This window comes from Alexandromys fortis, unplaced genomic scaffold (assembly GCF_014885135.2).
Source record: "Alexandromys fortis isolate MF-2015 unplaced genomic scaffold, M_Fortis_MF-2015_v1.1 scaffold_26, whole genome shotgun sequence".
Lineage (NCBI taxonomy): Eukaryota > Metazoa > Chordata > Mammalia > Rodentia > Cricetidae > Alexandromys > Alexandromys fortis.
The window spans coordinates 8,667,095-8,773,747 of record NW_026067894.1 but is presented as its reverse complement, the minus strand read 5'-3'; the positions used below and the strand labels follow the sequence as shown (position 1 = coordinate 8,773,747).

The following is a 106,653-nucleotide window of genomic DNA, read 5'->3' as shown; positions in this document are numbered from 1 at the left end:
TTTTTTTTTTTTTTTTTTTTTTTTTTGCTTGTTGGCTTTTGGTTTTTGGACAGGGTTTCCTAGTAGCTGTGAAGCCAGTTCCATAGACCAAGCTGGCCTCGAACTCACAGAAATCAGTCTGCCTCTGCCTCCTGGGTGCTGGGATTAAAGGTGTGCCCCACTATCGTCCAGCCAGAGGTTCTGTCTTAGACACTAGACACACACACACACACTTCTGTCTTCATAAGTATCACTGTAGAAAGTGAGATGTCCTCTTGGGGAAGAGGAAGAAGGAGCAATTTATGAACTGCAGGGTGAGAAGGACAAGAGATTATTTGTTCTGAACCCAGGGGGCAAGCTGTGAAACCCAAATCAGAAATCGCAGCGGTCCCTGAACTCTTTTGGGAACCTAGACATTGTAATGGTGGGGCGGGCAGGGTCTGGCTGGGGAACTAGATGCCACAGACGAAACCTCCTTCGTTCCCTATTCTACTCTCTTCTGAGCGCCTCTGATCCTGCAGGGACGGGAGTGACCATGTTCGTTGCCCTGTATGACTATGAGTCCAGGACAAGGGATGACCTTACCTTCACCAAAGGCGAGAAGTTCCACATCCTGAACAACACGTAAGTGAGTGGGCTCCCAGAGGGAGGGCGTGGCCTGGGCTGTAAGTGACTGGGCTGCCTAGCTGAGGGCGTGGCCTGGGCTGGGAGCAAGTCCCTGGCGAGGAGTAAACTCTGATCCTTGTCTAGAAAGTTCCAGCTTGCAGGGCGTGGGGAGGCGGGGCACACAAATAAAGTCCTGGACGAGGACTGGGATTCTAGCTCACGCTAGAGGACTTGCCTCGCACGTGGGTCTTGGGTTCCATCTAAAGCCCCGCAAACAAGGGACAATAACAAGAAAACACTAAGTGATTGCTCCCTACCGCGCAGGTGAAGGGCTTGTGATACAAGCAGAATACTAAACTTGGTCCCCAGGGTAGTGGTGATTGAGGCAGGCTTCCTAGAGATGTTTTTTTTTTTGTTTTTTTTTGTTTTTTTTTTTTTTTTTTTAAAACGGAGACTAGAAAAATAAGTAGACAAGGAAGGAAGAGGTGAGAAAAGAGGGAATAAGACTAAACAATTATTTCTAGAAAGCACCAAATGGTTGCACGTGGGTAAATCCTAATGAATGAGGGCTGGGAGGACAACTCAACTGGTAAGGGGTGCCTGCCACTAAACCTGACCACGTGAGTTTTGACCCCTAAACCCCCACATGGTAGAAGGAGAAGATTGGGTCTACACACACACACACACACACACACACACAATACAGATAAAATCTAAAAACTTAAAAAAAAAAAAAAAGACGCTGGGCAGTGGTGACATATCCTTTAATCTCAGCACTAGGGAGGCAGAAGCAGATGAATCCCTGAGTTCGAGGCCAGGCTGGGCTACAGAAAAAGTTCCAGAATAGTAAGAAAGAAAGAAAGAAAGAAAGAAAGAAAGAAAGAAAGAAAGGGAGGAAGGAAGGGAGGAAGGAAGGGAGGAAGAAACAAAGAAAGGAAAAGGGGAGGGAGGGAAGGAGAGCGAGCAGCAGGGAGGGGCTCTGGCTCCGTGGTAGAGTGTCGGAACAAGTAAATGTTTGTCAAAGGAGGCACAAAATTATGTTCAAGAACAATCCAGGGAACAAAAGGCACTTGAGGCAAAAGGCCCTCTGCCTTTCTTCCTGGAGCCTTTCTCACGGTTCCCCAAGGCACTGATCAGCGCGTCATCCGGTTGACCCTGTTCCCGGCTATAGAGCAAGACTTTGGGTTTGATTCCCAGAGAAGGAGAGGAGGAGGGGGAGGAGGAAGAATAAAATTTAGACTAGAAAGCAGAAGTTGAAGACTAGGCAGTCAGAAGCCATAGGCCATCAAGGCTCTGTTGTAAAACCTGAATTTTATCGGGAAGGAGATCTGTAACCGTGGGGTGTTCCCAGTGGGGAGGGAACCCTGTCAGCATCCGCTCAGTGGAAGAACGAGAGGGAGAAGCCAAGGACCCCTCAAAAAGCCCTTTTCCAGGTGAGAGCAGCCGGGGCAGCTGCAGTGGGTGGGAGAGAAGCAAAGCTCTCTGAGTGGGGAGGGGGTCAAAGGTGAGGATCAGCAGGGCCCCTGATTGGACCCCCAAGTGCTGCTAACTACCTGCCTTCTTCTGTGCCCACAGTGAAAGTGACTGGTGGGAGGCTCGGTCCCTGAGTTCTGGACGCACTGGCTACATCCCCAGCAACTACGTGGCTCCTGTGGATTCCATCCAGGCTGAAGAGTGAGTGGAACTGAGGCCAGGCCTTGGAAGAAAACCCTAGTGTCTAGCTTCCAAGCAGCCCCCCCCCCTTGGTTTTTTGAGATAGGGCTTCTCTGTGTATCAGTCCTGGCTGTCCTGGAACTCACTAACATCCACCGGCCAAGACTATCCCTTAGGAGATGACCGCCTCACTCTGATCCTGCCTCCTCATCTGCAATGTTATATATAAAGTTACTGGTGGCGTACGCCTTTATTCCCAGCGCTTGGGAGACAGAAGCAGGCGAATCTCTGAGTCTGAAACCAGTCTGGTCTACTGAGTGAGTTTCAGGACCAGGGCAGCCAGGGCTACATAGAGATACCCTGTCTTGGGGGAAAAAAAAAAAGATGGCAATGATGAGGGCAATCATAGATAATGCCGTACGGTAACTGAGGAGTTTCTGGGTGGTCAAGTTAGAAACTCTATTCTACAAATGAGGAAGCTGGCCAGGTGTGGAGGCCCACATCTTTAATCCTAGCATGTGGGAGGGAAAAGCAGGTGGATCTCCCTGAGTTTGAGGTTAGCCTAGTCTACACAGTGAGTTCCATGCCAGTTACATAGTGAGACTTTGTTTCAATTTTTTAAAAAAATGAGGAAGCAGAGGTGCAGAGAAAATGAATATCCTGCCCAAGTTTTACTCGATGTGCCAGCTGTAACAGTAACATTATGTCAAAATCTATCATCTATCTACCTACCTACCTACCTACCTACCTACCTGCCTGCCTTCCTGCCTATCTGCCTATCTTTCTTTTTTTTATCTATCTATCTATCTATCTATCTATCTATCTATCTATCTATCTTAGCATCAAGAATGTAGATGTAAAGGAAAAGTGTAAAAGAACTTCTAAGAGTAGGAGGGATGCCCAGGGATGCCTGCATGTGAGTTTTCAAACCCATAAGTGGTGGGAACTAGAGAGATGGACCAGTGGTCAACAGTGCTTGCCATCTTCCCAGGGTCTGGAGTTTGGTTCTCAGCACCCAAGACAAGCAACTTACAGCCATGGATAACTCCCCAGCTCTAGGGGATCTGATGCCCTCTTCTGGCTTCTGCACACACACACACACACACACACACACACACATACACACACACACATGCACAGTAAACTCTCACACAGACACATAAATAATAATAATGATAATAAATCTTTTAAAACCTAAAAAGTGGACCTGGGTCACTGGAGATGTACCTCACTTGGTAGAGTGTTTGTCTAGTAGGCATGAGGCCTCGAACCTGATTTCCCAGCACCATACAAAAACAACCATGATGGCACTTGTTATAATCCCAAGCTTTGAGAAGTAAAGGCAGGAGAACCAGAAATTCAAGATCATTCTTGATGTAGTAAGTTTGAGGCCAGCCTGTAAGAAATGAGATCCTGTCTCAAGCAAAACAAATAGCCCACAAAAACAAAACAGGATCTGGAGAGGTGGTGGCTCAGCAGTTAAGAGCACTGGACCCAGATTCAATTTCTAGCATCTGAATGGTGTTTTACAACTACAGCTCCAGTCCCAGGGGATTGGACACCCTCTTCTGGCCTCTGCAGGCACCAGGTATACGTGTGGTGCATGGATGGACATACATTCAGGCACAACACTCACAAACATAAAATTAAATTAAGTCTAAAAAAAATTGGCTAGTAGAACTGGGGGACTCTGTTCTGTGGCAGATTGTATATTAAGTAGAGAACGGCTTGCAAGGGACCAATATTTAAAGTTAATTTTATTAAGTAGACAGAAAGGGGCTGGAGTGTAGCTTAACATGTGCCAGGCCCTAGATTCCTTCCGTCTTCAGTACTCCCCCCCCCCAATAAAAAGAGAAAGCTATCCTCATGATGTTAAACAAACAAACAAACAAATGACGGAAGAGACTTTGAAGAACTGGGCTGGGCATGATAGCGCACTCCTGTAACCCCAAGTGTTTGTAGTGAATTAGCTGATAGCCTGGGCTACTTGAAACTCTTATCTCCAAAATACCCAACCCAAAAGCAGAATGGGAGTCCTCAGGACTTGGCGACTGGTTTGTGATTGAACTGTGGGGAGTGAGAGGAATTGGGGATGATCCAGTAGCTTCTGAAGATGCAAGTTAAGTGTGGTGCCAGTTGCTAAAAGGGAGGACAGAGGAGCAGGTGGAGGTACAGGTGGCTTCCACAGGGGAGTGTTGCTTTGAGGTTTGTAGAGAGGAACACCCAGGCGAAGGAAGCTGCCAGAAGCGAGACTGGGCTGGGCTATGCATGAGATGCATGCGCCTGGCCATGCACAGGGAGTTGGGGGTACTTTATCCCCGAGGGAGGGGCACCTGTTCCTCATTGTCATCGAGACTCTGTCCTTTGTTCTCCATAACGCTGGCAGATGGCACACCTGTGCTGGTGGGAACTGGGGCTCACCTGAATAGAGATTACGGTTAAGGCTGGTCAGTAGGATGAAGAGGGAAGGAGAGACAGACAGACAGACAGACAGACAGACAGACAGACAGACAGAGGTCCTAGGACCTGAGGACCCGGCTCTGGAGGTGACACCTTGGAGAAGAAAGAGCCCCTGGAGAAGTGAGGAAAGCAGGCCAGGCCGCTGCAGAACATCCAGGCCTAGAGGAAACATTCCTGAAAATAGCAGAGGGTCTAAGGCTGCCCTTGTCCTTGACCTTCACAAGGGTCAATGGGGTGATCTTCACAAGGAATCTTGTCTCATGGGAGTAAAAACAGAGCCTGCTGCAGAGTCCAGGAAGGAGGGAGGGGCAGAAAGGGGATGAAATGTGGATCTCAGGGAAGGCAAGATGAGAAGCCAGGACCAAACGTGCAGAAGATGGCTTAGCAGGTAAAGGCCCTTGCTGTCAAGCCTGACAATCTGAGTTTGATCTCCAGAACCCGCATGGAGAATGGAGAAAGCTAACATGCACGGATTTTTCTCTGACCTTCACTCCTCTGTTATAGCATGCACGCATGCATACATGTGCACATGCGTGTGCACACACAAAATAAATACACAAAATGTAATACATTCATTGTTAAGAAGAGTAGCGGGTGGGGGGTGGTGGCACACTCCTTTAATCCCTGCACTTGGGAGGCAGAGACAGACGGATCTCTGTGCGTTCAAAGCCAGCCTGGTCTACAGAGCGAGTTCCAGTACAGCCAGAGCAGTTACACAGAGAAACCCTGTCCCAAAAAAACAAAGAAGCAAACAAAAGTAGAGGGCTGTAGAGATGGCTCAGCTGTTAAGAGCACCAGCTACTCTTCCAGAGGACCAGGGTTCCATTTCTAGCACACACATGCTGACTCACAACCCTCATTAACTCCAGTTTAGGGATTCTGATGCCCCCTTCTGGCCTCCGTCGACACTGGCACTCACATGCAGGTGCACATGAAGTAATTAAAAATAAATACATCTTTAAAACACAGCAATAATGTAGGGTCAGAACTTTCCTCTAGGAAGGAGGAAGGTATGTGTGTTTAGAAGTTGATGGAGGACAGTTTTGGGGGGGTTGTTCATGGGGTAGGTGTGGTTTCTTGAGCAAGGGGGGTCACGGGCAAGTCCATAGCATGAGTGGGATGAGGCTGTATTGTGGAGAGAGTGGCAGGAAGCATGAAGAAAGGAGATGCCAAGGACCAGGGGGTTGGAGTGTATGCTGTGCCCATGGGTTGGGCAGCATGCTGGTGTCTAAAGTGCTCAATGTCCTGTCTTGATTGAGAACACAGGCCTGAGAGTAGGCCACTTGGGTTCCTGTTTTGGAGTCACAGCATGGCCTCAGGCAAGTTGCTCAACCACTAAGTAGTCAGTTCAATTTCCTTGTCTGTCTTATGAGTTTAAACATGGCGCCTCCCGCCGACATTATTAGCAGTACGTTTATGGACAAGATCTGTGTCTACCAAGAAAAGAATGCCCAGCCTATTAAGGTTTGGTTTTTATTTTAAAAGTCTTGCTTTGAAGCTCAGGGTGCCTCACCCTCAGGAGGTCATCCTCCTCCGAGCTGACTTTGTTGACCCTTAAGGAAGTTACCAACTTCATGACTGTGGGTGGAAGGGGCTTTGGAAAACCCCAGCAATGAGTCTGCTGCAGGGTCCTTCAGTCATTTCTTGTTGTCTGCCCTCCTAGGCACACCATTTGCCAAGGGCTCTTCCTGTCTCCCAGATTTGCCTAGTACCCAGGTACAGGTCGACCACGCCTAGTACCCGGGTACAGGTTGACCACGCCGGAGTTCCTAGATGTTCCCGTCTCCCTTGATTTGAAAACTCTGTACCTTTCTATTGAACCCACGTGGTACAGTCGCTTTAGGGATCAGATGAGATCTTCTAAATGACAGTTTTCTAGAGCCTGTGTGTGGTCTCCTCAGTTCCCACCCGCCCCGCCCCCATGGTTGGGTTGGGGCTGCAGTTCAGTCACCAAAAGCATCAGTGGGGGGGAAGCATTTGGGGCTAGGGTGGAGGAGGGGTCTGAATGGTCCCCTGGAGTGGTGGGAAAGAGCTAGTGTGCCTGAGGACTTTAGGCAAAACCACACCAGCTAGCCTGGTGAGCAAGTCAGTTCTCTTCTGAGCCTTGAGTTCCTCCTCTGTAGAATGGGTTGGGGAGAGTTCTAGCGAGATGAGTTAAGGGCCCTGTGACAATGGCCATAGGTCATTGGTGACCAGCTTCTGCCAATTTGGTTGTTTGTTTGAGACAGGGTCTCACTCTGTAGCCTTGCCTTGGCTGGTTTAGAACATCTGCCTGCCTGTGCCTCCTGAGTCCTGGGATTATACACTTTTTCTTAAAGATAAGGTCTCACTGTGGAGGCCCTGGTTGGCCTAGAACTTGCTGTGCAGACCAGGGTGATTTCAAAGCAAGAGAGGTGCCTGCCTCTATGTCTTGGTTGCCAGGATTATACCACCGCATCAGACATATTCTAATGATTTTAACTAGAGACACCCGTGGGTAGAAAGAATAATTCTGGTCATTTTAGGCATCTGCTACATGTGCCAAGCACTTTTACATTTCCCTTTTCTGTGATTCTTATACCACAATGCAGATTCGAACAGCCCATTTCTCAGGTGAGGAAACTGAGGCTTGCTAGGTGACATCCCAGGAAGATGAACTGGGGTTCAGAGAGAATGCGCCTGATTCTGTCTGCCTCTCCTCACAGGTGGTACTTTGGAAAGATCAGTAGAAAGGATGCAGAGAGGCAGCTTCTCTCACCTGGCAACCCCCAGGGGGCCTTTCTCATCCGGGAAAGTGAAACCACCAAAGGTGCGTTGGGACTCTGTGCCCTCAGCCATTAAGGTCAGAGGGACAGCGCTTGGGGCAGGGCTAGGGGGCAGAGGTAAAGGGGGCTCTGGGAATTGCCTTTGGGGCCTCTTCCTGCTCTTAGTCTGAGGGACCGAAGGACTAAGTGACCCTTCCCACACAGGTGCCTTCTCCCTGTCCATCCGTGATTGGGACCAGAAGAGAGAGGATCACGTGAAGCATTATAAGATCCGGAAGCTGGACATGGGTGGTTACTACATCACCACGCGGGCCCAGTTCGAAACCGTGCAGGACCTGGTGCGGCACTACATGGGTGAGCTGCTCACCGCGGCCCTGCGCTGCCGCAACGATGGAGAAACAGATGCCTAGAGAAGGAGATGCTCTCCCAGAGCACTGGTTGGGCCAAGTGCGCATGTCTCCAGACTGGGATCCTGCTTTGTGTGGATTCCAAGGAAACTAAGGCCCCAGGTGGTGGAGACAAAGCGTGCCTCCCAACGTTTTAGTAGTTAATTGGCTAGTTCCTAGCATCCAGGCCTAAACCAGTGGGAACCTTTTTTATTTTTATTTATTTGTTTTTGGTTTTTTGAGACAGGGTTTCTCTGTGAACTAGTCCTGGCTGTCCTGGATCTCACTCTGTAGACTAGGCTAGCCTTGAACTCACAGAGATCCACTTGCCTCTGACTCCCGAGTGCTGGAATTAAAGGTGTGTGCCACCATCACCTGGCACTGGGGGAGAACTTTGAAAAAGCTTACATTTTATTTATTTGGGGGGAAGGCTCATGACTGGGTGCATGCCAGAGCATGGGTGTGAAGGTCAGAGGACAACTTGTGGAACATGGTTCTCTCCTTCAACCAAGCGGGTCCTGGGGATGGAACTCAGGTCGTCAAGTTTGACAGCAGACACTGGCCTGCTGAGCCATCTTGCTGGCTCCAGTCTATGGGAAATTTGTGGGGCCTTTGTTGTTCTGTGTGTGTGTGTGTGTGTGTGTGTGTGTGTGTACACCCTTTGTGGAAAGCAGAGGACAACTTGCAGAAGTCAGCCCTTTCCTTCCACCGTATGGGTCTCAGAGATCAAATGTGGACGGGTGGTTTGCTGGCAGATATCTTTACCTGCTCACTTACCTTGCTGGCCCTGTCGTATTTCCTAGGCAGAGTCACCATCATAGGCTCTAAGCCAATGGTTCTCAACCCTCCTAAGGCTGAGACCCTTTAATACAGTTCCTCGTGTATGATGACCCCAACCATAAAATTATTCCCGTTGCTACTTCATAACTGTAAGCTTGCTATTGTTATGAATCATTATGTAGATATCTGATATGCAGGATGTCTGATAGGCAACCCCTGTGAAAGGGTCATTTGTGTGCTCTGCTGTGCCCCCCCCCACTGAAGGGGGTGTGACCCACAGGTTGAGAATTACCGCATTTAGCACTGGGTTGCAGAAGCTGCTCTGGTTGTTGTATGTTACTTGGATGCCAGAAACAAGGCAGAAGGAGAGGTCCTCTGAACTGCTGTCATTGCCCAGATGAAGTCAATGACAGCACAGACAAGCAGAAGCTAATGGTTCTGAACAGGAGACAGGCACCATGGACCTGACCGGATGGAGGCTGGGCTGTGGGATTAAGCGATGGTCCTCCGCTCAGGACTAAAACCCAAGTATAGAGCCCAGGCAACATCGCTACCCGTGTTTCCATCTCGACTGGTTAGTCCCAGTATGAGTGCCCTGGCAGGAACATTTGCCTCAGAACCTACCTTCCTCCATTTCCACCTGTCCCAACTAGTCCTAGTCCTTAAAGACCTTGCTGGAGGCCAACTACTTTTGTTTCTTTGGGGTTTTGTTTTTGTTTTTAAACACTGTAGCTAGGCTGACACCAAACCGATTACAATCCTCCTTGCTCCAGCTACAGAGTTCTAGAACTACAGGCATGACCCACCATGCTCCACTAGGCCCTGGTTATTTGTTTGTTTGTTTGGTTTTGGTTTTGTTAGTTTTCGAGACAGAGTTTATCTGTAGCTTTGGAGTCTGTCCTGGACCATGCTCTGTATCCCGGGCTGGTCAAACTTCCAGAGATCCGCCTGCCTCTGCCTCCCGAGTGCTGGGACTAAAAGCGTGGGCCACCACCGCGGGCCTGGTTATTTATATGTTTGAGGTTTGATGCTGGGTTGTGTTAGGATTTCAGGGAGAGTATCATAGCCTCCGTCTGTGACCCCTCCCATCTGCCCTTCCTCCAGAATTCAATGATGGTCTTTGCTACTTGCTCACGGCACCCTGTACCACCATGAAGCCGCAGACGCTGGGCCTGGCCAAGGATGCCTGGGAGATCAACCGTAGCTCCATAACGCTGGAGCGCAGGCTGGGCACCGGCTGCTTTGGAGATGTGTGGCTGGGTAGGAAAGGCTCAGGAGTCAGGGGCTGGGGGCTGGGACAAGGGGTAAGGCTGCCACAGAACCAGTCTTGACGAAATGCCGCCGCCGAGCAGGCACGTGGAACTGCAGCACAAAGGTGGCGGTGAAGACCCTGAAGCCCGGCACCATGTCCCCGAAGGCCTTCCTGGAGGAGGCGCAGATCATGAAGTTGCTGAGGCATGACAAGCTGGTGCAGCTGTACGCGGTGGTGTCGGAGGAGCCCATTTATATTGTGACAGAGTATATGTGCCACGGTGAGTGGCAGAGTAGGAGGCGGGGCGTGGGTGGGTGGGGGTGGGTGGGGGTGGGTGGGGCCCGGAAAGTACTGGAAACAGTAGGTATACTTCCAGCTAGAGACTGAGGTGCACAAATCCTCCAGAGTGCAAGCATGGGGGCAGGGCCAGGAGGTGGTTAGCCAACCAGTGGAATCATTGAGCAAAGCAGAACAGGACCTGGGATGAGGGAGGACCTGGGGAGGAGTCTAAGTGGGGGCGTGGCCGGTGGGTTCGGAGGTGGAGACAGAACGGGGGGGGGGGCGATCTAGGTGAGAAAACAGGAAAGGGAGGCAGGTGAGGCCAGATTGTCAGGATGGGGGTAGAACCATTGTAGAGAAGGCATGTTGGGAGCAGGGGCCTGCTGCTGATTTCTGGCTGCTTCTCCCTAGGTAGCTTGCTGGATTTCCTAAAAGATCGAGGAGGCCAGAACTTGAGGCTGCCCCATCTAGTGGACATGGCCGCCCAGGTAAACTGGGCCAGCAGGCTTCCTCTCCCCGACCTCTATCCTATTATCCTCCATAAACCCCATGAGTCTTCCTTCATACGCGAAAAACTACTGCCTAGCCCACTTGTGAGCTCTGAGACCTGAGGCGGGAAGACGCGCTTGAGTCTCGAGTCTCCTCAAGCGTGCTGGGCTGTGTGGGATGGGGGAGGGGTCGCATCAGGAGTGTGCCTTTTTCAGGCCACTCCCTCACACCCCTCAGGTCCAGTTATGGTGTGAGTGTGTGTTAGCGCCTGCCTCTCACCCACTTCCTTTCCTCCTTCCTCGTAGGTAGCCAGTGGCATGGCCTACATGGAGCGGATGAACTACCTCCACAGAGACCTGAGAGCAGCCAACATCCTGGTGGGGGAGCAGCTGGTGTGCAAGATCGCCGACTTCGGGCTGGCGCGCCTCATAGAGGATAATGAATACAATTCCCGCCAAGGTGACCAGCCTCCCTCCCCCCACCTCCCTAGAGATCCAAAGTACCCCGCGTAGTCAGAAACCCTCCCCCTTCCCTGACAATCGGGGACACCCCCATCCTGGCGGAAAGCAAATGTCATCTGAGTTCAAGTCTTGGTTCAAGCATTTGCTACCACGCGGCTTGAGTTACCTAACTTCTGTGGTTTGCCATTTCTGATCAAATGAAAATCCTTAGACAGCAATAAGTCAGTAAGTGTGTACCAGCTACTGAGTAGGCACCAGGCGCTGCTGGAAATCCTCAACAGAAGACGATAGAGTGTAACAGTGCCAGGTCTATAGCCACAGCGCCTGTGTGACTCCCAGCCACTTGTTGGTTGTGTGAGCTGGGCATCTTCTTTTCCTCGCTGGTGAGACAAGGTCAATGATGGTGAGGGCTCAGTGTGTTAACTATGCAGGTATATTGCCTAAAACAGTACCTGTGCCTGGGGCAGGAGGGGACAGGGGGGCAGGAGGTGGGGTGTAACTCAGTAGGAGAATGATTGCTTAGCGGTAGTGAGGCTGAATTTACTTCCAGCCCCATAAAACCCAAAGAAAGACAAATGAAACTGTGCTCAGAACTCAGGAAAGGTTAGAGACATTCTAACGTCTTGTTGTGAGAAGCAGAACTGTGTGTGGCAATGCCCAGCTCCGTACTAGACACACAGTAGGTGCTGACTACATAGGTAGCAGGTCTTTTCTGCTGTACACAGACTTCTATGCCCGGGTCCCCAAAATGCCTAATCCTAAAGTCCTCATTCTCTTTAATCTAGCGATTTCCATCCCCCCTCCCCCGCCCCGCTAACCTTGCCTCCTTCCCCAATCTCTCCAGGGACCAAGTTCCCCATCAAGTGGACCGCGCCAGAGGCTGCCCTCTATGGCAGATTCTCTGTCAAGTCAGATGTGTGGTCCTTCGGGATCCTGCTCACTGAACTGATCACCAAGGGCCGAGTTCCTTACCCAGGTGATCAGGGGCTGGGGGTACGGTCACGCGGAAGAGCCTCCTCCACCCCTGTTCCTTGCCCTGGCTAACAGAGCTCCACCCCTCAGGCATGAACAACCGGGAAGTGTTGGAACAGGTAGAACATGGCTATCACATGCCATGCCCTCCAGGCTGCCCAGCATCCCTGTATGACATCATGGAGCAGACCTGGCGCCTGGATCCGGAGGAGAGACCCACTTTTGAGTACCTGCAGTCCTTCCTGGAAGACTATTTTACCTCCACAGAACCACAGTACCAGCCTGGAGACCAGACATAGCCTGGCTGGGTGTCAGTGACCCTCTGGGAATGGCTACTTACCCTTGCCAATCCCCAGGGCTCTCTGGCCCCAGGGCTCCCAGTCTTGAGCCCTGTAGAGTCTAAGAAGGTCAGAAGCTGTGAAGCCATTTTATAGATGGGGCAAATGGAGGCTGGGGCTCATCTTGTACCTTCTCTGGCCCCAAGCACTCTCTCTTCCCTTCCTACCTATGCCCCACGCAAAAATCTAGGGCGCCCCACTCATTCTGCGCATGAAGCAAATGGATGCTCTTATGTACTCCGACCCCAGGCACCATTTTTCCTGCCCCATTAGGCTCCTACATGCTGTTAGCCTCTTTCTTCCATCTCCTAAAAATACCCACTTTGTCTAGTTATTTATAAAATTGTGTTTCCCTTCCTTCACTTATCTCTTACTCCTGCTTTCTACCTCCTGTCAGCCTGCTCCAGTGCAGGCCCTAAGAATTTAATTACTGCTCTTGGTTCTCTTGGATTTCTCCAAGTTACAAGGGCAGGGAACATCTTTGTTTGATTCGCTTCCTGCAGACCGGATGCTTTGGTCCAGGCCCGGGTCTGAGTGAGAGAGCTGGGGAAGGCGCCCGCCTCTCTGCATAATGTGCATGTGTTTATTCTCTGTGTAAACAATAATGATGCGAACACTGAGCCGTGAAACTTCCCTGAACCATCTTTGGGGAGGGGTGGTAGTCCACAGGAGGTGAACTGGCTATTGGGGAGCAGGTGGTGAGGAGTTCCCTCTTGTCTACTAAGTTCAAGGCACCCAGTGCATGAAGCTTCAGAACACCGCACAGCCCCACTGCTCATCCACATGTTGGTTTACCATGGGTTGAGAAACACAGAAATCAGGCAGTTCCTCACCTGATGTCGGTCAGTTCCTCACCCATTGGGACGGTGTCTGACTCGGGTTTTTATTGTTGTGAAGAGACACCATGACTACAGCAACTCTCATAGATGAAAACATTTGGTTGGAGTGGCTCGCTTACACCTCCAGAGGTTCAGTCCATTATCATCATGGCAGGGAGCATGGCAGCATGCAGGCAGTTGGGCTGGAGTAGTTTAGCTGAGAGCCTATAGCTTGCAGGCAAAACAGGAAGTGGACTGAGACACTGGGTGGTATCCTGAGCATAGGAAACCTCAAAGCCTGCCCCCACAGTGACACACTTCCTCCAGCAAGGCCATACCCACTCCAACAAAGCCACACCTCCTAATCGTGCCATTCCCATAAGATTATGGGAGCCAATTACATTCAAACCACCACAGACAGCCTCAGGCTTCCCACAGCAGAGGCAAGGAGAAGAATAAACAGACCCTCTGTAGCTATCCAAATCAGGGCATAGGAGGACCTCATGGAGGTGTTCTTCCCCTCCCCAGGGAACTTTTGGAAACCGTTGGAAGTCTCTTTGTTTATTATAGTTACTAGGAGGACCTTTTAGCTGGATCAGGAGTTGTGGACAATTTTTTTTTTTTTTTTTTTTTGGTTTTTGGAGACATTGTTTCAGATGGATAAATGGCTTCACATGGAATTAAAAACAGGCTTCACTGTGTAGCCTTGGCTGTTTTGGAGCTCTGTAGACCAGGCTGGCCTCAAACTTAAGAGATCTGCCTGCCTCTGCCTCCCAAGTGCTGGGATTAAAGACGTGCCACCATGGTCCGGCTCCAGCTACAATCTTTAATATACTTATTCAATAGCAAAGAATGGTCCCACCTCTTTAGTCCTCCTTGGAGAACCTGGCAGCTGACATGTCTCTATCGGGAAACCACGAGAGCAGGAAGTATGGATTCTCACCTCTCCGGCAATGTTTATTGGCCCTCTGACTTATTTATGGGGTAGAGGAAGAAAGAGTCCAGGAGCTGGGAGCCACTGATGCACTAGACAGTTACTAAGAGTCGACTCTGGCCAGGCGGTGGTGGTGCACGCCTTTAATCCCAGCACTCGGGAGGCAGAGGCAAGTGGATCTCTGAGTTCGAGGCCAGCCTGGTCTACAAGAGCTAGTTCCAGGACAGGCTACAAAACAACACAGAGAAACTTTGTCCCAAAAGAACAAAAAAGAAAAGAAAACCAGGGGTTGCATGATGTCTGGATCACATGGATGCTTGTGACAGAGCTGACTGATGCTTGTGAAAGAACTGACTTTACACAAAGCTGATGGTCTCTTCACCACACAATGTTACCACTGGGCTTTCAAAAGGGTGTGTATCAGTGTGTGTGTGTGTGTGTGTGTGTGCATGCATGCATGTGCATGTATGTGTGTGTTCTCTAGTTACTGACAGAAAGTTTCCCTAGAAACCCCTGCCATACTGAGGGATCTAAAGGCAAGCGGGCAAGGTGGCATCTGCTGAGCGTTCCCTGTGACCGAGTCTGTACCAGGGGTTGTTGGATAGGATCAAAAAATGGAGAAAATCCAGGTGGCTGCTCAGAGACATTGTCACAAGATGGTAGCTTTAGCTCTGCAGACAAACTCTCAGGTAGCAAGGCTTCTCAAGGCCACAGTCTCCTAACCAACCGAATTCCCAGGAGCCTGATGTGCAAGCCAGAAGGTAGCATTTCTTTCTTCCCACTGTGCAGTGAACATGTAAGGGCACAGCTCCAGAGCTGTAGGTCCTGCTCTGGCTTCTGCCTCCACCGCTAGCTGGCTAGGGGGTTCTAGGCACGCTTTTAATTTTGTTAAGCTGTAGAATGTTCAATCCACATCAGGTGCTGGTCACTGTCATTTTTGTAGAATATTGACTCCATGCCCAGGTGTCCTGCTAAGGGCATGCTGCCATCCTGACCTCACATAACCTAGGGACTCGGAAGCTGTTCTGATAAACTGAGGCACTGTAAGGGAAATCGTGCCCCCCACCCACTTTTTTGTTTTCTTTGGTTTTGGTTTTTCGAGACAGGGTTTCTCTGTGTAACAATACTACCTGTTCTAGAATTAGCTCTTGTAGACCAGGCTGGCCTCGAACTCACAGAGATCCACCTGCCTCTGTCTCCGGAGTGCTGGGATTAAAGGCATGCGCCACCCCCCCCCTCACGTGCTTTTGAGATAGGCTTTCTCTATGTTACCCAGGTTTCCCACTGCTAGGACTATAGGCATATGCCATCAAGCCCTGCCTAAGTGAAAATTTTGAAGGTGTCCAGCACCTAAGCTGTAGATCAGGGGCTGGGACCAAGTCTCTGGCTCCCAATTTAGTGCTCGGGGCCCCCAAGCCCTTTCCTGGAACCAGGATATTCCTGTCTGCCCCCTGGGGCTCTGCCTGCTGTCTGTGGCCCATGGGGTCTCAGTAAAGGCCCAGCAGGAACCATCTGGAGTTCTCCAGGCCCCTCGCCGCTCTTCAGCAGACCAGAGCTTCCCTGTGGCTACAGGTTTCCCAGCACTCCCTCCAGAGCAGCTGGATGAACCTCCTTGGCACCCCCACTTTAGTACCGCCTCCTGTTCCCTCCAGATAGAGCACAATGCAATTGATTAGGCCGCTGCTCTCTCCGTTTCAATCACATCCTCTCTCTCCCTGCCTCCCCGAGATTACAGGGGGGTCACCTTGATTGCAGCGTGCACCGTTCACAAAACTCTTCAGTCATTTACAAAAACCGTCTCTCGCCTCATTCACTCCCCCACCTGGCTCTTCTCCGCCGCGATGTGTAGGTTTTACTGGCTTAGGACTTGGAGGGCAATTTTATTTCCAAGTTCGTGCTGGGGGAGGGCACCTAATTGACTGAGGCAGGGTGTTTCACTTGCATGGTCTAATTTGATCCCCGCCACGAGGCTCTGCAGCAATGTGAGGTTATAACCAGTTACAAAAATAAGGGAAACGAAGGCTCTGACCCTCACCCAAGGTCAAACAGTGAGACGGGCTGGGTCTGAACTCTTAAGACTCCTGCATCCCATTGTCTCGTCCATTTGATAGAGTTGCATGGCAAAACCTAATAGTGATCCAGGGAGGCCGTGGGTATAGATATGGACCCGAGTGTCTCTATGCACACTGCCGATTGCACTCAATTGGAACTAGAGAGATGGCTCAGTGGTTAAGAGTGCTTGCTGCTCTTGTAGAGGGTCTGAGTTTGATTCCCAGCATCCATATCTAGAGGCTCACAACTCCCTGGAGGCCCTCTGGCACCTGTACTCACATGTACACATTAACTCATGCAGGTATACACACACACACACACACATGCGTAAGTAAATAATTTACATATACACATAAGTAAACAAATAAAAGCCCCAACCTAGTCATTTGTTAATTTCATATCCGCCTGTTTTTTGTGTTATTTTGTTTGTAGCTTTTGATGGGTTTAGTTCTCTTTGGTGTTGCTGTTTTTGAGATACACATGGTCTGTGTAGTCCAGGCTGGCCTTGAACTCAAACATCCTCCCGTTGCTGATTCTCAAATGCTGGAATTACAGGCAGCTGCCACCCTGTTTGGCCAATTTGCATTCATCTGGTGTTTTCTCCATTAGGCTGGTCTTATCCAGGAGGCATGACAGTAAACAATTTCAACACACGGCAGCAAGGCCAGTGTCGATGCCCTGGGAGATTTCTTGGAACATGCGAAATAAATTGGCCTGATGGAGTAACAGGAGAGTAAGGTAATCCTAGTCGAAAGAATTAACATGTGCAAAGGCCCAGAGGTGTGGCAGAGGGAGGCTCAGTCTGACAAACGCAAATCACTACAGATGGGAAGGCTGAGGGTGTAGATGCACCCGGCAGAAGGATGGCAGATCAGAAGACCTGAAGGAAATCACCTGGGAGGTCGGGACACATTAGAGGAGCCCTTCCTGAGACCCACTGCCCCAGACTGGGCTGGAGGACCCCTCTGCCCACTCCTGTAGGTGCTTCCCTGGTACAGCTGGGAAACCTCCCTCTCTCTATCCCACCCACCCCACGCACATGGCCAGGATGGCCCTGCATGTAATGCTTGCCCCCACCTAGTGGAAACTCTGAGAACTACATCGAAAAACGAATTTTTTTTTTGCGAGGTGGGATGGTGGGGTGCCAGGTCCCAGTTTCCATTCTCAAGGTACACAAAGTTTAGCGGTAACAGGGTTCAGAGGACAGATAGAAAAAATGACATCTAGGCTGTGTTGGCAAACAGGGGAAGATCCACACTCAGCTGGGCAGGAATTTTTCTTTTCCTTTTTCCCAAGACAGGCTTTCACTATGCAGGCCTGTCCCAGAACTCACTATGTAGACCAGGATGGCCTCGAACCCACGGACATCCACCATCCTCTGACTCACGAATGCTGGGATTAAAGGTGTGTGTCACTATGCTAGGCTTGGGTAGGACATTTTTCAGTGGAGAGAAGTAAGCAAAATCAGCCAGGTGGGGTGCTTTATGTCCAGCACTCCGAGACAGAGGCAAGCCGCTCTCTGTGAGTTCGAGGCCAATCTGGAACTACAAAAGCTACATAGTGAGACCATGTAAAAACACCCAAACAAATAAAAACCAAAGTCAAAGAACTGGGGCTGGAGATATGGCTCTGCAGTTCAGAGCACTGGCTGCTCTTCCGGAGGCCCACGGTTCAATTCCCGGCATCCACACGGTGACTCACAAGCATGTGTTAGTCCAGATCTGGAGCTCTCCTCTGACTTCCAGGTCACTAGGCATGCACACGGTACACACATAGACAGGCGACTCGTACACACTAAATTTTTTGAAACACAGGTGAACACTGGAGGGCTGACTAGGAATGGCGATGCAGCCTGGCACTTGAGGACTGTGAATTTGAGGTGAACATGAGCGACATATGGAGAGACCTTGTTTCACATACGAAGAGATTAGAGAAGAAAGGGAGTGGGGAGGGGTAGTCTGCTGCAGCAAGCCTGCGATGTCAGCCCTTGGGAGGCGGAGGCAGGAGAATTGAGAATTCAAGATCCTCCACAGCTACACCGTGAGTTAGTTTCAGGTCTGTCTGGGCTATTTGAAGCCCTGTATCAAAGTACCCCACTCAAAAAAATTTCTTATTCTATTCTATTTTATTTTATTTTACTTTATTTTTTTGGTTTTTCGAGACAGGGTTTCTCTGTAGCTTTGGTGCCTGTCCTGGAACTAGCTCTTGTAGACCAGGCTGGTCTCGAACTCCCAGAGATCCGCCTGCCTCTGCCTCCCGAGTGCTGGGATTAAAGGCGTGCGCCACCACTGCCCTGCTCTTATTCTTTTTTTAAAGAAGCAAGAGACAGAATTAAGTGAACCCAGAGGCAGGATATCAAAACTGCTGGGAAGAATATTGCCTACATTAGGCAGGGTTGACTGGAGGGGAGCTCTACTCTCCAGGGTTAGCTGCTAGAAAGGAAGATGGTGAGTTAGCTAGGTTCTGGTAAACCTTATACTTGGCTGGGATTCTAACCCTTGGGTGACAGGAAGCCAAAGAAGAGTTTTGTTGCTTTTTATTTTATGTGTGTATATGTGTGTATTTGAATGTGTACACATACATGCAGTGTCAGTGTCTGTGAATGCCAAAGGTGTGCCACCCCCTGGAGCTGAAGTCACAGATGGTGGTGGACTGCCAAAGGTGGGCGGGTGCTAGGAATCGAACTCTGGTCCTCAGAAGAACAACTGTAAATCCAGAAGGCATTCCCCTAACCCCCTGTTTTGTTTTGTTTTTGAAACAGGGTCTCATACTACAGGTCAGGTTAGCTTGGAACTATGTAGTCCAGGTTAACCTTAGATTTACCTCCAACCTCCTGAGTGCCAGGGTACAGGCATAAACCACTGTGTTGAAGCCCGGCGGTGGTGGCGCACACCTTTAATCCCAGCACTCAGGAGGCAGAGGCAGGCGGATCTCTGTGAGTTCGAGGCCAGATTGGTCTACAAGAGCTAGTTCCGGGATGGGCACCAAAGCTACAGAGAAATCCTGTCTTGAAAAACCAAAACCAAACCAAACCAAACCAAAACAAAACAAAACAAAAAACACTACTATGTTGAGCCCCTGGAGGGTTTTGAGTGTGGGAGTAAACAAGGCCAAATCCACTTTTCAGAAGAAAACCCCTGGTGACCTGTGTGGGGTTGATAGGAGACGAGGCAAGAGGATACCCATTGTGAACATACAACACCACACCAGGTCACGCTCATAGGACACACAGCTCTGACCAGGCCTGTGAACCCAGCATATGATAAACTAGATAATACCTGCAGACTTATCAGTGCTGTCCCAGGCTAAGCACTCACAGACAACAACGTGCTGACCGCTGACCTACAGTCAGAGAGATAACTGAAAGCAAACCAAGGACAGACATTTACCCCTAGACATGGAGAGAGCCAGGACCTTGCACACCCTGATGGGCACAGGAATTTACACACATGCGGTGTAGCTGTCAAGGGCCCTACCCTGCCCCCCTCTGTCTTCTCCAGGTCCCTCACCACCTCTGGCAGGAACAAAGCTGACCTTTGCCCTGTGGCCTCTGGCCTCTCCTCCCACACCCCCTGCCCCAGAGGGAGGAGCTGTTTGAAGTCTGGGCTGCAGCTGGGGTTTCCTGTTGCCTGGAGGAATGTGGGAGGACTTACACAGGGGAGGGGAGAGGGCTGGGCTCAGAAGGAGGGCTAATGGGGGGCCTGGGGGCCTGAGTCTCCACTTTGAGGGTAGCTTCCTGCTCCCCTGATCTCCTGGGCCCCATCCAAAGGAGGAGGAAAGTGGGGACCTAACGGCTCCAGTCCAATGGGCCTCTTGTTCTTGGATCTGCAGCTCAGTGGCTCAGGAAAGTTCAGGAGAGCTTGTTAGGTTTCAGTTTCTTCTTGTATGGACTAGGCTGAATTACTCTCTTGCAATCCAGATCTCCACTGGAGAAACCCAAGAACCTCTGTACTCAGAGAGAGGGCACCCACCCCTTCTTCCCTTTCCATAAATCCCAGGGACTTGACAATCATTGCCATTATTTTATGACTCAATAGTCTCTCCTGTACCTTGACAGTTTTCAAATCATTTTTTTTTTAAAACAGAGAGTCTCCTGTAGTCCAGGTCAGCCTTGTCTATCTATATCTGTTTAGCTGAGGATGACCTTGAACTTCTGATCTTCCGGCTCCCACCTCCCCTGTGCTGGGATTATAGGCATATTCCACTATTCCCAGTGTAGTTTGCAAGCCACTTTGACTTCTAGATGTTAGGTTACTCTCAACCTATTTTACTCATGGAGAACCTGAGCCTCCGACAAGAGCACATAACAAATAACAGCAAGATCAGGTGTGCCTGGGTCCCAGTTTACGGAGCCTCTACAACCTCAGATCCCCACAGCTTTATCTGGACTTTCAGCAATATTTCCTGGGGATCGAATATACCGGGTTTTTATCTGTTGAAACAAACGTGGTTGGAGGAAGCTGAGCCCAGAAAGAGATGAAGACTCTTGGAGACCGCTCTTTTCAGCTTGACGCAGTTTACTGACGCAGATATGTAGATTGGACACTAGGTGGCAGCAGCATCCCACAGAATATTTCATGTGTGGCGTTTGGGGAACCCCCAACATACTTTGGAGAGGCTTCATAAAAAAAAAAAAGAAGAAGAAGAAGAAGAAAAAGAAGGAGAGAGAGAGAGAGGGAGAGAGAGAGAGAGAGAGAGAGAGAGAGAGAGAGAGAGAGAGAGAGGGAGGGAGGGAGGGAGGGAGGGAGGGAGAGAGAGAGAGAGAGAGAGAGAGAGAGAGAGAGAGAGAGAAATGTCCCCAAATTTCAGGAAGACTGCCTTGCTAGTTATCTGCAACACTTTGGGGTCACCACTACGCCCCCACAGGCAGCCCCTGAAGCAGCTGGCAGTGCAAGGGGCATACTTGGAAAATTCTGCCTAGCTTCTGTTTCCTTTTCACTACCCAACTAGCATTCTTTCTCCTTCCTTCCATGCTTTTCCCGAACTCCGAACTCCAATTAGTCCCCTCTTTGCCGGGGCTGTCTGCCTCCTGTGTTACTCCACCCCATCCTCTCTCTAAACTCAACTCCAACAGTATGGAGCCTCAGGGTGGTAAGGGTGCAGGAGGAATTAAAGATTGGGGGACCCGGACTTCTCCCACTCTCTTCCGTGTTAAAGTCTACGCTGGGTGGAGGGAGACAACTACGGCAAGACCCCCAAAATGTCATAATCGATTCCCAGGGTTACTCTGTAAGAGAAACTGCCCCTAGACAGAGGCCTCGCCGGCAGGTCGCAGGACACCACATCAGTAGGCATTCTCTTTGGGAACCTTTCAACTCTCCTATTGTCTTCTGGAAAACTTCCAGTTGTTCCGTGGGAGGGGTTGGGGGGGAGTGGAGGTATGGGGAAGGTGGTGGGAATGGGCTGTGGTTAGTTTAGCATAACGGCACCATCTACTTTGGATACATGTTGATTAGCTATTACCCTGAAAGACCGAAGAAGGCATCAGAAACAGGTGGACCAAGGAGTAAGGCATTGCCAGAGAAGCTTTGGACATGAGGCAAGATGGACTAAGCCAGCAGCTACTGGGGAAAGGAGTGTCGGACACAGCCATGAAGTCGAGATCAGCTCTGGACCAGTCAGTAGACACGTAGCAGAGCAGTGATCATGCATTCATTATTCATCTACTTCTCCTGCAAACCTCAGCTAACACTTGGCTACCCAAGTGCCAAGGGAGGACACACAGACACGTGGGAAAGGTCAGCCTCAAAGGGGGATATATAGGGAATCACTACTCTCCGTCGCTGCCCAAAGGTTAAGTATGTGAGCTTTGGAATTAGGCAGACCCTGGACCCACCACTTTCTAATCGAGACACCTGGGCTTCAGAACTCCTGTAGCTACCATTGAAATAAGGGCTCCTAGGGTTGTTGCGAGGCTCAACGGCTCCGTGGTGCCCGGGTGCTCAGGAAATGGCAGCCGCAGCCATTCTCCTTTCAGGGCTGTCCAGCCACCTCCCTGGGGTAACAAAGCCTTTCTCAGCGGCGCACATTCCCATCTGTGGGGTAGACAAGGCAGGGGGCCTGAGCCAGGGGCTGGAGAACAGATGTGACCTGAAGAGGAGGTAGGTGAAAGTGCTGAGCCCAACCCCCACGCCGCAGCAGGAGCTAGAGAACTGTTGAATTCCGCGTACAAACACTTGCTCAAATTCGGGAGGGGGCATGGTATCTAAGAGTTGTCCAGGATTTTTGCGTCCTTGCCGCCCTTGGACGACAACAAAATGTAGGACCTGGAGGAATTAAATCCAGGGCTGAGTTTGAAGGGAAGGGCCACTAAGCGCGGAGGAGGTTTGGCGTTTCTAGAACGGCTTTCTCGCCAGAAGCCTCTATTGATAGGAAAAACGTTCCCAAATTGAGAGTGTCGGTCCTCTCTTTTCTTCACGGCCCCTCTCAACGTGTTTGGGACACCCCAGAAAGTCGCAGCCCTCTTGGCTCATCCTCTGAAGCCCTATTCCACTCATTCCATTCTCAGACCCCGCCCCTGCGCTACCACCCGCAACCTCGGCGCAGCCAGAGCCCGGGGTAGGGGCCTCGGAACGCCGGGAATGTTCCTAACCCTTAAGGAGGATCTACAGTCCTAGATAAACCGGGACCCGTTCAGGCAAGGAAGACTCAGGCACAAGGTCCGCTTCGGGCCGCGCCGTCGGAGCAGCGGGAGCGGCCCCGCCCGCCCAGCGCGCGGAGCGGCCGAGCGGGGACTACAAGTCCCGGCGTGCCCTGCGCGCGCTCCCCCCTGGGGTTCCGGATGGTGAGCAGCGAAGGTAAGGCGAGCTCGCAGAGGCAGCGGCGGCGGCGGTGGAGACGGAGAGAAGCAGGCAGGCAGGCAGGCAGGCAGGCAGGCAGGCAGGGCGAGGGCGAGAGACGGAGGGAGGGAGCGAGCGAGGCAGACCAGACAGACAGACAGGCGGGCGGGCGGGCAGAGCGAGCCACCCGCCAGGCTGCGCTCAGCCCCGCTCGCAGCGGAGAGAGCAGAAGGCAGGAGGAGGGAGGGGAGGAGGGAGGAGGGAGGGAGAGAGGGAATCCAGCTACCACCACCCAAAGCCAGCGTCTGCTTTCTGTCCTCATTTCCTTTTCCCACCCAGCTCGGAGAGCAGAGAAAGGCAGAGAGAGCGAGAAATAGAGACAGGCAGACAAACAGACAGACAGACAGAGCGGGAGGGAGGAGGGCGGCGGAGGAGGAGCAGGAGGACTACGCGGGGCGCCTTCCCTCCCAGGTTTGCAATTGGGGGGGTTGGGGGCGGGGGTGTCCAGGGCTGTGAGAGTGTGTGCGCGGCTGGGGGAGCGAGTGGGGCGCAGATAGCGAAGGAGTGATCGTGGTGGGGGGGCGCCGCGGGAGCGGGGGGCCGTGTCCAGCAGAGTTAGCGGCGGAGAATGTGAGCCGAGGCGCGAGCCATGCTGTCAGCGACGGCAGGCGGCTCAGGGCTCCTCTACGACTCCTCTTCCCAGCAGCCGGGCGCCCGCGTCGCTGCCGCTGGCGGAAGATAGACGCCCCCCGAAACCCCTCGCCTGGCTCGGACCCACGGAGCCGGCAGCCCAGCACTCCGGTAAGTAGCGCCTCCTGCCCAGCTCTAGACGCCGCTGGGGACCGGCCGGCCAGGCTCTTTTGTGCAGCTCACTGAGGGGGGGCCCAGCGCCCCCAGTCCGGTCCGCCGGACCCCGTGTCTGCGGTGCCCGCGGTGCGATCGGTCTTTGTTTCCACCGGGGCCCGCGGCTCGGCTGGGCTCGGCTCGAAGCCTGGCAGGCAGCGCCGGGAAGGGGGAGGGGGAGGTGGACGGGGAGGGGGGGGCGGGGAGGGGGGGTTCTCGGGTTTCCTGGCCGCCCCGCGGCTCCCCCGGCTCGGGGGCGAGGTGCGCGCCCAGCGCTGCCGCGCACCCCCTCCTCCTTCCCCCTCCCTCCGCCTTTGGATTTAAAACTGCAATTTGCTCTCCAGCTTGCTGAGAATGTGGGGGGGTGGGATGTAGGGGGACCGTGGGAGCGGAGAACAAGGCTGGATTTTAGGATAGACGCTGGGAAAAGGGGAGACTGCGGAGGGAGGCGCCCCTCCCCTCCAGCCCCCAAATCCCAAGGTTCCGCTGGCGCTCTGGGAGTTGAGGGGCGGGGACCTAATGACCCAGAGGGGGTGTGGGGCGGAGGAGGGATTTGGGGGCGGCCTGGCCAGAGGGGTTGGGCCGCGTGCCCGGTTACCTGGCGAACAAAGTCGGCTCACTTTTGCATAAATAAATAAATAATAGCCTATCAATACGTTTCCTCTAGGGCTCTGATTGAATCGGCCCCCTCTTCCCCAGGGGGTGGGGTGCTGAGTGACAGCTGTCAGCCCCCTAGGTCGGGAGCTGGTGTGAGCTGCTGAATCTCTGCTTTCTGGCTGAGGGCGCCTTCCCCGGTTGGGTCTGGGTCCCCGGGCAGAGCCAGAGGGGCAGGGGGCTGGCTCTGAGTCTAGGAAATAACCTTGTTTCCTGTTCTACAGGAAAAGGGACAGCAACCCAGAGTTTGGGGGCTGGGGATGAGAACTGATGGGAGCTGGGGGGAGGGTTCCCCAGCAGCCTGACCCCCCAGCCTCCTGCCAGGCAAAGGGGCCAGCTGAGGGAGGAAGGATGTGGGCCTTGCTGGCCGGAGGCGGGAGCTGGGGCTGTCCCTGAGGCGGGCAGCGGGCACAGATCGCACAGAGCAGGAGGAGGGAGAGAAGCGGGGGCGGGAATTCTCTACCGCAGACCCTAGGGGCCAGGGCCAGATGTGGAGGGGTGGGGAGTCTCCCCTCCCTCCCAGCTTGGGGGCCCTGGGGCTGGGCTGGGAGGGGCTGAGCCTGGTGCCCTCGGTTCTGCACCAGTGCCTGACTGGCAGGGCCAGCTGAATTTGGGCCCAGGCGTCACCCTGGGAGGCAGGGCTGGGCTGCACCAGCCTGGTCCCTGAGCACAAGGAGGGACCCTTGGGGGGCCTGTGCCTGTCTGGCTGGGCAGGCGTTTCCCGCTGGACCAGTTGGTGTCAGGCGGGACTTGGCCCCAGCTCCCTGGGCTGAGCTCAGGGTGTGAGGACAAGCTTTGCCTCCGGGTCAGGGTGGCCACATTCTGTCCGCTCTTGCTGTTGCCGCTGGCAGGGAAGGGGCATGAGCCCAGGCCTGGGCAGAGTCCTGCCAGGGGCATTTGGGGTGTTTCTATTGTTGACTTGTTCCTGTTCAGCGTGGCCCGGTGTGTATGGCTGTGTGAGCCAGGGCTGTAAGTGAAAGATTACCAGTCTGTCCACCCGCCTCCCAGCATGGGAGGAGCAGGCAGGCTTGGCTGTGGTGGTCAGCTCTGGAGGGACCCTCAAGGTAGCGCATGCAGGCCACTTGTTATCTCCTTCCTTTGAGGAGACGTATGTTTATTTTTATAGTAATGGAAAATCAAACTGGATAGTAAGTTGAATTCATCCCCCCCCCCCCCCCCCGTGTCAATAGTTGGAGCAACCCCCAGAGACTGATGAACTTCTGGCCCCAGAGCTGCCACCCTTCAGAGGTGGCAATGACTAGTGAGGGTATGAGCTTTGGGAGTCTGTGGGCATCAACCCAAACCAGTGACTCATCTCCCACTTGGTCTGGCATTGGAGCAGGTGCCCAGGTAAGGCAGACATTACCCCCTCCCCAGGCATCCCCAGGGTGCAGTTTGACCATTCAGTCACCTCCCTGGCCAGTGCCTAAGTTGTGCCTAAGCCCTCAGGGGACATTCCCCTGGTGGGCTTTCTTCCCCGCCTGGGCTCCAGGCCCACGTGCTGATATTTATTTTCTGTACTAAAATCCATTTTTAATGCCGTTACTTTTGAAATAATATAGAGAGAAACAAATGTGATGTGTTTAAGTTGCCCTCTGTGAGTTTTTAATGTGATCTATGGCTGAGGTACTGATGGAAAGAGCGGCTGGGCTTGGAGAAGTCTGTTGTCAGAGGGAAAGAGAGTTTGCTGTTATTATGGTTGTTGGGTTGGGGGGGGTCTGGAACAAGGTTGTTGGGTCAGGGAGCCCCCGACACCCCCAGGTAATGTGGGTGAGCAGTTTAGTTTCTCGGTTTTAATGTGTGAGGCTTCCAGGATTATATCATATTGTTCCCCAGCCCAACTGATGGGGCCTTTGGTGATGGGGGGGCAACACCCCGCCCCCCCATGTGCATAGAGATTGGCAGGAAGAAGACTCTTGCTTGCTGATTTAAATAGAGGGATACAGTAGGGAGGTTACGGTTGGATTCTGGAAGATGTTAAGGGGTGGGGGCTCCACCTGATTGTGACTTGGGGGCAGACTCTGGCGGAAGACAGTTGGGGTGGGTGCCCTGGTAGACCCCCAGAGGAGCATCAGTCTGAAGCATGCCTCTGTTCCCCATTGGACAGGGCTTTCCTTCTAGCAAACCTTGATTTTGGTTATTTCCTCTCCTTGCTCGGTACCACCCCCAGGTCTACTTGTGTGCTTTTGCTTGTGTGCAAGTGTGCTTGTGTGTGTGTGTGCAAGTGTGCTTGTGTGTGTGTGTGCAAGTGTGCTTGTGTGTGTGTGTGCATGCGTGCATGTGTGTGTATGAGAGGGGTGTCGGGGGAGTTTGAGCAAGCTCCATGTCTTCTGCCAGACTCCCAAGACCAGGGGGTGCCATGCCTGTGTACCAGATGCCCTGGCCCTTCTGGTCTGGCTGGGTGAGGTCAAGCAGATGCACTATTATGGGATGGAGCCAAGCTCTGTCTCTGGCGGCTGGGATCTCTTGGGACACAGAGAAGGGGCAAAGCCTAGGTTTGGTGGAGCTGGGGACTGCTGGTTAAAGCAAGGGTGATATGGTTGCTAATGCCAGCAGATGGGCCCCCCAGGGAGACAGAGTGGGGTGGGGGAGGAGACCCAGACAACCACATGCTGCTGGAGAGGGAAAGATAGAGGCCATAGCCAATGAAGAGAGTGAGAGAGAAAATCGGCAAGGAATGCCGGGATCTGGCGGCTTTGTGGTGGGCCCCAGGAACCTCAGAGGGCCTAGGCATGTCCCATTCACTGTCTAGATGGAGTCAGACTCAGGCACTGAGGGCTTCGGGCCATGATTGAGTGCCAGGGTTGTTTTTTGGTGGAAAGATAAGCACAAATGTCTCTGGGAAGTGGGGGGGACAGGTGGGGTGAAGAAAAGGGAAGAATCCCACAGGATGGGGGGGTGGTTCCCAGGGGTCTGGACTTTGCTTCCAGTCAGGGCAGCTTTTCCTCGCTGTCCTTCTCAGTTGTCTGGGAATCAAGCTAAGTTCTTGGGACCTGTGGGCGGGGCCTGCGCTCAGTGGAACACTCCACAGGTTGGCAGGTACCCTGTGATAGGAGACACCCATGTTATAAAAGTGGGGGACATTAGCACCCCACAAGCGTGTGTCATCATCCATTGGCATCCCCTCCTTTCCCACTTGACAGAAGGAACCCAAATCTAGAGGGGAGCCACTTGCCCAGAGTCATGGATAACTGTGGCAACCCAGCCACTGTAGCTGAAGTAGATCAGCAGCAGGGGGCCTCGTCGGCACAGAGGGGGGCTGGAGCCTGGGGAGAACAGCAAGCAGGCACCCTTGTGGCCAGAGCCCCCTCAGGGGAGGGGGAGGCACTGCTGCCAGGAGAGTGAGGGAGGGAGGGGAAACAGTGAGTCAGGCTTCCAAGAGCTGAGGATGTGAGAGCCAGAGCTTGGAGCTAGAGGGCAGGGAGGGCTGCTCTGAAGGGGGAGAGGGAGAGAGCCCAGCCAGGGGCAAGGAGAGCTGTGGAGGGAGGCAGCCAGCCCCTGGCCCCAGCCCAGTGGCACTGCAGGGTGCAGCCAGTATGGACTTTGCCTGAGGTGGGTCAGGAAGGAGCCACACATCTCTTTCTCTGATCAGTCTCATTGGCTCTGACCCCAGGGTCCCAAGAGGATGATAGTGTCTTCCCATCCCTTCCTCTTGCTCCTTGTTTTCTCTGTCAATTGTGGGACTTGAACTCTGAGCTATTGGAGGAGGGAGGGAGCGCAGCAGGCTGGAAGAATGTTGGGAGGTGCGGTCTGCAGATGATGTCTGGGTGCTGGGGCACTGCTGGAGCCTGCTGGGAATGCAAGGTAGGCAGCAGATCTCTGGGTGTGTGCCACTGCAGTAAGGTCTAGCATGTGGGCAGTGTCACTGAGATCCTGTGTCTGGATGTACATATGTTGTGGTCGCTTCCGGTTTGTCAGTGGTGAGCGGTGGATAAGTGGTTTTGTGTCTCTCAGGATGGTCAGTGCCTAGGCTGCCCCAGGGTTCACACATGACCCCAACTACCCTCTGCTTGTTTCTGGGGAGATACTGGTGTGACTCCCCCTCACCCCATATCCCTGTGGGTAGACAGGAGGTAGAAATGGCCTCATGGAGCTGACAGGAACTGCCAGTATAGCCCCTAGTGCCTGGAGTTGGGAGGGGTCCCCAGAGACTGCCTGGGAAGGAGGAGGGAAAGAACCCCTCCTGCCCAGCTGACAGGAAGCCCTGGCTCTCAGCCCCTCCTTCCCTTCAGACCTAGCCTTCCCCTCTCCCAGGATCCCTGTGTCTCTCCCATTGGCTATGGCATAAGGAAGGTGGGCACTCAGGAGCCCTCCCCTACAGGGCCTGACTTTGGGGAGAATAGTGAAGTTGGGGTAAAGGAAGATCCCTGCTAAGCCATGTATGAACTCAGCTGCAGATCAAGCCCTGCTCTGGGGTCCTTGGCCTGGAAGCCTAGGGGAGGGGCCGCTTGCTTCTGCAGCTGCCTGGCCCAGATGCAACTGAAGCCAGAAGCTGCAGGTCTCAACCCCCCTCCCATCCTGAGCTAGGAGAGGCCTTTGCTGACCTAGAGGAGGTTGAGAGAGAGAGAGAGAGAGAGAGAGAGAGAGAGAGAGAGAGAGAGAGAGAGGGAGAGTGGGTCCCGGGGGAAGGAACCCCCCTCCCAGATGGGTGGTAGAACAGATGGACAGGGACACCCACGCACAGACAGAGAGAGAGAGAGAGAGAGAGAGAGAGAGAGAGAGAGAGAGAGAGAGGGAGAGTGGGTCCCTTTAGAAGGACTAGCACAGACAGATGGGTGGTAGAACAGATGGACAGGGACACCCACGCACAGACAGACCGAGAGAGACGGACAGATGGACTGGGACAGGGAGAGATGGACAGACAGAGGTGCTGACAGAGAGAGGAGTCAGAAAGATGGAAAGACTGAAGAGACACAGGGTAAGCGAAAAGATGGGGAGAGACTGAGAAACAGGAAGAGATAAAGCAAGGGGGAAACCCGGGAGGTGGGGGGAGAGGAGAGACACACACACTGAGAGACTGACTGACTGACTGGAGGCTACAAACCACAAACAGGAATTTGATGAGAATCTGGAAGGTGTTTTCTGCCTCCTCCCTCCCCAAACCCCCAGGCCAGCCAGCCAAGTCCATTCCTTCCACCCCCGGCTCAGTTTCCAGCTGCTAAAAGAGGTCAGAGAGAGAGAGAGAGAGAGAGAGAGAGAGAGAGAGAGAGAGAGAGAGCCAAGCCTTGTAGAGCCCCTTCTTTTCTGCTCTTCTGTTGGGAGGGGGGTTGCTGAGAAGGCTGCCTGGCCCCTACTCCAGCATAGAAATGTGTGGCTTTCTTATCTCTCAGAAAAGGTTCCTTCGCGCTCGCCACTCACTGGAGGGCTTCTCCTTTGTGTGAATGTACCCCGTGACTCCCACCTGTACACATTTTGTGACTTGGTACTTTACCCTTCTTTCCATTCTGTCTCTTACCATGGAACAGATAACAGCCTGTGCCTCCTGAGCTAGCCAGGTGGTGACACACAGGCCTATTGTGAGGTCTCAGATGTGTTATCACAGACTCAAAGCTCTGACACATACAGTGCGAGTCATACCTGAGCAGAGAAGACCCCCAACTCTGACCCTGCTGGTGGAAGGTCTACGCAAGGGGTAGAAGCTCTCAGGGAAGACAAGGCAATGGTCTGGGCCCAGAGGTGCTACGGAGGCTTGGATAGTAGGAAAAAAGGTGTGTGTGTGTATACAAACATGAACACGTATGAGTCTGTCATGGAGTATGTGAGAAAGACTGAGCACCTGTGACATGGGGTATGGGTGTGACAGTGTGTGTGTGTGTGTGTGTGTGTGTGTGTGTGTGTGTCTGTCTGTCAAAGAAGAGAGAGAGAGAACTGTTTGGCAGGCATCAATGTGGATGCATGTTTTTGAGATTAGTGTGCGGAAAGAAAAACTGGGGCTATAGCTCAGTGATCGAGCATTTTCCAAACATACACAAGACCTCAGGGTTCAGTCTCTGGTATTACCAGAAGAAGGAAAAAGAAAGAAACCTTGACTTTAGGTTGCCTTGACAAGATGACGCGTGGCTATGCTGGGTTTTACAGAGATGAGTAGCTAGATACAGTGTGTGTGTGTGTGTGTGTGTGTGTGTGTGTGTATATGTATATATATATGTATATATATGTGTTATGTGTGTGTGTGTGTGTGTATGTATGTATAAAGGTTCAGGGGCCTGAGGATGAGCCACATGTATAAGGGTGCAGTGGTGCACCTTGTACGTGGAAGTGTGTGGGTGTTTGTCTGAACTAGGGGCTGTGCATAGGTGCGTGCAGCTGCAGGTACCAGGCTGTGCCTGTTGTCCTGGTTTGGGTGGGTGTTTTTCAAGACCTCGGTGCTACCAGAATAGGAACTATCAGCCTAAAACCATGACAAGGGCTACCAGGGGGCTTGCAGCTGGGGACTGACCCACACAGACAGCCCAAGGACAGACATGCCTGCCCCTGTCCTTCTGCTTCTTGCCTGGCGGCAGTGGTTTTCAAAGGAACCTCCATGAGGCCAGTTTCTGTCTCCCCACCCCCAGCCAGTGCCTCTTCAAACATAGTGACACCCTTCAGGCAGCTCTCTAGAAGCTTCTGCTTGGACCATCTGAAGGCAGGTGGGTGGGTGGGCTGAGTTCATTGTGCCCCCCAGGGACAGAGGAGGTCGCTCTCCTCTTGGGCCTAGGCACGAGTGGAGACAGATGGACCTGCCTATCTCAACAATGCGGTCCTATAGAGGTACCCCACAGCAGAAAGTTTCGGGGGGGGGCAGTCCCCAGGTGGACCCGTGAGCAAAGGCTAGGACTCTGCCTTTCATCCTCCTAGAGCTCTATCCCCTTCCCCTCACCACACAGCCCCCCAACAGCTCTCCAAGCCCCCGACTCCTCCGGCACCTCGAAAATATACAAGTGTCCCGCATATATGCTTACTGCTTCAACAGCTGCAGATAACTGCTAAACATACCTAAAAACACACAGCCCCAACACTTCTACACACAACCACCCAACACCAACACCTCCTTGACATCCAACTGTCTCACAAGCGCACAGCCAATACACCCCCAAATACAAACACCATGCAGCTAGCCGTGTAAGCTGCAACACCTCCCCAAACACTGGGAGCCTAGTTATAATCCTGATACCCTCCTACACATGTGCTTTATAAGCCCGGCATCTCTGATATCAAGGACCCATCCTTGCCCTCCCAGTGTGTGATGTAGCTCTCAGGCCTCTGGCACCTCCCCAGATAGAACCGCCATATCCTAATACGGTAGCTCCTGCCACACTCTCAGACCCACGGCCCCTCTCTAGTCCCGGCACCTCCACATCCAGTCCCGGTTAAAATCACTGTAACCTGTCCAGAAACATCGCTTCCTCTTTTTTCCAAATGCAGTGCAGTCCCAGCACTTAACCGAACCCCAATTTTTATGACTCCCAGACACCCCAACACACATAGTGTCTACCGCATTCCCGAGTGCTTCAGAGCCTTCTCCAACCCCAACACTTCACCAGGTACACCCCAGAACTGCTTACAGTCCTCACACCTTCCCACATGCATAGACTCCACACCCAGCATTTCCCCTCACGCAAGCCTGGCAGCCCTGCACCCCCACCTTTTCAAATAAGTCCCCTCCAACACATACATGCACGCTGCACACACCCGGCCAAGGCTCCTTATTTCCACCTTTAGCCCAAACTCACAGACATACCTCCAAAGGCCCTCATAGCTTCTAATCCCTTCCCCAGCATGCGTGTGCATGTGTTCACACATGTGTGTGCATTCACACTCCCCGTGGGTTCCCACATTTCCATAGGCAACCCTGCCTGAGCCCCAGCACCTCCCTAGACTTAGCCTCACTCCGAGTCTAGGCTCAACCCTGGAAAGGCACAAGGACACTCCTACACCTTTCTTCAAACACACTCAGCTTGTCTGTGACATGCACAGCCTTGCCTAGTCACCGCCCTGACCCATTCGCCCCTTTGAGCTCACATGTAGCTTTTCAGCTTCCCCGGCACCCCATGACACCCTGTCACACACCCCGCCTCAGCCTCACGTCTTCTGCAGCCCTCACTCCCACCAGCCACACATTCCAGCACACCCTCCCCCACTCAGCTCCTAACCCCCAGACAGCCTCGCCTTTTCACACGCAGAGCGCTCTGTCTACTGCCCGAGCCTCCTCCACTTCCCGAGCCTTCTCTGCCTGGGGAGCCATCTCCACCCCTCGCTGCCCCAGGCCTTTCATTCCTGGACAGTGAGGCTGGACATCTGGTTCAAAGCTGCCCCCCAGATCCTGCGCTGTGAACACTCTGGCCTAAACTTGGTGGGGGGTGGGGGGGTTGAGCCCCTTTTGGGAATAGGCAGAGCCACTTGGCACCTGGTCACCCTGGACTCTCAGCCAAGAACTCTTTGAGTACCTAGCCTTGCCTGGGCTCTGGCATGCATGTTGGGGGGGTAGGGGAAATTACTTCCATATCTCAACCATGCCAGCCCCCCCCATACCTGAGAGGGACAGGGCTTTGGGGGAGAGTGCTGGCTTGATGGGCCCCCACAGATCCAGGCTGTGGGGCTTGGCCTCCCTGGGAGTCAGTTCCTTTACTAGATGCATGATTTTAAACGGAATCTCCACCATCTGTTCCACCCCTAATTACAGATGCACAGAATCTGCCTCAGAGGGCAGCATGAGGGGAGTGATTTAGAGCCCGAGCTGCCACTGCCTGCTTTAGGGATGGAGAAACTGAGGGGGGGGTGTTGTTGGGTATTACAGCACCCCCAACTCACTTCTTTGCTGAGGGTCCCTGGTATCTCTTGCTGAGAGAAGGCTCATAGGCGGCTTCCCTGACCTGCCTCCAAGACCTAAAAGAGGAAGCAGTTATATTGCTGTGGGAGGGGTCCCCAAAACATTGCCTAGGTCCCAGTTTAGCAAGACCTAGGTTGTAGACGACGTTAGGCCCTTAAAAAAAATTCAGAGGATACTGTCTCCTGCCTTTGTGCCCTAGGGAGCCACAAGCACTGGCTTGGCCAAGCTGTCTGCCCACCCTGGGGGTAGCATGGATTAGTGAAATAGGGAAGGGAGTGAGAGCTGAGTTGGAGCAGCTAAGTTCTGGCACACCAGACACGGGCAGGCAGGCACTCCCTAGTGCTACCAGGTGTGTTTGTACATAGTGCCATCCGCCTTGGGACTGCTGGGTATGCCTGACCCTAGCTGGACCTGGGGTCTGTGGGCTTGGGTCAGCACCAAGCGGAGAGGGTCCGCGGGATGTAGGACTTGCACCATGAGGATGGGCCCATCTTTGTCCTTGGGCACAAGGGACCTGGGCCCCGCTTGCTTGGTCGTGGTGCTGCTGGTGGCAGTAGCGCAGCGGCAGTAGGTACACTGCGGTAGACTCCAGAGCATTCCCCGCAGGGAGGAAGGGAGAGAGGTCAGGCTGGGGAATTTTAAAGACCGCTGCAGGCAGGAGGGTCTCAGAACCTTGTGGGGCGTGCAGTCATGCAGAAGTAATCCTATCGCTGCCTGCCTGGAGGAGTGGAGAGGAATGGGGGGGGGGCGGCATGAGGTTGGGAGGGAGGACAGGCTTTTGCCCCTCTGAACCTGCCCCAGCCAGCCCTGAAGGGAATCGGGGTCTCCAAATCCTTTCCTGAGGAAACACCTTGTCTTCATTCTCCCACCATGGCAGGAGCCCCCAGAGGGCCAGTGTCACAGCCGCTGCTCCTCTCTCACCTCAGAGTTTCATAAATAATGCAGCTCAGTGGTGGGAGCCAAACCTGCCCCTAGTCACCTTTTTCACACAGCGTGGCACCTCTAGCTAGCAGTCCTGGAGCTGGGCTCCTCTCCCTTCCGGCCTGCTTCTTTCCTTCTGTGTGAGCCAGAGTCAGAGGCCTAGCCACTCTGGGCTGGGACCTTGGCAGAGGAGTATGGAAGAGCCCAGAAACCCCCATCCTTTTGTCCCACCTCTTCGCTTTCACAGGCTAACTGGCAGCCAGCTCAGCCAATCCAGACTGGAGAAGGATGGCCTGCTCGCCAAAGGCCTCACCTTCTGGCCCCTCCATTTTGCAGATGGAGTAACCGAGTCCAAGGGCGGAAAGGGTGGTCAAGGCCAGCCAGCAGATGAACCCCCTCCTTCCTGCCCCATTCTGCTGCCACTCGGGCTCTTCCCAGCCTCAGCTGAGCTGAGAGCAGGGCCTGGGGGGGGGGGCAGACGGGGGATGTTTGGGAAAGTGGTTGCGGCTGAGAGGTTGCCATGGCGATACTGCAGGATGCCGAACAGAAGTGGGGGTCCCACAGGGTCTCTGGGGCCCCCAGCTCTACACCTCTGTGGGCTTCTCTTCCCATCTCCTGTCCCCCACCCAGATGCCTGTCAGGCGGCTTCAGTGACAGGCTGGGTGGGTGACAGGTGGTGCAGGTGACGGGCTGGGTGGGTGACAAGCCTGGGTGGGTGACAGGTGGTGCGGGTGTGAGGCAGGCAGGTGACAAGCTGGGTGGTGACGGGGCTCTGCGGATGACAGGCAGGGGGTGTGGTTGGTGAGGGTGCTGTCTTCCTGGCTGGTGGCCTGTTGCAGCCCCCCCCCTACCCTCATGCGTGTGCACACACATCGACACTGGGCTCAGAGCTTGGGGCTAAGATACTAATGAGGCTTATTACGCATGGAGGGGCAGGTGCCCGGGCTCACTAATGAGAGGCCTTTAACGAATAGGGGAGACAGCTGGGGGGCTTCCAGGAAATTTGGTTGGCCCTCCCTGTCTGAGGTTCTGGGGGTCCCAACCTGTCTCAAGGAGGTTGGTTTCATCCTCGAGCCACATCTGGATCCCTCCTTCCTTCACCTCTGGCCACCTGGATTTATGTGACTATAGTATTAAGCAGTTGGGAGAGCAGTCACTGTGGGTCAGGCTCCGTGCCAAGCCAATTGCCTGCATGAACTCTGCCGGACTCCACAATCCCATGAGGGCTACAACCCCATTTTACAGATGCAAAGTCCGAGACGGAGAGAAGGTATGGAAGTTCACACAGCCAGTTAGTGGTATAGCCTGGACTTTAATTCAGATCGCTGTAGCTTGTCCTGGCTGACTCTCTCCCGGAGTCTTAGTTTCATTGATCCACAAAATGGATATAGGAAGGAGAATAATCCTAGGTTTTTAGCAATGACTTGGGTAACTTCAGTCTCTTTCAGTTAGTTGCCTGGGCCACCTCACCCTTTGTGGCCCAGTTTCTGTTGACTCCCTTGCACTGGAGAGAGGGCAGGGTTTGGTGTTGAAGGGGCTGAGCTGAATGGAGAATACCTGGTCTATCAGAGCCACTTCCTGTAGTGTGTGGTGGGGCCCAGAGAAGAGTGGAAGCCACCCAAGGTCACACGCCCTGATGAGCTGTAGGGCCTCTCTGGATCCCAGGTCTTTGGGTCTGTTGAAAGGGTGGGGCTTGGAGTGGTGAAGGGGCTGGGAGGCATCTCCTCTTGGGCCCCACCCTACAGCCTAGTTTCCTCCCTGGAAGTTTTGAGCCCCCCAGCTCTTAGGAGGGTGCAGGGTTGTTGGCTGACTCTTTAGGGCCATGCCCCCTCCCATCCATCTGAGTCCCTAGTGTCGGTTAAGCCCCTCCCTTTGGTACCCGTTGGGGCGGAAACTCCCTGGCAACAGCTGATGGATGGGTTAGGGCCTTGACATTGGCCTGGGGCCACAGCACAACCCTGGAGTGACCAGGCTGGGACTGGGGGACTTGGAGGGGAATTTGAGGGAGAAGAATGAGGCTCATAAATCTGGGAGTCTCTGGTTCCTCTTCCACCTTAATCTCTTACCGAACCAGCTTTTCTGCTGCTCATCCCATGAAGCTGGGGTTGAGAGACCCCACCTGCCCACTGATGGAGGCTCACTGCTCTGACTTTGCACTCATGGGAAAGAGAGAGGCACAGCAGCCTTGGTGGGCAAAATGAAGAGGCCTCTGGACGGGTGAGAGGGCCTGTGATGGGTAGAGTAGAGGGCTTCATTCCCTCAGTTTCCCCAGCTGGTGCTGCTCAAGTCAGTCCAGGAGAGCTGAGACCAAGAGGATTTCCCAGAGGCAAGTCTTGGCCTGAGAATCCCCCCAGGTCTTGAGAAGAGAAACACTCCTGCAAGCCCCAAGACCTGGAGGTGAGCCTTAGAGCCCAAAGCAGGGTGTGTGCTGAGGTCAGGCTAGGGCGGTGCTTGGTAACTGGCCTGGGAAAGCAGGCTTCAAGGAGGCCAGAGGAAGGGTGGTGGTTTGCCTGGGGGGTGGGAGCTGGGGAGCCATCTTTGGTTGGAAGGCAGGGGGTCTGGCTTTCCCACAGGCCCAGGCAACTGTAGACTGGAGTTCTGGGGCCCTCCCAACTCCCCAGGGAACCCGTTGCTGCTGGGCCTTGGGGACTCAGGCGTCCTGGCGGGTGAGGGCGGGTCTCCAGCAGGCGCCCTGCCAAACCCTGCAGCCTGCTCACCAGGAATCTTGTTGCTGAGAGATGGAAAATCCCGGCTGGGCCTGCAGCTCATCCCTCCCCTCCGGGAGGAGGAGGGGCTCAAAGATTCCTTCCTGCACCCCCCCCCATCTGGGGCAGAGCCCTCCTTGGCAGTGGGTGGGGCTGGGGGGCCCAGGACAGGCCTCTAAGGCCCAGTCACATGTCCTGGAGCCCTGCCCAGTCCACAGTGGGCACCAGGGCACTTTGGAGGCCTAATGAGCCTGTTGCAGCAGAGGAGGGATAGAGGTGCCAAGGGCCAGAAGGGGCCTGAGTGGGGGCTGGAGTCTGGCCTTGGCCCCACTGGCTCCCCCAGGGTGGAGGGTGAAGAGCTGGTTCTCTCCTTGGACAGGAAGACGAATGATCCTATTATGGGAGGGTGATTTTATTCCACGTGTCACAGAGTCTGAGATTAACTTGCTCACCAGTCTGTGACAAACCCCTCACACCCAACACACACACAGACACACACGTGCAGAGGTAGAGAGACACACACACCCACAGTGTCACAAACACAGATAACCATTGCTGTGCTACAATACATAGCAGGGCTCACACAGAGACAGGCTCACAGCGCACACTCAGGTACACCAAAGCTTTGGGCCCAGCAGCTTCAAAATAGCGTGTCCTCCAGAGTAAGGCCACCCGGATCTGCGGATGCAAACAAGCAGTCCGAGAGGTCTCTTGCTTCCACGCCTTAAACATGCAGAGCCAAGGACACATGGTACCCCATAGACACAGATAAACTTAGACACACAAAACCAGACACTGCCACCCAGACAGGCAGAGACCAACAGCCACACTCTCAGACAAAGGCCCTAGCTACATACAGACAAAGACAAGTGCAGACACACAGCTGGCAGGGCTTACACAAGCACAGGCGTGCACACCCGGACATAGACAAAGACAAATAAATGCCCAGAGGTTTTGCTGTGGACAGATGTGGAGGCACATGCACATCTGGGCCTCCTTCTCAGTCTCCCTGCTTGGGAACATAGTAATCTGGCACCTGAGAGGCCCTGAGGAATCTTCTGCTCCATGAGCCCCAGCCCTTGGCCCCCACCTCTGGCACTAGGCCTGTAGCAAAGGCCACCCCAGCCACACCCTCAGCAGAGCCCTGACATCTCTTAACTTTTATACGGGTCTTGCTCACAGGATACCATCTTCCCCTGTGAGTCTTATAACAACCCCCCTCCAGTCTCGCCCCCAGTCATGTGGCCCCTGCCTTTGTCTTTCTCGGTCATTCCTCCTTCCAGCAGACATGTACAGCTTCAGTCAGGTACATACAGCATCCCGTGTGTGTGCGCGTGCACACAGTTTTCCTCACTCAGACACCTATACTGACCCACAGCCTTCATGGCTTTCTTGCACAGAGTCACGCCCTCCCCCCCGTTTCCTTGCATTTTCACACACAGGTTAATTCACAAATGCAACACACATGCATCCTCACCTCTCACACAGGCATGCATGCGCACACACTTCCTGAGCCTCCCTTCTCTTTCCTTCCTCTGCCTCTCTCAAACACGCCCTCTGCCTGGAGAGGAGCTGTGCTGCAGATCTGGCTCTAGTGATGCCTGTCCTTGGCCTTCCTAGTCCTCAGTCTCTCCTCCACCTCCGGCCCTGCGTACTGTGGCCTTGAATTCTTTTGTCTTCTTTTTCTGTCTAGTCAACAAGTGTGTAAGGAGCACTCATTCCCTTAACGCATATTGCTCAGTATTGCTGGAGCGGTTGTTTAGGGGTGAAGCCCCAGGGAGACTGATAACAAAGACAAGCATAGGTTCTTTTCTCAGTCCCAAATTTTGTGATCGACCTTGGCTGTTGCTTCTCTCTTTCTATGAGATTGGAAGGTAAGCCTTGATCTTGGCTATCAGGGGGCATGTATGACGTCATAACAGGAACACTGTGGGAAGGAGGTTCTAGCCAGAGGGGAGAGCATGTACAAAGCCTTAAGGGAATCAAACTTTGATGGGCCGAGAGAAGGTGGTACAGTTCAAAGAACAGAGGGGGAGCTTCAAGGAGGGAGAAGCCAGGCGGTCGAGAATGGTTGCCCTGCTCAGGGAGGTGAGTTTTGTCCAGTGAGCCCCAGGAGGACACAGGAAGTCTTTTTTCTTGATATAATTTTTATTTAACTTTTATTTTTTATGTGCACTGGTGTAAAGGTATCAGAGCCCCTGGACTGGAGTTACAGACAATTGTGAGCTGCCATATGGGTGCTGGGAATTAAACCCGGTTCCTTTGGAAAAGCAGCTCTGCAGAGCTGAGCTATCTCTCCAGCCCTAACACAGCAAGTCTTTAGCATCAGAATCTGGATTAGATCAGATCATTAGGATGGAAACAAGTAGTTGGAAAAGTTTGGATTGGTTGTTTTGTTTTTGAGATAGGGTCTTACTGCCTGGAACTCACTAGGTAGACCAGGCTAGCCTGGAACTCACAGAGCTCCTCCTGCCTCTATGTGAGGTACCACACTTGGCCTTGTTTTGAGACAAGGTCTCATCATGCAATTCAGGCTAGCCCCAGAATTCATTGTGTAGCCCAGGAACTTGCTGTTCATCCTGCTTCAGCCTTCTGGGATCATAGGTGACTTACCTGGGAGGTCTGAGTACTAAAGGCTCATGGTCTCACCTAGGGCAGGTGGTGCTGGGCTTGTAGCTAGCCAGTTAATAGCCACTACAGTCAGATATCCGTTGGACATGTGGAGGGTATCAGTCAGTTGAGATCCACTCAGCACCTACTGAGTGTTGGATACCTTGCCGGGTACTGGGGCAGGCAGTACCATCGGATGACTTTATCAGGCAGACCGTGGAAAGTGCTCCGGCAGGGATAGAAGTCGAGCATCCCGACTGCTTACAGGAGGCAAGTGTCAGGACCCTGACTGGCCTGTGGAGCTAGGGGTAAACTGGTAGAATCTGGGCAGGCTGAGGTTGGGGGAGGGGCTGCAGGTAGACCCATTCATTATCCACCATTAGCAGCCAGAGGGCAGGAACTGAGAGGCTGGTGTCCTTCACCACGAGGTGATGGAGCTGTAGTGTGGGGTTATGGGAGAGAAGGGTCATGTAGAGCTGGGTTTCACTCAGACTCTATCAGTGTTTGATGATAACATGAAATGTGGCCATTGAGATTCAGCTTCAGGCCCCACCACAGGCTTGCCCTGGCCTCAGTTTCCTCATTTGTGAAATAAGCTGTTATCTTGTGTGGGAGGAAACTGGCATCGTGTGAGGGCTGAGCGAGCCACCTGGAGTGAACATCTTTGGCTTGGGTTCTGGGTCTCGGTTCGGTGGTGCTTTCTTCCTGAGTGTACTGAGAAAATAGAATGAGGGGTCTCCAGAGAGGAACTTTAGGCACCCCGAAGAGAGGCCAGAGCCCCGTATAGAAGACAAAGGTCTTTCTAAAATCTGAATCCGAGCCCTACAAGGGACCCAAAAGAGAGGGCCTCTGTCCCTCTCCCGTCCTGCCCTAACTTGGATGGCAGTGGAAATGGGCCACGTGCCCAAGAGGACACAGTCTAATGTCTGACCTGGGTGGTGTCAGGGCCCTTCCTCCATTGACAGAGGAACAAGGTTCAGGATACAGTTCATGGAGTTCTCTGGGGGAGCCAGGTGCCGATTGGGGTATCAGAGCCAGGTGAATGCCTTTGGGCAGGTATGTTCTGTCATGATCTTTAGGATTGCCAGGGGTTGTAGTGTGAGGCAAGTGGTCTGCCACACAGCCCCTCTCAGCTGCCTTGGATTGGGCTGTGAGGGACCTCTTTAAGGAGCTCACCTGTGAGGTGGGGCTGGTAGAGAATTAATTTCCTGTGCTATTTTAATTTTGCTGTATTTAATTTGCTGTTTATTTTAATTAATTAACAGCGTTAATCTCTTATTCTAACTTGCTGCCACTAGCCCCACTGCTAGTGGGTAGAAGGCCTTGCCAGGTGATGCTCGGTTACTGTGGTAGAAAAGGAACGCTCCGGGGAGTAGGTCCCTCCCTTAACCTCTCACATCACAGGGTTTCCTCACAGCCCCTGCTGCTTCTCCAAGGGATGCTTGCTCCTTTTCTCTCCAAGATTGGCTTCAGGCCTTTAGCTATGGTGGTTGTGACCTTGAGAAGCCTGACTTGAACCCTTGCCTGTTGCAGCGTTATCGGGTAATGAGGGGGAACTTGCGTCGGGTGGTATTTCAAGGCTGTTGGAGAACTTTTGAGGCAGGAGGATGTCAGTTTTTGCTGACAGCTCTCCGTCCTACTCGGTGCTCGGATGACACGCTCGTTGTGTGGTCAGGCTTCCAAGTTACCAGCATAACAGAACACCTGTGACACATGCGTGGATATGACCTCAGTTATCACTGGTAGGGGACAGGCTTACTCCCGGTCAGTATGAAGAAGACGAGGCCTCTGAGGGGCTTGCCTGAGGTCACACAGCAATTCCGGGAAGCAAGGCCTGGACAGGCAGCCACCCGTCCTGGTGGAAAGGGCTAACAGTTGGAGAACTCGCAGAGATTAGAGTGGGAGGATGAGGCCGGGAAATGGGGTCCACTGGCTTGGGAGGATGTGGGGTTGGGGAGTAGGTCCCTGTCACAGAGCTCCCCCAAGGGTGAGGTTTCTGCCACCGCTCACGTTCCCTGAGCTCTTCTCTTGCCTGTTTGGATCTGAGGTGCTCTGTGGCCGGCCACAGGAGGCCTTCCTTCCGGGCAGGGTGGCCCTAAGTACTTTCCTTTCCTTAAGTACTTTTTTTCCTGGTGCTGAGAATTGAACCTAGAGCCTCAACGCACACTGAGCACATGCTGTTCCACTGAGCTGCTCCCACACCTGCAACTTAGCAAACACTGAGAATTTTACAAGTAATCGCCATCGCCTCTGTTGTCCTTGTTTTACACACCGCCACCCATGGCCTCTGCTTTACTTCTCTTCCTTTGCTTTTCCAAGATAGGGCGTCTCCATCTGTAGCCCTGGCTGTCCTGGAACTCAGTCTGTAGACGTGGCTGGCCTTGAACTCCCAGAGATCCGCCAGAGTCTAACCTCCCAAGTGCTGGGATAAGAGAGGTACGTGCCACCACCACCTAGCTTTTCCTCTTCTTTTCTACTTTTATGTGCATTGGTATTTTGCCTGCATGTATGTCTGTGTAAGGCTGTTGGATCCCCTGGAATTGGAGTTACAGTTGTGAGCTGCCATGTGGTTGCTGGGAATTGAACCCAGGTGCTCTTAACCATAACCACTAAGCCATCTCCAGCCTGGTTTTTACTTCTTTTAGTTAACTGTGATCACTTGGAGTCCAAAACTATTAACTGGAAGGTTCCAGAAGTAAACAACTAATAAGTTTTAAGTACTTTTGTTACAGTTAGTATATATTGTAAGTATTCAACTATATTGTTGCTAATCTCTTAGGGTGAGTGATTAATAAACTTAACTTGAAAACATAGTATCCATTGGGGTTGCTATTTGACCATCTCAGGCATTCACCTGGGCAGGTCTCGGTAACTTACCTCCCAGATGAGGGGGAGCTCCTCCTATATCAACAGAAGCAGGGCGTAGAGAGCTATAGGACTTGCCCAAGGTCCTACAAGCCAGTACTTTTGAACTTTTGGGATTAGTTCTCATTTTGAACCACCATATTGTCTCCTCCATCCCCTCCCCTCCGTGGTGCTTTAAGTCAGGGAATGAGACAAGGTGTCTTTGGGAAGCCTGATTAGGTTAAAAGGCAGACTCTTCACCAACTCAAATATCTGAAAGGGCGAGAGAGCCTACAAATCAAGGTGGGGCGGGGATGGGGGACCCGTCACAGGTATAGATAGCAGCAGGTGTCCCGGCTAGGGATCCTTTGTGGACATGGCCCCACTGCTACAGTGGTGACTTACTGGAAGGGGGCATGGGAGAACTGGCTGGCCTCGGACAGCTTGGTCACCCAGTAAGAGGGAAAAAAAAAATCTCAACTGGGCAGTGGTGGTGCACGCCTTTGGGAGTCAGAGGCAGGTGGATCTCCGCGTTTGGGGTCAGCCTGGTCTATAGAGCTAGTTCCAGGACAGCCAGGGCTATAACACAGAGAAACCCTGTCTCGAAAAACAAAGCAAAAATCTCAAATACCAACAAGTGTGTAGTTGAGAGTTTAGATCTGGATCCTGTATCTTTAGTTCCTTGACTTCTGTTTGAGCCTCTGTTTCCTCCTTTGTCAAGAGGAAGTGAACAGGGCTGATGTTTTAGGATTTATTGGGGTCAGTGATGTCAAATACAAAGGGTTGGGCTCCAAAGCAGAGGTCAGTGAGTGTCTGACATTCAGATCCAGTTCCGGGAGTCCTACCCCAGAGCACAGTAGGTGGGAATAGCAGGGGGTGGGCGGGTTGTGGCAGACCCAATACTGGAGTCAGACAGCCTGGTTTTAAATCACATTCATGTGGTTAGAGAGATGGCTCAGAGACTGAGTCTTCAAGAGCGCTTGTTCCTCTTCCAGAGGACCCAAGTTCAATTCACAGTCCCCATGTTGGGCAGCTCACAGTCACCTGCAACACCAGATCCAGGGGATGCAACACCACCTTCTGGCCTCTGAAGGCATCCACATGTATGGCATCCACACACACAACACACACATACACAGAAATAAAAACAGAAATTAAATCCTACTCATGGTACATGCATGGCCTTGACTATCAGTACAAAGGATGTTAATGGTAGCTCTCCCCACCTTATAGGGCATGGTGAGGGTTTGGTTAGTTAATTAAGCAAGTAATACAAAGAGTCGGCTGGGTACAAGTTTCCAACCACTACAGATAGTAAGGGACTGCACATTTCAGCTGTCTTCTTTCCATCATAATCTGGAAAGAAGCGTGTGTAGGGGGCTGTTCAGAAAGGAAGAACCGAGCTGGCTGAGGCTCTCCGGATGGAGCCTAGCAGCACTATGAAATGTCAGCATGTGGGCTGGTGTTCACGGAGCGCTGAGTGTCAGGCACGCGCTCAGAAGGCAGAGCATGTATTATCCTTATTCTGCAGGTAGGAAATGGGTTCCGAGAGGTACAGTGACATCCCCCAAGAAACACAGCCAATCAGAAAATCACACACGCACATGCACACATATAAGAAAGAAAAAAAAGAAAGCTAGCTAGTAAGGGTAGGGCTGCCTGCCCGCCTTCCTTCCTTCCTTCCTTCCTTCCTTCCTTCCTTCCTTCCTTCCTTCCTTCCTTCCTTCCCTTTCTTTTTTTGAGACAAGTCTCTCTACATAGCCTTGGCTGTCCTGTAATTCACTATGTAGACCAGGCTGTCCCTGAACTCACAGAAATCTGCTTGCCTCTGCCTCCTAAGTGCTGGAATTAAAGGTGTGCACCACCATATTGGACTTGGGACTACATTTCTTTTTTTTCTTTTTCTTTTTTTTTTTTTTCGAGACAGGGTTTCTCGGTGGTTTTGGAGCCTGTCCTGGAACTAGCTCTTGTAGACCAGGCTGGTCTCGAACTCACAGAGATCTGCCTGCCTCTGCCTCCTGGGTGCTGGGATTAAAGGCATGCACCACCACCGCCCGGCTTGGGGCTACATTTCTTAATCAAAAATATTCAAACTAGTTGGGGGCTGGGGTGGAGGGGTTGATCCAGCAGATGAAGGAGGAAGCCCTGGTCAGGAGAGGGACAGGGATAACAGGGAAGGGATGGAAGAGGGCAAGGTCTGTGCATGTGCGTGTGCACGCATGAGAGCACAGGCATGCTCTTGCTCAAACACGTAAGAGAAAAGGGGAGTATGGGAAGAGACAGAGTGACTTGTGTAGTCCAGGTTGGCCTCAAATTTGAACATGCTGCAGATAAAAGAAAGTGGAATCTGGCAGGAATGCCCCTACAACACGTGGGTTTTGAGAGACAGATGAGCTGGAAGAGATGGGGGCCCAGAACATTCTAGGCAGGGCCCAAGCACTGACCCTAAGGGGGGAATGAGTAGTGTAGCTTACTTAGAGCTGAGAAGTGGGAGGAAGTGACCCAGTGAAGAAGGGTTGGGAGGCTGGTGGCCTTAGGGGCATGTGACGGGTGACAGTAAGAGGCTTAGCTAATCACAGGAAAGGAAGTCCAGCACAGTCATTAACAGGGTAGACACCGGAGTCACAGCCTAACCAGGCTGCTTCCTTCCCAGTGTTTTTAAGCACCTGACCCTAGGATGAGATGATCTGCAGCCGTACAGTGCCTGGAACATGGTCCAGACGTGACTTGCTCATTCATTCCTCAACTAGTCTCATTCCTCAACTAGCCGTGCGGGTTTGGTGCTAGGCTGTTCTAGGACACAAAGCAGTAAACAGAGTTGAAGTATTAAAAAAAAAAATACCCTCACGAGAATTTACCCAACGTAAAATAATTCACACAAAGGCAGGTTGAATGCATGGTTTATTAGCTGACTAGGCATGGCGGTATATGTCTGTAATCCTAGGAAGGCAGGAGAGTCATGAGTTCAAGGACAATTTGAGCTACGTAGTAAGACCCCGTCTCCAAAATAAATGAGAATATGTGTGGTGTGGGTGTGTGTGGTTTGTTAGGTGGTTATCAGAAGTACCAAGTAAGAAATGAAGCAAGGTGGGGCTCAGAGAGTATAAGATTGCAAGGGTGCCTTGGACATAGGTTGTTTTTTTGAAACAAGGGTCTCACTGTGTTGGCCAGGCGGCTGTGGAACTCCTGGCCACCCTCCTGCCTCAGCCTCCTGAGTATCGGGAAGTCTAGGTGCACAGCACTACTCCTAGCACGGATGAAAGATGGAAACAAACAGTTAGAGGCTGTGATGACTGTTTGGAATTTTTGCAGATTTTAGTAGAACACATCTACACATACAGAGACACAGTTTACAAACAATTTAGCCTTTATAAAGATGGTGTGAGATGCAGATATTGCCGTCCCTTCTGCAGATGGGGACACTGACACTCACAGGGAAAAGACAAACGTACAGAAACTAGTCCTGACTTTGAGGGTAGTGCTATGCCCTTGACTCTGAGTCCCTGTGGCAAGGGGACAGAATGGGAGGGGAGAGGACTAGTGAAATCTAAGGTGAGCCAGTATGCCGACGTGGAGCCAAGCTGTATAGTTAGGGCAGTGGCCTACTTCCTGGAGCCAGCAGTGTGGTCAGTATGCCTCAGCCTGGTCTGCTCAGGGTGAGCTGAGAGTGGCTGGACCTAGGAATAACCCGAAGGGCAGAGCAGGGGCAACCAGCTAGGCCTGAGGCACTGGGTGACAGGCCAGCAGGGCAGGATCCGTCCCGAGCTGAGTGAGCCTGTGGGTGTAGGTGGTAGTCAGACAGAAGAAATCAGCCCACTGACCAGATGAGAGGGAAGGGGGAGGTGACCAGCGGGGCCCAGCTGGCAGTGAAGGCCACAGAAGGTCAACCTGGAGACCTTGACCTTGATGATGCCATCAGCAGCAAGGCTAAGATACTGTGTTGTGAGATTGGGATCTGAGTAAGAGCTGGCGCAAGGTAGAGAAGGTTCCTTGAAGGCCATGGGGTGGGAAGCCCACTGAGGAACCTCTACCGCTGATCATGTGAGGAGTGGGGAGGGCAGGCCAGGCAGACAGATAGGTGGAAGGAATGAGACCCGAGATTTGATAATCTTGGACACTGGCTTTGTGTCCTTCCTGGTGCTGGCTACTTTCTTTCTTCCTCTGTACCTCTGTTTTCTTATTTAGACTTTTAACTTTTGGGGCTAAGAATCCATTCTTAGAAGGTGACAGAGCTAGGGCCTTCTCTCCAGATAAATATAAGAATGATTTGGGCAGCAGTTTGTGAGGCTACAAACCTGACAGAGTTCATTCATGAGTTAAGCTGGAGGGTCAGCATAAGTGCCGACAGCACCTAGCGCCAAGTACTCACTCTGGACCAGGTGCTGCGTGAGGGCTTCTGTCTCACAGGCCTGTTAAAGCCGCGCAACAACCCTAAGAAACGGATACCCTTGTATTTGAGCTGTTTTGTAGGTGAGGAAACTGAGGAGGCCTAGAGAGGCTGAGTGACTGCTTCAGTCACAGCTGGAGAGGCTGAGTTTGTCTCTGCTAATCGGACATTAAGGTTAGCCTGACAGGAATGGCAGGGACAGGCCTGGGAGGGTTTTTAAAGAAAGCCATGAAGAAGTCAGAGCTGAAGGTAGGGAAAAGGGCCTGCTTAGCCCTGAGGTGAGAGGCATCAGGTGATCCAAGGTGAGGGCGGAGAATGAGGATTTCATCTAGAGCTCCCTGACCTGGCTTCCAGAATCTGCCTTATAGGATTCTGCTGCTGCTGGGCCTGGAGTCTGCCAGGAAAGGGTGGCGTTTAGGCTACTCTAACTTCATGACCTGATTATGTTCAGCGCCTGGCAGAGAAGGGCTTATCCCTGACCATTTGACTCAGCCTCCAGTGCTGTCTCTGGAATCTACCCTCCCTCCCTGTACCAAGGCCACCTAGAAGGGCCAATGGGCCTTGAACTCTCCAGGGAAATGCCAAAATGGAGAGTCTTTCCATTCCAGAGAAGACCCTGGGGTCTGACTGATGAGATTACAGTAGAATCTGGAACCCAAGCCGCGTGGGACCTATGTTAGGTTCTCCTCGGGCTCCATCTAGAAGTAGCAGAGATTAGGTGAGGCCCCTGGCTCAAGCCGAAGTCTAGATTTATGAGGAATTGAACTTGCTGTCTAGAATAGGTCTTTTTGTAAAGAGCCAGCTAGTAAAAATTTTAAGGCTTTGTAGACCATTCATTTTCTGTTGTGATACCTTGAAAGTAGTCTTAGATAATACATAAACAGACGGCCTGGCCATGTTCCAGTCAAACTTCAATTATGAAATAGACAACAGGCTGGATTTGGCCCATGGGCTGAAATTTGCGGACTCCTGGTGAACAGCCTTATTCTTCCTGAAGGGTGTGCAGATTTTAAACTAATATTAGTGATCTCTAAGCAAGTAAGTTTGGTGTATCAGGCAGGTTGACTTAGAATGTGATCTAACCGTTTGGAGTTGGTGAGTACAAACTGGACTGGAGCCAAGTGTGAGCACATCCCAGCGCCAGGGAAGTCAAAGCAGGAGGATGCTGAGTTTGAGGCCAGCCTGGGCTATAGAATACAGTCATGTCTCAAAAAGAAGCAACGGTGACAACTAGCTAGTGGCTGAAAACAATTAAAAAAAACCTCTGGTTTTGCCGGGCGATGGTGGTGCACACTTTTAATCCTAGCACTTGGGAAGCAGAAGCAAGTGGATCTCTGTGAGTTCGAGGCCAGCGTGGTCTACAGAGAGTTCCAGTACAGTCAAGGACAGACAGCTAAGGCTACACAGAGACCCTGTCTTGAAAACCAAAAACCACCACCAACAAAAATCTCTGGCTTTGCCTAAATCACAGAAAGCTGGGGTCAGGGAGTATGGGGCATTGAGATTTAGACCATGTGTAAGGCTGTGGTCTGGATGTGGGGAAGTGGGTGAGCGACAGCCACAGATATTGATCTGGAGTTGGCAGAATTTTGGTTGTAAGCCAGAGTGCCATCTGATCTAGTGTGGTGCAATAAAGCACAATGGAAGTAATATATGTAATTAAAAGTTTGCTGATACATTTTATATACATATATATATGTAATCCCCTGAGGCTGGGATTAAAGGCATGTGCTACTATGCCTAGCCTAGTACCCCCTTTTTTTTTTTAAAAACAAGGTGTCTCTGTGGCAAAGGAAGCTTGGAACTCACTATGTAGCCCAAGTTTACCTCATCTCATACTCAAGACCCTATATTAGACTCCCACATGCTGGAATTACAGGCATGTGCCCCACCAGGCTGGGACTTCTAATGCATTCAACAAAGAAAAAAAGAAGCAAAATCCATTTAATAACGTATCTTATCTAACTCAGCATATCAAAGATAGGATTGTCTCAGTATATAATCATTATAAAACTACTGAGATATTTTCCGTTTCTTATAGTAAGACTTAAGTATCTGCTGTGTATTTTACACCTAACAACATTTCCCACTTTGGGCTAACAGTGTTCTCAGTGCCCAGGAGCCGCATGTGGCAACTGGCTAAGTGGGCAGCATGGATTTAGAAGCAGCCTTTTCTCTGGGACTAGGGTCCAGGAGTCATGAGCCAGAATAATCTGGAATAAATAGGGTTGAAGCGCTAGGTTACACCTTTAACTAACTTGAACTGGTGCAGACTGGCCCAGTCTACAGGAGACAGCACCTGGGCTGTGTGTGGGTTGAGGAGAAAGGGTTCCCTCCCTCAGAATTCTGACCAGCTGGCCCCAGGTGGAACCTCTGTTGTGGCTCCGGGCCTCTCAGGACATTTGGCGTCACCTCTCTGAGCACCAGTTTTTAGCTCATCCCAATGTCACCTCTGACTCTGGAGTCCAGTCTGGCCTGGCAGGTGGGGGAGGGCGGGTGGCAGCTGGACCCTTCCTTGGAGCAGAAGCTCTGCCCCTCTAAGCCAGCTGCTGCCAGCCTTCCTGGACGGACTCTGTGGAAACAGGGGACCCAGAGACAGAAATAAACTGCCAGGTTTCCGGGGCGGAGGGGGGGTTATGTGACTCCAACCTTTGTGTTCCCTTGCTGGGGGGTGTGGAGGGAGCAGGAAGCAGCTCTAGACTCTCACAGGATGCCCCCCCTCCCCATGTGCCATCTCCTTTCCCATCTCCATACCCCTTACCTCTGAGGCTGGGGTGAACCTAGAATCTGATAAATTAGTGAATTACGAGATGAGCGGTGGAGGGCAGACTGAGGCCTTTGGGCTGTTGAGCAGTTTGGTACCCATTTTTAGACACTGTCTCGGGGACCCCCTAGCTGTCCCATAGCAGGTGTTGCATAGACTCAGAGGGCTGCATCAGGGTGCTAAAAAGCTAGAAGACTGTATTGGGTACCTACTCCGCCACTGGTCAAAGGCAACTTGGAGCGACACATTGGGTCTTCGTTTCCACCTCTGTTTTAGAGTTTGTCTTGTGTCAGTAATTACCTCATACTCTGAAGCCACTTTGTCTGACTTCCGGCTGTGCCACTGTCTAACCTTCGGCAGGTCACTTAACTCTACCGAGCCTCAGTTTCCTCCGGAGCAAAAACACTGTATCTTTATTGCGACCTTAATGGTGTTAGTTCATTCTGACAATGCAAAGCCAGCGTGCATGCCGTTGGCCACTAACACTGAGTAGGCGCTAGATGCAAATGTATTATTGTTTGAAAATACGTTGTTTTGGTTTCCCCTGAAAAGAGGGCTTTGCAATCCCTCTCACTTTATAAATGTTAAAACCAAGACCCCCTCCCCAAGAAAAGTGAGTGTTTTGCCCAGGGAAAGGCGCACAGCAAAGTGAATATGGTACCCTTCAAATAAAGCCAGGTAGCTCATCCCAACTTACAGGTAAGGAAATCGAGGCCGGTGATTGGCCACTGGTGCTCGGTGGCGCTATCCAGTGAGGCCCGAGTCCGCCGCTGGGGAGGGAGTGCCCGGGCCGCCGGCGCTCACCGGAGGAGGGGCGTGCAGGTAGCGGGCGCCCTGGAGCCACCGCCCGTGCGAGGAGCTATTAGTAATCCCGTCGCTCGGCGGGCCGAGCGAGCAAGTCGGGCCGGGTGTCTCCCGGGCCCTCCCCAGCCCGGAGCCGGATCGAGGCTGCCCTCCCCTCCCCTTCCACGTGTCCCTCCTCCGCGGGCAGCCGAGGGCCTGGGCTAACGGGCCGGGGGCCAGGAAAAAGCCGAAAACACCGCGGCTGGGCCGCTCCCCTCCCGCTCAAAATAGCCCCCGACCGGGGCTGCCACGCATTCCGTCGGCCCCCGGGGTGCGGGAAGGGGCGGCGGATCGGGCTACGTGGCCGCCCGGCCGAGTGGGACAGGGTGGGGGCGAGGGCGGGCCGCGCGGTCGGCCGGCCGGCATGTGGCTCTCCTTCGGGGAGCCTTGGCAGCCTGGGCTGCGCGCTGCGCGGGGATGATGGAGAGCTTCTGGAATTTCCTGCAGCTGGAGAGCGCGGCCGGCCGGGGGAGCCGGCCCAGCGCTGCTCGGGAAGGGGCGCCGAGCCGCTCGACCCCCGGACGCGTCTCCGCCGCTCCGGTGGGGTGGGAGATTTCCCCGCCCGGTCCCGGACCTCCCCCGGGCGAGGCAGGAGGCTCCCCTCCCCCGCCGCTCCTTCGGGGCTGGCGGGGGTCCAGGCCCGCCCTCCTCGGCCTGGGCGGCGGACAGGGGCCAGGTGCAGGCGACGCCCCTCCCCCAGCCGCCTGGTTTCCCTCTCGGCCCGTCACCTCCGCAAAGAGTCAGAAGCCCTGCGGCCTCCTGGGGAGGGGGCGGGGGCGCAGGCGCAGGCACCGGGGCGGCCAGGTAGCTCGAGGGGCGGCGGCGGGAAAACTCGGGAGCGGATTCCTTCGGCCGGCAGACCCGCGCTTCCTGCTCGAGCTGAGGCGTCGAAGGGCTTCTCTGGAGGAGGGAAGCGAGGCAGCCCTCTCCCAGGTCTCCCTCCTCTCGCAACTGCCGAGCCAGTGGGCGACGGACCGCTGGGAAAATCCTGGATCCATTCCCCAACTCCCGCAGCAGCTTGCTTTGGGGGGCGATTCTGCACCTTGCTGGTCAGAGTCCGGAAAAGACACCCGGGAGGGAGGGCCTCCCATTTCCCGGAGCCCTGAAATCCAGGGGAGTTGGTAAGTGACTCTCGGGCTCACTCTTGGCACTGTTGGGTGGGGGATGGGGGCGTGAAGAGATCGTTTTCCCACAGCTTTGCCTAATTCCAGCACCGTTTGGTTGAGCTCTGCAGATGGAGACGGATGGACCGTTTGGCCACTCCCAGCCAAAGGCCCCCAGTTCGGTTACAATTCCCGCCCCTACCGAGCTCACCTCGTTAAACTAAAGCAGTGATGGGAGGCTTGGGCTTGGTTGGGTCCCTCTGTCGTGCACTGTGCAGTGACCTTGGGCAAGTCCCTTCACTCCTGAGTTCTCCTTTCCCCTTCCTCTCTGAGAAACTAGATGCTGGTAGGCAGGCCTGGGCCTTGTGGAGCTTGAAGTCGCACTTGTAAAGCAGTTAGTGCGATGCCTCCCCATAGTGAGGACACCTGAGTAACAAGGAGTCCTGCTCAGCAGAGTAGATAATCCCATCTACCTTCCACCGGGCCTGTGAAATGTGCCTTCCCAGGGTAGGCAGGGAAGGATGGAAAGGGAAAGCCATTGGCTTTATTGAGTCTTCATTTACTCCTTAAACTCATGCTTGCTGTTAGTAGGCTCAGCTCGCTCTACTCTGGGACAAGAGACCTTTAAATTGCTGGGAGCTGAGAACCAATCCTGGTCACAATGCATTAAATTAAAGCCCTTCCGCCCGGGCCTGCTCTAAGTATGGTCTGGAAACTGATGCCCAAGGAGGGGGCTGGTCTCCTCCGGATGCTCCCACTGTTCCGCTGGGGGGTGGGGCTGGCAGAGCACAAAGCTTGGCTTCTTCAGGTGTACGGCCCAGGCAGGCTTAAGGTCAGTAGGATTCTTCCTTTGGGGCTCCTTGCTCACTTTCCACCCCGCCACTGCCAGATGCGCAGATTCAAATTCAAATTCCCCTAGGCTCCACTTCAGCCCAGGAAGTACACCTGGGCCCTCTCCCCTCCCCCACCTTCCCCCGTTTTGTTTGCTGTTTGATTGGCCTTCCTTGTCCTCTGGGGAAAAACTAGTATACTGGAAGGAGCCCGAGATTCATCTCACTAGGCCCTGATGTTGCATGACTTTAATCCTAGCACTTGGGACGCAGAGGCGGGTGGATCTCTGAGTTTGAAGCCAGTCAGGGCTACACAGTGAGACCTCGTCTCAAAACAACAGCAAAAAAAAAAAAAAAAAGTTTCATTTGACTGTAAACTCGAGGCCTGCCTCTGTGAACCCCAGTTTGCCTTTCTGCAGAAACCACTTAGGAAGGGCTAGAGATGGAGTAGGTCCGTGAGGTGCTTGCCTATCAGGCAACACCACCAGATATTATACATGGATGCATAAAGCTACCTTGAACACCTCTTCACCCATTATCTTGCAGGCATCCTGGCAGAGATCTCCTTAAATAATACAAGACAGGTGTGCCCTTGGAGCTTAAGCGGTTTTGCTTTGAAGGCTAGGTATAGGGAATAAGAGAAGCTGCTTTGGGTTCTGGTGGTGCGCTGGGACCCCGGATACAAAGTTCAGAAACTTGCCTGATGGCTAGACTAAGTCCAGCCCAGCCCACTTGGAACCACCACCCAGGGGCAGCCCGGTTTGCAGAGGCTGAAAGCGTTGAGTAGGCTGCAGGGTTGTAAAAGAGGTCCCATTGGAAGGCAACATGCGTACATCTGGCTAGTTTCTCTCTGTACCCATAGAGGGCTCACAGTCGCCGACTGAATGGAAGCAAAAAGCTCCAACCAGCAGTTAGGCTGTGTGACTTTGAGCAGGTGATTTTTCCTCTGAGTCTCTGTTCCCTTCTGCCTGACACAGAGGCTGGATTAGTGACTCCCTCAGGCACCTTCCAGCTCTGACAGGCTCCAAGCCCGTGTTGACTGAAGTCTCCTAGGAGATAGCATACAGAGAACCAAGTCGGCAGGGAGATCCCTGTCAAGGTATCCCCCACCCTCCAGAAAAGCCAGAACGCCCTCCTTACTGAAACACACCCTTCAGGGATTCTTGACGGAAATCGTGGTGGGTGGAGGGGGCATGTCACCCAAATGAGCAGCATTGCTGACTCCCAGGGTTCCTGTTATCTGGAGAGAGGCCTGTGCTCAAGAGTGGCGTGAGCGCTTGTGTCAGGCAGGGCGGTGAGGCTGCAAGCTTCTAGAAGAAAGGAATGTGTGTGTCAGGGACCAGTCAGTCTCTAGGGATGGGGTGCTGGGCATGGGGCTGCTAACTTGTGGGATGCGTGCCTGAGAGTCATCACAGCGCCAGTGGGTTGGGTTGTGCTCTAGCCGAGGAGACTGGCTGTGGGACTGAGGGAAAATAAGGTAGAGGAGTTGGCTCTTAGTCGGGGCTGGACGGCTCGCGGGTGGAAGAGTTTAGCCTGTGCCTAGGTTTGTCCGCTCGGAGCTGGGAGTTGAACTGAAGGACACTATTCTGAATGGCAGTTCTATTGTGAGGGTTTCTGTGTGCGGTTGTTGTCAAGGCTTCCTGAACAGCGGCTCTCTGGAAGGTGTGTCACTGGAGGTGTGTGTTGTGAGGCAGACCCTGGCCGTTTGGGATGCTGTCTGTATTGACTGGTATTTCCAGGCTGCCAATCAGTCCTCGTCGTTTTGGGTGCCTCTTCTCTTCTAGCCCCCCTATGCAGAGGGAGGCCCCAAAACTGGGTGAAGAGAGGAGGGAAGTCTGCCTTTTCTAGTGTCTGTGTAGGTAACAGGCAGCCGCTAGGCTGCTCACAGTAATTTTACCACGGTTCCTAAGTCAGGAACAGGCGTGAATTGACCTTTTAACCCCTTCCCCACCACGGGATTAGATTCTGTTTCCTGTTCAATCTCCTCCAGAACCAGTTCCATGCCGAATCACATCCCAGCCCAACGGTGGATAAGCAACCCCATCCATCGCTTTTTCTCCCCTTACCCTTATCAGGCCTTGGGGGGGCCCGAGGGCCAGGCTGGTGCAGGGTCTGGCAGGAGCTGAGGGCCCAGGCGGGAGTGATAAATATTGAAGAGGAGGGATTTCGGTGTGGGCTGGAGCAGCTGCAGTGGTTCGAGTGTCACACTATCTCTCCCCAGGTTTACTGACCCATTTCCATTCACGCGGCTGCCGGTTTCCTAGCAACGGCAACAGTCCCCCCAGAACAGGCGGAGTGTGTGTCTGCCATTAGCGACTGCTGCAACTGTGTCAAGGTTACCCCGCTCCCTGCAAACCCACCCCGGCGGGTTTGTTTTCTGCCAGCGCCTGGCACACACCATGCCAACCCAGGCAGGGGGAGAGGAGGGCAGGGGGCCAGCCTTAGGGGCTTGGGTGGGGGGTAGGGGCGACGAGGAACTGCAGTTCCCGATCCAATGGGAGCCAACTTGGACAGAGTCCGAAGTCCCCCCTCCCATTTGCTGGTGGAATTCCTGAGCCTGAGGGGAGCAGGGGGTGGAGCTGTCCCTCATCCCTGACCCCCGAGATTCCAGAGCCTGGGGGGAGGGGTGTAAGGCCAGGGGCCTCTGGGAACCCTGCCCGGTCTGACCCCACCTGGCTTGTTCTCTGTGCTGGCTTCCTCCCACTCGGGTAGCACCTGGGGGGGGGGCCTGTTGCTCTCGGTTCTTTGTCCTAGCCTCTGTGAGGGGTCTGTGAGGGGTCTTCCCCACCAGACTTCCCAAGGCAGGGTTCTATTTCTCCCTCGGGACTAGGGACTCCTGAGGTTGGGGTTCATGAAACCTCCTCTCTGCCCTCAACACCAGTTCCTGGCTTTTTCCCAGATTTTGGGAGACAAGATAAAACATTTAGGGTGAAGAGTGGCCAGGCAGGCAGATGCCCCCATCCTATTGGAAAAGGAGGTTGTGTATGAATGTGTCCTACCCTCTATGAAGCCATATATTGATAGATTGATATAGATATACACACATACATACACACACACACACACACATGATTGGTCAACGGAAGTACCCATCTTTTCTTAAATGAAACTGCAGGGGGTTAAACGGCACCCCCACCTTGGTATGTGAGCTCCCCTAGGATGGGAGGATGGGAGCATGGGGGGGGGTCTGTCACCTTATGAGCGAGCACTCATGGTCAGCTCAGACCTGACCAGTCACATTCCTTCCCAGGAGGGTTGGAGCTTAAGGCAGAAAGAGGGCAGGGGCAGAAGCCTGGAGGGAGTTGAGCTGATAGGAATGGAAGTCCCTGGCATGGGGGAGGGTGGTAGTGAGCTTCACCAAGAAGCTGGGGCGAGGGGCAGCTGGGACTAATGTCTGAATCCACTTCTCATTTTCCAGGCTTCGGTCTTCTGTCTTCCCTCCCTGTCTTTTCTCCTACTTTATACACCCACAAACCTTCCGGGTAGGCCCTCAAGCCTGTGCCATAGGTGTACACAGACCTGATACCAGTTCTGAACAAAGAGAAGAGCATGCGGAGGCAGTTTCTGACATGCGGAGTGGCCCAGGGACTTATGGGTAGCCTCCAATGTGACTTTCTGGTGCTTGGGAGGGGTTGGCTGGGTCAAAGGCTCTGGCATCTAGGGTACAGAGCAGGCTGTTAGACCGAGACCTGGGCGGGAACTCAGAGAGCCTGGTTCCCTGCCCAGGCCCATGACTGGGTCCTTGTGGCCTCAGTCATGAAGAGCTTAGGCCAGTTAAGAGCCCTCCTATCCTGTTAGTCAGTGATTCTGGGTGAGAGATGAGTGAGGGTAGGCAGGGATGGTCAGGAGAGGTGTGGGTAGCAGCCAGCTCAAGGGGGAGTAGCAACATGATACTGTAGCGAAAATAGCCCAGGTCATTTTCAGCTGCTTGGGCCGAGGCATCTGATCCCAGCAGGGCAGCATGGGCAGGGGGCAGGGGCCTGCCTTCTCTAAAGCTCCTTGGAAAGCCAGATAGGATGGGAGACTAGAGAAAGGTTGGCACGCCTGGCTAGGCTCCTTCTGACCTACTGGGACCTGGCAGGAGCCCAAGAATCAAATAAGGAATGCAGGGGGTTAACCGGAGGTGAGGCCTGGGCTCCCCCTTTGGGTCCAGGCCTGGATGAGGTGAAAGGTCAACCCCAAGGAGTCCAGGGCACAGCTGAGGGGGTGGGGGGGGCAAGTAACTTGATCCTTCTCTCTGCTAGGCTCCAGGATCACAGCGCCCCCCACCCCCAGGAAAGGTGCTCTGACATCCCCAGTCAGGAGTTTGTTTAGACTTGCTCTCATCAGGGCTGTGAGCTGGGGGGGGGGGTGTCCAGGCTCGTGGGGGGTCAGGCACCCCAGCCAGTGTAGACTGCTTTGTCATTCTGTGGTTAGGGGAGTTGGTGGTGGCCCGCTGGAAAAGTTTAAAGATAGCCTCTTCTGGCCCCACACATGCTCTAGACCTCTGTAATTCTGAGGGACAGCATAGGGTGGGACACCATAGGCACTGATGAGCTAGAATTGCCAGCTTGGTGCGAGACTGGCATTGAGATGTGTGTGGGATGGAGAGTTACACCTCCCTGCAGACATGTCTCCGCTGTCTGGTCATATATGTGGTAGGGTGCTGGGGTGTGAGATGGGTGATGGCAAGCAGAGATAGCACATGCAAGAACTTGGGCTCTTAAATCAAGCCTGGCTTTGGTTCAGATCTTTGCCTCTGCCTTAGTGTTGAGATCAAGACTCATGCCACGAAAGCAAGCTTTTAACCTGCGCATGTTTGCCTGTCTGCAGAGGAGGACAGGACAGGTACCCAGTGAAGGATAATGTGAGCAGGGCTGCAGCGTATGACTCAACATGCTTGAGGCCCCGGGTTCAATTCCAGCCACTGCCAAAAATAAAAAATTCAAAAGGATGGTAATAAGTCTCACTAGCTGCCAAGCCAACTCTAGCTAGAAGCTGGTGAGCTACATAGACAGTATGAAGGAGAGGGTGGCTTTGAGGCTGTCTGGTGAGTCTTGGTTAGGCACTTCAGCCTGGGCTATCTAACTAACCTGGATGGAGTGTGGTGAGGTGAACTGTGCTCTGCATGAGGCAAGGGCTGGTTCAGCTTAAGTCTATTCCTATTGTTGACCTCTGGGGCTAGCTGCAGCAACACCCCCCCATCTCCACCCCAACAGGCTTTGTGTGGCTCTGTGGGTGTAGCTGTCCCCAGAGTGCGGCTGTAGGTATGTTTGAGAAGGCACAGGCATCCTCAGAACAAGTAGCCTTTTGTCCGCTTTCAGCCCCCAGCTGGGCCGGGCTCTCTCTGGGGGATCCCCTGTTTCTAAGCCCAGATCCCAGCCCACAGACTTTGTCTCTGCCCACAGGTATCCATCTAAGGGGTGTGGATGCTCTGAGCCCCTTCCCGCCCTTCTGGGTGCGGGGAGAGGGGGGGCCCTAGCATTGAAGTCTAGGGAAAGAGGGTCGTGGATTAAAGTTGTGCCCAAAGCTCCACCCCCTCCCATGTCACTCTAGGTGCAACCATCCCCCTCGGAGCCTTGCCAGCTCCCCTGAGCTCCAGAGCACAGTGGGTGGAGTCAGCAGGAGGTGGCTGGAGCAGGCAGGGCTGACTTTGGAGCAGGAGACCTCAAAGGCCTCACCCTTTCTGCAGTGAGAGAGGCTGGACTGGGGTCTTAAGTCTTCTTCTGGAGACCTCTATTTTTTTCAGTTCATGTCCACATTTGCCAGCTACTCCTTTCTGCAGAAAACCTTCCCAGAATCGATCCTCACCTCCAGTAAACGCATCCCCCTATTCCCTTTACTCTTAGCGCTGTGCTTGCAGAGGGAGAAACACTAAGGCACTAACAAGCCCAGCTATCTATGAAGCCGGCTACTGTATCCTAGACGCTGCCCCTTCCTCATGACTTACCTTTTCACAGCAGGATTGGGAACTCCCGAACAGGGGTTACAGACATGGCATGAATCAGAAAAGGCACCACTACGTGTTTAGGTTGGGACAGAGGAGGCGACACGCTTATATGGAAGGAAAACTGCAGAGCCACACAGCAAGCAAAACGGAAAAGCTAGAAGCCAGGCTCTTGGCTCTGAGTGTGACTAGGAGGGGGAGCTACAGGGAGAATTGCTAGGGGCCGTCCCCTTCCAAACCCGCCCCTCTACAAGAGCAGACAGGCACCAGGTGGATCTTTCTTTGCTTCCCACACATCTGTACCAGACCCTCTGACTTAGGGGAAGAAGGGGTGACTGGGGGAGCTAAGAGCATTTACAAGCCACAGGAAGTGATTCTGGACTTCAGGAGGTGGTATGAGCCCAGTGATTGGGGGCTACTGGTTCTGGGGACATAAAGATTTAGCTTGCAGGTGGGAGGTTCCAAGTTGAGCAAAGAGGAGTGTTGGGAGCCAAAGTATGTGGGGGTTCAGTGCAAGGGAGGCAGAGATTATGCTGGCCCAGCACTCTTCCCCTACACACACCCACAGGCTGGCCTAGTGGAATGCTGGGAAGCCCCAGGGATGAGGCCAAGCAGCCAAGGTGTCTCCGGTGGCACGGAAGCAGTTAAGAGCTGCCTCAGCCCGTTCCTTCAGACAATTAGTGACATCTCGCTTGACAACACCACACTGAGCCCTTGCAGACCTCAGCCCCCCCTCAGCCCCCCCCACAGCCGCTTCAGCTGTTTATTCTTGGGCTTTAACAATTGGGATTCTGACTTGGAGGAGCGGGCGCCCTGCACTGCCCTCTGACCCACCGTCGCCTTGGCAACTGGAGCCCGGTAGGCCTGGGCTCTGCGTTAGGATTACAGATCCTGAATTCACAATCTTGCTTCCCTGCAAGCAGCAGCAGCAACAGCAGCATATGGGATCTTCAGCCAGACTGGAGGGGACAGAGGAGGAAGATCCTCAGGGGACATCCTGAGACACAGGTGGAACCCTGGGATGGCACATGTGACCTGGGGAAAGGTGCCCCCCTGGGGTTGGGCAAAGCCCAAGAGCCCTATTCCACTCCAGCATCTTCCAGTTGCTTTCTGGAAACTTCCTGGTAGAGCCCTGAGGGCAGGGGCGATGCTTCTTCATCACACACCCCTTTTCCCCCCTTAGTCAGCCCCCTACCATGCCCATAGCTCCAAGTGCCAGCAGACTGTGCCCCTGCCGTGCCCGCCGCCATGGCAACAGGCACCCCCCCTTTCAAAGCCCTGCTCCCCCCAGCAGCCAACTGCCCCAGCTGAAACCAGAGCCGATGCATCTGTGAGCCTCATGCCCAGACCCACATTCCAGTTCTGTCCTCTGTTGCCCCCCCCCCCCAGTTCTGGCGACATCTCCCCCCTACTTGTGCCCCTCCCTTCACCCCTGCCTACTCCTGCTGTTCCCCCCACACTCTATCCATCACTTAGTGTCTCCCCCTTCTTTCCACCCTATTCTGTGAGTGTATCTCACCCTCTTGACTGTCTCCACTAGTCTCTGGGTGTGTCAGTCCCTCTGTCTCCTGCTCCCTGGGTTGCTGTGCCTAGGCCTGTCTGTGGCAAGCTCCTCCATCTCTCTCCTTCTGTGTGTGTCTTTGTCTCTGCATCATCCTCCCCGTCTCTCCCCTCTCTCTCTCTCTCTCTCTCTCTCTCTCTCTCTCTCTCTCTCTCTCTTTGTCTTTTTCTTCCTCCTCTTCACACTCTTCCTGAGTCTTTTTTCTTGCTGTTTCTCCTGGCATGCTCTCCCTACCTCTCCCCAGCTCCGCTTCCTCTCCCCTCCCTCCTTTCTCCTTAGGCTGTTTTTCTTGCACCCAGCATCTTCCCCTCTCGGCCTTGATCTCTCCCTCCTCTTTCTGTCCTCACTGTTCTCTCTAAAATTCAGATTTCTTTCAAGATTCCTCCTCTGTCTCCTACTTGGCCATCTTCCTTGTAACCACTGGCCAGGGAGCTGAGAGTAGTCCTTCATATCTACCCCAAAGAAATGCCCTTTCTAGTAGGGACTCTGTGCCTGAGAGCCCCACTGGGCATGTGTAATTGAATTTGAAATGAACAGAGTCTAAGACTAAAGAGCCTTCAGAAAATAGGGTACCAGGCGAAGAATGCAAGGCATCCTTTGCAGTTTTGGAGTTTGGACATTCCCTATTTGGTCACCCACCAGCCCAAGTGGCACAAAAGAGCAGTCCCAGGAGCTAAGCTAGACTAGGGCCCTGACATCTTGTAGGGTGCCTAGGCCTCACCGATCCTGTCTCCCTGATATGATGGCTCTCCCAGGCTCTGCCTCAGTTTCCAAACCTGAGAGTCTCCAGCTTCTTTAAAGCACTTTGAGTTCCTGGAACAAAGTCAGCTATGAGGAACAAGGAAAGGCTTAAGTAACCGTCCTGCTCACCAGCACCAGGGACACTGCTGCCCAGAACCAGAGTCTTGGTGGAGTCAGGGTCCTGTCTCCTTCAGTGCCAAGTGGAGGGCAGTGTCCACCTCTCCTTAAGGCTGCAGCCTCTGTTGTCCAGTCTGGACAGTGGCCTCTGGCTTCCTCCTGACATCCTCCTTCAAGGACTTAGCTTTGAGTCATGGGCAAATAGGCCCTAGAGCAGTATGCCAGGCCTCCAGGGCCTGGCCTCTTGGTATGGTGAGGCCTAGTCAGGCAGAGATTTCTAGGACCCTGGGTCTGGACACTACTCACCAAGAGGGTCAGATAGGGGGGTGCCAGGGGGGCGGGTTGCACGCAAAGCATGCTGGGCCCCCTTGGCGGGTGGGTGGGGGGAACAAAGCTGGCATCGAGGCCTCAGCTAAAATTAGCTGCTTCCCTGCGCGGGAGCGAGCATGCCTGCCAGCCGCCCAGATCGCCGCTGCCTCGGCAGGCCATCTGTCGCCACGTTTTTTTGCTAAGTCCCCCAGGGCCCCCTAGCTCTAGCCACCCCCGGGGGCTAGAGGACTCTGCTCTTGAGAATGTTGCTGGAGAGAGTTCTGGCCTTTGCCGCAGTCCTGCTGTGTGACCTCAGGCTAGCTCTGTCCCTCTCTGGACTTCCATACAGTAAAGGGGTCCCTTATTCCTGGGCAGTTGGTGCTCTTGTGGATCCTGAGGGCAGCAGGGGGATGTGTGTGTTCCACTCCCTCCCGTTTGAGCTGTTCCGCTAGTCCGGGTGCCAAGGTAGACCAAGGGAGGCTGAGGGTAAAGGTGAAGGGGAGGACAGACTTAATTTAATTCCTTGGTCTTAGCATAGGGCAGTCTGTCCTGTCTCCATCAACTCCTCAACACTCGCCCACATGTCCAGTCCCTGTGGGAAGCCAGGCAGTGGAAGCAGGGTTCAGCTGACACAGGTCTAGCCTGTGTGACTGTAGGGGAGTGCCCAGCTCCTTAGTTTCCTCTCTTCCCATTCTGCATATGGCGCGTGGTTTTCTGAGGCCAGCTTTATAGATGGAGACTGAGATGCCAGAAGACGAGAGAGTCCTTGAGGAAGCAGCGGCAGGGAGTGGAGCCCGCTGCTCTCCCTCCTCTAAAGCTGCCTTCTGACCCCAGTACTTCCTTGGCCCTTTCTTTCTCCCTTAAGCCAAAGAGGCTGAGCTGCCGCTCCAAGGTCACACAACTTGGCTTGGGGGAGCGTAGACTTGAACCCTGGCCTCTTGGCTCCTGGCCTCACTCACCACTCTGGCCAGCAGGCTGGGTCTGTTCCCCAAGTGAGTCATGCTCCTGGACTTTGGCCTCCTTGTCCCTATCCCTAGTTCTGTGGCCTGAAGTTTGGAGAGGGGGCCTTTATAAGGAAGAGGGACAGCGACAACCTTCACAGCAAAGGGGAGCCTAGGCTACTGCGCCGCCCCTCCTTGAGTTCTTTAGAAATGGAATGGGCGCCTGGGAAGGTGAAGATTCCTGGTTGTCTGTGTGCCCTGGCTCCCTCCCCAGCACTGCTCTCCAGCAGCCTGCTGCCTGGCTGCTGGGTTACCTCCTTACCTCCTCTCCTGGTGTCCAGGGAGCAAGGTCACACCCAGAGCCCTGTGTGCCTCCTCCTCCTCCTGGGGCCAGTAGTGTTTGTCACTGGGGCAACGTGTGGCTGTGCCTGGTTCTAGCATTGCTGGGGTGACATTCATGCCCTGTGAGCTGTGACGCTTCTGCAGGCAGAGGACAGACAGCACCACCCAGGCTGGCGACAGTGCTGGAGGAAGGATGTGGGTGGGCTGTCACCTGTCCAAAGCAGGCAGAGGTGGTATGTTGTGTTTAGATGAAGTGGGGTGGGGTGGGGGGACCTCAGAGAAGGACATGGTTGTGTCCCTGCCTCAGACTTTGGTGGGTGGAAGAGAATTGTCCCATGGTGGGGCTGTTTTGGTTCACTGCATATGTTAGGATTTTGTACACCGTAGACCCTGTCAGTGGGTAAGTGGTGCCTGGTTAGGTGGTAGCTTACACTGTTGTGACTGGTGACAGCCGGACACCTGCCTTGTGCCACCCAGGGGTATCTATCAGATACAGCCATCTCATGCTTCCAGGGAAGCAACAGGTTGTGTGCTTAGTTGTTCCCCTAGGGAAGGTTGTCGGTGACTACACCTGTCTCTGACTGTCGTGGGGAGTGGCATGTATGATCAGCGCATGCTGTTGGGGTGGTCAGTGAGTTAGCTTGTCTCCCACCTTAGAGAGACAACATACTAACTACCCTGTGGTATGGGGCTGACAGTTTGTGGGGCTTCCCCATACATACCACAAGGCCCCCAAAAGGCTGGCCAGGGGAACTAAGCAAGCACAGTAGAAGGTGGGAGTCTTAGTGTCACATGACCTCCCTTCTGACCCTAGTGCCAGCCCTTGGGACTGTGTCCCAAGAGAAAGGACCCAGTGTTTTTCAGATGGTGTGGGAAGGGGCCTCTGGGGCCTAGGCAGGTGTGTGACTGAGGAGGTGGAGCACCAGGCAGGGCTTGCATGAAGGCTGTGTCCCCATAGGCCTAGGGACCCTGTTGCCTGCCTCTTCTGCCCCTGAAACTGTTAAACTAATTAAGGCTGTGGAGCCGCAGGATTAATCGGGGCAGCTCACACGGACTGGGGCTCAGGTAGTCGATTAGTGCGCCGCGGAGGATATTGGATTTCTGAACCGCAAGTCAGCACTATTCGGGTCTGTTATCTCCGAGGCTTGAGGGTCAGCAGGCGGGAGGCTCAGGCACTGGCTGCCCCCACCCACCACCCGCCTGGGCATCCACTTCCCTGCCTATGAGGCCCTCACTTCGCCTCCCCGCTCTGTCCGCCCCACCATCCTCTTCAGGCTTCTGTGGCTCAGCCTGGGCTCTGGGTTTCCTCTCCACTGTCACCTCTCCGCCGGTCTTCCCTTTGCTACTGTCCTCTCTGGGTTCTTGACCTGAACTCTGTCTGGGGCCTAGCCCAGCTTGCCTCCTTGTCCCTGTCCCTCGCTGTCTCTGTTCACCTTTCTCATGACCAGCCTCTGCCTTCTGTCCTTGTCTCTCTGACTCTTCCTTGCTTCCTCTGGTGCTTGCTAGAGAACACCCCCCCCTTCTCTCTCTCTCTCTCTCTCTCTCTCTCTCTCTCTCTCTCTCTCTCTCTCTCTCTCTCTCTTGTGTGGTCTCTGCTGGTGTCTGCAACCAGAACAAATCTCCCCCAGCCAACACCCCTGAACAAGGAGGCCAAAGCAGCTAATGGGAAACATGTGATTCTGCCTTGCGCCTGGAGCACCGTGAAGGGAGCCTCAGTCCCAGCCCAACCCCGCTCCCCTTGCCACATTCCCTCACCCTCCCCCCAGCCTGAATGGGCACAGTTGCATGTACCCTAGTTATTTACTGGGGGGATGGCATTTATCAACTGAGGGATATCAGGATAGAGAGGCTCTGAGGGCACCCGCTCCTTGGGTCTCCTCAGCCCCAGGCAGACGCCTCTCACCCACCCACCATATGTAGAAGAAGGCCAAGATTAGCTGAGCTATGGGAGCCAGTCAGTCACTGGGGTTGGGGGCTCACGCCACCCAGAATCCTATCTTTTTTACCTTTCTGGGCCTCTGGAGAACTGTGGCTGTGGGGGCTCCCTGAGGGCTTGGGAGCTGCTAGGCTGCATTTCTGTACCCACCCAACCACAGGGAAGGGGGACGGATCAGAGGGAAGCTCTGGCAGGTTGGAATTCTTCTCTGCCTGTGGATAAATTGTCCCTAATCCAGGCTTGGGGAGTTGTCTGGCTCCTACAGAGAGAGAGAGAGAGAGAGAGAGAGAGAGAGAGAGAGAGAGAGAGAGAGAGCGCGAGCGAGCTCTCAGGTACTCAAGAGATAGTGAGGGGAGGAGGAGGGAAGCCAGCACATACAACACACAGTAACACACACACACACAGCCTCACAAAGGTACCACACAAATGCTGAGGCACCATTGTGCTGACAGGCACGTAGAGCCTCACATGTGTCGACACTGACACTCAGCTACAATGGCACAGATAGATAATGGAATAACACAGGGACCCACCAACATACACAAATACATGGCATACACAGACCCACAATGGTAAGGTCATGCAAATCCGCACATCATACAAAGACACACCCGCAAGCACATGCTGACCATGGCAAAAACAAACCCGCAGGGACACTGTGACCAGTCACACCATCACACCATGACCCTGAAAGCCCACAGAAAGGAAAGGCAGAGGTAGGAGGTGGGCAATGCTGATCTGCAGTGACACCAGCGCCTGCAGTCAAGGCCTGGAGATTGGAAACCTGCAGGGACAGCAGAGGATCTGCCACCCGCCCCCACCCTGCTGCCAAACCCACATCCAAAGAGCTCTGAGGCAGGCAGGAGCTGGCCTGGCTCCTGACACAGTGAGATTCAGTGAGCCAGGCACAGTGTGTACATACACGGGCACACTCACAGCTGGGCACACCTGTCACAGGCTCAGCTAGATACACATGCAGAGCTGAACAGAATAGAAATTGAGATGTGCGCATACCCACAAGTGTAACTGGAGACACTGGAGTCTCGTAAACACTGACTCAGCTGATGCACCAGGTCCACACTGGTGTGTAAGCTTTATTGTGGTGCTGGGAGTGGAACCCAGGGTCTCGTACATGCAAGGCATGCGCAGTCTTCACGCACTGGTGCCGACATTGAAATGTAGAACGGTGTGGCAGGCAGAGTGGAGCCAGCGACTCTCACACAGGTGTGTGTATTTACTCAGATGACCGAAAGTCAGAGTTGTGCATTTATAGACAAGGGTCTCACACACATGCACATTCCCAGGCAGCCAGAACCTATGCGTTTCCGTGAGCCTTGTTTCTTACTTAGACACACACACAAACCCGGCTTCAGGGGGGCAGCCAATGGGCAGGCAGCGGGGGAGGGTGAGGAAGACCATGGTTATTAAGGAAAACAAGAGGTCTAAGGTCTGAACGGTTGCTGCTGCAGATGGGCAAGCAGCAGCTGCGTGTGGACCTTCGTGGAAACAGGCACTCTCCCACTCGAGCAGCGGCTCCCACCTGCACAGACAACAGGCCCCAGCTCCCTGGAGCTTGTTTTCCCTCTCGCTCATAAGATGGAGCTCCCCATTTTAGGGATGAGGAAATTGAGACCCATAAAGGATACCGGATAAGGGAGTTTTGCTAAGGGGAGGTTCCCTCCTCTGTGTCTCCTGTCTGCAGTTTGTGTACACATTTGAGTACCTAGACATGCAAAGACTCCTCTTCCAGACAGGAGCCTGGGGTTGTAAGAGACGACTCAGGGCTGGAGAGATGGCTCGGCTTAAGAGCACTTGTTGCTCTTGCGAAACCCTGGGTTCCATTCACAGTACCTATCTAGTGGCTCACTGCCATCTATAACTCCATTTCCAGGGCATCTGAGCCCCCTCGCTGACCTGTGGGCACCTGGCATGCAAAAACAAAATATAATAATTAAATCTTTAAAGGATTAAAGGGGGTGGGAAGGTATTCAATTCTGCAGTGAGATAAAGTCAGAACTGGACTGGTATTCATGAAGAAGCATGCCTTCCTGACTCAGTGGCCTTCTGCCCTTTGCCCTCCTCATCCCGCATCCACGCTTATCTTGGTGTGCTGTGTTTGCTTCTACAGATGGGAGCTTGCCTGATTGTCTACTCATCGGCCTGGACCCCAGAGCCAACCCAGCTGAATGTGTGTGGAGGGTCCCAGGTGAGGCACACGGCTCAGGGCTCTGCAGAAACACCCTGGAGAATCTGATGCTGGTGGAGACAGACCTTTCCTGCTGAGCCAGGCCTCTGCAAAGCCTGCTCAGGTAACTGAGAAAGAAAGTCGGGCCTGGGACAGCTTACTAGCGGGCCTGGGACAGCTTACTAGCGATCTGCTCTTAGCTTAGGCAAAAGAGGTGGGGGGTGGGGGAGAGAGGGACCCTTTAAGTCAAGAAACCGGTAAGTCTAGCTTACTCAACCTCCCCATTATCCAGAAAGGGGAATGGGGACTTAGGGATAGACAGCGAGTCCCTTAGAGTCCTGCCTTCTAGCCCGAGGACTCTTCCCTGTGCCTTGGTGACCTGAGAGAACTGGGAGGAGAAATGAGTTGTGACTGTGACCAGGATTCAGGCCAGAGGTGGAAACCAGAGTGCCTGACAGGCGCAGCTGAACCCCCTGGGACACCTCTTTACTGCAGTCCTTGGAAGCACGGAGCTGGGAAGCCAAGCTGAGATACTGGGAGGGTCTGGTAGTCCAGGTGTGACTGCAGCCGGCTAGACTGCGGGTCAGTGGTAGGACCCATCTTTCTCATGGCCCAGGTTAGCCCACCCAGGCTCCCAGCCACAGAGGCCAGGTGGGGCTGCCCTGCCCTGCAGAGGCAACTCCCTGAACTGACACATGAAGCCTCGGGCTCCAGGAAGCTCCTTAGAGTTTAGCCTGCTAGGAACCCCACCCAACTTCCCAAGGAGCATTCCTGAGGTCTGTATGGGGGTTGGGCCTCCAGGGATAGGAAGGGTGGGGAGGCAGGGCTGTGGGAGGATGTGGGGCTGTAAATGTACTGGGACTGGGTTTGTGTGCAAGCAGGTGTGCAGGGCTCTCTGTCCTTAGTGCATAACAAGTTATGTGAGTGGCCTCGGCTGGATAGTTCAGAGCACATGTTAGGTGTGCCATAGTGGTGACTGCACTGGATGTGGGTCCCGTGCAGGTGTGGGCATCCTAGGTCGTTCCTTCCACACAGGGTGCTGCTGGAGAGGTGTGTGGTCAAGACTCAAATACCCTGGGTGGGCTTGGTGTGTGCTTAGGGTTCTTGGTGCTAGGTGAGGTTGCATGTGCTTCCTTTGTGCTTTGGAGGTGGGCTGGGTAAGACTTGGGCTGAGCTGGGCTCAGCGGTGCCCAGCCTAGTGGCCAAATTGCTGAAGTCACTTCCTTTCCAACAGTGACTTTCCAGGGGGAGGAGTTCTTCCGACCTGGTCGGCAGCAAGGGGCGGGGCAGAACTGGCTCTCTCTGGGGAGGGACATGGGCGGGGGCGGGAAAGAGGTGGGAGGAGGTGCTAGTGGTACCGGAGGAGGGAGTCCTCCGGGAGACAGAAGGAAAGACAAGGACAGGAGTCTGGAAGGGCCAAGGGCAGGAGGGGATGGGGGTGGAGTGGGGCGGGAAGCACAGTCCCTGGGTGACCTCGGAGGGAGGAAGGGAGGGCTGCCAGTGGGGTGACCCTCGGGTCCAGTGAGAGCTGGCAGTGGCGCCTACACACCTGGCACCCAGGGCAAGGGGCTGGCAGGGGGCGGTTTAGGAACAGACCTGCTTGCCAGGTGCCCCACTCTGGACAGGAAGAGGGTGGGCGGGGGCTGCACAAAAGAGCTCTGTGTGTCTAGGGATAGGGTAGGGTGGGGTATGCGGTACTGTACCGTGCTGGGGTTGGGGGGGGGGGAGCTGGTGGCTCGGGGGCGGGGCAGGACCAGTTCCCCTTGGGGCATCAGTGGCTCCGAGGGGACACCTAGTGGTCAGGGAAGGTAGTGCATCTTGGTGACAGGTAAGAAGCTAGGAAAAAGATAGGTTAGAACAGATAGTTAAGATAGTTAGGGGAGGCGAGCTAGGCTGAATCTCTGGGTGGTGAAGCAATTTGGTCTAGAGGATCCCACCTACACAACAGCAGAGTTGAATGGCATGGCTGTGTGTCCTTAAGGGCATGACTAAGCCTCTCTGTGCTCACTTTTAAATCCAAAATAAGTGACTAGTTCATTGTTTTGCTCAGAGCTGGGACTGTAATCTGCTTACTAGACGGACCTGCAGGTTGGGTGGGCAGTAGGAGCTAAAAGGAAGTTCCTGAGAGGGAGGTGGCTAGCCCTGGGAGGTAAAGCCTTCCCGCTGAGAAGAGGGGTCCTGAGGAAGTATTCAGAACAGCAGTGTTTTTCACTGCTAGGAAGCCTGGGACATCCTCGGGCCTTCAGACCAGCTGAGGGAGATGGGGGTGTAGTACAGCAGTCTGGAGAGAGGGTCATGAGGCCGGAAATGAGAGCTGGGGCTGGCAGCTTGGCTCCCCTGGGGAGGTTAGGGGTGGGTGAGGGGAAGGAGGGCTGGGGAAGGGGTGGGGTGGTCACAGCCACAGCGGGGGTGGGGGAGGGTGGGGCTGGGGATCAAGGATGTGGGCTGGTGCTTCCCGGCACTGTACTCTGCAGGTTGGGGCCCCCCTTCTAGCCAGCTGGTGTCCCTGTGGGCAAGCTCAGACACTGACCCGGGAACAGACAAGCAGACAGAGGACCCTTTTGACTTTTCATTCACAGACTTGGGCTTGGTGGTACCTTTGAGAAGAGGCCAAGAGAATGGCTGCCTGTTGGGGTGTGGTGGGGAAGGGAGCCAACTGCTTCCCTCAGATCCTGAAGGCTGCAAAAGAGCAGTGGACAGTCAGGAGGATGTGGCCAAAGGTCTTCATGGGTGGGTGGAGCAGAAGCAACCACTGGAGAGGTTTGTCTCTTCTGCCAAGATCACACCCTCAGGCCCCAAGTGGGAGGCCTCCAGAGCAGGAAGGCTGCTGAGCCCCACCCACGGCAAGGGAGGAATGGTGGCTGCGGGTAGGTAGCTCTGAAAGCCTTGGTGAGCTTATTGCTGGAAATGGACTTGGAGATTCAGAGTCTGAGCTGCTTCCATGCTTTGAGGCAGATCTTATTCTGCAGTCCTAACAGGCTTGGAACTCACTCTTTATTCCAGGCTGGCTTCGAACTCAGAGATCTGCCTGCCTCTGCCTCTTGAATGCTGGGTTTAAAGGTTTGTCCTTGCCTGGCTTTTCCAAAACTCTGAAGGTGTTCTCTCTTCAAAAATAGCAGTGCTAGCTAAACTCACAGACTGTAGTTTGTGTTGTCAGCACTGGCAGAGGCAGGAGGATAGCTGCAAGTGTCAGATCAGCTTGGTCTTCATAGTAATTTCTAGGCCATCCATGACTCCAAATAAAACTTTACCTCCCAAAAAAGAAGGAGGGGGGCTGGAAATGTAGCTCAGTTGGTAGAGTGTTTGTCTACCGTGCACAAAGCCCTGGTTTCAGTCACAAAACATAAGAGTGGGGTGTGGTGGTGTACTCTGTGATCTCATAAGGAGATGGGGTCAGGGGGATTAGAAGTTCAAGGTTCTCCTTGGTAACACAGCTATGTGTTGGAGAATTCCAGGTTACATTGTGTGTGTGTGTCTAGAGAGAGAAGCAGTGCTGAACCACAGCTGTATAAGAGAGATCAGAGCCTTGAGTTAGCAGGTGCATGGGAGGCAGGAGGATGAGGATGGGACAGTGGACAAAAATAGGGACTGACCTGGTGAACAGCAAAAGGGTCCTTCATGTGCTATGTGACCTTCAGTGAAGCTCCCCTGGTTTGGTCTCCTCTTTGGTAAAATGGCACTAGAGTACAAGGTACCCACTGGGGGAGCAGATTAGGATAACAGTTTCCCAGATGTCCCTCAGATGTGTGAGTCAGGCCCTCCTGGACTAGGGCCTGGGTATCTGGAGTGTTACACAGCTCCTCCGCTCCCCCGGGCTCAGGGTTTGGAAGCCAATGGCTTAGATAATTTCAGTGTTCCTCCCAGCCTTAAATTAGACCACAGCTCTAGAAGGAGCCTTTCCAGAAGTGGCTGAAGGGTTGTTGCAGGAGCTGAGAGTGGGAAAGAGGCTTTGGTTTTAAGAGATTTAGGAACTCTGCCTCTGAACAGCTGTGTGGCTTCAGGCGAGTTTCACAAGGGCTCTGGGTCCGTTTGCTCTGTAGCTCCAGGATAGTAAGCCATGCATGCTTCCTGGGTTGTTGTGAAGACTCGGTGGGTCATGTGTGTGAATTGCAAAGTTCTTTCTGCCTGCAACTCCTGTGTGCTACATTCCTTTCCAGATGTTGAAAGATGCAGTGAGTGGAGAGCCTTGCCCTGTTGATGCTTAAAACTCTGAGTGGATTGCATATCGCTGCCTACCACGGGGGCCCACAAGAGTGTCCTTTCCCACAGTGTCCTCTCCCTGAGTCAGCCCTGCATTCTCCCTAGGGGCCGGCACTAGGCAATATGGCACCTGTCCATAGAGCATAAGCTGATGATCCAGCGGGGCTAGGTCAGGACCAAACAAGAGACATGATGGGGGCTACTTTCTCAGACCCTTCAGGAATTGGGGCTCAAGCTGTTCTCTGAGGTCCTGGCTCGGGCTCCGCTCCGAGTCTTCAGGCTCCATTGGGAATCAAACAGGCCTAGATCTAAGTCCCAGCTCTGCCCTGACCAGCTCAGAATCACTCCGTAAATATTTATGTAGCATCCATAGCTCAGGCTCTGGGGTCAGAGGATACAGCAATAAACAAGACATGTGTGATCCTTGCCCCCGAAGAGCGCGCAGTCTGAAGGAACACAGTAAATAGCCAGTCACACAAGTCATTGATTGCTGTTGTGATGAGTACTATGGCGGGGAAATAGACCCCAAGAGGACAGAGGGCCGGACTGAAGAAAGGAAGGACGTCAGAGACTCTCTGTACAGCCCTGGGCACCTGGGACTCACTCTGTAGACCAGGCCTTGAACTCAGAGATCTGCCTGCCTCTGCCTCCCGAGTGCTGGGGTTAAAGGTGTGCGCCGCCACCGTCTGGGTCCTTTCTACATTCTTGTCATTCTTTTCCCCTCAACGTCTCTGTTGGGTCTAGAAAAGAATAAGAAGAATCTTCATGAGAGCCAGACATGGTGGTGCATATCATCTGTAAGACCCTGTCTACTGCCCTGTCTTGAAAAGCGGGGCTGATGAGATGACCAGTGGCTGAAAGTGCTCATCCTCTGACCTGACAACCTGAGTGTGGTCCATGGGACCCACAAGGAGAGAGCTGGCTTCTGCTAGTTGTTCTTTGACCTCCATACATACACAAGCACGTACATGTACACACATGCACACAATTAAAATGTAGTAAAATAATAGCTGAAGAGATAGCTGTTTAGAGCATTGGCTGCTCTTGCTCCTGGTTCCGTCTCCAGCACCACCACATGGTAGCTCACAGCTTCCTGTGGAGCTCTAGTTCCAGGAGATCTGATGCCCTCTTCTCTCCTCTAGGTACCAGGGCATGTACATGCTATATATACATCAGTACAGGCAAAACATGATTTTTTTGGTGTAATAAACATGAGCTGTTGCAGACTTGGGGAGCTTCATGCATCAGGAGACGAACCTCTTCTAGATGGTGTCTTTAAAAGTGGGCAGGATAATAATTGATTTCTGTATGGTAGGGAGGTTAGATGAGATGACCCACTAAAGTACTTAGCCTAGGGTTAGCAGTAGAAAAAGTGTCCCTAAAGTACAGGCTTTTATTGTCAGCTTCCTGGTGGCTGCTGGACCCTTGACCCCAGGTGCTCTCTTCACTTTCTCTGTAGCTCTTGGTCCAGTGATTATTTTAATATCTGACTACCCAGGCCTTGTGCAGAGTAGACATTCCATAAGTAATGAACCTATGAATGAATGAATGAGCGAATGAATAATACTTCATGTCTGAGCCTCCATTTCTTCATCTGCAAAATGGGGTTATTAACAGCCCCTACCTCGCAGGATTGGTATGAAGAATTAATGAAGCAATGCCTGGACAGCTGACAGCCCAGTGCCTGGCGCGCAGTAGGTGCTCACTAAACCTGAGCTGCCGTGGTCCTTTCCAGGCGCTGTCCACGTCCCCGTCCCAAGGCCTGGACTCAGGCCGAAGTGGCTCCACAACACCCCCAGCCGACAGCCAGCGACTGGCAGAGTCCCCAAGCACGGGGACCCTCTGTTTACCAGGTCAGTCGCGAGGGGGCACTGAGGGAGCTGGGGTGGGACTGTGCGCTAGTAGCAGGGTTTGGGTGTGGACCCTAATTCATGTGGAGAATTCAGATCTGTTACGTGTCTTGTTGCCCACAGAGATATCCAGTGTGACAGCCCAGGCGGCAGAGCCGAGGGTGAGTGCACCTTAGGGGATGGGGATGAGAGGGAAAGATACTCTGAGAGTTGGTCAGTTCTATGTGGAGTGGTCACCTTGTCCTCCTGCTAGGCCTCCTTCTCCGAGACAACAGGGATGCTGTCAAAAGGAGTTCGCTGTGTATACTTGATTGAAGACCTGCCAGCCATCTGGACTTGGGTCAGGGGCTGGAACATAGTGGAGCAATCAGTGGAACCCTAGAGAAAGGGTCCAGGGTCTCGATAGGGGGTGGGAAACTGAAGCCGGCTCAGTGAAGGACTTCCTGCCTCTCTTTCCCTGGCAGGTTCTGGTCCCTGCTTCTCGCACCCTCATGTCAGCCCCGGCCCCGCCTGGTGGCCCTCGGAGGACAAGGTCAGGATGCGTGTGAAGCCCCAGGGCCTGGTGGTGACTTCCAGTGCCGTCTGCAGCTCTCCTGACTACCTCCGAGAGCCCAAGTACTACCCCGGTGGTCCCCCAACCCCCCGGCCCTTGCTGCCCACCCGGCCCCCTGCCAGCCCACCTGACAAAACCTTTTCCACCCACACCTTCTCTGAGAACCCACGCCCACCCCCACGCCGGGACCCCAGTACCCGGCGTCCACCAGTCCTTGCCAAGGGAGACGACGTGCTATCCCCTCGGGCAGCCCGGCCTGTCTCCCAGGCCCACTGTCCCACACCGGCCCCGGACAGCAACTCTCTCCGCCACTGGGACAACGGCCGTGTGAACCTGCGTCCAGTGGTGCAGCTGATTGACATCATGAAGGACCTGACAAGGCTGTCGCAGGACCTGCAGCACAGCGGTGTGCATCTGGACTGTGGTGGGCTAAGACTGAGCCGCCCGCCTGCCCCACCACCCGGTGACCTGCAGTACAGCTTCTTCTCTTCACCCAGCCTGGCCAACAGCATCCGTAGCCCCGAGGAGCGCGTCACCCCTCATGCCAAGTCAGAGCGGCCCAGCCACCCCCTCTATGAGCCTGAGCCCGAGCCCAGAGATAGCCCCCAGCCTGGCCAAGGCCATGGTCCTGGAGCCACAGCCACAACTACTGGTCTGCCCCCAGAGCCTGAGCCTGATGGGCCTGACTACTCTGAGCTAGCAGATGCTGACATCCTCAGCGAGCTAGCCTCCCTTACATGTCCTGAGGCCCAGCTCCTGGAGGCTCAGGCCCTTGAACCTCCATCACCGCAGCCTGAACCACAGCTCCTGGACCCCCAACCCCGTTTCCTAGACCCGCAGGCACTAGAGCCTCTAGGGGAAGGTTTGGAGCTGCCACCCCTGCAGCCTCTTGCTGATCCTCTAGGGCTGCCGAGCCTGACTCTACAGGCCCTAGATACCCTACCTGACTCCTTGGAGTCCCAGCTCCTTGACCCCCAGGCCCTTGACCCCCTGCCCAAGTTGCTGGATGTTCCTGGTCGACGTCTAGAGCCCCAGCAGTCCCTGGGGCACTGCCAGCTGACTGAGCCCTTACGCCTGGACTTGTGCTCACCTCATGGTCCCACTGGTCCTGAGGGCCACCCCAAGTACGCCTTGAGGCGCACTGATAGGCCAAAGATCCTGTGTCGCCGGCGTAAAGCTGGAAGGGGGCGGAAGGCAGACTCGGGACCTGAAGGTCGCCTGCTTCCCCTGCCCATGCCTACAGGGCTGGCAGCTGCCCTGGCTGAACCCCCACCGCTGCCACCACCTCCACCACCTCCTACTCTAACAGGCCCAGGCCCAGTTCCTGAGCTGGAGCCAGAGTCTTCTCAGACCCCAGTGGTCCCCACCCGCAAAGGCAAGTGCAGGGGTGTACGGCGCATGGTGGTGAAGATGGCCAAGATCCCTGTATCTCTAGGGCGGAGAAATAAGACCACGTACAAAGTTTCATCCTTGAGCAGCAGTCTGAGTGTGGAAGGCAAGGAGCTGGGCTTGCGGGTGTCGACAGAGCCCACCCCATTGCTGAAGATGAAAAACAATGGCCGGAATGTGGTGGTGGTCTTCCCTCCAGGTGAGATGCCTATTATTCTCAAGCGTAAGCGTGGCCGCCCTCCTAAGAACCTGCTGCTGGGTCCTGGCAAGCCCAAAGAGCCTGCTGTGGTAGCTGCCGAGGCTGCTACTGTGGCAGCCGCCACTCTGGCCATGCCAGAGGTAAAGAAACGGAGGCGGCGAAAACAAAAACTGGCATCTCCACAGCCGTCGTACGCAGCAGACGCCAATGACAGTAAGGCTGAGTACTCTGATGTCCTGGCCAAGCTGGCCTTCTTGAACCGCCAGAGCCAGTGTGCTGGGAGGTGCTCACCGCCCCGCTGCTGGACACCCAGTGAGCCTGAGTCAGTGCACCAGGCCCCAGACACCCAGAGCATCTCCCACTTCCTGCATCGTGTACAGGGCTTCCGGAGGCGAGGAGGCAAAACGGGGGGCTTTGGAGGCAGGGGTGGAGGCCATGCAGCCAAAGCAGCCCGCTGTTCCTTTAGTGACTTCTTTGAGGGCATTGGCAAGAAAAAGAAGGTGGTAGCAGTGGCAGCTACTGGGGTTGTGGGTCCTGGCCTCACCGAGTTGGGGCATCCACGCAAAAGGGGCCGAGGGGAGGTAGATGCTGTGACTGGGAAAGCCAAGCGCAAGAGACGGTCCCGAAAGAACGGGACTCTGTTCCCAGAGCAGGTGCCCAGTGGCCCAGGCTTTGGGGAGGCAGGTGCTGAGTGGCCTGGGGACAAGGGTGGTGGCTGGGCCCCTCACCATGGGCACCCAGGAGGGCAAGCTGGCCGAAACTGTGGGTTCCAAGGGACTGAGGCCCGGGCTTTTGCCTCCACTGGACTGGAGAGTGGGGCTTCAGGCCGTGGCAGCTACTATGCGGGTGCACCCTCGGGCCAGACGGAGCTCAGCCAGGAGCGCCAGAACCTCTTCACTGGCTATTTTCGCTCCCTGCTTGACTCGGATGACTCCTCTGACCTCTTGGACTTTGCCCTGACCTCTTCAGCCTCTCGCCCAGAGTCCAGGAAGGCATCAGGCACCTATGCAGGGCCTCCCTCCAGCGGACTGCCTGCACAGCGGGGTCTTGCCACCTTCCCAAGCCGGGGAGCCAAGGCTAGCCCAGTGGCGGTGGGCAGCAGTGGAGCTGGGGCAGACCCCTCCTTCCAGCCTGTTCTGCCCTCCCGTCAGACCTTCCCACCAGGACGGGCAACAAGCTACGGGATAACCCCAGCCACTTCAGACTGCCGGGCAGCTGAGACCTTCCCAAAGCTGGCTCCCCCTCCTTCAGCCGTGGCCCGCTCACCTACCACCCACCCGCCTGCCAACACCTACCCGCCTCAGTATGGTGGCTATGGGGCAGGACAAAGTGTGTTTGCCCCAGCAAAGCCCTTTTCAGGCCAGGACTGTGCTAACAGCAAGGACTGCAGCTTTGCCTATGGCAGTGGCAACAGCCTTCCCGCCTCACCCAGCAGCGCCCATAGTGCTGGCTATGCCCCACCACCTACTGGGGGTCCCTGCCTGCCACCCAGCAAGGCATCCTTCTTCAACAGCTCTGAGGGGGGCCCCTTCTCTGGGTCAGCTCCCACACCTTTGCGCTGCGACAGTCGAGCCAGCACCGTCTCACCCGGTGGCTACATGGTGCCCAAGGGCACCACAGCTTCTGCAGCCTCTGCCGCCTCCTCCTCCTCCTCCTCCTTTCAGCCCTCACCTGAGAACTGTCGGCAGTTTGTGGGGGCTTCTCAGTGGCCTTTCCGGCAGGGGTATGGCGGCCTGGACTGGGCCTCAGAGGCCTTTAGTCAGCTCTACAATCCCAACTTTGACTGCCACGTCAGTGAGCCTAACGTGATCTTGGACATCTCGAACTACACGCCGCAGAAGGTGAAGCAGCAAACTGCCGTGTCCGAGACCTTCTCCGAGTCGTCCTCCGACAGCACCCAGTTCAATCAACCCGTCGGTGGTGGTGGTTTTCGGCGTGCCAACAGCGAGGCCTCAAGCAGTGAGGGTCAGTCCAGCTTGTCTAGCCTGGAGAAGCTCATGATGGACTGGAATGAAGCATCGTCTGCTCCCGGCTACAACTGGAACCAGAGCGTCCTCTTCCAGAGTAGCTCCAAACCTGGCCGCGGGCGGCGGAAGAAGGTGGACCTGTTTGAGGCCTCACATCTGGGCTTTTCAACATCTGCCTCGGCCACTGCCTCTGGCTACCCATCCAAACGGAGCACCGGGCCCCGGCAGCCGCGGGGTGGCCGGGGTAGCGGGGCCTGTTCAGCCAAGAAGGAGCGAGGTGGTACAGCGGCTAAAGCTAAGTTCATCCCTAAGCCACAGCCAGTTAACCCACTGTTCCAGGACAGCCCAGACCTTGGCCTGGACTACTATAGCGGGGACAGTAGCATGTCACCGCTGCCCTCCCAGTCAAGAGCCTTTGGGGTGGGAGAGCGAGATCCCTGTGACTTCATGGGACCCTACTCCATGAATCCGTCTACACCTTCTGATGGCACTTTCGGCCAAGGCTTCCACTGTGACTCTCCCAGCCTCGGTGCCCCCGAGCTTGATGGCAAGCATTTCCCACCGCTGGCACACCCACCCACAGTGTTTGATGCTGGCCTGCAGAAGGCATACTCACCCACCTGTTCGCCCACGCTCGGCTTTAAGGAAGAGCTGCGGCCACCACCTACAAAGCTGACTGCCTGTGAGCCCCTTAAGCATGGTCTTCAGGGAGCTAGCCTGAGCCATGCAGCTGCAGCCCAGGCCCACCTGAGCTGCCGGGACCTGCCGCTGGGCCAGCCTCACTATGATTCCCCTAGTTGCAAGGGTACAGCCTATTGGTACCCACCAGGTTCAGCTGCCCGTAGCCCACCCTATGAAGGCAAGGTGGGTTCAGGGCTGCTAGCTGACTTCCTGGGCAGGACGGAGGCTGTATGCCTCAGTGCCCCTCACCTGGCTAGCCCACCAGCCACGCCCAAGGCCGACAAGGAGCCACTGGAGATGGCCCGGCCACCAGGTCCACCCCGCGGCCCTGCTGCAGCCACTGCTGGCTATGGCTGCCCACTCCTTAGTGACTTAACCCTGTCCCCTGTGCCGAGGGACTCGCTGCTGCCCCTGCAGGACACTGCCTACAGGTATCCAGGCTTTATGCCACAGGCACATCCTGGCCTGGGTGGGGGCCCTAAGAGTGGCTTCCTGGGGCCCATGGCGGAACCTCACCCTGAGGACACATTCACCGTCACCTCCCTGTAGTACCAACTGAAGTGCCGACTGGACCACGAGGTTTTGTTCCTGGGTGAGTCTGGGGATGTGGGTACTGAGGGCAGAAACCTGAGGGGTAGGGCGGGAAGGTGAGGGTGCTTGGTTATGGGGAGAGCTGTTTGTGAGGGATGATGGCGTGGTGGGACTCACCAGCAGGAAGGAAGGACTCAAAATGAGAAGTTGTGTAGTCTGAGGAGCTTGTGTGGGAGACCCAACAGAATATTCAGAAGTCCCGATCACTGTAGCGGTAGTACCATAAATTGCTTAAGACCAAGCTTTCATTTCCCCCTCGTTCTTGCCTGGGTAAGAAGTACCACTTATCTTATGAAGGAGGACATTGGCCTCCCCCTCAGAAGAAAAGAGTGGGCCAGTCACCGGCTTGGGTTCTCTAGGCTCCTGTGGTGGAGCTGGTTTGCCTTGGCACGTGCTCCACGGGGACTTTACCAGATGGCCCAGAGGATTCTCTCTCTCCTGTCCTCTTCTTAAAGACTTCTTAAAAACATTTAGACAAGGACTCACTTACGTGCACTCCCAGATAGCCACCTGCCGTGCTCCTGAGAGCCGGGATTCAAGTTGTAACATCTTGGGCTCAATGTTGGTTTCGTGTGGTCAGGCCCTCTGGGGCAAGGATGGAGGTGTGAAGAACAGAGCCTTCTCTGCCCCAGGAAACTGCCACCAGTGGGTCTGTCCGCCGGGAAACCGGTCCCTTCCCTCAAATGCTTCTCCAGAGTTCAATCAAATATTCGGAGACACTTTGCCATTATTTCTGTCAGGTACCTATACCTTCATGGTTGCAGTCTGTTTTAGTGTTTTCAGGAAAATAAAAGGCAGAAATGTTCCCGTATAACTGGAGAAAACAGTGGGGTTAGAAGAATTATCTTCTAGAAAGAACAGTTTATTTCAGAATATAGCCACAACTAGACCCACTTTGGGGCAAGATATCTGTCACTGAATGGGCCAGATGTGGCCATTGGCAGTGGAGTAGCTGAGGTCTTGACTGAAGCCTCATCACTCTTGCTGCCCCAAAGCCTCCTGGGTGTTTTGCTTCCTGACGGACTAGCCTGTCCCTGCTCTGGAGAGGCCATGCGAGGCCAGGGTGACTCAGGGTCCTGAAGTAGAGTCAGTGGAAACTTAGGGCTTCCCCTCCCCCCACTTTGCTAGACCCCAGCTGCCCTGGTGCCTAAGGGTGGCAAAGAGCCATTGTGAAAACCAGGCGGCCCCTGGGAACACCAGTCCTCGGTCGGCCACCAGCTTGCTACATATCTGAACTTTTGCCTTTTCCCGGCCTCTGTTTCCCCCTCTGTTTGAGAAAATGGACTTCAGTAGTCTCTTGGGCTCTCACAGGTCTGTATGGTCTGCATAGCGGAGACAATGGCCTTTTTTTTTTTTTTTTTTTTTGGCAGTGTTTTTTCCTCCCTAATGAAGGCAGGCTAAGATTAAAACGGCCTTCCATTCTGCATGCATCTCGCTGCAAGCAGCAGGGCTGCAGATCTGAAGCCGGCCAGAGAGAAGCTGCTTAGGGTTTAAAATGTCAAACTCTTGATCCTTCTCACCGGAGGGGAGATGTCTCATGGATAATCCAGAAATGTGAAATAATCCCAAAACCGTTCCTCCCAGGCTCTGGGATGGAAAATGAACGTGTGGGGGCTGGGTGTTTGGGCAGGTCACAGCTCAGTGCATAATGGAACCACCCAGTGAGGCCTGAATGCAGGAGGAGCTGGGATGCCATCCAGCCCCACATTCTAGCCTGTTCCCCACCCAGCACTGGGAGTTAGCAACACTGTCCTCACAGGGACACATGCAGTTCCAGAGACATCTGTGCAGCCCTCCCCGTGTATCCGGCATTGGAAGCACCACAGACAGGCGCTTGAACCTCAGAGGGCCTCCAGTTCAGAGGGAAAGACGCCAAACACAGAATGGCACGGAGTACTTGGTGGTCAGAGCCACGAGGAAATGGGGGTGCAAGGCCAGCTAGGGGGCTATGAGAGCCTGCAACAGTGTACCCAGACAAGACCTTATAGCTGCTGCCAGCTGATGAAGGGGCTCGCTGGTAGATGGGGAAGAACACTCTGGACAAAGGGAGCAGTAAGCGGTGCGCACAGTCTTGAGGAGGGGAGGGATTTGGCTATGAAGATCTTGCTGATGAGCAGGCAGTAATGCTAAGCAAAGGCCAGGCAGGCAGAGCCAGATCCTGTAAGACACTGCAAGGAATTTGAATCATTCCAAGATGTACAGGGAGCCACTGAAGATAGTCCCAGTGAAACCGGGCAAGTATTGAAAGGAAGGAGACCAGACCAACCAGTCGTGATGGTGGCTTGGACTAAGGCGGTCTGGGCTAGTTTGTTTCCCTTCCCTGGTTAGGATAGCCTACAAGCGCCTCCGTGTAGAGCAAGCCTGCCTCTCGTCCCCACGACTAGTTAAAGCCATGGTGATAGTGAGAGAGGTGAGAGGATGCAGAGGAGAGTGGCAAGGAAGTGGAATTAGAATAGAAGGAGCCGCATTGTCCACAGAAGGCCTAAGCAGAGAAGACAGTGACGGGCTCACTCACCAACAGGTAGTGATCAGCTTTAATCCCGGGCACTGGTGAAGTGGTAATTCAGTTCAGCTGCTCATCTTGAGCCTTTTCGCGCTAACCCTGGGACAGGCACTGAGGAGACAAAGCAGACATGGCTCCTGTCTAGAGATCAGCATCTATCCCAGGAAGTTCAAACAAGCACACAGAGAGCCTGGAAACTCTGGGTAGGAAATGGCAGGTGCCCAGAGGCAGGGAGAAGCTAAGAGTGCACACCAAGCACCGGATGCTGTGCTCAGAGGTCATTCCTCTGTTCAGATATGTGCTGTTCCTTTGTGTGACACAGCATCTTGGGCAGGGAGTATGTTCTTGGCTTTCACTAGAGGTAAGGGAACAGGCACAACTGAGATCTGCCCAGGAATCTGTAGTTTGTCAAACATGGATCCACCTGTGACTTTCAAAGTTTGCCACTCTTCACCCACATCTCCGGCTACAAAATGATGGGTCACATTAGGTGAACCTATGGTTCTTTGGGGGGTGCTGAGTTTTGTTTTGGGGAGTCAAGGGTTTTTGTGAGATAAGGCCTTGCTATATTGTAGCACTAGCTAACCTGGAACTAACTCACTATAGGTGGGGCTGACCTGGAACTTGCTTCCTCCTGCCTCAGCCCGCTGAGTGCTGGAATTACAAGCATGTACCACTGTATCCAGAGGACTAGCATTTTAAATGAATTTTGTGGATTTGTGCTAGGAAGCTGCGCTTAGCTTGAAGAAGCCACAAGATGTGGAGCCAGGGAGGGGCGCTGCAGGCAGTGGGGACTCGGGGCAAAAGCGGGTTTCATCCCAGTGAGAGCCGGGAGGTGAAAGGTCAGATGAGACAGTGGGAAATGTGTGTCCCGGCTCTCTTGAGTGCTGTAGCTGATAGGCAGTTAGGGGTGGGCCAAAGGAGGGGGGCCTTGGGCGCATACAGGCATCCTTTCTAATGAAGAGCAGAGCCAGACAAACTGGCTCCATGTTGGGACCCTTGAACCAAAGATCAACCACACCAGACCCCAAGAACAGAGGTGAGAAGGTGGGAAGGGCCCACAGATATTCAGGAATCTCTAATCCTTCCCCCTCCCTGTTAGCTCTTGGCTCTAAAACTGAGGCCAAGAGAAATGTCACAGGTCCTCCCAGGTTACACCAGCTGGGGCCTGACGGGAACAGGAGGCAGTTTCCAACGCCACCATCCAGCCAGGGTCAGCAGGCATGCCCAGGCCTGGGCCAGGCCCGACTGCTCTGGGCTTTGTCTCTCTGAGTCTTGAATCCTTAAGAGGTCACTTGATCTTGCCTCTGGCTCTGAGCAAGAGGCCTCATGTCAGGGCTCAGCCGGTCCTGCCCTGCTTCCTCTGAGCTCCAGGTTTTCTCGCCTTTCTGAGGTCATCCTCCAGTTCTGCTTGCGTTCCCTGTAGCCATATTTAGGCCAGGCCTTCTTGTTCAGAGCCCCCGCTCCTTGGAAATACCATCTCTCTATGAACATACCTTCTGCTCCTCCTCTCCCTGTACCTCACATCCCTGGTAAAAGCAGAGCTCCAAACTGGCAGGCAGTGGCTAGGAGTGCACGTCTGTGGTCACACAGGCCCCTCACCAGCTAGGTGATCTGGTGACTCACGTAACCTAGTGAGTCACATCATCTCTATCTGTAAGAATTAAGGGGATTGACATGTAAAGCTCTTATCCCTGTCCTGGCCCACAGGAAAGCACCTAGTTGGCTGGTAGATGGGTGGATGAATGCCTTCCCATACTCTGAATTCTGGGTCTTCAGTGCAATCTGCGTGAGTCACACATCTCCAACCCCTGTTCATGACCTTTGCTTGACCAAAGATAACCCTCCTGCATCTGTTTGTCTGCTGTCCTCTAAGGGTCTTGTATTCTGCTGTGGGCCTGGAGCATTTGGAAGCCTGGAAATTTCTCTGGGGCTGGAGACGTAGTAGCTGAGTATGAAGGGTGCTTGCCTACTGTGCACAAGACCCTCGATTCCATCCCCAGTCCTGGGGAGTGAGGGACAGGATAGTCCCAGTGTTCTTTATGTTAGCCACTGGACCAAGTCTAGGGGAGATGTAGGGGCGCTGGGATGGAGGAAGCGCTACTCCAAAGGACTTTGGAAAATCACCCGGGTCGGCTAGAGCCCGTCTTCTCCCCAAACACAAAGCATCTGAGAAACCTTCCTTGTAACTTTAGAGTGTGTTTTCATTTCCCTGGATAGCACTGTCTGCCTTGCCACTGTCCTCTTTGGTGCCATGGTGCCTGTGCTGCTGGGGGTTGGGGAAGTAGATGAAGTCTGTCCAGTCCGCATGAAGTAGCAGCCCACTCTGCCCTGGCCAGTATCCCATGCTCCAGATAGCACTAACCCACGGGCCTAATGGGCTTGTTCCAGACCTCTACTTGAGTACCATGTCTAGGGGAGGGGGCCTCAGCTCCTCCAGCAGCAGGGAGGATCCTCCATGCCAGCCCTTCTGAGCTACATAAGGAGGGCAGCGGGGACTTCCTGGAGCTGGAAATGATCCGAGCAGATGAGAGACTTAGCAGCTAGCGGCCCACTCAGCCAGCTGGGTCTCTGGCCCACCCCCACCCCAGTCCATTCTGTCCGTGGTGGCCGCCAAAGTGCTTGTTGTTCAGCATTTTTAGATGCACGGTGTCTGGAGGCCCCTAAAATATTTATTGGGTGAATTGATTAAAGCACATCTGCTCTTGCGAGCCGCTTCACACCTTTTGATTGTATCCTTCCTCTCCGGCACGACTGTCTGCAGAACACAAGCCCGACTGCCCGGCATGGTGCGGAAGACATTCAGGCCTCTGTCCTGGCATCCACTCCTTTCAGAGAGTTCTCTGCAGGATGCGCCCTTTGCTTTGCCCTGGCCTGGTTGCCCTCTGCTATCCACTGTGGTCTCCCACCTGTCACTGCCAGTCTTTCACTCAGGCGTCACCTCCTCCAAGAAGTGTTCCCTGATCCTTCCCAGGCACAATTAATCTCCAGCTCTTTCTGCATCCTTGACAAGCCCTTTCTGGGAATGTCCCAGCATGCCATCTGTTCCTTTAGGCTACCTGCTCATCTTCGCATTGACTCCCCAACTCCAGTGTCTCACCATTTGGGAGGGGGATATTTCAGGTGTGTGTGTGTGTGTGTGTGTGTGTGTGTGTGTGTGTGTGTGTATCAAGTGTGTGGAGGTCAGGGGACAACTTTTAGGAGTCCTTCCTCTTTTACCATGTGGGTTCTAGGATCAAACTCAGGACATTAGGTTTAGCAGTTAACGCTTCTCCTCAGTGATCCATCTTCACCAGAAGAACTAAGAGAGGAAAGGTCAGCTGAGCATGGTGGTTGATGCATGCCTTCAATTCCAGCATTCAGGAGGTAGAAGCATGTGGCTACATAGAGCGACCCTGTCTCCACAAAAGAACAGGAGGGCTGAAGGTCCCCAAATCTGCAGGAAGTAACCCGAAAAGCAATGTATTGAAGGGTGTGTCTGTGAACCTGTCAGCTCCAGACGAGGTGACTTCCAGAGAGGCCTCCAAGCAGAAACACTGAGTGACGAGAGAGAGACTCTTGGGAGTTACTCTGCCTTCATTATCCACTTTGTCTGTGTGTCTGCATCATCCATGATGTCTGTCCTCACATAGGTCATTTCCTGCACAGAGGGTGGAGACACACTTTGACACAGAAGTGTAAAAGTGTACAAATGTATATATGGGGAGAACTTGTTTTCTTGGGACAAAATAGAATGGGGGGTGGGAGGTGTGGTCACAGCAGATCGGTGGGTATCTGCAGGTAAGAAGCCCTTCTGGTCCCGCTACCAGGTACTGTAGGTCTCGGTGTCTAGCAACAGAGGGGGCTCCCAGAGCCAAAGGTCAAGGCACATACTTTGGAAAGTGGACGAGCTGCCCCACACCCCTGGCCTCTTTGGTTCCAATTGGGAACCCTATGATCCTTCACTGAACCTCTAGTGGTATTTCTACCTATCAGGTGTAGTTAAAGCCCCACAGAAATAGCCTGTACATTTAGGTACCTCATAGGCTTGATAACCTGAAAATGGCAGAGAAGTAGCCTAGTCTTCGGGCAGTTGATTTGTCCTTTGACCCCGCACATCGGGGACACCTAAAGCTCTCTCGTCACCTGTTCAAACCCTTTACTTTGCAGAAAGAAAAGTGAAGCCTAGAGAGGGAAGAGGGGAGAGCAGGGGAGTGGAGGTGGAGCCTGAGCACACACCCTAGCAGGAAGTGGGTGTGAAAGAAGGCTGCTCTGATGGAGGCCAGTGGATGCTCTGTTTATAGGGAGGAAGGCTCTCTCTGGGCAGCCTGGTGTCTGTGTTATCTCTGCCCAGGCAGAGACCACTGAAGTCCCTGGCACCTCAGTTGCTAAACCTGCAATAGCCGGAGGGCGCAGTGAATGTGACTCGGGTTCCTCATGGAGGCACTCAGGTTAAGTCTGAGTAAAAGTGGTTGGCGTCCTGGGGTCGGGTGCATGCTGGAACTCAGGGTTCAGAGGTACCACACACAGGTCTGTGCTCTAGAAGAGCCAAGTAGAGAATGGCAAGTGCACTGGCAGCTATGGTAACAAGGCATTCTAAGGAGGCATCCTAGAGGTGTATGAGAAAGAGCTGAGTGGGACACTCTGACATGCTGACCGGCCTTAGATCAGTCATGGTGCTGTCTGCACGCATGCGCCTTCCCGGCACGCTGAGCTCTGTACTTAGTGGTTAATTTAGAGCTATAGCCTTACTTCCCAGACTGGACTGAATGTTCCTCCTCTTCCTGAGCCCCTCAGGACTTCCCTTGGCACAACCACCTACCTGCATGGAGACTGCATGGTTAGGATCTGTCTGCTTTGCTCTCTCTCCACTCCGGCAGGCTTTTAGGGTGGATCCAGAGTGCTTACCTTCTCTGCCTTGTTCCTAGTCCCTGAGCTGGGTTGCCTGACACCTTAGTATTTGGTTCAGTTTTCGAGAGTTGAGCCTCGCTAGGTCTGTGTTCTATCCAGCATAGCATTCTCCCTTCACCAAGAACACCCCCAGCCTGTGATTCTTCCCCACCCACCATCCTCCCCCAGATTCTGCCTGAGCCCCTGGCTGGCTAAGTCCCGGAAGCTGGGAGGGGAAGGTGGGAGGAGAGGTAAGGTGCTCTGGGCAGCTTAGCAAGAGGGTGAGAAAGCCTCCTGCTGCCTGGCCGCAGGCACCATGGGAAGGTTCTGGCAGGAACCGCCTGCTGGGCTGAGATCACCATGGAGACCTGGCTTGTAGAGGGTCACTGGCAATGGCTAAGGGCTGGTGGGGGTGGGAGTGAAGGGGATTTATGCAGAATTTGTGCTCTGGACCTTTGAGGGGAGCAGGCAAAGCTGGGTTCATCACTGTCAGCATGCCAAGTAGTTTGCAGCAGCCCACCCTCTCTCTCCAGTAGTTCCCTCAGAAGATTCTTCCTCTTGGCAACTGTCCTTCAACTGCAGTGGAGCCAGCTTCTGGGATGAGGCTTCTCCAGTGCTCGCTGAGCCTGGCACCCCACACATCAGTCCTTTTTTCATCTCTGCAATTGGTCGTGCTTGTCACCCTAACTGTAGAGAGCTGACATCCATCCCTGCAGCACCCCTGCTCCCTTTTCCTTACTACCCCAGTTGTCTACATCTGTCAGCTCACTGGCGCAGTGGCTTACCTACCCCAAGACTGTTGTGGTCCAGATCTGGTGTCCCGAGCCCTTAGCCCTCACTCTCTTTTATGCTGCTGGCCTAACCACCAAGATGGGGTGCCTGCTTCCCTTTCCCTGCAGGAACCCACCTGGTGTCCCTGGCTCTCTGGGGTATCCTGGCAAGTCCAACCAGAGGACAAAAGTCATCCCTGGGGCTGATTGCCCGGCAGACAGCAGCTGAGGCTGAGCAGAATGCCAATGTGTCCCTACTGGAGAGGAAAGCTAACAGAGTACATGGGAAAGGGGCTTTCTGTCTGCCTGGCTCCTGCGGCTGTGGGAGGCGACAGGTGGCACACAGAGGACACAGAGGAGGAGACTTAGGGGGCAATTTAGCACCCCAGCCCTACCCCTGACCTCTGTGAGGCAGGCAACCTAATGGCCCAGGGTTCTGGGAATGACCTAAGCCAGCCTTGTCTTGGCTCATCCCTTATAGCAACAGAGCTGTAGATCGGGGGGAGGGGGGTGCACACTGGTGGTCTGGATAGAGACAATAAGTTCCACACACCTGATCAGAACTCTCTAGCAAAAAGAGGTACCTTAGTGGTTGTGGGGTCTGGGGAGTTTCGAAGCCCCTGGAAGGCAGGCAGTGTTTCCACCAAACACAGATGGCATTGTGCTGGGTGAGTTCTTCATTCCTTCGTTCAGGCTGGCTTCCTCATCAGCTCGTCTCTCCTAGGAGCAGAATGGATGAGTGGGGTTGGGAAGAGGGGTGGAGTAAAAGAAATAGAAGCAGTGTTTCACACCTGTGTGGTGCTGTGCCCATTATTACAACATTTGGAAACTGAGGTTTAGAGAGCCCGTCTGGCCCCGGGAAAATAATAAAAGTGAATCCATTTTTTAATGTATTACACATCTGTGTTCAACCTTTCTGTCTTAAACACTGGATCCAGCAACAAACCTAGGAGGGTAGTCCCATTGCCCCCTCCTTTGCTTGTGTGTTTTTTAAAGCAGAATCTCCTGTCACCGGCTCTGCTCATGAGTACTAGGGTGACAGGCTACAATCGCACCTGGTTTATGCCATGTTGGGAATCAAACCCAGGGCTTCATATATGTTGGGCAAATATATCTAACTATACTAAACGAAATAGATCCCAGCCCTGGTTGGTGTTTTGAGCCAGTCCTGCTGCAGCTCGGGCTAACCTTGAACTCAAGATCTTCCTGTGTTAGTCTCTTAGGTGTTGGTTATGGGTGTGGGCCGCCATGTCTGGCCTTCTAGTATCCCTTTCACACTAATGAGTAAAGGAAGCTAGGTGCCTTGGCAGGTGCCTTTAAATCTCATACCTGGGGGGTAAACACAAGTGAATCTCTTCAAGGCCAGCCAGAGTTCTGTGGTGAGGCCCTGTCTCACACACAACAACAACAAAACTTCAATGAGTAAACAGGCTTTAGCTCCTACCCACAGTCACAGAACTTTTAATTGGTGGCGCTGGCTGTGAGCTCAGCTATCTCTAACTCCACAGCCCAGACTCTTAGTAAATCCTGCTCTGGGACTCCTTCCTTCTTTCCCTCCCTCCTTCCTTTCTGTCTGTTTTTGAGTTTTTTAAGGTAGGATTTCTGTTCTCTGTAGCTCAGGCTATCCTGGAATTCACACGATCCATCCACCTGCTTCTGCAGCTTGTCTTCACTCTTGGTATGATCTTGGGCGTGTATATGTAGAAAAACCACACCTGTATTGCAGTTCTCAAGAGGCTAAGGCCGGGAGAATCAGGAACCCAAGCTAGCTTTGGCACACAGCGAGTGTGAGGCTAACCTGGACTATATGAGACCGAAGAAAAGTACCTCCACATTAGGAAACTGAGCTTGGAGAAGTCACGTGGGGGCCTGCCTGGAGAAGGAACAATGTTAGCGTCTCCAGAACTTTCAGTGGGAACTGAGCCAAACCTGTTTTTAGCGCGCCCCCCCTCCCCCGTGTCTTGGAGTTCAGTGTCTGCCCACTTCTGACTTCTGCCTCTTCTTTTGTGTTTCTTTGCAGCTTTCAGAAAACCAATGCCAAGACCCCTCCCAGCGTCCACATCGTCCTCTGGCAGGAGCACCTGCCCCTCTGCCTCCCACCTGCCCTTTGCACCCCTGCAGCCCCATATCCCACCCCACCCCTCCCTGCCCATCTCCTCCACGCAGAAGCCGAAGGTGAGCCCTTTCTGCACAAAACCAGCAATTGTAAATACTTTTTAAAATGTACAAAACTTAAAAACAAAACACAGTTTTAGAAAAAGACAAAAAAAAGAGAGAGAGAGAGAGCGAGAGAGAGAGCGTGTGCAAGAGGTTGCGAGCGGGGCTTCGAGGTGTCCAGAACCCCTGCAAGTGTGCACTGAGAAATTTATCTACAGGTCGTTTGACAAAAATGAACAATATCCTATTTATTGTATATACTGTTTTATTATAAATTGTGGATTGTATATTGCATTCTGTAAACCTGCTGTGGTCCCGTGGTGTGCAAATTCGCATGGTGGGGGGAGGGAGGGAGAACCTCTTTTGGGAGCTTTTTTTTTTTCTTTTTTTTTTTTTTCTTTTTCACTCTTGGGTTTTATCTTCTGTTGTTGTTGTTGTTTTCTGTTGGCAGGACACACCCAAAGATACAAGTTTGTATTAAAAAGAAATGAAAAAAAAGCAAAAAAAAAAAGCCACCTTGTGTCTTGTAAAACAGAGTATGTAAGGTTGGACGGACTGAAGGGACACAGCTGGGCTTTGTTCCCGCCATTGGTCCTCCAGAAGAGTTGAAGTACCAAGTGTGTTCCTGTGTCCCCTATGTCTGAGTTCTCCCACTTGCCTGCTGTCTATCTGGGCATCCTCCCCGCCCCGCCCAGACGCTGTGCCTCTCCTACCTCTTCAGCACCTCCGTCTCTAGAACTTTAAAGATGTATTTATGTTATTTATGTGTATGAGTGTTTCGGCTGTATGTATGTATGTGCACAGCATGTGTGGTGCCTTTAAAGGTCAAAAAGGGGCATGGGATACCCTGGAACTAGTTACTAAGCAGTTATCCTGCCTTGGGATGATGAGACTCAAACCCAGGTCTTCTTCAAGAGCAGTAAGTGTTTTTAACTGCCAAACCACTGTTCAGCATTCCCCGTTTCTATCCTCAATGGGCTCCTGTGGCTCCCAAATCCTGGTTTCCTCCCCCTGAGGAGTCCCATGAGAAGCTTGGCCTCCATCCTCTTCCTCTAGATTCCCCACCCCACCCCAGGACCCTAAGCCTAGTCATTTGTCCTGTGTCCCTGTCCTTAAGGCCTCGGGGTTCTATAGTAGTTCCATGATGCTAATATTTTTTTTTTATTGAGGTAGAGTGTCTCTATTTAGCCCCAGCTGTCCTGGAACTTGCTATGTAGACCAGGCTGGCCTTGAACTCAGATCAGCCTGCCTTCACCTCCTGGAATGCTGGGATAACAGGCATGTGCCATCACACCCAGCAATACCAATCTTTGAAGCATTCCATAGTAAATCCACAAACCTTTGGGACTAGAGTACATGACCTCCTTGCATGGCTGAAGTAGTCCCTGCTAAATGTCGTCTATCCACCCCAGGTCCTGAGTCTCCCCTATCTCTGGCCCCTACCCCTTCCCTTCATTTACTATGACTTACCTATCTGCTTTTGTGACCAGACACTCTAATGTCCCATCGTGTTCCTCTTTCCTTCCATCCTGAATTCTAAATGCTATCTGTATGTGTCCTCCCCGCTTTGGTTAACAGAAGAACCAGATTACTTCTTACTCCCTGACCGTGGCCAGCCTGGCTCTCCATTACTTAACTCCACAATGTCCACTTTGGCTTGGTCTTTAGGGTTTTCAGGAACATGTTTTCCTGTGACCCACTTGACATTGAAGCTCTGCTGAGTGTGACTTCCCTGTCCCTCTTCCTTAGTGACAGTGATGTCATGCCATGGGGTCATCAGGGGAACTCACTGAAAGACAAACATGCCCCCACCTTCCCAGTATCTGCCTGGGAGAGGCAGAAGGATTCACAGGTCACCATCCCTGAAAACTGCTTCCTCTGTTGGGTGTAAAAGCCATCTGCTGCACAGCCCCCTCCACACAGCCTCGAGATGCAGACCTTGGCCTACCCTTCCTGCCTGCTGTGGAGAGACACCACCACTCTCAAGCTGACAGTCCCCTGTGGAGCTGGAAGTGGGGGCAGGAAGCAGTAAGACCTGCTGAGAGGTCAGGTCGTGGAAGGGGCTTTCCAGAGGAGAAAGCTTTTTAAAAGCCACGCCTAGGGTGGCAGCAGAAAACTGAGTGATTTCCTAAGCAAGAAAGACATGTGCAGAGGCCAGAGGTGGGAGAGGATAGCAGGAGGCGGAAGCCCCGGGTTAGGCCTAACTTCAGTAGACAGGACACGTGCTCGGGGAGAGCCCAGTGGAAGACCTGGCAAGGTCACTCAGGCAGGGGTGGAGAGGAAAATGGTAGAAATGGATTGAGCATCAGAAAAACGCAGGCAATAACTGCGTTATTTAAGTAGCTCAATGACGGAATACAGGCCTGGCCCTGTAAAACAAAAAGCAAAGTCACCCCAGGACTGCTGGGATAGACCAACCCCAAAGAAGCCTGTTTGCTGCCTGAAGAGAGAAAATGCATGTATTCGTGGCTGCTGAGGGGCAGAAAGGGGAGTCTAGCCAGGTGGAGCGGGCAGGTGAGGGGGGCTGGGCTGAACGGCGTCTCTGGCAGTCAGGGTTCAGTTAGAGGGTGAGAGCTCTGCACAAGATGGATATCGGGGAGAGGGAGGGCAGTGAAAGGTTGTGTATATAGTAACTAAAGGAACTGGGGTGGGGGGGCCATGAAGGAAATCGGAGCTTAGAGCAGAGAGGAGGCGCCTAGGCTTGGAGAAAGGAGGGCACTGGGAAGGGGCTTTGTGAGAACCCAGATGAAAGGGGACAAGAGGGAAAGAGGTGTCTGAGGGTGCAGCCCAGTGGTAGAGCCCTTGCCTAACTTGCACAAGCACTGATCAACAGTACAAGAAAAAGAAGTATTAGGGGGAAGGAGGTGCTAACCAGCCTGGTAGGCTCTGCTGCCCAGCAAGGGCTCCAAGGTGTGTTTTGGAGGTCTGGGGATGGAATGTCTTTCAGGCCCTACGATCCCCAAGGAAAGGGCAGCTAGAGACCCTGCCTAGGTAAGTGAGGAGTGATGGAGATCACTCTGTTTTGTTCTGTTTTCAGAGGTTGGGGCTTCACCACAGCCAGAGCACCACACCTGGTTCCAGAATGCATCATCAGAACTACATGATTCCTATTTGGGAGGGTGAGACAGGAGGATCTCAGGTTCAAGGCCTGGGCTATAAAAGAATTCAAGCCAAATGGGCAACTTAGCAATACTTTAAAAAAAAAAAAAAAAAAAGGTGGCAAGATGACTTACCTGGTAAAGAGATGCTTGGTGGCAAGCCTGACCACCTGAGTTCTAGCCCTGGAACCCGTGTGGTAAAAGGAGAAAAGCTATTCCTAAGAGTTGTCCTCTGGGGCTTTCACAAACACACCATGGTATAAATAAAGAGATAAGGGCTGGGACCAGGCAATGGTGGCACATGCCTTTGATAGCAGCTCTCGGGAGGCAGAGGCACGCAGATCTCTGAGTTTGAGGCCAGCCTGGTCTACAAGAGCTAGTTCCAGGACAGCTTCATCTCCAGAAGACACTTGGGGAGATGTCAGTGGGGGTAATCTGGGCACAGTGACACATGCTTGTCATCCCAGCATAGGGAGACAGAGACAGGGACATCCTTGGGGCCTGCTGACCTGCCAGTCTAGCCTACTTGGTAAGTTCCAGGCCCGTGAGAGGATCCTGTCTCCAAAAGAAGATGAATGGCACCGGAGAGAGACACCTGAAGTCGCTGCCTGGCCTCTAGAGGCAGGTTCTCAGATGCGGGCACACAGGAATACACGGAGAAGGATGGGAATATAATGATATAACATAGCTCAGTAGTAGGGTGCCTGACAGGCGGCCTGCATTCAATAACCAGCGCCAATCAAAAAAAGATGGTGCCTGCATGGTTCGCACTTGGCTGCCATTACTAACACTGCTCAATAACCAGCACCAAATAAAACAATGGAGATGGTGCCTGCACGCTTTGCATTTGGCTACCATTGTTAACGCTACGTTCAATAACTAGCTCTAAGTAAAAGAAAAGGCGGTGTCTGCATGGTTTGGCTACCATTGCTAACACTTGTCCAGGGTGTCCATTCTTCAAGGTAATCTGGAATCAAGAAAAGATCTTCCCACTGTTTATAGATGATAAGACGGGTTCTCAGTGACTTGCCCCTGAAGTGACTTAGTCCAAGGTCATAGGGAAAATGGCAGAAGTAGATCAGCCTGAAGAATGACCAAGCCTTTGGTTTGTTTTTTTTTATAGACTTAATGAAAAACCAAATCTGAGCAAGACAGTGGTGGCACACTCCTTTAATCCCAGCACTCAGGAGGCAGAGGCAGGCGGATCTCTGAGTTTGAGGCCAGCCTGGTCTACAAGAGCTAGTTCCAGGACAGGCTCCAAAGCTAGAGATACCCTGTCTTGAAAAAGAAAAAAGAAAAATCTGTTCAACGCAGGACATGGACACAATGGTTAGCATGCATGAGACGGGGCCAGGGCTTGAGCCACAGCGCAGGGAGGGGCACTTTTAAAAACTACAAATTAATCCATTCTATAGTAAAAGGTTCTAGGCCAAGATACAACTCAGTGATGAGCCGATAAAAATTGAGTGTGTGTGCCAGCTTTTCTGAGTATTTATACATATACATATGGTTTCCATATAGTGCCATGAGGTTTCACTGTGTGCCCCATCCTAAATACAGGGTAGGGTATACCTCAGCCATAGAGCCCTTGCTATGCACAAGGCCATAGGTTCAATAAATATAATTTTGAAAATAATGGTAGGGTTAGACATGCATCAGCATAATGCTTCCCTTGCATGTGTGAAGCCCTAGAACAATTGTTTCACATAAACATGGTGTGGTGGCACCTGCCTGAAATCTCAGCAGTCAGAAGGTTGAGGCCGTGATCCTCAGATGCATAGGGAGTTCAGAGCTCGAGGTCAGCCTGGGCAATATGGTCATGGAAAAGAAAGAAACCCATGCCAGGGAGATGGCTCAGTGGTTGAAGGCTTCTGCCTCCAAGGCTGACTGCCTAAGCTTGATCCCCACGATCCACATGGAAGGAGAGACAACGCCTGCAAGCTGTCCGCTAACACCTTGACAAGAACATAGATGCACAAGAAACCCTCCCAAGTACAGAGACTTAACTTGCCACGGCCAGGCAGAAAATGGTGACAGCAGAATTGAGCAGTCTGGTGGCTCAGGAGTCTACAGTTCACTGTGCTCTTAAAAGTGAGAGCCCAGACGCCGGCTCTTTCTCATTAGCAGAGTGCTTGCCTAGCATAAGCAGGGCCCTGAGTTCAATCCCCAGCACGGAAGAGGTCCCCAGACTGCTCTAATTAGACCTCTCAAGACTGCATCACAGTTCTCCAGCCCTACTCGGATCAGTGTTTCTTGACCACCTTTGAGAGAAGCCACCTGGAGAACATAAAATGCTGATCTTGCTCCTCCATATAGGGGCTGATCTGTGATACTAGCACTGAGGAGGTCAGAGGCAAGGTAATATCAAGTTCAAGGCCACCGTGGGCTTGTTTTTAAATGATGCAAAAAAAAAAAAAATGCTGGTGGTGCTCAGAACTAAGGGACACCAGATCTATTTCCCTGGGGTAGGATCTGGCTGAGCATGGGTTTTCTTTTTTTTTTAAAGCTCCCCCAATATTCTCAGCGTGCACCAGAGTTGATAGCCTCTAGTCTAGCTATTGTACTGAGCATTTGCACAAGCATCCACCTGCGCACACACATCCATACTTAATATGTATTTCTATGTGTGTCTGCGGTGCTCTCCTGTGTGTACATACATGGTCCAGAGCATCCTTCACTCTTGAGTTCTCGGACACTGGCCGAAGCTCTTAAGGACACAACACCCAACAGTCAGTGAGACAAACGGATTTTTTTTCCCCTTTAAACAGACAGTCTGGTGGAATCATTAAGTTTAGTGTTGTCTCTTCCTATGAATGGCAGGAGTTTGGAATCCCATGAGGATTGACTGACGGAGCTTTGCACACGAGAGATTGCTCTTGTGGTTGTGTTCTGCCCATTGTACAGATGGGAAAACAGGATGTTGTGGTGCAGAGGCAGGTGGATCTGTAAGTTCGAGGCCAGCCTGGTCTATATACAGCAAGCTCCAGGCCAGTCAGTGCTACACAGTAAGACTGTCACAAAGCAAACAAACGTGATAGAGACAGGCTTCATAGTGTGTGCCTGGGTTTGACGGACCGGCTATGTGGTGTCTATGTGTGTGAAGGTGTGTATAATCTGGACCCTGTAAGAATGTGGATAGTGGGGAGGGATGATAGAAAAGGCTCCAGCCTGGAACACTACAGATCCATACGCACACACCTGTGAGGAGGCTGGGTTCCAGTCAGAACCAGGAGAGCTATGCTTTGGGTATGTGGGGGAGGCATAGCTGGGGCTGGAAACTGGAGAGTGGGGGGGAGGGAGGAAGAGAGGGAGGCTGGGGAGAGCCACATCCTTGATCTCTGTTCTGTTTCAGTAGTTCCAGACTTGTGCTCTGGGTCTCTGTGTGGCTCTGGGTGTCCCTCTCTGTAATGTCAGGATCTTGGCATCTGTTTCTCTTCTGGGTCTTGGGCTAGGAGGCTGATCATGTGACTCTGGGTCTCCACCTCTCCAGTCTACTTGGCTCTGTGTTCCCCTTCTGTGTCTCTGTCTCTGCCTCCCTTTCTGCCTCTGTCCTTCCTTGTCCTTGCCAGGTGGGGGGAGGGGCCCAGTACTCAGAGAGCAGGTGTGGGCTCACTCAGGCAGCAGGGAGCTAAGCCCAGGAGGGCCAAGAGCCAGCAGCCCCTGGACACAAGCACACTCCAGGGTACATATTCTGAGTGCTCACGGGAACACACAATGACCTAAGTACAAGGATGGTTCCTGAGGACTTTCACAGGAACAGGCACAGGTACAAAACTAAACAGTCCCTTCCCAAAGCACACAAGGATGCCAGACACAGTGGGTCACATGCAAGCTATCAATGGCTCACACAGACATGCTTCATGAAAAACCCTCAAGGCAAAACCTCATCCAGACACAGAGAAAACCCCAGAGCCACAGATAAGCACAGGGACCCAAACACACACAAAGACACACAGATAAAGAAGATGCAGGCATACGGGTTCACTCAACACTCAGAATCACACACTCAGGAATAAGGAGGGAAAAGCAACCCTCAAGGGCAATCAGAGACAGAGGCACACCGAGGGACCCACGAGGGACCCAGACAGAACAGTCTCAGGTACACACTCCTCCCCTAGGGCTCACTTTGGAGTACTTGGGGACACGCCCATAGGTGACGGGGTGACATGGGCCCTAGCGCACCTGGCGCCCTCGGCGCGCCCCCAGGCGCCAGGCGGCCCTAGCGTGCGTGCCCGTGCCTGCGTGCGTGCCCGCCCGTGCGCGCCGCCACCTGTGGGAGGAGAGGTGCGCACTGCGCCCCAGGCTGCGGTGGGGGGAGCGGTTGCCATGGCGCGCCTAGCGCGGCCGCATACTAATGGGCGGCCACGGGCACTGCCCCCACAGCTGCCCCCCACTGGCCGCTCTCTCCTCCCACTCCTTCCTCCAGCTTCTGCCGTCACTCGGGCGCGCGCCTTCGGCCCACGCGCTCCACGCGGATCCTGAGCCCTTGGTCCCAGGCCACTATCGCCTCATCTCTCCGGCTTTGAGTCCAGCCAGGCCCAAGGGCGAGATAGCCTGACCCTGCGGGGCTACCTGCCTGGGCGGACGCAGGCACCAAGCGGACTTTGCAACAGGAGGAAGCTCCGGTCAGCCTTGGAAATAAGGCGACCACCCTTAGGGAAGGCAGGACAGGGCAAGACAAGGGGAGACTCAGGCCCTGCAGTCTGTCTTGCCATGCGATCGGATTAAAGGCCAACCATAGTGGCACCCTTCCCCTGCTTCTAGCTCCTCCCCAAGTCACGCGTGACTTTGGGCTAAGGGGTAGTTAGTTACCACCACAGCTAGATAGGTCTTCCATCTCTCAGGAACAGCCCCTCGGCCCTCCAGTTCAGCCCTAATAGGGCAAGGTGGGAACTGAAGAGTGCCAAGGCCTGGGCAGAAAGCACACTGGAAGTATCACACCTCCTGCTGGATTCCTGTCCCAAAGCTGCTCTGACTCTCTACCCCACTGTGTTAACTGCCTTGGGGGTGACCGGAGGCCCTGTGGGGTGGGGGTGCCGGCAAAGAGTTTGCAGGTAGAGGCAGTGAGAGGGGAGCCTGATTGGGGGGGGGGGGGGGAGCCAGGCGGTTGCCTAGCAACCCCACAGCTGTCTGTTGACCTAGAAGAAGCTGCGCTGTCTTGACACAGCTGGTGTTTACATGTAACCGAGGCTCTGGCTTAGCGCTTGCTTGGAGCAAAGCTGAGGCAGGGCCCTCGTGGCAGCCTGGCCCCAGCCCTGCCTGTCGTGGGCTCGTGGGCTCCATGACTGCCTGCCCTGTTTGCTTCTCTCCCATCTCAGGTCTCAAGTCCCACAGAGAAGGAGCAGAAGAAATCTCAGGGCTGCGAAGGGCAGAGGTACTTTTAGGTTCACAACCCTGAAGCCTCCAACCCAGAACAGGGAGAGACTAAGGAAAGCACATTGGAGCTTCAGGTATAGCGCAGCAGTGAAGAGCATTTGGTGCTCGTCCAGTGGACACAGGAGGGGTGGTTCCTAGCGCCCACGTGGCAGCTCACAAATGCCTGTCATTTCAGTTCCAGGAGATCTGACGACCTCTTTGGCATGACTTCGTATGGTTAGAGCTAAGAAACGCATGGGCACGCACACGGTACAGATATGCGCATGGTGTGCAGACACACATACACACATTTAAAAACATGGATCTTTAGAGAAGAAAAACAGAAGGAAGCCGCATGCCAGTGCCACAAAGAACACCGACATCCACAGGGACACCTGGTCACAGCCTCTCCAAATCGAAGTGATACTGGCACATGCCAAGAGGTGGCATGTACCTGTAAATCCTGGCATCTGGGAGGTGGAGGCCGTAAGGTTGGAAGTCCATGGTCAGCCTTTGCTAAATGGAGGATTCAAGGCCAGCCTTAAGTACACGAGGCCCTGCCACAAAGCAACGTGCAAAAAGCGTGACATAGGAAAACAGCCCATCACAGAAATGCCTATAGGCACAATGACATACACACAAACACAGGAACGCAGTCATCAAGTGGTTGAGACATGGGCGTAGAGATGCCTGCCTGCACATATCTTCACGCGTGCTCACACCAGCAACTCCCGTGTGCACACAGCTCATAGTGTCTGTGGGTCTGTGTACCTCGTCACCCACATGTGCACACCAGCACCCAGGGAAACACAACCCCCAAACGTTTACTGCTTGCCCACAGTGCCCAAGACAGACAGTGACTGACACCACTGATACAGGAAGACACACCCAGGAGCCCAACGTATGAAAAGACATGGTCCCCAAAGGACCACAGGCCCCGACACGTCCCACCTGCACCCACACAAGTCCTCAAGGCACAAACATGCGCCAGCCCAGGGTGTGGTGTGGACAAAGTTGAAGCTCCTCCTTGCCCACAAGCTCTTGGTAGCAGCACATCTGCCTTAAAGTCAGAAAGTTCTGGTCCCAGGAACAGAGCTGGATGAACTCATGTTGTGGCTGCTGCACCCCTAATCCTCAGCCCTAGGGAGCAGACAGTGGCATCAATTCCCTTATCGGGATAAGGAGGCACAACCCTATCCTCTGAAGTCCCAGGACTCACAAAGGAAGCCTGGAGTCTGAAGAAGCCATATCTGCCTCCTGGGCAGCTTGGGATACCTCAGACACACACACACACACACACACACACACACACACACACACACACACACACACACACGAGACACACATGTGTCAGTACTGGGTGCCCAGAAGGGCTTCCTGAAAGAGGTGAACTTGGGGTCTGACTTTGGAGCCTCAAAAGAAGCAGGAGGGATGAGTACTCTATTGAAAGGGCCTCCTGTCCTTCCCTGCCCCAACCCCTCATCCAGCAGTTCCTCCTCCCCCAGGGCCCAAGGGGCCGGCTGGGGCCCCACAGTCCCATCAGCCCCAGCAGTGAGCAGAAGGAGGAGAGAGGATATTTTTAGCTTCTCTGCCACTGACATTTCACAGCCGGCGACCTGGGGTGAAGCTGAGTGAGTGCTGAAGGCTGGGAGAAGCCTGCAGTGACTTCCCGCCCCCATGCACAAGCACACAGAACTGTGCACACGCAGCCGTATCTCCATCACTAGCAGCGCTCACGTTGCGACACGGCTTCAGGGATGCAGTCCACTTTGAGACACACCCAGGCATCCGAGCACAGATTTGGTTCACACGTCACACAGGACAGAAACCGCACATATCTGGACACCTACAATAAAGTGTCAGGTCACACACCCTGACACACAGTGCGTGTGTATTTCTCACACCTAGCCGGGCACACGCTCCATTATCCTCAGCCATTCAAGAAGTTTGTACTCAGTGCCTACTATGAATTGGATGCTTTCAAGAGTGAGTGAAATATTAAAATTGCAGTCCTCATAGTCTGAGTCGATGATAGCAGGAGGTTGACAGTAAAAAAGAAATAAACCAGAAGGTGGTGGCTCACGCCTTTAATTCCAGCCCTCAGGAGGAAGAAGCAGGCAGATTTCTGAGTTCAAGGCCAGCTTGACCTACAGAGAGAGTTTCATACAAAGAGAATCCCTGCCTCAAAATATAAATAAATAAATAAATAAATAAATAAATAAATAAATAAATAATAAAATATGGCTTTAAGAGCCATGCATATGCCAGGTGGAGGTGGCTCAGGCTTTTACTCTCAGCACTTGGGAGGCAGAGGCAGGCAGATCTCTGTGGGTTCGAGGCCAGCCTGGTCTACAAAAGGTTCCAGGACAGCTGGGACTGTTACCCGGTCTCAGAAAAACAGCCATATCTGTGCCTAACCTGGCAATTCCAGCTCCTTGGAAAGCCGAGGCAGGGAGAGCAGCAAACTGAAGGCCTGCCTAGGTACAGAATGTGCTCCACACTACCCTAGGCAATTTCGTGAGACCTGGTCTCAAAATAAGAAGTCAGTCTGCTGGGGAGCCAGCGAGATGACTCAGCAGGTAAAGACACTTACCACCAAGTCTGATGACTAAACTGGATCCCAGAACCCACACAGTGAAAGGAAAGAACTGACTCCCGAAACCGTCCTGACCTCCCATGATGCCCAAGACACACACACACACACATGCAGACACACACACACACACACACACACACACTTTTTTGTTTGTTTGTTTCTGAGACAGGGTCCTGGTTGTCCTGGAGCTTGCCCTTGTAGACCAGGCTGGCCTCAGATTCACAGGGATCCTCCTACCTCTGCCTCCCGCAGTGCTAGTATTAAAGGTGTGGGCCACCTTGCCCTGTCTACCTGTAAACAAAAAACAAACAAACAAAAGTTGCTGTGGTTATAGCTCAGTGATAAGAGCGCTTGCTTAGCGTGCCTGAGGTGCAACAGGGAATCCACAGGACTTCAAAAAGAAAAGCGCCGCATGTCCACACGTGACACGGACTTCCAATATATAGAGCCATGTGTGTGAGCAACTCCTCAGTACCCCACAAACATGTATGAACTGCATTCGTAGCCCATAATCAGGAACTACAGAGCGGTGGGTGAGGCGGCTGGTGGGTGAAAGCCCTTCTGGGAAAGTCCAAATACCTGAGTTGGATCATCACATCCCAGGGCAGGAGGAGCGAACCAACTGCCAAAGTTATCCTCTGACCTCCATATGGTACTCAGTGGCACAGGCACAGCCCCAACACACACAATAATACATAACATACTTGAAGAAAAATGTAATGACTCACATTGACAACACATGTGTACCTCAGACTCCTATACACCACCGCACGCATACACAATTGCACGCTTCGCATGTACTCATGCAGGAGACACGCAGACCCAGCCACGCGTGCACTTTTGTAGATGGCTTTCCACAGCAGGAAAACACACAGCCATTCCTCACCTGTTACAAACGGTCCCAAAGTTTTCCTCCCTCCTTTGCAGTCCCAACCTGTTTATCCCATGCTCACAGATGTACACAGAGTTCTTTCTTTTCCATATATATTTAATTTATTTAAGTGTATCTTATGCACATTGGTGTAAAGGTGTCAGATCTCCTGGAACTGGAGTTACAGACAGTTGTGAAGCTGCCATGTGGGTGCTGAGAATTGAACCCAGGTCCTCTGGAAGAGCAGCCAGTGGTCTTAACCACTGAGCCATCTCCCCAGCCCCAGAGACCTTTCCCATTCCCATGACCAGGTTCCAAGAGGCCACACCCTTAATTAGCCCACCACAGCGACCCTCTCCCATGGCAAGTGGTCAGCATACAGCATAGGTGTATACTCTGAATACTGCCCTAAGATTCCAGCTCTTCTGTCCCTAGGACTTAGGGAGAAACCCCCACCCCAAACAGGATGCTCTCAGAACACAGTGAGATCTGGTGACTGGTGGGAAAGCCTGCTGCTCAAGTCGGCCCCCTGCTCCTCTGCTCCATCCTCCTCCCTCTCTTCTTGAATTGCTCCATCTCCTTACTCCACCATCCCCCTCTAGTGACCTGGTTGCAGCACCCAAGCTTTCTGCTAGAAAGTCTGAGAGCCACTGTGATCAGCAGATGGACTAACAGCAGACAGACAGACAGACAGACAGACAGACAGACAGACACATCACTTGAGACAACAATAACAGCAAAGTCATTGCCATAACCTGGAGACCCGAGGGGGAGAAAGAACTAAATGAACCATGAGAAGAGTGCACAGCTCCATTGGAGGAGCAGCCCTGGGTTCCGGTCCTGCTTCTGTGGTGCGACCCTGGGATCAGTTGCTGACCTTCCCTAGTCCTCTTCTGCTTCAGTAAAACAGACAGTAACAGACAGTTCCTGAGGCGCTGGCGTTCTGAAACACTGCAGCAGTTGTATAAGCAGGGGGCAGGGCTAGGAGCCTGGCTTGAGCCATAAAAGCCCCCTCCCCAGAGGCTTCCCCCAGCACTCAAAACCCCCACCAGGCCTGCTGGTTTAGGTTAAAGCACCAGAGGCCAGCAGCACCCCCTGTTCCCCAATACACATAAACACATGTACTCTTCCAAGATTTAGCCACTTCCTCTGCTCTCTCTGGACCTCCGTATCCAGGCTTGTGTATTTAGGGGCTCGGGTTTGGGCTCTGTGCCATGGAGCCAGTCTATGTGTGCACTGTCTGTCTGTCTGTCCGTCTGCCAACAGCCTTCAGGCGCCAGGAGGGGAGGCAGCAGCAAGGAGGTGGGGGCAGGGAAGGAGGTAGCGTTGACAAGTTCCAATGTCTGGCTTTCCCTCCTGGAAACCCCAAGCTGGGCTGTCCCCCCCTTCTCTTCCTGTCTCTCTCGCTCAAGCACGTCCCTTCTAAGCCCCTCTCTGCAGACACCCCCAGTGGAACCAAGCCCAGATCTGCTGCCAAGAAGGCCGACATTTCTAAGACTTGCCACGTTAAAGGGGCCCGCACAGGCACGCACTCAAGTCCTCCCACCATGTCCTCCTCCTGTGCACATTCAGGCAACCTGAAACACACAAAGACACGGTTGGACACAGCAGCCACCTGTGCACACAGGCGGCAGGAGCGAATCTGACCTCGGGCGCACAGACAAATACAAACCCAGGCATGGACTCCCTCCCTCTCCAAGCTCAGCTCACCACAGACCCACGTGGTTTCCATCACACGGTACATAGAGACTCGCACACACAGGCACATACAGGCCCTGCCACACAGAGAAACAAGTGCGAATCGCCCAGCACAGCACCACCGCTGCCATCACTACCGTCGTCCTGCCTCCTAATCTCCTATGCACACAGCCAAATATATACAGACATCTAATGTTTCCCTATGCCACCATCAATAGCCACAGAGACGCTGCATACCTACCCCTGGACATTTGGTCCAGCCCACACAGCATCTCTTAATGCAGACATCCCGGCCATGCCTTGTGCATAATGACCTCATTATTCTCTTGTCAACTGTAACGAGTTCGTAGGGACGCTGACACACCCTGACATGTCGTACATAAAGTCAGGCACATGTACCGACCCCTTTGTGTGCACACCTGGATTCCTCGTCAGCCATACACTGGTTTGGAGGGACACACGCTGCTAGACACACCATTTCTTTGCACATAGCCCGAATTCAAACTCAAGACACCCACGACTTTCCCTTGTGCTTATGCAAACACACAGTGGGTCTCTGAGCAACACAAATGTACACACAGCAGAACATGCACACTTGAAGCAAATAAATTCACCTGCAGTATGCTTTTCTATGCTGTATATGTGTGTGTGCGTGTGTGTGCAGGTTCGTGTGCATTTGTGCAATGTGTGTATGTGCTCCTGAGGGGACAGACCCAGCTGTCTGAACCTCATGGTCAGATACTCCAGCCTCCTAGCCCCCAAACGCAGCCTTCTACCTCCCTCCCTTGGCTGGTGAGAGCAGAGGACTCGGCTCTTGTTCCCTCCCTCCACTGGCTGCCTCGCTCCCTCCCATCTGGCAGAATCAGCCAGTCCTGCCCCAGCTCAGGCTCAGGCAGCCCTGGCTGCTCTGGGCAAACTCTCGGCTGGTTGGTCTCGGCTGATGCCGCATCAGCAGCAGCAGCAGCAGCAGCAGCAGGGGCGAGAAGGCTTCAGGCGGCTGCCAACGTGGCAGACGGCGGGCAGGGCGGCAGGAAGGAAACTGGGCCCATTCTGCGCCCACTCGCTGGGGGAGACAAAACCAAGGGGCTGAGTGAGCAAGCAAGGCAGCTGGGCAGGGGACCTTGGGCACAGCTTGGGCTCTGGGCCCACATTGGTCTCACAATGGCTGTGTGACCTTGAGAAACTTGTTCCCCATCTCTGGTCTTGTTTCCGTTTCCTCCTTTAGCAAATGAACAGTTCGGACTGGACAAATCCTTGCCTTCAGTTCTGCAAAGGCAACTCACAGGATGGAGGAAGAGGCTCACTCTGTGGCCTCCAGCTCTTTCAGCCCCCAAATAAAGATTCCTTACCTGCCAGGCGGTGGTGGCACAGGCCTTTAATCCCAGCACTGGGGGAGGCAGAGACAGGCGGATCTCTGTGAATTTGAGGCCGGCCTGGTCTACAAGAGCTAGTTCCAGGACAGGCCCCAAAGCCACAGAGAAGCCCTGTCTCAAAAAACAAAACCAACAAGCAAACAAAAAAATTCCTTACCTTTGTACAGCTGCCTTCCATTGACAAATCCTTTCCATTCTGCTTTGGTAAAGCCATTTCATTAATAAGAAAACAAGTTTTCTGGGTGGTGGTGGCACACGCCTTTAATCCCAGCATTTGGAAGGCAGAGGGCCAGTGGATCTCTGAGTTCGAGGCCAGCCTGGTCTACAAGAGCTAGTTCCAGGACAGGCCCCAAAGCTACAGAGAAACCTTTTCTTGAAAAACCAAAAGAAAAAAGAAAAAAGAGAGAAAGAAAAGAAAACAAGTTCAAGCAGGCATGGTGACTCATGCCTGTAATCCCAGGACATGGGAGAATGAGGCAGGAGGATTGCCATGAGTTCAAGGCCCAGTCTATCTCAAATAAAAAGGAAAAGGGGGATGCTGGAAAGATGACTCAGAGGTTGAGAGTACCTACTGTCCTTGTAGAGGGCTGCGATTCAGTTCTTAGCGCTGATACGGCCACTCACAATCATCTGTAACTCCAGTTCCTGGGACCCCACACTCTCTCGTAACCTCTGCAGGCACAAGGCATGCACATGGTGCACAGACATACACGTAGGAAAAACTCATACGCATAAAATAAACCTTTAAAAAATGTTTTAACTAAAAAGGGGAAAAAAAAAAACCACGTTACCTGGCCAGTGCTCAGGAGAGCTGAGACAGGATCTTGGAGCCCCTGTTTTGGTGTTCAGAATCAACAATGTCTGTTATCTTCCAACCATCCCATGCCCTTCCTGCTCAACTCTCAATCATCCCCAAACCCCCACCTCTTCACCCTGGGTCCCAACAGAGCCACCTGGTTCTGCCCTGGGGAGTCAGGGTGTAAAGGTCAGACAAGGCCTCCCACCAGCATTCCAGCTGCTGCTGGGAACACAGCTGTCAGCAGGGTCCAGAGAGCCAAAAAACACCTCCTAAGCAGGCCCACATTGTCAGCTGCAAAACGAGGCTGCCGTGGGATCATGGGCCACCATGAGCCTTGGGTTTTCATCCTGATGGCTGCCATGAACTGGACGAGATGAGTTCCCAGGACCCTTTCGGCTTGCAGTATCACCGAAGGAATGAAAACCACGGTGTGGGGAAAGTGGCTGTGTCCAGGCCCCCAGCCAACTGTGGGATGCCTGGCATCTGGGAACCCGGTCTCTGCATCATGGGAGACTCAGGTGGTATCTGCATCTCTGAGACCCCCATATAAAGGAGGGGTTCAGTCTTTGTGGGAGGAGTGGGTAGACAGATGGACAACGGTATGAAGGGGAGATGGAAAAGAGGCCTCCATGGAGTGCTTAGCAGAATGAAAGGAAGATAGAAAAAAAAAAAATTTAAAAAGGCAAGAGAATGTCCCTTCTCCCTGCTTGTTTATTTCACCAGGCTTGTCCCTGATGCTCACTCTACCCACCCAGTCTATGGGGACCACAGATGTGGGACAGTTACAGGAGGGTGGAGCATCTGTGGATCATCCTGGGAAGAGTGGAAGAGGACCCAGATGGTCTGCGGTGGCAAAGAAAGGCCCGGAGTTGCCAGGCGCAGCAGCACAGGCCTTCGATCCCGGCACTTGGAAAGCAAGAGGGTATTGAGTTCAAGGTCATTCTTAGCTAGCTCAAGATCAGCCTGCACAATGTACTGGGTCTCCAAAACATGTTTTTAAAAAGACAGAAAGGGGAGAAAAGAAGAGGGAACAGGACTGGCTTGTGGAGGGGAAGGCACCGGGTCCCTAGGAAACACCCGTAGCATTTCCTGCTGTGCTCGTAGACGCTTGCGATTATCGTCCCCATCCTGCAGATGGAGAAATCAATGCTCAATGGGAGGGACGGAGCCAGGCTTTTATACCCAGGCTGGGCTGGCCTGACTGCAAAGCCAGTGTTTTGTGTGCTAAGCCCGCGCTGCCTCCTGATGGAACGAATTGCTAATGGTGGCATTTCCGTTGTAGTGACAGTGCTCTGGGAAGAGGTTCTGGACAGATGGTTCCCAATTGGGCCCCTGCCTCAGGCTAGCGGAGCAGAGGGTTGCTGGTGCAGGAAAAACTCATCCCCCACCGTTCTGCTGTGTGTGGGATGCAGGCAAGTCCCCTCCGGACTCCTCACCATCCCCCGCCAGCCCTTTGGCCTTGCCTGGGTGACCTGCATGAGCTCAGCTTCCCAGCAGCCCTGCGGAGGAGTCAGCCAGGGCAGAGACTGCCTCTGCCCTCGCTGCTTGGCAGTGCCAAGGGAGGCGGGGCCGCAGAGGGGTGTAGCATCTCCCAGCCACCAGACCTCCTTTCTGTGCCCCAACTCCGGCACCCCTGGGGTCTTCTGCAGAGGCCCAAGCTGGGATGAATGGTGCAGAGCTGGGCACACTGGTCAGGCCCTTCCCCATTGCTGCAGCCTTGTTGAGTTGCCATTAACAAGTGGCCGGAGGTTGCCGTGTCTCCATGGAGACCAGACAGTCAGTGCGGCTCTGGGGTGAGGGCCGTGATTAGTGAGTGTCAGTTTTGCCAGCCCTGTCCTTCCCACTGCTGCTCAAGACAACAGGCCTGGGGGGTGGAGGGGAGGGCTGGGAGGGGGTTCAGAGCCTCACAGGCAGGGGGCATTCAGGCCCAGCCTCAGGTGCCATGTCTTTGTCTCCCCCAGTGGCTCCTCAGTTCCTCCTCCTCCTCTTGTCGCCTGCCTTCCCTCCGCAATCCATAATCCATCTTACACACAGCCACCAGGGTGAGTTTTCTAAAACACGAGCTGAATCCTGACACTGTCTTGCTTAAGAGCATTCCAATGGCTCCTGACACCCTGGAGGCTGAGTTCAGTTCGTTCTCTCTCTCTCTCTCTCTCTCTCTCTCTCTCTCTCTCTCTCTAAACCCTTCCCCCCTCCCCCCCACTCCCCCCATCTTCTGTGTCACATAGTATCCCAGGATGTCCTTGAACTGGACGTGTAGCCAGGATGATCCTGAGCTGTTTCTCTTGCCTCCCTCTCCCAAGCGCCTAGAGTCTAGTCACTTTAGGCTAAAGATGTACACAAACACTCCCAGTTTATGTGCTGGGGATTGAACTCAAGGTTTTGTGCATTTAGGCAAGCACTCTACTAACTGAGCTACACGTCAACAAGGGGTTTTTGAGCATCCTACCTAGGGTCAAGGAGCCTGCCACGTGGTCAAGGTCAATGTGACAAACAAGTTCTCTGCTTTTATGGAGGAAGGCAACCTGTCAATCTTGTAAGGAGGATATATTATAAATAAAATACAGTGTTGGAGAGATGGCTGAGCAGTTAAGAGCCTAACTGTTGCCTGGAGGGGGTGGCACATGCCTTTAATCCCAGCATTTGGGAGGCAGGGCAGGCGGATCTCTGTGAGTTCGAGGCCAGCCTGGTCTACAAGAGCTAGTTCCAGGACAGGCTCCAAAGCTACACAGAGAAACCCTGTCTTGAAAAAAGAAGAAGAAGAAGAAGAAGAAGAAGGAG

The 106,653-nt window shown here is 53.5% G+C and overlaps 2 protein-coding genes and 1 long non-coding RNA gene across 12 annotated transcripts in view; 2 read left to right on the top strand and 1 right to left on the bottom strand.

Annotated features, from left to right (window-relative positions):
• The window catches only part of Fgr (FGR proto-oncogene, Src family tyrosine kinase), a 24,046-nt gene extending 11,285 nt beyond the window's left edge, over positions 1-12,761 (top strand). For all 4 annotated transcript variants that reach the window (XM_050150344.1, XM_050150355.1, XM_050150373.1 and 1 more), the window contains exons 4-13: positions 501-603; positions 2,161-2,259; positions 7,383-7,486; positions 7,647-7,796; positions 9,713-9,868; positions 9,961-10,140; positions 10,551-10,627; positions 10,934-11,087; positions 11,934-12,065; positions 12,152-12,761. In XM_050150344.1, the coding sequence (XP_050006301.1) occupies positions 501-603; positions 2,161-2,259; positions 7,383-7,486; positions 7,647-7,796; positions 9,713-9,868; positions 9,961-10,140; positions 10,551-10,627; positions 10,934-11,087; positions 11,934-12,065; positions 12,152-12,360 (1,364 nt within the window). In that variant the 3' untranslated portion in view covers positions 12,361-12,761. The remainder of the gene's footprint in view (positions 1-500; positions 604-2,160; positions 2,260-7,382; positions 7,487-7,646; positions 7,797-9,712; positions 9,869-9,960; positions 10,141-10,550; positions 10,628-10,933; positions 11,088-11,933; positions 12,066-12,151) is intronic.
• Positions 12,762-22,983: 10,222 nt separating this feature from the next.
• Positions 22,984-91,987, top strand: Ahdc1 (AT-hook DNA binding motif containing 1). 7 transcript variants are annotated; one of them, XM_050150289.1, is made up of 8 exons: positions 23,056-23,453; positions 23,689-23,783; positions 41,844-41,960; positions 66,297-66,477; positions 72,289-72,406; positions 72,527-72,564; positions 72,868-77,784; positions 87,946-91,987. In XM_050150289.1, exon 7 carries the CDS (start codon positions 72,942-72,944, stop codon positions 77,739-77,741), a length of 4,800 nt encoding a protein of 1,599 aa, XP_050006246.1. In that variant the 5' UTR covers positions 23,056-23,453; positions 23,689-23,783; positions 41,844-41,960; positions 66,297-66,477; positions 72,289-72,406; positions 72,527-72,564; positions 72,868-72,941; the 3' UTR covers positions 77,742-77,784; positions 87,946-91,987. The 7 variants fall into 7 exon arrangements, with proteins under 7 accessions (XP_050006238.1, XP_050006246.1, XP_050006265.1 ...); XM_050150308.1 differs by having other exon boundaries at positions 23,686-23,783; XM_050150281.1 differs by lacking the exons at positions 23,056-23,453; positions 41,844-41,960 and adding an exon at positions 22,984-23,000 and having other exon boundaries at positions 23,686-23,783.
• LOC126506741 (uncharacterized) lies at positions 71,116-87,934 on the bottom strand. Its single transcript, XR_007593320.1, has 3 exons — positions 80,299-87,934; positions 72,641-72,751; positions 71,116-71,293 (listed from the first exon to the last, which is right to left on the bottom strand). It is a non-coding gene; the product is annotated as an uncharacterized lncRNA (long non-coding RNA).
• Positions 91,988-106,653: the final 14,666 nt, after the last annotated feature.

Bases quoted from the DNA above. Each gene is read 5' to 3' on its own strand.
- Ahdc1 (XM_050150281.1), top strand. From the start codon at position 72,942: ATGCGTGTGAAGCCCCAGGGCCTGGTGGTGACTTCCAGTGCCGTCTGC.